This window comes from Papaver somniferum, chromosome 5 (genome assembly GCF_003573695.1).
Source record: "Papaver somniferum cultivar HN1 chromosome 5, ASM357369v1, whole genome shotgun sequence".
In the NCBI taxonomy this organism is placed as follows: domain Eukaryota; kingdom Viridiplantae; phylum Streptophyta; class Magnoliopsida; order Ranunculales; family Papaveraceae; genus Papaver; species Papaver somniferum.
In genome coordinates this window covers 197,692,476-197,806,482 of record NC_039362.1, presented here as the reverse complement: position 1 = coordinate 197,806,482, position 114,007 = coordinate 197,692,476, and the positions used below count along the sequence as shown (strand labels likewise).

Below are 114,007 nucleotides of genomic sequence, written 5' to 3'. Positions count from 1 at the left end.
AAGTATAGGATTGGAGAAGTGGAGTGGCTCCTGGATGTTTTTTGTGGTTAGCGCAATTAAGATTGGCGCTGAAAAACGCTATTGTTAATAGTGCTGAACGCCATTCTTTTTAGCGCTTAATTTACGCTATTTTGATTAGCGTTCAGCGCCATTCATATTGACGTTTCTTGTCCTCTACTGCGCCAATCTTATTGGCGTTCAGCGCTATTCTTATTGGCGTTTAGATGGATTCCACGAACCCTTCCACCAAACCATGGAACGTTGCTTGGATTTTCTGTGGAAAACCCCAACTTGGAAGCCACTAGACTTGACATTCCATGAATTTTCCACACTTGGAATAGGTTGGATTCCACCATACGACTTTCTAAGGACCTAGCTAATATTGGCAAAAGGTTTTATAAGATCAATCCCATGAAGAAAAAATAAGGTCATTTGAAGTAAACTCAAAAGCCTCTTAACCAATTATCTTCGTTAGTGGATTCCTGATTAATTAGTGTTATTTCAATCGGTTAATTGACACTAATTTTGTTAACCAATAAATCAATTAACGTTAATTGATCACCAAAACACTAAAAGAAATGGTGGATGTTTACGTCCTCATAGGCTGACTCTCGGTTGATGTTCCTCGTTCATGACGAACACCAAGAATCAGTAAACATTTAGTGATATATTGGCCCATTGCAAAAATTGACGGATGTGAATGATTTTATTTATTTATATAAAGCGATTGTAATAATCGGTGGATGTGGATGGTTTTATAAACCGATTGCAATTGTTGGTGTGTATAAAGGTTTATATTAGTCGACCGTAACCTACAAAACATGTAGTAAAATTAGGCATTTCCTATAGCACGAGTCGGTCTATATGGATATCCACACCGATCGATTCTGGGTTGATGTTCTCAACCAAGAACAATCGCTCGACTTGTATGCGCGTGTCAACCAATTATGGGTTAATTTATTCCCGATTAATTTATAAATCAACTAATGTTAACTGATCACCAAAATGTTAAAAAGAAGAAAAAAAAAACAAGAAACGGTGGATGTTCACGTCCTCGTAGGTTGACTCTCGGTTGATGTTCCTCATTCACGAAAAACACTAAAAATTAGTAAACATTTAGTGATATATTGGGCGATTGCAACAATTGGCGTATGTGAATGATTTTATAAACCGATTATGATATTTATTTATATAAAGACCGACTGTAACAATAGGCGGATGTTGATGATTTTATAAACCGGTTGCAATTGTTGGTGTGCACAGAGGTTTATACTAGTCGACTGTAGCCTACAAAACATGCAGAAAAATTAGGCATTTCCTATAACCAGAATTGGTCTATTTGGATATCCACACCAATCGATTATGGGTTTATGTTCTCAACCAAAAGCAATAGTTAGATTTGTATGCGCATGTCAACCAATTATGCAACCGGCCAACTTTGGATCGCGCTTTTTAGACACCCCTTATTCCTCTCATCAAGGCGGGTGAAGAAAATGGTAGGCCCTAAATAAATGGGATAGATTCCAAATTAGCCAGTTTAAGAAGGATCAAAATAATGGCAGGATAATTGATAATTATCAATGATAATTACATCACAGAAACTAGCATTCTCAGAAGCCTTAAAAACTACAGAGACAAGGCGAAGAGCTGATATTTAGCCATATACAAAGAGTTGTAACATTGTTGTCTTTGTGGGCGAAGCTAGCGTATAGCACGGATGCACACCAGCCCAACTGACTCACAAGCCTTATTTAAGGGCACCCCTTCAAAGTTTTTGGTCCAGATATGCAGGGGTAAAGTAACATACAAGCTAATTAAGCTTGTCGTTTAAATGGAAGCCTATTTTGAGGCATACCTCAAAGTTTTTGAGGCATACAAAATGACTTGTCTAGCTAGGGCATGTTTATAAGAGGTATCTTAAGATAGATAAATTACTTAGGTACTCTTAATTAATTTATTAATTAATTTATTTGTTTAATTAGTTAATTAATTTTTAAGTTTTAATTTTTTTTAAATTATCTTTTTTTAACTTATTTTTCTAAAATAGATCTTTTATAATTTTATTTTTTTATTTAATTTTAAACTTAAATTAAATTTTAAAATAATTTTCTTATTAAAAAAATTATTAATGATGCATAAAGAGCTAAATGATTAGTTTCTTCTTGTTACTTTCGATTTATATTCTTTTAGAACTGTGGAGCATGTTAATGATTACTTGAGAGTTATATATTTTCACTGAGCACCCTTTTGGGATGATGTGTTCACTCGTTCCCACTTCAGTTTCAGTTACTAGAAGAAATGGTGCACGTGAGGACATTCGTTTTCGTGGTATAAAGCGTTACCGAACTGTGTTACATTATGAATCTATTGTATATGTGCATTCTTATTTATCGTAAAACAACATATACTAATTGCTGATGGTGGTTTTTAGCTTAGGGTTAAAATCATAAAACCTTGCATCAAATGTGACGTCACTCTGCAAGGAAGCGGTGTTGCGAGTACTAACCTCTCCACCGACTTATTTATTGAGCCGCTCAATACACTTTTATCCATAACACTCTGTAAATTTCGGCACCTCTCCAATACGAGACTCACTGAGTACTTTCCTGTGCTATGTTCCCCAGCAGAATCCTTAATCGGTATGGCATGACGGATTTATGTTTACTCGCAGCGGAGTAGCATGAACCTCCAAGTACCAAAGTTAAGGCCATTGCACGAAATGCTCAGACGGAAAGCACACTGCATTCTGTAGATAAAGATTTTGTGTTGCAGCATACAAAATTCAGCTAATTATTGTGATAACTTGCAAAGAACTCATAAACCCAACTAATTTGCAAATTAGGGTTTCGCGCCCCGCGCAGTATATTGGACCCCGTTGGTCGAAACCATGTTGAAACAAGCTAGGCAACCAAATCCGCCACAGCGCGCTAAAAGTGCGGTCGCGCCCTAGCATGTCGGTCCTCTTCCCGTCGACCAGTCAGGTCGCTTCTGCCACAGCCTCAAAAAGGTCGCCATACTAAGTTGGCTTCCCAAAACACGCCAGCTTCCCAAAAACGCGCTAGCTTCCCAAAAAACGCCAGCATGCCGCAGGCGCATTCCGCACATGCCAGACGCGCTTACCAGACGCTATTACCAGACTCGCATGCCAGACGCGCTTACCAGACGTGCTTACCAGACGCGTATGCCAGACGCGCATGCCAGACGCGCTTACCAGACGCGCATGCCAGCCACGCTACCACGCCTATGGCCACCAGCGGAAGGTAGTCATAATCAATGGCTACCCTTCCTCCTGAGGTGCGGATATCAGCCGTACAAGTTCGCCACCAAGCCTGTGGCAACTTTTGGCCGCAATGCCAAATTCCAAGGTTTGTGTCAAATCCTAATTTGGCCACGCCAAAGGCATGCACAAACCATGCCAGCACCACGTCCACGCCACTGGCCGCCAAACGGAAGGTAGTCGCGATCAACGGCTACCCTTCCTCCTAAGATGCAAAATCTCGGCCGTCGAAGGTCGTCACTGAACCGGAAAGCCTCTTTATGTTAACTTTTCGCACATAGCAACATGCTACACGTTTTCCAATGAAAACACTCGAGACATCAAAACATGTCACAAACTGGGGGATGCTCATCAGGGTATTGGTCTGGCGGTTTACAGCGTGCGGTGTGCAATACGCCCGTTACAACAAAGTGTCATAAGAGTGAGGCGGTTAGTAATGGCAAAAAATAAGCGGTGAAACACATCTTGATTATGGAAACATCAATTCCAGGCGTTACCCGTTACCACTTTTCCACCACTCAACCGCTTCCACTTCTTACGAGGCCAGGGTACGTTTTATTACGACTTGTATAAATAGGTTTCACATATTTCCACTAAACAACAAGTTTTTGGTCAGGAAAACAATACACATCCAGAAATCACCTGGTAGCTTTCCATTCAGCTCTCCAGTTCAACTTTCGGATACAAGTCGCAAAACACCCACACTTCCAGAATCAACTATTCTGGCCTCAACACTTTCTTCGCTTCCCTCCCTGAGACCAACCCTTCTCCTTCACTTTGTGACGAAACAAGACTGGAACGACCATTTCTCGGTTTAGGCCAGGATTGTACAGATTGATCTCTCGAATCAAAAGTACTCCGGTGCAGTACATTGTTTTGGGTTTAGATTTTTTTCTCACCCGCACTCACACGAAATTACCAAAATCAGCAGAAACGGTTTTCACCCACAAACAATTGGCGACCACAGTGGGAGATTAATCTCTCGGTTACAATATCAATTTCCAATTCCCGATTTCGTTTTTTCAACCCCGATCTCAAGATGGTAGAACTCAGGTCAGGATCAGCAACAAACCCCGAGAACACTGGCGCCGAAATTATTCTCGGTGTTAACATTTCTCCCAGTGGTGCTAATACGCCATCTGTCAACACCAGCAACATGGAGAATGTTCCTTCAGGTGTTACACCTCCAATCACAAGAGCCAGAGCCTCTGCCACGGAAAATGCTCCTTCAGGTGTTACACCTCCAATCACCACAGCCAGAGTTGCTTCCGCCGCTCCCAATGTTTCATCAAGTATGACACCTCCAACTGTTACTAGAATTGCAGCTACTCCGCCATCAGGACGAGAAACTGGAGGAGCCAGAGGGAGCCGACCCTACATTACTATTGATAATTTGATGGAAAGGAAGGAGGTTCTCGCCAGTGCCCAAACAGACATGGCCTCAACCCAGAAGGAGGTGCTTGCTTTTCTCAAGACACTGACAGAGCGGCTACCACAAGAATCACGCCAGCCAGAGGCAATCAGGAACACATCCAATACCCCTGGCGCTAGCACCTCAACAGGGCACACTTTTGTAGATGAAGAGACTCGCCCGGGAACTTCAGCTGAAAGAATTCAATCGCCCAATTTTGTCACGAGGGAAGATTTGGAACGACTTCTCCGAAACCGAGACAAAAGCGACTTCATGGACATGCATCAGCATCAGCCCCCGTATCCTCCTGAAGTACAAAGAATTCCTCTTCCAAGGGGGTACTATTCCCCTCAATTCTCTCTGTACGACGGTACCGACAATGCGCGTGAACATGTCTCTCGATTCTTGGAGTCCCTGGGGGAACACGAATATAATCACGTTCTCCGTTTGAGGGAATTTTCGAAATCTCTTACTGGAAGAGCATACACATGGTACAACAGCATTACGCCAAGCAGCATCTCCAACTGGTCTGACATAGTTGCAGCTTTCTACAAGAAATACTTCTTTGTGTCTGAGCAAATTACCTTCTCAGATCTAGGAAGGATGTTTCAATGAAATAACGAACATTCGAATGATTTTTTCAAAAGGTTCAGAATTCAAGCGCTCGATTTTCATGACCCAAATGTGACCGAACAGCAATTGGTCGACTCATGTATCAATGGCATGATTCCCATATAACGCGCCTTACTAGAAATTCCAGACATTCTCTGAGCTTCATGAAGCCGCAAAACGGTCAGCCACAACAGCACCAGCGTTGTTGGAAAGAACCAGGCCAACTAGAAGAGAGGACGCACGCGAAACTCGAGGAAATAGACGCCTCATCAATAAGCAATACAACACTGGTCCCTCCTCTGTGAGCGTGGTAGACGAATGAGGAAAAAGGAAGGCTCCAACAGCAGAACAACCATCCAAGCGCGCAGCGCCAGCACGACAGGCAGCTCCGTCAAGGAAGACCACCGCTAAAGCTCCCATGCGACATCAAGAGGCTAGAGAAAGTGTCTTGGATTTACCGTTCCCAATCGAAGAAGTGATTGAACTCTTGGAAGCATGGATCCAAGATGACGCCATCAGGCTACCTCCTATCAGGTGCCCACCAACCGAAGCGGAAATGGCGAACCCAAAATATTGCCGCTACCACAGATTTGTCCACCACCCGACCAGTTACTGCAACAAGATGAAGCATATCTTCAAATAAAAGATAGGAGCATGGGAGCTTCGACTAGACAATGAAAGAGTTCACAAAGATCCACTTCCAGTCAGGAGTTTCATGGTCTCTGGGGACTCCGTACACGAAACTGTGCAATCCATGATGCAACATGTGTGCGAAATTCTCTACCTCTCCAAGGCACAGCGTCAAGACATCTTCACAACCCTTAATCGTGTTGTATTGGGAAAGCGACTCTTTCCTACTGCAGAAACCACACCAGAACCCCAAACTCTCCCAGGAAGCGGTGTTGGAAAATACAACTGGGGACTGCTGACCACGGTTCATCTGAGGAACGCCAAGATCGATAACACATTCGTCGACGTGGCGTCTGACTTCAACATCATTACCATCAAAACTCTGAGAGCTGCGGGAGTTTTGATGCATTAGGCTACCCATTCCCCAACCATGGTCAAAAACTTGGAAGGAGAGGCGATAGACGCGTATGGCTACATCAATCTTGAAATCAAGGTGGGATACACTCTAACACATGGCAAATTCTACATTGTCAAACAACTCTCAAGCTACGACATGATTCTGGGGCGCACGTGGGTACACGGTAACAAAGCGAAGTTAGGGGTATCCCCTATGCCAATGTCGATACCCGAAAGAATTTCCAACAATCCGTCTAACTTTGAAGATTACATGCTGCCATATCAACAACTTACCAATGTAACTCAATTGCCTGGAGAAATCCCGTCGACGTTCATCCGCAGATTCACAAGTAAGTCTGGTTAAACAATCCTTTCTGCACCCAGTCACCTCTCCTCTCGTCCAAGCATGGGGACTCGGTCCGATTACCAACCCAGGCGCCATTAAGAGATGTGAAAGGGATGTTGGGCCTTTCAAGTACTTTGTCAAAAATTTGGAAGCTGTCACAGCCATTCATGACGAGTTCAATCAAGTGGTTGCGCAACGCTCCAACCCATTTCAAAATGGAGATGTAGTGTTAAAGGCGCCCATATTTTGGATCAGGGTACTTCATCTTCTTCATTTTGAATTTCAAGTTTTGGCGGGAAAATTGTGGCGGAATTAGGGTTGGCGTTTTTGTGCGATGTAGTGAGACTCAATGGATGTAATTGTTTGGGAAGACTTGTTTTAGTCTCACAGGCGTGGTAAGGTTGCCGGAATTGATCAGAACTGGCTGAATCATCGAGTTTGAGTGAATCAGGGAGTTACAGGTTTTGCTTAAAGAAACCCGAGAGTTGCTGTTTTTGATCTTGGAGACTTATGGCATGATTCAATCACTCAAATGGGTTGGTATGGGCCTGTTACACGTAAACAAGGCCGGTATCTATTTCAGATTCGAAAGAAGATGGTTGTGTACGTGGATTATACAAAACAGGGAAAGTGGTTAAGAGAAGATATTCATAGAAGATATTCACGGGATTGTACGTATTCTTCTGTGCATGGCGTGAGATGGAAGTGTGATAGACTACATCTGACGCGTGAACATGAAGATTTGGAACGTGTTGTAAGAATATTAACGCGTGAAAAGGCAAGAAACGAAAGAAGATATTCCCGAGAATAATCCTCTTCACTGCCGAGTAAATGGATATCACTGTGAGTTATTACGAAGGATTTTCTTCACCTGTTGTGCATAAATAGCATCTTGGGATATCACTTACCGGGGGGATGTAGAGTTAGGGGATAAAACAGAGTGGAGAATAGATAGTTGCAGAGTTCTCTCTGCTGCTGCATGAAGAAGAAGATACGAAGAACATAGGATTGCAGAAAAACAGTCGTTTATTTCTAGTGTCTTATTATTTTCGTAGGCTCTTTAACAGTCGATTTGCGACATATAACTTCAGCTTGCAACATATATTGTAACAGTGTATTCGGCAACATCTTTCCAGCGTTGCGAATCTCTGTTTTATTTTATTTCTTCAATAAAAATATCATTTGAGCTATGAGTTATCTTTTTGAGTGTGTTTTTACGATGTGGAGCTAGAACCTTTCACTGGGACGACGGAGGAGGATGTTTTTCGTTCATGTGGTAATTAAAATAATTATTTTATAACTATTTGCATAGAATTTAATTGTTTTATGATTTCTATTAATTATTTGTTATTTTGTTTGATGTCACATGCTTAGTTTTAATTACTTTTGATGCGTCATGCTCACAACTTACAACTAATGTTTTATGAAATCTACTTTGGCAAAGAATAGAGTTATTGTTTCTTTTGTTTTGAGCTATAAATGTTTAAGATTAATTTATGAACCCATGAACATGAAAAACAGTAAAATCCCGAGTCCCAGTAAATTCTTCATTCTGTGACAATATTTTGTATATATATTTTCTTATTTTTAGTATTTTCCATTATTTAAGCCTAAAATCAATTTCAACAAAGTCCGAGTGAACGAAAACCTATTTACCACTATATGAAATTCGATCAATTTTTGGCGCCGCCGACGCGGACTTGTGTATAGATTTGTTTTTAGGTTTTATTTTTATTATTTTTGTTCTTTTTTACGAGTTTTGGTATTTCTTGTTTGCTTTCAGATTTGGAGCGGAGCTAAAAAAAAGCGAGAAAGTGCTGAAAAGAAAAGCGAAGCCACAGAAGGAAAGAAAATAAGAATCCAAAAGGAGTAAAGAAGAAGATTTTGTATATAGTTATTTTATTTTTAGAAACTGTAAATAGGATTTTATTTTTTGTAAATTTTTTTTTTGGACACTTTTGAACTTTTTTTTTTGGGACTTTCGGACATTATTTTTTTAAAAACCCTACGGAAGGGTAGTTTTAAATATAAACTGTTTGCAGAGAAGGACGGCGATTACGATATCGCCTCGGCCCCTCGGGTTCGTACACTGACATTGGAGGCGGTGGCCCGAGTCGATTTCAACGTTTCATCCCCCGTCTGGAACGGGAGGTAAGAATTCTAAACACCCGCGAATCCCCTGTCAGCGGGTTTACTGGATGATTTTGTATGCATATATGTTGAGGAACTGAAATCATATTTAATTTTTCTAGTAAAGGGCAAGGCCTGGCCAAATCAAGATAAGGACTCGGATTTCATCACCGTTTCCTTCTTGCCCGCCTTAGGAACATGTAACCTACGCGAACCTAAGACTTAAAATTTGGACTAGAACGAGACCGATAGGGTAACGAGCTTAATAGGAAAGTCGTTCGAAAAATATTGGTTGCTTTATTGAGCATACTTTGAAGTTCATGATGGTTTTTGTAAATTGAATGTGCCGCCTTGTAATTCCGGTGAGGCCTTGGGTATCAAAGCTCCAGTAAGCTTCCCTCGTCTCAATTCAACTTAGTTTAACTCGGATTGATTTCAGGAAGGTTTGATCAGATTGTAACGAATTCCTTTTCGAAAGAATAGAAGTTGGTCTAGAAACAATCTAAGGGATCCATCATGCTTTTTGTTTGCTAGATAAAATAGGCTTGTTGTGGTCGAGTCAGCCTTCTTTGTGCTTGTTTAAAATTTCCTTGCAGTTAGGATGTCAAACTGGTATAGCCAATACAATGATTATTCGACTGAGCAACATGAACATTATTATTTTTATGACCATAGTGTGAATAGTGGTTGGAAACTCCAAACTTTTGAAGGTTATGGGTCATACCATGGTGATCTCAATTACTATACACATTCCCACCGGTCATACGAGCAAGATTCTTATAATTCCTCTCCTCTAGATGAAGCACGTCAGATACTTGAGTCATCGCGTAAGTTACTTGAGTCGACACATACGTTAGCGGACACAAATGACTTAGTTATGGACGAAAGAACGGTAAAAATGAGTGAAACTTATTTAGAAGATAACCTCAGGAAGTTAGCTGAGTCAACATGTAAGTTAACTGAGTCAACACGTGAGTTTGTTGAGTCAACACATAGGATTGAATTAGAGAGAGAAGAAAGAGTTGATCGAATTACTCTTGATTGCCAAAACATTCTTTCCTATCTCACCCGTGAAAATGAGGATAATTTTTATAATAATGAAGATGAAGAGGTTAGAATTGGTAACACTACTTGTTTAGATGAGGTTCAATCATTTCCATGTTATTATAATGATGATTATGATGAGAATAGTATTGATGAAGAACATGAAATATGTAGGCATAGTGGTCAGGAATTTGATACTTCGATTGAGATTTATAATGATAGTGTTGTTTCTAGTAAAAATCCAAATAATTTTAATTATTATTCACCTATTCAAAAGGACGGGGATTTGGCTAGAAATACCCCTGTTTTAGACGATGTGGTATTTCCTTTTCATGAAGCCAATGATGGTTTTGAAGAACGAGTTTATTTTGAGTCTAGCGATTTAGAAACAATAGGCAAAGAAAATGAACTCGTAGAGATGAGTGAGGATGAACCAGATTTAGAAGAATCAATTGACCATTTTCAGGAATCTGATGACCTAGAAATTAGGGAAGTTATGACTAGCCTTTATAGAGACACAGAAAACTCTAAATTTGGGGGTGATTATCATTCTCCCTGTGCTTTAACTCTTAGAAAGTTCCCTCCTGCAGGACTTGACATTTGTGCCTCAACCATCTTACAAGATTATCTTAATACACGTTTTCCCGAACCTAATGATGTACAGAAAGAAGTTCAGTTGTTAGATCCCATCCTCTGGTAGATGTGGTTAACCCAGGCTATGATACCAAGATTGACTTTGTTTTCCCGCCAAAACTTTTTCTTCCAATTGTGGGAACATATGATTTTCAGATGTGTCGGTTATTAAGTTTTGAGACTAAACCTAATTACTTTAGGAGAATAGGGTCGACACATTTTCTTAAGGAAGACCAACACTCTCATTGTGGTCAGCTGTGTGAGTTAAACCTGATTGACTTAGAGGATCCCCAATTGTTCAGGTTATTGTTATGTGCATCTAAGTTCTTAGTTGAGTATTTTTAGACTCTTCAACTTGATCTTCGGGATTTTACCTTTTAGGAAATCCATTCCAGGAAAACATTTTTTCTAGACCCTTTTATAGAGTCGAACATGAACCACAACTAGATGTAGTTGTCTTAAACAAGGGTATGTTTGGTATCTTCTTGGTCTGTTGTAGTTTCCTCTTCTTGTGGTTAGCAATTTTTGATCCAGATGACCCACAGTTAATCCGGCTACTTCTATATGATTCTATGAGGTGACTAATTCCTTCTGATGTCTGGCTGAAGACTTTAAACTTAGAACTTCATGGGAGGTAACCCATGCTCATGCAACACGGTAATATCTTTCCTTAACTCTTTTACTTCAAGTGGTAACAGTTTCTCTTTGTTCATGCTTTTAATTTTATCTTTAGAACATTGAGGAAAACGTCAGATTTAAGTTTGGGGGTGGGAAGAACTTTTTAGCTTCATTTTAGAAACTTCTAGCATCACAGAATATCCGGTTAGCTAAGTTTACATATTGTTTCTCACCGAAAAGATAGAAATTGAAATGCTAGGGATAACAATCTATTGAGACATTAGAGAAAAGACATTGAGATCTTTGAAATTCAGGAGAGAACTTGTTCCTTTTAGAGGGTAACCGTGATGGACCTAACCAATCATGATGGAAAGGCAAGTAGGTCAGAAGGAAATGCCAGAAAGTCAAAGCAACCTCACAATGTAGTCTTAGTTACTGGATTATGACTCTCTCTCAGTATAAACTTATCATCATCAACAAGCGGAGCGACATCAAAATCTATGAAGAAAGTTGAAGACGTTTAAGGTTTAGAAGAAACAATAGAAAATAATAATTCAAAAAATCAAAGTTGAAGACTGAGTTACAAGAGCAAAGAAAATCAAACGATATAAGTTGTTGAAGTTCATGATACCAAGACATAACAAGTTGTGAAGGTCCAAGTTCTAAAGTCGTTCTCTAATGGCCATGTAAATTTTTGTTTTGTTATTATTGTGTTTCTCAAAAAAAAATGAAAAAGAAAAAGAAAAGTCATCATTATGTTCTTTTTGTTCTATAATTAGCTTTTTGTTCAATAAGTCCATAGGGAAGTAGAAATCTACAAGGAAGATTCAAGCAAGAAATTAAGGAGAAGAGTTAGAGAATAATTAATTTTCAGGGTTTTATGAGGTTCAATAGTGTATCATCAACAATTGAAGCCGAAGAAGTCGTTGTTTCTACTGAGAACTATGAGAGAGTCGAACAGAGATGCATATTGGTTTCTTTGTTAGTCCGCTTTCCATCTTCCACAAGATCTTTCTAGCACTTGTTCAACTCATAACACGTAATTAGTCCAGCTGTGTAGCAGATGTCCCTCTCATCTTTATCTCTCTCCTAATCTTATCCAGCTGTAAAGCGGACGCATCTTACAATGTTTATCTAGCTATGTAGATGATACCTCTTTCTCTAGCAGTGTTGCGGATGTGTCTCCCCTATTCTTTGTTCAGTTTTAGAGCTGGCACCTTTAATTTCTCTGGAATTCTAGTTACTTGGAGATAGGTTGAGAATATGTATGTCCTCATAGCTCTTTGGATACTTGTGACCAATTAGAAATCATGGTTTTGTGGGTATACCTCTGGTAAACCCTCCCGAGATTAACTCGGTCACTAGGGCCATCTAGAGAGTTATGTTTTTATTTTCTAGATTAGTTTGCTCGAGGACTAGCATGTAGTAGTCAAGATGACCTCGTTTCAAGTTGGGAACGTAACAGTAAAGATGTCCACTAGACCCGGTCCGCCTAAAGAAAAGGAAGACGAACCATATCTGGTGGAAGATGTTATCTTGGGTGGTTACTGCAAGCTCATCAATACCGAAAAATTGGAAGGTGTCACGATTCACTCGCGATGGCTCAAACCCTTCAATACCTAAAACGCTGTGCTACCTTTACCTCCAGCGTTCTCCTTCAGCATTTTCCTTTTCGTGCAATGTTTATAACTCCTCAAAAATAATTGCACTGCTTGTATTCATGAGTAGAATTTTCAATTCCAATTAAAGAACATCTTTCCTTGAAAAGTTTTCCCCTTAAAGAAAAATACCAAGTAAACCTAAAACTCCCACAGAGTCATTATCCGTCAATTGAAAAACAGAGAAATCAAACCACCACAAAAATACCTATTCAAAAATACTCAAGAAGGAAATATGCAAGGAAGACGATCATCAGGTGGCAGAACAGATATATTCTTCAAGAATATTCGGCTCCAAATCTCCGAAACAGTATGAAGGTTTTATTAATTCATTCAAAGATGTGAAACCATAAATGCTGAATGAAGCAATGTTACTTGACGAAACCCTAACTCCACCATGAAAGCAAGAAAGTAAAAGCAAACTTCTGGAAGGTCAAAAGAGGCTACACGTTAAGAAGAAATAACAAAAGTGGAAAAATTGGTCGTTAACGGCAGACGCCTGGATCAATAGGCGCCTTCATCAGAGATTCTTAAAGCACTCTCCCCAGCACTCTTTCTGACAGCAAACGTTCCATCCAGAAGCCGCCTCAGCAGCAGAAACCGCAGCGTCCCATCCAGAAGCTACCACAGCAGCAGCTTCCACTCCGTCTCTTCGTCTGCCTTGATGGCATCCTCAGCGTTTCCGTCAACACCCCTGACAGCAGTTTCGGCGTCCACTCCAGAAGTTGTTTCAGTTTTCTAAATCGTGTCGACGTCTTCCCCATGAGCCTTCCCAGCTATTTCTTGAGGATGTCTCGGTTCGTCCGCATCAAAGTCAAGGATTACGATACCATCATGGACAGGGTAATTAAATTGGTCCTCACCTAAAAGTTTCATGTACTCAGTCTTCCGCCGCTTCAACCGAGAGGAGAATCGTTCAGCCCTAGCAATGGGTTGTAGAAAAGCTTCGTTGCTCTGAGATCTCCCGACAAGCCGGGATTCTTCATCGTGCCTCCACCTTTCCTCCATGTCCACTGAAGCCAAGAGAGTCTGAACACACATCCGCACTCTGTATAAATGGGAGAGAGACATGTCTCGTATAATCTCGTCAGCCTCACGGAACAAATTATCAGTTCTGTCTAATACCTCCTCATGAGAAGAAGACTGGTTTTCGTTGGGTTCAGAATTTCTTTCCGAAGAGGTACGATCATCACTGGAAGATCCCATTATATTCTACAAAAAAAATACCACGTTTGTACCAGCAATCTACATGTCGAGGAAGACAAAATGGAACTAGGGGAAGAAACACGATACAATACCTGTAGGGAAGATGGACGCGATTTTTATGATGATTTGTATGGGCGAAGGATTCAGGGTCACCTCTTATATTCAGCAGAAAATATTTTACCATCCATGAATTAAGGCTTCACACGCGTGATACCAGCTGGATTAGATATTTCTTTATACGGAACAATTAGGGTTTGGTGTCCGAGTCATTCTGACTTAGCCCGCACCATCCTCCTATCCCAAGACGCGTCCGAGACGCATCCGAGCCGTGTCCAAGCCAAGACGCGCCAAGCCGAGCCGCATCCGAGCCGCGTCATGTTTAAGCTAGCCATGCCATCCGCTACTTCAGCTAGCCGCCCATCCGCTACTTCAAGCTAGCAGTACCAACGACCCATGGCCAAGATGAATCTATGCAAAATCCGCCAGCACAAGGATCACGGATTTCTCATGCCTTCCACTAAATTTAGTTAAATTTCCTTGGCGATCTCTTCACATGTTGTTGCTCTCTCGATTTTGCTCTCGCTTGTCACCATCTCATGCTTACCCCGCAACAATATCGTTGTTACGTGCTAAGCAGGAGACTTAATGTTAATGGTGGTTTTTAGCTTAGGGTTAAAATCGTAAAACCTTGCATCATATGTGACGTCACTCTGCAAGGAAGCGGTGTTGCGAGTATTAACCTCTCCACCGACATATTTATTGAGCCGCTCAATACACTTTTATCCATAAAACTCTGTAAATTTGGAACCTCGCCAATACGAGACTCACTGAGTACTTTCATGTGCTATGTTCCCCAGCAGAATCCTTAATCGGTATGGCATGGCGGATTTATGTTTACTCGCAGCAGAGTAGCATGAACCTCCAAGTACCAAAGTTAAGGCCATTGCACGAAATGCTCAGACAGAAAGCACACTGCATTCTATAGATAAAGATTTTGTGTGGTAGCATACAAAATCCAACTAATTATTGTGATAACTCGCAAAGAACTCATAAACCCAACTAATTTGCAAATTAGGGTTTCGTGCTCCGCGCAGTATACTGGACCCCGTTGGTCGAAACCATGCTTAAACAAGCTAGGCAACCAAATCCGCCAAAGCGCGCTAAAAGTGCAGTCGCGCCCTAGCATGTCGGCCCTCTTCCCGTCGACCAGTGAGGTCGCGTCAAACCTACCACGGCCTCAAAAAGGTGGCCATACTAAGTTGGCTTCCCAAAACACGTCAGCTTCCCAAAAACGCGCTAGCTTCCCAAAAAACGCTAGCATGCCGCACATGCCAGGCGCGCTTACCAGACGCGCATGCCAGTCACGCTACCACGCCTCTGGACACCAACAGAAGGTATCCCTAATCAATGGTTACCCTTCCTCCTGAGGTGCGGATATCAACAGTACAAGTTCGCCACCAAGCCTGTGGCAACTTTTGGCCGCAATGCGAAATTCCACGGTTTGTGTCAAACCCTAATTTGGCCACGCCAAAGGCATGCGCAAGCCATGCCAGCACCACGGCCACGCCACTGGCCGCCAAACGGAAGGTAGACGCGATCAACGGCACCTTCGGGATGACCCTTAACTAATTTCCAATAGTTGGGTCCTACAAATTAGGAGGGATCAAATACTAAATGTGAAGGTGTTAAAGAAAGTCTTAACTACACCTTCGGGTTTTACCTTAACTAATTTCATGTCATCAATTTTATTTTAAAAAAATAATTTTTAATATGGAATCAAGCTAAATATTATTTTTTTAATATTTATCTAAATCTAAAATACATTGTATAACCTTAACTACTGGAGATGAGTTTTAGTATAAAGGATCTTATTAACATCCAGGGATATAATCTAAATAAATGGGGGTCTAACAATGACATATACGTAGGATTTTTTTGACCTACTGTTGGAGATGCTCTAAATGATAAAAACTTGCGATAACCAACGGTTTGCTTCAATTTGTGTTATTCGAATCCTACTTTATTGTACAATAATTTATCCGGAAAATGGGTTATTTGTCCAAATATTTTTGAAACATGATTCAAATGGACGAGTAAAAATTAGTATGGGTGAAATGGACACCAAAAAAATAGCGAGGATGAAACTGGATTCATCCTGACTTAAACTTAAAAAATAGCAAGGATGAAACTGGATGCATCCTGATGTAAATTAAAAATAAAAAAAATATTTGAAAATGGGTAGGATGAAACCGTTTACATCCTTGCTATTTTTACATTTTTGTCCATTTAAACAGTATCAAAATCTAAATATCCTTTTCACCCAGAAATTGTTGATTTTGGTCTTTTGAACCAATTTTGTGTAATTTATTCAAGAAATTAAAAATTCTCTACATTCATATACGACTTTGTTGTATATAATAATTTATTCAAAAAATCAAAAATTCTTTACAAATAGCAAATACGAAGTTCTTACAAATATTGTATCAACTTAAAAGAAATGAACCGTGAATGTGAATCAATATGTTGCTGGATCCCCCTTTCGTGGAGTGAAAAAGGCCCTCCTCATTATATGACAGACCTACAATCGTTGGATATGTAGAAAAAGAATATGTAATAAGATCCGGAAAAGGAGATATTTTCATATTTGAAGTCGGTAGATCTAAACTTCTAGTACTATATTGACTCGTATGATTGAAACTAAAAATAATTAAGATAAAAACACTAAAAAAGATAATTTTACGAGTATGATTTTTATTTATATTCAAGAAAGTCAGAATCGAAGCCTCCATCGCTAATCTTTTTTCCTTCATGTTCCACTTTCTTTGTTATGTGATGGTAGTCGAACTTCTTCCTAAAAAAATAAAACGATGAATTTCAGAAGCGATATAAGCATTGCAGGAAATGTTTGGTAACTAAAATCTGATATAAATGCATCCTGATAAAAATTACGGGAATGAAATTATTACCTACAATCTTGTGATCTCCATGTTGGCTTATATGAACTCTTGTCACTCAAAGATAAAGATTTGTAATGTCTCCAATCATCAAGCACGAGATGTAAGTCATGGTTTTGGATTCGAAGCCAAAACAACAATTTGCACGCACCGTACAAACTTGGTTCATGTCTTTACTTGATTCACATAATCCATCAAACTAAAGTGTACTAAGAAATTTAATCTTCAATGCAATTTCTTTTATAAATGGATCCAATAATTTGATTAATTTGACAAGTACAGCTTGGTCATGTGGATTAGAATGTCTAATTCTTGACTCGTACCAATACTTGTAAAATTGTTTTGTTCAATTGTTTGATTTCAAATATTTAAAGCTAGAATTTGGATTGTTTGCCAAGCTATAAGAGTCATCAGGAGATAATTATCACAAGATATTTGGAGATCAGTGTCCTCGTAAAATCGGTTGAATGGTTCTCGAAACCACACTATGTCAGCATCCTGTGAAGATTAATTGAAAAAAAGATGGAAGCTAATTGTTAGTACAAAGTTCCTTTGTTTTCCATTATACTCGCACAAAAAATAAAGTGCATTTCGTGACATATAATCTTATAAATGTTGTATAAGGTTTATAAAGTGTGTCTACATACCGTTTAAAGGAAGTTGTATCCCATTTCAAGAACGCTCCTCTGGACATCAATCTTACTCCATACCATTTTCAAGTAATCTTCGGTCATAAAATATGCTTCCACGGTAAAATCGACTCCTTCAACGTTCAAAACATAACAATGAGGATGCAGTTGTAAGTGTTGGAATATTCACAATATATCCGGAAGATTTAGTCAGCTAGCTAGCTGGATAGGCCTAGTCAAAGATATGTAGTTTGTTAGTTTGTTGCTATCTTTAGGTTTACTGTTTCTATCTTCCTATATAAATAGGAATCATTGTAAATGTATAATTATCCCAGAATGATCAATCTCTGGAGATCAATAATGTTATTCACCCTACGGGGTTTCTCAGTGGATGTAGGTCAGTGACCGAACCACTTTAATTTTCCTGTCTTCCTTACTTGTGTTTGATTGATTTTGTATGATCTATGATCCCTCGATACCCATAATTTATTATGGTATCAGAGCGGGGAGATCCGCTCAAATCGCTTCCGCATCAAAGTTAAAGTTTTCGTTTTCGCATCAACAAATTTTTTTTTTCCTTGTCAAATCTAAAATAGTCGATGCTTTTTCTTCTCTCAAGCAATCAATAGTGAGAGTTGGTCACGATCTTGCATATAAGTTCGTGGGTTCTAAGCACTAAAGTATTTTTCATCAAGTTTACTTTTTGGTGCTGTCTTACTTACAAAACTATTGACTGCATCAATATCTGAGTTTTTTGGTATCGACCATAACCTAAGTTTGTCCCGTTTTCTATCAAAACCTAAATCAGGGTTTACTTCCTCTAAATGAGGTTTTCAATTCATTAGTGGCGTGTTGCTAATATTCTCATATGTACTGTTCGGAGTTGTTAGTAGATGTTTCATGTTTAGCAATATTCATTAAGTGTAAAGCTTCCCAGTACATGCAAGTTCAATTCCGAACTGCTCGAATCATTGCTAGTACAAAGCTAAAGTGATTTACGTAGTTGTTGATTGTTCATGTATCAGAACATGAAGTCAAATTCAATCTCTGAAGTAACATCTATTGATATTATTACCCTTCTTTTGTGATTCTACTACGAAAGGTTAATAACTGATCAAAGAGGTTTATTATCGTGTTTCAATATTTTAATTTATCCGAATATATCATCCATTTTCGGATATCTTAAAACTTCTAAAAATATATCCATAATATTATCTAAGGGTCGTAAGTTGTGCGACTTCTATTCTCATTTTCAATTCACATAGTCTATGACTGTGTTGTCTTATATTCTCAAACCAATATAAAGTTTGTGATTATTCCATTTTTTTTTAGTCCAGCCCAAGACTAAAATCATTGTTTTTAGATCCTTGTTTTCATATCACAGGTTCTAATCATCATCTTTTCTTTTTGCAATGGGTGTCATCATCAACACCTTTATCAGAATGCCTAATGACTCTTATGGTTAGGGTAATTACAGGCATCTATTATCCTTTGCTAAGACCACTGAATTCAGTTGGTACTCTTCCACAATTGTGGCTTTTATTCTTAAGATCAGAAGATTGGTTTTGATCGATCAAATCGATCCTTCATTATTTTTAATTAATTTATGCTTTTCCAGCATCAGTTCCAATCAAACTTTACTTAGAAGTTCTGGTCATAATTGTTATTCTCAACAATTGTTTCCATATCATTTTAAATTTATAATCATCCGTTATTTGAGCTGAGACTGGAGCTATCAATGCTATCATTCCAGTTTTATTTCGTACATTTGTTTTCACTTAGGAAAACACTTTCTTAGACAACCATTATTCATTCAAAGTTGTTGGTTTGTCTATCACGTCTTTTCTTGGTCAGTAATCAACTAACCAAGCTCATTAAAGCCATTTCACTCGGCAAAGCCCTTTTGAGCCCACTAGGCAATCGAGACCACATGCTGTTGTAGAGAATGTTGTTTTTGTTGCTGCCGTTGCTCATTTTAACTTCTATTCAGATGAGGACCGTGGTCGACAATGGAAGTTCGTGGTCGACAATGGAAGTTCGTGTCACAAGATTCTAACCAAAGTTTACGATTCTTTTCAAGATATTGTTCAAGTTGAACACTACAAATTTTTCCGTGTCCAACTTGAGGGGGGGTGTTGGAATATTCACAATATATCCGGAAGATTTAGTCAGCTAGCTAGCTGGATAGGCCTAGTCAAAGATATGTAGTTTGTTAGTTTGTTGCTATCTTTAGGTTTACTGTTTCTATCTTCCTATATAAATAGGAATCATTGTAAATGTATAATTATCCCAGAATGATCAATCTCTGGAGATCAATAATGTTATTCACCCTACGGGGTTTCTCAGTGGATATAGGTCAGTGACCGAACCACTTTAATTTTCCTGTCTTCCTTACTTGTGTTTGATTGATTTTGTATGATCTATGATCCCTCGATACCCATAATTTATTAGTAAGAAACACTCATACGCTTTCTGATCTAGTGCAATGATCACCAAACTACTCAATTAGGTGTTTGGTATTCTCTCTTATATTGATGCTTTCAAGAAACAAATCCAATACTGAGTTTGGAGCTGCCCATGCTTCATTCAATGCTGTTAAGATAACTGTTTTGTCTTTCATCGATGCCGCCTTCAGTACTCTTTCCAGTTCAAAACGGCAAACTCATCTATGGAGGAAATGATTTGAGATATGTGCACCATTAATATATTTATAAATGGAAGAGAAAGAGGCTCAAACTAGAGGTGGCGGCAGATCTTTAAGTGTGCAAATTGGGATCAAACCTATGACCTCAAGGTCAGATTTTGAATTGTTGCTAGCCGATTTGATCAATTTCTTAATCACTATGGCAATTGCAACATATCGATGGGAGTTTATTATTTTTTTGAATTTGAAGTTTCTAAAAGCATACACATGGTAAGTAAATATTTTTACGTTCATGGTGGATGGTGAACATGTAAGAGTGAAAAGGATAACCATCACAAACTTGAATGTCGATGAATCCAACATCAATTTTAGAATGCAATGTCAAATCTTGAAAGGATTATGCGCATTTTATAGATGTAAAAATCCTTATTAAATCCGAATATTAGAAATTTCAACGTTAAGTTTATTTTAGGAATGCAGCCTAATTTAGCAAGTCTTTCAATAGATTTGAAATTAACATGTCCTAGTCTATCATGCCAAACATGTGAGGAGTCACAAACATAAGCAGAAGAAGATGCATTGTCATTCAAGTTCAAAGAAAGTACACTAAGTTTAATCATGTTTTCAGTGACATATCCTTTTCCTACGAAGTTCCCACCTTTAGAGATTACAGCTTTGTTAGACTCGGCTACAAATTTAAAACCTTTCCCAAGTAAGATGGTTTCTGAGATAAGATTCTTGCATATGTCCGGGACGTGATACACGTCATTCAATGCGAGAGTTTTTCCTGAAGTGAGCTTCATTTCAACCTTGCCTTTTCCTACCACTTTAGAGGTAGAAGAGTTTCCCATAAACAATTTCTCATCGTCTCCTACTTTGTTATAGGAGGAGAACGCATTTCTGAACTTACAGACATGCCTGGTGGCTCCAGAATCAAGCCACCAGTCTCTCACATTGGTCACATTAGAGACAAGGTTGACTTCAGACACCATGCCAGTAAAATATCCAGAATCATCTACTACGTTTGCCTTATTTTTCTGTTTAGGATCATTTTTGGTCTTTTTAGGTGCCTACAGTCTTTGGCCATATGACCAGTTTTCCCACAGTTATAGCAGTCGCCTTTGATGGTGTTTTTGGAGACACCACCCTTTGGCTTAAGATGGTTACCTTTGGAGTTACGTTGTTTGTTACGTTTACTAATAATGTTGGCTTAAATACTATGTAATTGTCGTTTATAATTCAGCAATATAACTACCCGCCCCAAACATGTACGAAAAAACTGGCACATTAACCGCTGACACATCATAAATACCATCGATATTATGTAAAGATCTCGAAAATATTCTTTTATTAAAAACAGTTAGGTCTTACTGTCTTACAAGAGTCAATGAACCTAATAATTTAAAAAGTTTTATTCATTGAATCTAATTACGTTTTGCAAGATTTACGATAACTCTAATTCTAAAAATTCATATAATTTAAAATAAAATATCGAAATATTAATAATCTCGTAAGTTCCTTGACCTTTCCCTCAAACTCATTGCTCACTATTTAGCTGAAAATTTTATACCGAAGAATCAATAGTAGGGACGGGTTTTTGGGGTTAGCTCACCCTCGCGGAATCGCGACCTTTTGGGAAGGAGGTGCAAGTGGGGTAACTTGCACCCATCGTATTTTAGATTCCAACGAAAAAAGTTTGGGTCTTATGTAATTTAAGCACATTGATTGTGGGTGCAAAAAACAAGGTAAAATTGGCAATTTGTGTAGTCACGGTTTCAAAATATAAAAGCGCTTAAATCTTCTTTATTCTTTCCGATCGGACAAATTTTCTTTAAAGGGAAACTACAAAAAAAATGGTAATGAACCGGAAGATAGTGGTGTGCCGGAATTCAAGTGCCGCAACCATCATCTTTAGGATTAAATACGAAATATTCAAATTATTCTGGCATGCAATGTTGTTTCCGGCTATTAGCATCAATCTGCACAATTTCTTCCCCGATAGATGTGTCCATAACGGGACTTATGCTGCTACCATGAAAATGACGCACATATATACCATATGAGCTTCCATATTGGTGATATTATTTTTTCCGGTGAATATCAGAGCAAAATTTGTTCGACCGCGTGGCATATAAGTCATGCCTCCGTCCCTGGAAATGGGACTAGATTTTCGAAGGAAATGGACACTGTAACAGTAGGTGATTTGTTGTTTTATTTCAAAACAAAAGAATTTTGAGGAACTCAGTACCGCTCCTTAGCAACTCTCTGGTTGGTAATCCATCTTTTATTGGAGCAAAGTCCACTGGAAGAATCCAATTTTAGGTTAAAAATTCTTAGCTCAAATGAAACTGCGTGAGTGTCTAAGAGCATAACTCAATGGTATCCTACCAATTCTAGTATGGAGGAAGTCCAATCCCCGACGTAAAAGTTTGTAATATATCAGTTATAGGTTTAGCTGTGTTGGGCCTGGCAATGGAGTCAGTCCAATTGACAGAATTCGGGTAGGAGTCTGGGTCCGGCTTTCACGTATGAAAAAAAAAAAAAAAAGATTGCATGACACGTGTACTTAACAGCAGCTATCGAGGGAACACTGAGATGGCCACTCAGGGTCAAAGCAACCCTTGATTTCAGCGGGAACATTTTCTATACCCTCTTTCCCCGAAACATGATATTTTGCCTGCTCATTTGGCAAAACAACCGGTTGGTGCTGGAAATTAGATGGTTCATCATACCGAGGGGAATTTTGGAACACGAAATGACAAAAACTTGCAATAAGCAACGTTTTGCTTCAGTTTGTGTTATTCAAATCCTACTTTATCGTACAATAATTTATTCAAGAAACAAAAAATTGTCTACCAATACCAAATTCAAAGTTCCTTACAAATATTGCACAACTTGAAAGAAATGAATGTGAGTGTTAAATTTTAATATGTTGCTGAATCTCCCTGAAATATAAGGTTGGTAACAGGGGGCACCAAATTGTTCGGGGTCTACCAACATGCATATAGGACAAAATATATTTTGCAAAGGGATTGGGATACCTCATGCTATTTGGTACCCCTATTAGCAGCCTTGCTGAAATATACCCTCCTTATAGACAGACTTATGTTCGTTGGAAATGAAAAAAAGAAAATGTAATAACTAATAAGATATGAAAAGGGAGTTATTTTTCGTATTTGAAATTAATAGTTTTAGACTTCTAATTTTCGAATTAACTGACACGATTAAAAGAAAGAAAAATGTAAAAGAGGTGCATTTACGGGTGCAATTTTATTTATATCCAAGAAAGTGAGAATTAAAATGTCCATTGCTAATCTTTTTTCCTTTCATGTTCCATCTTCTTTGGTATGTGATGGTAGTCGAACTTCTTCCTACAAGACAAAATGATGAATTTTGGAAGCAATATAAGCATTGCAGGAAATGTTTGGTAACTAAAATGTGATATAAATGCCTCCCTATAAAAATCACTGGAATGAAATTATTACCTGCAATCTTGTGATCTCCATGTTGGTTTATATGAACTCTTGTCGCTCAAAGATAAAGATTTGTAGTGTCTCCAATCATCGAGCACGAGATTTAAGTCATGGATTTTGGATTCCAAACCAAAACAACAATTTGCATGCATTGTGCAAACTTGGTTCATATCTTTACTTGGTTCACATAACCCACCAAAGTAAAGTGTACTAAGAAACCTAATCTTCAATGCAATTTCTTTTATAAACGGATCAGATAATTTGATTAATTTCACAAGTACAGCTTGGTCATGTTGATTAGGATACCTAATTCTTGAATCATACCAATACTTGTAGAACTGTTTTGTTCTATTGTTTGATTTCACGTATTTAAAGCCAGAATTTGGATTGTTAGCCAAGCTATAAGAGTCATTCAGGAGATAATTATCACAAGATATTTGGAGATCCGTGTCCTCGTAAAACCGGTTGAATGGTTCTTTAAACCACACTATGTCAGCATCCTGTGAAGATTGAAAAATTCATTGAAACGAATTAGAAGCTAATTGTTAGTACAAAGTTCCGTTATCGTGTTGTGCGTTATACTTGCACAAAAAGGTTTATAAAGTGCGTCTACATACCGTGAAAAGGAAGTTGTATCCCATTTCAAGAACACTTCTCTGAATATCAATCTTGCTCCATACCATTTTCAAGTAATCCTCGCTCATAAAGTATGCTTCCACGGTGAAGTCGACTCCTTCCACGTTCAAAGCATAACAATGAGGATGCAGCTGTAAGCAACGCTCATACGCTTTCTGATCCAATGCAATGATCACCAAATGAGTCAAAAGGTGTTTGGTGTTCTCTCCTGTTTTGAAGCTCTCAAGAAACAAATCCAATATTGAGTTTGGAGCTGCCCATGCTTCATTCAATGTTGTTAAGATAACAGTATTGTCTTTCATCGTTGCGGCCTTCAATACTCTCTCCAGTTTCATTTGCTCATTGTTCTGCAAAAGTTAATAATCCTTATCCTCATCATTTTATTGTTCACTGAATTTCATTCATATTGCCAAAAAAAAAAAAAAAGTAGAGCTGGTTGGATCTCCGCATGTCAAAAATTAAATAGAGACGTACTGACGGAGTCGGAGAGGAATCGCTGGGATCACTATGACACGAGAGACGCGAAAACTGTAATGGATATGCATCATTGTAGAAGATAAGACAAGGTACTGCAATGAGAGCGAATAAAATCACCAGTATAACAACTCGGCCACATATGTGAACAGGACCAGGCAATATGGCGGTGGCTTCTGAAGACTTGCCGCCCATGGATGTCTCTGTTCTTTGTTTCTGTGTGATCGGTTTCACTTGGTAACGTATCCAACCTAAAAGTTGCAAAAATCTGTACTAGCGAGATTGAGTTGGAGATGAGGCTAATCTTTTTGCACTTTAAAATCATTCTTGAAGTGAAGATAGAGATTAATGAGTTGTACAGTTCACTCGTCAGTTGGGGTGATAAGAAAGATTCTTGTATTCTTGAACTCGGTGCACTTGAGGTACGGACTCATGAGGTTTGACTTTGCAAATTAATTTGTGGTCAGTAGAAAATACGCCACCCCTTCATTGTATACGACGAATTAAGAGTGGACGCAATCAAAAGATGAATTAAGAAAATGAAAAGGTCGGTAGTATCTTGTTAGTACATTAAAGTTTGATCAGAAGAGTCCAAGTCGTAGTTTAGGGAGAGCAATTTGATTTAAAACAACTTCACGTGGTTATGTTAACTTGAAGTTTTAGTCCAGTTAATGTAATTCTTAATACTCCATGGTTGAAGCAATGAACACATGTGTAATTCTTAAATATTCAAGGTGGAGCGGGCCACGATGATGTGTAATTCTTAAATATTCAAGGTGGAGCGGGCTGCGATGAGACAATTGTGGCTAGGTAATGCTACTTTGCACAATCAGCATCATGAGAAATCTTGAGACTTGAGAGAGATATGACTGTCGCTCTGCATTTTTATGAATGAGATCACGAATATAAATTATTTCTCTGATGGTTATGTGGTTAGCTTTATATCTGACAAATGAATTTTAATTAAGAATAGATTTTTTGAATAATAATAAAAAAAAAACTACTTCCCCAACGCATCTATTTTTTTTTATTTATTCTTTTTCTAGCTATTTTTTATTTTTAAATTGAATAAAGATTTCATTTCATATTTTTATAAAGCAAAAGTAATATCAAAGTTCTACTTTCAAGCACGGAAAACTACCGTTGTGCTTGTTAATTAGTTAAACTGATGCAAACAAATGTTAATACTTATAGATATGATGACCGATCAAAAGATGAAGAAGAAGATGCAATTTACAGACATTTATGTAGTTAATGCGGAACAAATGGCGAAATAGAATGGAGATCAAGTTACTTTGCCGCATGATAGTTATCCTTTATGGACTGCACAAAATCATTTAAAGTAAATCCGCATATTGATGCCCAAAAAGTCAACTCTACCGATTTCACTATGAAAATGGTTTACCTGTCAGAGATAATATGATTTAATGGCTCTTGACGGAAACATGGAAAAGAAAGAAAAGTTGCTGGGGGTCGGGGAAGTATATATCTAAATTTGTGAACCTAGTTTGAAGGTAAATTTTAGTGTGAAGATTATTTTTCATATATTAAAATTTATTTTTAGATTAACTAAAATGGTTACTAATTCTCTTAGTAAACCTATGAAACAAGATGTTGACTAAGAGGATGTATATCTAATTTTTTTTTGTTAAATCACCTATATGTTATATGTTAGGAGGTTAGGGTTGGAGAAAGAAGGGAGAAAGAATGAATATGAAACCTATGTGGATGAACATTTTTTTTTACAAACATTCCATTAGCGAAGCTCTTAGAGCATTTCCAAGAGAAGGTGTAAAAAATTCTATGTGGATTTTTTATTTGGTCTTTTATTTATGGGGTCTACACATGGAGTAAATATAGGACCTCATATCTAAAAAACCATCTCCAACAATGAGAATTTCAACCCTTAGAATTAAAAGAAAATTAGTTAAAAACATGATGTGGAGGTGTAGATAACACTTTTTTGAACACCTTCATATTTAGTAATTGGTCCCTCCTAACTTGTAGGACCCTACTGTTGGAGATGGATTTATGCCAAATGGAAATCTAAAATCCTACGTGTCAGTACTAAAACTAAATAAATCTATCGTTTGTTAGAGATGCTCTTATTGTTTCATACACATGTACTTATTCAACTGGAAGTAGCATACTAGTAAACATTGACAACAATAATTAATAAGGCACATAATAAGCTCAACAACTAAGTGGATCAAACCTAATACCCGATGCAACATTATCATATTCTACACGGATTTCTTGTTGTGGTTGTAATATTTTTCTTATATGGGATGGTATAAGCTCCGCTAATAAAGGTAATATTCTCTTTTATAAATCATAACAAATACAATGACCTTGTAAGTTGTAATAATGCAGTCAAACATGAATCAGATGACAGTTATTGAATCTTGAGGGAATATAAAAACCAACTATTGATCGTACTAACACGAGTATGTAAATCACCCATGCATTCTTTTTCTTTTTCAGAGAAAAATCTTAAATTGAATTAAAAGCTAAGTTAACGAACAAATGGGGATAAGAAGTTATATGTTGGTAACTATTGCATTTCAATGGCACTCAAGGGGTAACGTTTATTTTACTGTTCAAAGACCACCTAAACAAAATACATTTTATAGAAATAATGAGTCGACCAAAATTTCACACTTTTGTAGATATTTACAGTTTCTCTCGTTACATACTATCCACCATATTATAAATTGTAGGAGACTCCACAATAGTTTAATGATTCGGTGTACTCTTTTTTCACGATCATTCCCAGACATTGCTTTTAACTGAGTCTGAGAAAACCCACTGCATATTAATCGCTATCTAGAAAATAATGCGATAAATAATTTTGAGATTCTTGCTCAGAGGTACACATAAGACATAAGCTTGACTGAAATATGCCAGTTCTGAGAAGGACATACAGAGTAGGATCTCCTATTATGACAACAGAGAGTCCAAACCAAAAAAAAAAAAAACTTTTGGATTTTAAAGCCTGCTTATTTGAAAAAACTAGAAGACCATTCACATGTGATGAAGCATAACAGTTTGCAACTGAGAAGTCATACCCAAATTGTCATTTCCTGCAATCTTCCGTAGTCTCATCTGATGAAGTAGTTCCGTCCTCTTGAAACCTGCAGCAACTCATGATCTATATCATCTAATTCTTGCTTATTCAATCTTATACTGAAACTAAAATTCCGAGCACCATTATTTGACATCATATAGTCGACAGTAGCTTATTTAGTTCTTGATTTTTTATAGATTATTGGAAACTTGTCTTCAAAGTTTCTTGGCCAACCCATTTGTCATTCCAGAACTCCATTTTCTTGTCATTCTTGATAATTAGATTAAAGTTACCTTGAAAATTGTTTAGCTTTTAGGATTCCAGACCAAAGACTAAACTCCATAGGCATATAACTTCATATGAGAAAGAAAAAATTATGATCACCTCCAAACTTTTCCAAGATAATCTTTCTCCCCGGTGCTTTATTTTTCTTTCCATATCTCCAAACCCATTTACAATGTTTTCTTATCCCAATGCCACCTCTCGATTTAGGAAGCGCAACTTTTCTCCCAGCCATCCAACTCTTATTTTTTTGCTAGTTTCTCTAGAGCCTCGCCCATATGAAATTACGCTTTATTCTTTCAACTTCCTTTATCACAACGGAAAGCATATGGAACGTAAACATGTAATAAATTAGATAGCTTGCCACACATTATTAATGTGGTTAGTCTCCGACCTTTTGAAAGGTACCTCCTCCTCCAAGTACTTCGTATATTTTTATAACATTTTTGAAACACTAAATCCAAAAAGGTTTGCATTTTAATTTTTTTACAAAGACCCGCTAATAATATAACCAAATATAACTATATCGGTACTTTACTGATGCTAAAGTTGTAAATATGTCAATTTTGGGACTTGCAAGTTGCAACCGGTTTTAAGCGAATGCATACATGTTACACTTCGAATGAGAACCATCAAGTGGCTTGATAATTCTCATGATCCCCTCCTTGGAAAAGGTAGGGGTTCGATCCCAGAACCTTGTACATGTGATAGACGCATTTATGTGTCTAATTTGTCCCAATTGTATATATTGTTAGTGCTCGATTTTGTACTTATTTGATTATTTTATGTCTTTGTAGGTGTTTTTGGAGAAATAAGCTTTTGCGGCGAAATTGGCTCAAAATATGGCATTTGAACCTCCGTAGATAACGTACCAGAAGCACCCCAGAAGTATGTCATAGACACCCCAGAAATACCCCGGAGGAACCCCGAAAAAGTGCTGAAAACATCCCAGAAAAATTACTAAAGGCACCCAAGGGACACGTGTTATGCGGACCCCAACACCCTGGATAAGGGGTAACCTAATTACTAGGGGGAGGTCACCTTCACCTTTTGAATTTTGAATTTGGCGGCATATTGTGGCAGACGTGACTCATATTAGAGTTCGCATTCTTGGGACGAGTTAAGGAGATTCAACCTCGGATTTTCGTTGGGCTGGACATGTTAGAGCACACCAGGGTTGCTACAAGTGATTGGACCGAACGAATTGGGCTAGAGAACCCGGGAGAAGCAAACAGAGGCGTCGGAAGTTTATTGGGTTCTGTTGATGATTGGGCTTAGTTTTAGTCGGAGTTTGACGTAGAGATGGATTGGGATTCAGTTGATACACCAAAACAGGATTGGTATGTGTCACAGATTCGAAAAATAGGCAGCAATTCTCGGTAGAAGCAAAACAGAGAGGCGTAAAAAATAAAAAGAGAAAACTTTCCGTGGAAGAAAAGAAGGATTTACTCGCAATATTTTCGATCCTGTTGGCTATATATAGAATGGGTAAAGTCACAATTAGGGTTATGAAGTCATTGGAGCAGTCGCAGAGAAGTTTGTAGCACTACAGAGCTGAGAAGATCAAGTTGCAGGAAAACCCGTGTTTCTGCTGCTGCTGCTGAAGAACAAGCATTGCAAATAAGAACAACGTCTCAAATTCGAAACGCTGCTACAGTAACTTCTTCGTAACAGTCAGTCCTTTGTTTTGCAACACCAGTACATCGTTTCAAACAGTCAGTGTTATAGTTTTTCATCTTTTAATCAACTTTTGAACCATAAACAAATATTTTGAGCAAGTGATTAATATGAGGAGCTAAACCCCATTGCTGAGGCGATAGAGGAAGCTATTTTCCAACAAGAAGTGGTATATCCTATTTTATTTATTTATTTGCAATTATTATATGATTATTTGCCTTGGTTGAAAATTGTTTGAATGATTTTTGTTAAGCAATTGTTATTTCTTTTGATAGAGCATACTTGGACCTAGGTTTTTGATGTTCTATGCTTCGGATTTACACTTGTTATTTTGAGAATCTACCTGTTGCAATAGTTAGAATCAACTTGAATGAGAAAATTGCATAAATATAATTATTGGGATTAAATCACTTTGAACTTGGAAAATAGTGGAATCTTAGCCTCAGTATTCTTTTAATATTGATATCATCATTGGTTGAGTTTGTGATAATTTTTAGTTTGTTTTCTATTTTGGTTTTAGAATTTAAGTCTATATTTTATCCTTCGCAAGTCTGAGAATCGAACCACTTTTACCACTATCTACAATTACATCAACATGTTAGTAGTATTTAGGGGCCATAAATGACTCTGTACTAACCCACCAAAAAATCAAAAAACACTTTAAGTCACGTTTTTTTGAACTCATAGATTTGCCAGTTACCAAGCTACTATCCTCTTACCAAGAAAATATGCTCTCTCCAACTTACAAGTGAAAAAGCAGAGGTCTAACAACCACACCCAATATTTCGTTCGGAAATCTGTATGGACTAACTCCAATATAAATCCAAGAGAATCAACTAGACAGTCAGACTCAATCAAGGAAATATATCCAAGAATTATATCTCTGTTTCTCAATGTAATCAGCAAATCAAACATATAGGAATCCGTGAGCCTGATTATTATGAGAAACAACTTGAACGGTATCAAAGACCAATGTTCAAGTTGTAAATGCGGGGGTCTAACAACCACACCCAACAATTCGTTTGGAAATCTGAGAGGACTTACTCCAATACACTTTCTAGAGAATCAACTAGACAGTTAGACTCAATCTAGAATAAAGTATATCAAAGAGTTTAATATCTCTAAATCTTAATTCGATCCGCAATCAGCAAATAGAAATATGCGAGCCTGATTGAATATAAGAGGAGTTACTTGAACGGTACCAAAGACCAATGTTCAAGTGTCAATCAATGTAAATCAATAACCAAAGGTTGGATATTCTAATTGATTGATCTTAACGCACAACCTGTGATATTTCAATTATATAACAAAATATAATGCGGAAAGAAATAACACAGACACCAGAATTTTGTTAACGAGGAAACCCAAATGCAGAAAAACCCCGGGACCTAGTCCAGATTGAACATCACACTGTACTAAGCCGCTACAGACACTAGCCTACTACCAATTAACTTCGGAATGGACTGTAGTTAAACCCTAATCAATCTCACACTGATTCAAGGTACAGTTGCGCTTCTTACATCTCTGATCCCAGTAGGATACTACGCACTTGATTCCCTTAGCTGATCTCACCCACAACTAAGAGTTACTACGACCCAAAGTCGAAGACTTGATAAACAAATCTGTCTCACACATAAAAGTCTATAGAATTGAATAAATATGACTCCCACAGAAATACCCAAGAATTTTTGTTTCGTCTTTTGATAAATCAAGGTGAACAAGAACCAATTGATAAACCAAACTTATATTCCCGAAGAACAACCTAGTATTATCAATCACCTCACAATAAACTTAATCGACTAGCGGAACAAGTTATTGTGGAATCACAAACGATGAGACGAAGTTTTTTTTGTGATTACTTTTCTATCTTGCCTATCAGACATATAAATTCTCGAGCCAATTATTTCAATTACACTCAACACGATAGAAACAGCAAGATTAGATCACGCAACTACAAAGATAATAGGTGGGTCTGGCTTCATAATCCCAATGAAGTCTTCAAGTCGTTATCCTATAGGGTCTCGAGAAAAAACCTGAGTTTAAAGGAGAATCGACTCTAGTTATGCAACTACTAACACACATGAAGTGTGGGGATTAGTTTTACCAGTTTTTAGAGTTCTCCTTTATATAGTTTTCAAATCAGAGTTTGCAATCTAAGTTACCTTGGTAACAAAGCATTCAATAATCACCTTAGATGAAAAACCTGATTCAACCAAGCTAATATCTTTCAACCGTTATATCGAACTTAGCTTGTTACACACAAATGAAATGTACCCTCATTTAGGTTTGTGTAACCGTACCTAAACGTGTACTCCAGATTGGTTCACAAATAGTTAACCGAGGTTAGCCATATGATTACTCTCATATCAACCTGTTAGAGCATTGCTCGGTCGAACTCGCATGCGTTGCTATCTCAAGCATGTTTGTCAATATTAGTGATCAAAACTATAAGTCTTGATTTCTAGCCTACATAGCTAAAGGTCTCGGACTAGGATAAAAAGTGTAGTTGAGCTCAAGAACTCCATGGCAATCATCATACAAGACGAAGGACTACTCAAGGAACTGGTGGATCTTCATCGTCTAAAAGGTATGTGGATACTTGAACTTATCTGTCTCCTACTCTTGAGACAAAAGTCGTTTTGATATATAGAATTTTATTATGCACATTTGCTATTTCGAGCCGAGTTTATCTCGCTTATCTATTTCTCGAAATATGTGTTGATAAGCTTTCGCTTTAGCCGAATTCATCTTTACCTAGTGACGAAAGTCATGTTATGTTTCAATCACTTTGAAAATTGCTCTGACGAAAAATGGTGTGTGAATAACGGCTATATCCGTCCTCTGAGAATGTTTCAATGATTGAAATGAGAGTTTAGATTACATAACCATTGGTAGGATATAAGCATTGTTGTGGAAACACATATATGTGTAAGTCCTTATTCCTTGAGCCAAAGTTTGTGAACTTTGTTAATCAAGAGAAATGGAAGTGGCGTGAGCTAAGTACGCGAACTAAGTCCGCGAACTGGCGGAAGTTCTCAACCCGAGAATTTCTGCTGGAGTTTGTGAACTCCTTCCATGAGCTTAAGTCCGCGAACTTGAGCAGGTTATATCTAAAACCGGTTGTTCTTGAACTCATGTTTATTTAAACTAAGGAATGCTTTTGCAAATCATGGCTATAAAGTTCATGAATCGATTCGAGTGAATCAAACCGTTTTTACTTCGATTATGTCTTGTGTAGTTACATAAGATCTAACCAATTGAACAACTCTCTAACTAGTTCATTTGAGTCATTTGAACTAGTTATGGTGAAGAAGAATATGGTTGATATGAAAGTAATCATATGGCTAACCATTTGGTTAACTATTGTTGAACCAACAAATGTTAATGTTTGGGAACGGTTCGTAAACCCAAAATTGGACATTTCATTTGTGTGTCACAAGCTAAGTTTTCGATCCAACGGTTGAGAAATATTAGCTTGAATCTAATCAGGTTTTCATCTAATGGTGAATATTGAATGCTTTGTTACCAAGTTAACATTGATTGCAAACCCTGATTTGAAAACTATATAAAGGAGAACTCTAGCAACTGGGAAACCTAATCCCCACACCTTACATGTGATACTAGTTGCATAGCTAGAGTCGATTCTCTTTTAACTTTTGGTTTCTTCTTCTAAACCAGGTTAACGACTTAAAGACTTCATTGGGATTGTGAAGCCAGACCGATACTACTTTTCTTGTAGTTGTGTGATCTGATCTTACATTTGCTATCGTTACGAGTACGATTGTAATAATTGTTTCGAGATTTTATATCTCTGATAGGCAAGATAAAAAAAGTAATCACAAACACTTCGTCTCATCGTTTGTGATTCCACAATATCTTTTTCGCTGCGTAGATTAAAGATTATTGTGAGGTGATCAATAATACTAGGTTGTTCTTCGGGAATATAAGACCGGTTTATTGATTGGTTCATGTTCACCATGATTTATCAAAAGACGGAACAAAACTCGTAGGTATATTCGTGGGAGACGGATTTATCTATTACCGTAGACTTTTCTATGTGATACAGATTTGTTTATTAAAGTCTTCGACTTTGGGTCATAGAAACTCTTAGTTTTGGGTGAGATCAGCTAAGGAAATCAAGTACGTAGCATCCTTGCTGGGATCAGAGGCGTAGGAGCATAACTGTACCTTGGATCAGTGTGAGATTGATTGGGGTTCAACTGCAGTCCATACCGAAGTTAATTTGGAGTAGGCTAGTGTCTGTAGCGGCTTAATACAGTGTGTGTTCAATCTGGAGTAGGTCTCGGGGTTTTTTTGCATTTGCGGTTTCCTCGTTAACAAAATTCTGGTGTCTGTGTTATTTCTATTCCGCATTATATTTGTTTATATGATTGAAATATCACATGTTGTGTGTTGTTCAATCAATTAGAATATCTGATCTTTTGGTTGTTGATTTAAATTGATTGACACTTGGATATTGGTGTTTGGTACCATCCAAGTTATCTCTCTAGTATTTGATAAAGACTCGCAGATTTCTATTTGCTTGAGTATATATCAAATCGAGAGATTGAGATATAAAGTCTTTGATATACTTTTATCTAGATTGAGTCTGACTGTCTAGTTGATTCTCTAGAAAGTATATTGGATTTTGTCCACACAGATTGCTAATCGAATTGTTGGGTGTGGTTGTTGTAACCCCGCCTTTTCAATTGGTGTCAGAGCAGGCAAACACGTTTAAGACCTTACAAGTCTGTGTTTGTATCAATTTGAATCTATGGACAGAGGTGCTATCTCTATTAACGTACCACCGGTCTTCGATGGCTCTAATTACTTATGGTGGAAAATTGTTATGCGAGCTTTTCTTCAAGCGCGTGATTTTCAATCATTGGTATATGTTGTTAATGGCTATGATCCTCCCGTTGTGGCAGTGGGAGATGTAAACGTTCCCAAACCTATTGGTGAATACAACCCTACTGAGATACTTGCTTCAAAGCAAAACTCCGACGGTTTAAATGCGATCATACATGCCATTACCCCAAATCTTCAGCACCATGTGACTAATTGCACTAATTCGCAAGAAGCTTGGGATATCTTGGAAACCGTATTCGAAGGTAACTCAAGTGAAAAGGAAGCTAGGATTCAAAACCTTAACTCCGATTGGGAAAACCTTCGTTTGGCAGATGAAGAAACATTTGATGAGTTTAATCACAAAGTGTCTGAAATTGTTAATGCATCTTGCATTGGGTAAGACTATTCCTGAAAAGGACATTGTGATGAAAATTCTCAGATCGCTGCCATCTAGATACGACTCTAAAAAGCATGCTATCGTTGAGGGAAATAACCTTGATAATCTCTCCAGAAATACGCTGGTTGGGAAGCTTAAGATCTTTGATCACGAACATTCATCCAAAACTAAGCATGTTGCGTTCAAAGCACAAAAGGACACTAAATTACTTGATAAGAGTAAAAAAGTGTATAGCTCTGAAGATGATCATTCTGAGACAGATTCATCAGATGAAGATCTTGACAAGTCAGTCCCGATGATCACAAGACAGTTTAGGGATCTTCTGTTGAAGAGAAGTAAACCGTTCTCCAGAGATAAGCCTAAGGCATCAGTTAAACCTCATAATCGTATTCCTCCTAAAAATAGGGAAACATATGATACTGATGATGAGGATATGCCTCAGTGCTTTAAGTGTAAAGGATTTGGTCATTTTGCAAACGAGTGTTCAAATCGTAGAAAATACACTGGGAACAAAGGTCTTGCTGCAACTCTTGATGAAATGTCTGACAATTATGATTCTAATGAAGATGAGAAATCAAGTGTTGCACTTCTTGGTGAAAATATTGATTTTGATAACTGTAGCAATACATACATCAATCTCAATATTCTTTCAGAAGATAATACAACTAATCTGGAAGAAAAAATTGACTCATTTCTTGGAAACTCTGTTTGTAATGTTTCAGGTTCCACCATGTGTCTAGCTTCTTGCACATCTCAGAAGCCTGATTTATATCCTAGTTTGACGTGTTCGTATTATTCTCTAAAGGGTCATGAACTTTCAAGGTGTTACAAATACAAACACCAATTGAGGCACGTCAACAAACTTCAACGAAGAGCAAATCATTTAGCAAGGAAGCTTAAACTTGCTCGAACTCGCATGCATTGCTATATCAAGCATGTTTGTCAATGTTAGTGATCAAAACTATAAGTCTTGATTTCTAGCCTACATAGCTAAAGGTCTCGGACTAGGATAGAAAGTGTAGTTGAGCTCAAGAACTCCATGGCAATCATCATACAAGACGAAGGACTACTCAAGGAACTTGTGGATCTTCATCGACTAAAAGTTATGTGGAGACTTGAATTTTTCTGTCACTCAAAAGTATATTTATTCTATCTCCTACTCTTGAGACAAAAGTCTTTTTGATATATAGACTTTCATTATGCACATTTGCTATTTCGAGCCGAGTTTATCTCGCCTATCTATTTCTCGAAATATGTGTTGGTAAGCTTTCGCTTTAGCCGAATTCATCTTTACCTAGTGACGAAAGTCATGTTATGTTTCAATCACTTTGAAAATTTCTCTGACGAAAAATGGTGTGTGAATAACAGCTATATCCGTCCTTTGAGAATGTTTCAATGATTGAAATGAGAGTTTAGATTACATAACCATTGGTAGGATATAAGCATTGTTGTGGAAACACATATATGTATAAGTCCTTATTCCTTGAACCAAAGTGTAGGATCAGAATCTCGCAACGACAATATTTCAGCGAAATTATCAACAACACAATACAACAGTGTCGCAGAACAATTTCACGAAGAATATAATAAATTACGTCAGCTAAGATCACGAGAAAGATGTGAAATCATATGAGGGGTGTAGTGTAGGATTTCTTGCAACTAAACAAAGTTTGCGAACTTTTTTGATCAAGAGAAATGGAAGTGGCGTGAGCCAAGTCCGCGAACTAAGTCTGCGAACTGGCGGAAGTTCTCGACCCGAGAATTTCTGCTGGAGTTTGTGAACTCCTTCCATGAGCTTAAGTCCGCGAACCCAGTCCTCGAACTTGAGCATGTTATATCTAAAACCGGTTGTTCTTGAACTCATGTTTATTTAAAATAAGAAATGCTTTTGCAAACCATGGCTATAAAGTTCATGAATCGATTCGAGTGAATCAAACCGTTTTTGCTTCGATTGTGTCTTGTGTAGTTACATAAGATCTAAGCAATTGAACAACTCTCTAACTAGTTCATTTGAGTCATTTGAACTAGTTATGGTGAAGAAGAATATGGTTGATATGAAAGTAATCATATGGCTAACCATTTGGTTAACTATTGTTGAACCAAAAAATGTTAATGTTTGGGAACGGTTCGTAAACCCAAAATTGGACATTTCATGTGTGTGTAACAAGCTAAGTTTTCGATCCAATGGTTGAGAAATATTAGCTTGAATCCAATCAGGTTTTCATCTAACGGTGAATATTGAATGCTTTGTTACCAAGCTAATATTAATTGCAAACCTTGATTTGAAAATTATATAAGGGAGAATTCTAGCAACTGGGAAACCTAATCCCCACACCTTACGTGTGATACTAGTTTCATAGCTAGAGTCGATTCTCCTTTAACCTTTGATTTCTTCTTCTAAACCAGGTTAACGACTTAAAGAGTTCATTGGGATTGTGAAGCCAGACCGATACTACTTTTCTTGTAGTTGTGTGATCTGATCTTGCATCTTCTGTCGTTACGAGTACGATTGTAATAATTGGCTTGAGATTTTATATCTCCGATAGGCAAGATAGAAAAGTAATCACAAATACTTCGTCTCATCGTTTGTGATTCCAAAATATCTTTTTTCGCTGCGTCGATTAAATATTATTATAAGGTGATCAATAATACTAGGTTGTTCTTCGGGAATATAAGACCAGTTTATTGATTGGTTCCTGCTCACCTTGATTTATCAAAAGACGGAACAAAACTCGTAGGTATATTCGTGGGAGACGGATTTATCTATTACTGTAGACTTTTCTGTGTGATACAGATTTGTTTATTAAAGTCTTCGACTTTGTGTCGTATCAACTCTTAGTTGTGGGTGAGATCAGCTAAGGGAATCAAGTATGTAGCATCCTGCTGGGATCAGAGGCGTAGGAGAATAATTGTACCTTAGATCAGTCTGAGATTGATTGGGGTTCAACTACAGTCCACACCGAAGTTAATTTGGAGTAGGCTAGTGTCTGTAGCGGCTTAACACAGTGTGTATTCAATCTGGACTAGGTCCCAGGGTTTTTCTGCATTTGCGGTTTCCTCGTTAACAAAGTTATGGTGTCTGTGTTATTTCTATTCCGCATTATATTTGTTTATATAATTGAATTATCACAGGTTGTGCGTTGTTCAATCAATTAGAATATCTGATCTTTTGGTTGTTGATTTAAATTGATTGACACTTGGATATTGGTCTTTGGTACCATCCAAGTTATCTCTCAGTATTTAATAAAGACTCGCAGATTTCTATTTTCTTGAGTATATATCAAATCGAGAGATTGAGATGTACTTTGATATACTTTTATCTAGATTGAGTCTGACTGTCTAGTTGATTCTCTAGTAAGTATATTGGAGTTTGTCCATACATATTTCTAATCGAATTGTTGGGTGTGGTTGTTGTACCCCCTCTTTTTCACAACCTTATTCATATTAACCATAACTTGTTCAAATGACTCAAATGAAACTAGTTAAAGAGTTGGTCAATTGTTTAGAAAACACAGTTGAAACCAAATCGCTTTGATTCACTTGAATCAATCATGGACATTATAGCCACGGCTTGCAAAGATTGTATTCCTTATGATTTAAATGTTTAAGTCCATGAACTGACCGATTTAACAAAGTAACCAGCTTAAGTATGCGTATGGTTATGCATACTTAAGCAACCGGTTTTTGAGTTTGTAAAGATTCCAAACTCAACAGAAATTGTCGGTTCGAAAACTTCCGCAAGTATGCGTACGAGTACGCATACTTAACCTGTCTCCTTCACCAGTTTCGTATACAGACATATGCATACTCTTGGCTTCCGGTTTATGTATTTATACACTAATGTGCGAACACACTATATATGCTTATATCCAAAGATGGTTACATCATCAACTCTTTATTTCAATCATTGAAACATTCTTCTATAATGACAATAGTCGTTTTCACACACTATTAGCATCAAAACAACTTTCAAGATATTGAAATAATCATTATCGAAACGTTCCAAGCCTACATCAAATGATTGTATCACACAAACCATGTAAGATCTTACTCAGAAATTTTCTCATGATATAAGATGAACTTGGTCGAAGAGAAAGCTTACCAACACATATTTCGCGAAATATGTAAGCGAGATATACTCAGCTCGAAATCTCAAATGTGTATAGACAAAACTATATTGAACACAACTTATGTCTCAATATAGGAAATAGTAGAAATAGACTTTCCAAGTGATAGATGAGCTCAAGTCTCCACATACCTTTTGTCGAAGAAGTTCCATAAGTTCCCCTTAGTATTTCTTCGTCTTCAAGAGATGAACGTCGAGAGATCTAAGCTCAACTACACTATCTATGTCCTAGTCCGAGACATCTATAAATAGGCTAGAAATCAAGACTTATAGTTTTGATCACTAACATTGACAAACATGCTTGAGATAGCAACGCATGCGAGTTCGACCGAGCAATGCTCTAGCAATCTCCCCCTTTGTCAATTTTAGTGACAAAACTATCAATACATATGGATTACAAAAAAGATAAAAAATGTAGCTTCTCATCCACATGCTTGATCTCCTTGGCATCTTCAACGCGACCCGAAATATTCTTCACTTCCAAGTACTCCATGATCCTAAAGGTTGTAATTAAGTTCAGTATCACAGTTGTTGAACATCCGTAGCTATAACAATTAGAAAACAAAATGCTCTCAATCATTGTTATACGGTGTCATAGTATTATTACACAACATCAAAGTTCAATTGTATCACAACTTTGACAACAATACTATGGTGATATGTATCACTCCCCCTTAGTCAATACATATCTCAACATGAAAACCACCCCCCTACATAATGATCCGTGAACCATATGTATTTGTAGTGTGAACTACATATTAATTCTCCTCCTTTTTGTCAAAAAAATTGGCAAAGGTACGAAAATTAGTGGGATCCTAATGAAATTTCCACGGAGATACTTCATGACCAAAAGGTGTATTAACATACCAACAAATTTAGATGCAATCATAAAGACGAAGCTAAATGCATTCATCAAGGAGTTAATAAAGATACAAGATAACCCCTAAATATTCCACAGCCATACTCTCCACAAAGATTTGGCAATTAAGCACAAGTTCAAAATGAACTCTCCCCCATAAAATGTCATCTCCAAAGGAACAACAAAGGCGACCTTACTTTCACAAGAAAAGAAGGATTTCTTACAAACACTAGGATACATGACATGAACATATCTACTAGAAACAAATTCAAACAAGACTTAACACTGTTCTGGAGTTCCAAACTCAATTTCCCAAAAGATCGAGATAAAAGCAGGGGAAGATTTATGAGGATCTAATGAACTAAAACAACACCAATAGATTGCTGCAAGTACTGAAACATGGTAGTGTCTAATGGTTTGGTGAGAATATCAGACAATTGTTGTTCGGAAGGCACAAATTCCATAGTGATAATACCATCTTCATAATGTTCTCGAATAAAATAGTACCTGATGTCTATGTGCTTAGTTCTTGAGTGCTCAACAAGATTCTCAGTGATGCGAATCGCACTTGAATTATCACAAAAGATCTTCATTATTCCAGAATCAATTCCATAATCAGCAAGCATTTGTTTCATCCATAGAAGTTGAGTACTGAAAAAGCGGGGGTCTAACAACACCACCCAATAATTCGATTAGCAATCTGTATGGACAAACTCCGAAATACTTTGCTAGAGAATCAACTAGACAGTCACACTCAATCTAGATTAAAGTATCTCAAGGAGTCAATATCTCTCACTTATTTTGATTTACTCAAGCTAAAACAATAGCGAGTCTTTAATAAAACACAGGGAATAACATGGACGGTACCAAAGACCAATATCCAAGGATCAATCAATATCAATCAACAACCAAAGGTTGGATTTCCAATTGATGATCTTAACGCACAACCTGTATTATTTCAATTATATAAAAAATATAATGCGGAAACAAAATAACAGAGACAACAGAAGATTTGTTAACGAGGAAAGCGCAAATGCAGAAAAACCCCGGGACCTAGTCCAGATTGAATACACATTGTATTAAGCCGCTACAGACACTAGCCTACTCCAAGCTAACTTCGGACTGGACTATAGTTGAACCCCAATCAGTCTCCCATCGATTCAAGGTACAGTTGTACTCCTACGCCTCTAATCCCAGCAAGATATTGCGCACTTGATTCCCTTAGCTGATCTCACCCACAACCAAGAGTTGCTACAACCCAAAATCGCAGACTTGATAATATCACACAGAAAACTATATCAATGGATAAATCTGTCTCCCACAGAAAAACCCTAGGTTTTGTTCCGTCTTAAGATATAAAATCAAGGTGAACATGAACCAATTGATAATCCGGTCTTATATTCCCGAAGAACAACCTAAATTAATCAATCACCTCTCAACAATCCTTCTTGACCACACAAGCGGTTTGTCGAGGAATCACAAACAGTGAGACGAAGATGTTGGTGAATTCTTTATCTTGCCTATCGGAGAACTCTCACGATCTCAAGCCAATCAATAGATTGTACTCGTACGATAGAATATGCAAGATCAGATCGCACAACTACGATAAAAGTAGTATCGGTCTGGCTTCACAATCCCAATGAAGTCTTTAAGTCGTTAACCTGGTTTTAGAGAAGAAAACCAAAGGTTAAAGGAGAATCGACTCTAGCGAGCACACTAGTATCACACAGACGTGTGGGGATTAGTTTTTAAAAATGCTAGATGTCTCCTTTATATAGCCTTCAAATCAGGGTTTTTCCTTAGTTACAAAGAAATCCACATTCACCGTTAGATGAAAACCTGATTTAGATTCAAGCTAATATTTCTCAACCGTTAGATCGAAAACTTAGCTTGTCACAAACACTTGGGTAGACGTTTACTGGGTTTGTGAAAACTATGCCCAAACGTGTACGTGTATGTTGGTTCAACATAGTAACCTAAAAGGTTAACCATATCAGCATTTCATATTAACCTAGTTCTTCTTCACCGTAACTAGTTCAATTGACTCAAATGAACTAGTTAGAGAGTTGTTCAATTGCTATGAGATCTTATGTAACTACACAAGACACAATTGAAACAAAGATGATTCGATTCGATGAACCGGCTCATGAACTTTATAGCCACGGTTTGCATAAAGCATTCCTTAGTAATTTAAGTTTCATGTTCAGAGAAAATCTTTAGATCATAACCACTTAAGCTCACAAAAAAGTTCGCGGACTTAAGGAAACCGACAGAGTTTTCCAAACTCAGCAGAAAATCATGGCAAAGAGACTTCCGCCAGTTCGCGGACTAAACACGCAAACGAGTTTTTGGAAAATCCCAGCAGAAATTCTCGGTAAGAGAACTTTCGTCAGTTCGCGGACTGGGTTCGCGGACTTGGCAAATCCAATTCCTTCGATTTCTCTCAATCAACAAAGTTCGAAAACTTCGGATTAAGGAATACATGGTTATGTAATCTAAACTCTTATTCCAATCATTGAGACATTCTCAGAGGACGTTATATAGCCGTTATTCACAGACCGTTTCACGTCAAAGCAATTCTCAAAGTAATTGAAACTTTTCATGACTTTCATCACTAGGTGAAGATAAAATTGATCAAAGCGAAACGCTTTACCAATACACGATTTCGAGAAAAACATAAGTAGTGAATACTCAGCTCGAAATGTCAAATGTGTATGATCCAGTCTACATAGCATACGACTTTTTGTCTCATAAGAAATAGGAGATAGAATAGATAGACTTTTGAGTGATAGATAAGTTCAAGTCTCCACATACCTCTTTGTTGATGAAGTTCTACGGTTCCTTGTGTAGATCTTCATCGTTGTATGATGAATCACCATCAAGTCCTTGATCTCAACTACACTTTTCTATCCTAGTCTGAGACTTAGCTATAATAGAATAGAAATCAAGACTCATAGTTTTGATCACTAAGATTGACAAACATGCTTGATATAGCAACGCATGAGAGGTCGACCGAGCTATGCTCTAACAATCTCCCCCTGTGTCAATTTTAGTGACAAAACTATTAATACATATGGAATACAAAAAAGATAAACTTTAGTGGCTCCTATTCCATAATCTAATCTTCAACGTTCCTTGAAATCTTCGTCCTTCCAAGTACTCCAATGATCCCAAAGGTTGTAAGTTTAGCACCACCGTTGTTGAAGATCCGTAGCTATAAGAATGAGAGAAATCGATATTCTCGATCATTATTATACAGTGTCATAGTATCATTATGTAACATCAAAGTACAATTGCATCACGACTTTAACAACAATACTATGGTGATATGTATCACTCCCCCTTAGTCAATACTCCATCTCGATCATGGAAACCACTCCCCCTTACACAATGATCCGAAAACCATATGTATTTGTAGTGCGAACTACATTATTTCTCCCCCTTTTTGTCAATAAAATTGGCAAAGGTAAAAGAACGGGATCATAATGAAATTTCCACAAGAGACATTTCATAGACTAAAAGAAAAATACATACCAACTTAATTTAGATGCAATCATAAATCCGAAGCTAAATGCATTCATCAAGGAGTTTTAAGATACAAGATAACCCCTATAAAATTCCACAGCCGCACACCCCGCAAGATATTACCATTAAGCACAAGTTCAAAAGAACTCTCCCCCATTTGATGTCATTCCCGAGAGAACAACAAGAGCGACCTTAATTTCGAAAGAAAAAAAGGATTTTTTAATTGGACACCAAAAACCATGGAAATAATTTTCTATATCAAAAACTCAACCAAATTAATCACAAGTAAACCCATGATTAATTTAATCCGCATACGCAACTAAATCAATCCACAAAAGTGATCAATTTAATTGATTGTGCTCAACACAAGAAAACTCACGGATCTACGACTAAGATAACCGCACGGAGATGACTACCTTAATCGTTCAAATACTCAACATAAGGAAAACCTTACGGAATATACGACTACATCAACCAATAGATCATGATTAGTATAGCCGTTCATATACTCAACACAAGAGCTTGTGGAATATATGAAAAACTCAACTAGATTAATTACAAGAGAACCTATAATTAATCTAATTGAATTACACAACCAAACTAATCATCGAAGCAATCAATTTAATTGTCAAAAGATTTTTCTCGACAAAAGAAGACTTTCGGAGCAAATAACTAAATAACCAATCAAGATGATTAATTTAGTTCAAGAATGCTCAAAATATAACATCTCATGGAACAACCAACAAGGCCAATATTACTCAACATAGTTGTAAGATGCTCAACATAAGATACACAATGGAGCCTTCACGGTAAAATATAACAAAATGAATCAATGAAGATCAATACCGTGGATAACATACAAGGATCTATTCTATTTTCCATCACTATTTGCATAACGACATAATAGACTTTATCCTTGTCAAACAAAAGATTTCATCTTATTTTCCATCAAATAAATGACTGCATAGGCATAACTTTTGTAATTGTCAAAAGTTCATTCGTCCTGTCATCAATACGAATATCAATTTATGAACGACTTTACTTTTGACACAATATGGGACCTTCAAGTTCACGGACGCAAACAATACATATCCCATAAAAATATTGCAATACTTCAAAACAGATTAATACTGCAATAATATCATCCTCCAAATATTTTTAGTATTTAAAAGCCAATAAACATAAGAAGATGAAAACAAAAATAGCTATGTGTAGTCACAATCTTCCTTATTCAAAGCACTAGTTATTCTTCCAACTAATCCAAAAGAAGACTTACTAGGTATCTATACCTCTTAACAATCATTTCACTCACCTTTGAATAATCTTCTAGTATTCTCTATATTCTTCAAGCTCATCTTTGATTAGGTCAATCCTGGATTCAAGACTATCCATTTTCTCCTCAAGTCTTTTGGAAGAAACTTCAAGTTCATTTTTCAGAGCACGAACTTGTTCCAAGACGAGATTCATGGTTAAAGAGAGCTTATCAAACTGAGAGACAGTAGGGTTCTCATCAGAAGAAGAGACATGTTTGTCGTAGCACATCTCATTGTCAGAAGAATCCAAACGAATCTTTTTTGAAGGAAAAAGAACTGTCCATACATCACTTTCTTTACTTGAAAGACTAGAGGAGGACATGATAGAGAAGATGAAATGAGAGTGCTGAAGAGGTAGAGCTTTTAAAAGGAATACATGTGTAGAATTCCCAGAAACACCCTTTTTACCAAACCTTAACAGAAGTTGGTTATCCAAAAAGCTGAAGTCGTTCACGAACAAGACCTGGTAAAAGCACGAACAGAAAATAACAAGATTATATTACAGTCCTCTTGTATATCATGATTCTTGTATAAGAGGAAGAAAATACAAGAATCATTTTTCAACAAGAAATCTGAGCATAAGGCCTTCAATCTAAGGTTGGACTGGGATAATCTTTGCAAAGAGAGAAACCACCCATTCCACTAGGTTTCTGCTTATCTATTTGAAAAGGAGAGTTATGAAAAACTTCCTATCCATTGTAATCACAGCTTTAAAAAACTTGACTGCAGATCTTTGCAAATCATGCACCATTTTTGAAAACACCTTTTGATGAAAGGTAGACTTCCTTTTCTTTTTCTGCATATAATGGTTAGTCGGGCAGGACTGTTTTTGATTTATCGTGCTAAGATGATCCTGAGATGGACTCAAATGAACAGAGAGATTTGGTAGAGCCTTCTCCGAAAATATCTGGAGTTCAACACAAAATCAGGAGAGGTTTGCTGACCCCACTCATGAGATACAGACGGACATGTCATGAAGGAATCATGAGAATGATATTCAGCAAAAAGACTGTGAGATCAATCATATATTTTCTCAAGACAATAATCAATAGTATTCATCCATGCTTTAGTTATTTCTCTTTCCTCCGTCTCTGGATCTTTCGAAGTGACTTGAACAATTTTATAGCACGTGAGACCAGTTTTATTTGTACGGATTTTCTGGATATTCTTATCCTTTACATTGACTAACGGAGTTTATTTTTGAGACTTTCTTTTACTACGTCTGAGTATTTTCTTAAGTTTCTGTATAAACAGAGACAACGTAGAAATAAAGCAATTCTCACTTTTCTTGTTCGTCAATTTAGGACGGCAGGTCTTACAAGCAAGAGAAGTGACGTGATTTCTAGAAAATAGATGGTCTCTTCTTGACATGTATTCGCGATCGAAAATTCTAAGTTTTCCGACAAGTGTGTTTCGGAGGATTTTCGTCACAATTTCCTTTTCAGTAATGGTCTTACCCAATGCACATGATGCATTAACAATTTCAGACAGTTTGTGATAAAATTGTCAAACGATTCCTTTTCTCTGGGTTTACCTTCAAATACTCTTTCCAAAGTATCCCAAGCTTCTTTAGATGTCGTGCACAAGGACACATGATGTCGAAGATTTGGGGTAATAGCATGCAGGATGGCGTTCAGCCCCTCGGAGTTTTTCCTTGCAGAAATTAACTCGGCAGCATTATACATAAGAAATTATTTAGGTACAAATGCATCTCTTTCCATAACAACGGGAGTTTCATAGCCATTCACAACATAGATCCATGATTGGAAGTCACGTGACTGAAGAAATGTGTGCATAGCAACTTTCCACCATAGATAGTTTGAGCCATCAAAGACTGGTGATACGTTTACAGAGATAGCACTTCCGTCCATAGATTCAGATCGCTACAAACACAGACTGTTGAGGTCTTAAACGTGGTTGCCTGCTCTGATACCAATTGAAAAAGCGGGGGTCTAACAACACCACCCAATAATTCGATTAACAATCTGTATGGACAAACTCCGAAATACTTTGATAGAGAATCAACTAGACAGTCAGACTCAATCTAGATTAAAGTATCTCAAGGACTCAATATCTCTCACTTGTTTTGATTTACTCAAGCTAAAACAATAGAGAGTCTTTCATCAAACACAAGGAATAACTTGGACGGTACCAAATACCAATATCCAAGGATCAATAAATATCAATCAACAACCAAAGGTTGGATTTCCAATTGATGATCTTAATGCACAACCTGTATTATTTCAATTATATAAAAAATATAATGTGGAAAGAAATAACACAGACACAAGAATTTTTGCTAACGAGGAAACCGCAAATGCAGAAAAACCCCGGGACCTAGTCCAGATTTAATACACACTGTATTAATCCGCTACAGACACTAGCCTACTCCAAGCTAACTTCGGACTGGACTATATTTGAACCCCAATCAGTCTCCCACTGATTCAAGGTACAGTTGTACTCCTACGCCTCTGATCCCAGCAGGGTAGTGCGCACTTGATTCCCTTAGTTGATCTCACCCACAACCAAGAGTTGCTGCAAGCCAAAATCGCAGACTTGATAATAAACAAATCTGTCTCACACAGAAAAGTCTATCAAAGGATAAATCTGTCTCCCACAGAAAAACCCTAGTTTTTGTTCTGTCTTAAGATATAAAATCAAGGTGAACAGGAACCAATTGATAATCCGGTCCTATATTCACAAAGAACAGCCAAGATTAATCAATCACCTCTAACCAATCCTTCTTGACTACACAAGCGATTTGTCGAGGAATCACAAACAGTGAGAAGAAGATTTTTGTGACTTCTTTATCTTGCCTATAGGAGAAATCTCACGATCTCAATCCAATCAATAGATTGTACTCGTACGATAGAGATGCAAGATCAGATCACACAACTACGATAAAAGTAGTATCGGTCTGGCTTCACAATCCCAACGAAGTCTTTAAGTCGTTAACCTGGTTTTAGAGAAGAAAACCAAAGGTTAAAGGAGAATCGACTCTAACGAGCGCACTAGTATCACACAGACGTGTGGGGATTAGTTTTGCACAATGCTAGATGTCTCCTTTATATAGCCTTCAAATCAGGGTTTTGCCTTAGTTACAAAGAAATCCACATTCACCGTTAGATGAAAACCTGATTTAGATTCAAGATAATATTTCTCAACCGTTAGATCGAAAACTTAGCTTGTCACACACACTTGGGTAGACGTTTACTGGGTTTGTGAAAACCATGTCCAAACGTGTACGTGTATGTTGGTTCAACATAGTAATCCAAAAGGTTAACCATATGAGAAATTCATATTAACCTAGTTCTTATTCCCCATAACTAGTTCAATTGACTCAAATGAACTAGTTAGAGAGTTGTTCAATTGCTATGAGATCTTATGTAACTACACATGACACAATTGAAACAAAGATGATTCGATTCGATGAACTGGCTCATGAACTTTATAGCCACGGTTTGCATAAAGCATTCCTTAGTAATTTAAGTTTCATGTTCAGAGAAAATCTTTAGATCATAACCACTTAAGCTCACAAACAAGTTCGCGGACTTAAGGCAACCGACAGAGTTTTCCAAACTCAGCAGAAAATCGCGGAAAAGAGACTTCCGCCAGTTCGCGGACTAAACACGTAAACGAGTTTTTGGAAAATCCCAGCAGAAATTCTCGGTAAGAGAACTTTCTTCAGTTCGCGGACTGGGTTCGCGGACTTGGGAAAGCCAATTCCTTCGATTTCTCTTGATCAACAAAGTTCGAAAACTTCGGTTCAAGAAATGCATGGTTATGTAATCTAAACTCTCATTTCAATCATTGAGACATTCTCAGAGAACGCTATGTAGCCATTATTCACAGACCGATTCACGTCAAAGAAATTCTCAAAGTGATTGAAACTTTTCATGACTTTCGTCACTAGGTGAAGATAAACTTGATTAAAGCGAAACGCTTTACCAACACACGATTTCGAGAAAAACATAAGTAGTGAATACTCATCTCGAAATGTCAAATGTGTATGATCCAGTCTACATAGCATACGACTTTTTGTCTCATAAGAAGTAGGAGATATAATAGATATACTTTTGAGTGATAGATAAGTTCAAGTCTCCACATACCTTTTTATTGATGAAGTTCCACGGTTCCTTGAGTAGATCTTCGTCGTTGTATGATGAATCGCCATGAAGTCCTTGAGCTCAACTACACTTTTCTATCCTAGTCCGAGACTTAGCTATAATAGACTAGAAATCAAGACTCATAGTTTTGATCACTAACATTGACAAACATGCTTGATATAGCAACGCATGCGAGGTCGACCGAGCTATGCTCTAACAATCTCCCCTTTGTCAATTTTAGTGACAAAACTATTAATACATATGGAATACAAAAAAGATAAACTTTAGTGGCTCCTATTCCATAGTCTAATCTTCAACGTTCCTTGAAATCTTCGTCCTTCCAAGTACTCCAATGATCCCAAAGGTTGTAAGTTTAGCACCACCGTTGTTGAAGATCCGTAGCTATAACAATGAGAGAAATCGAGATTCTCGATCATTATTATACAGTGTCATAGTATCATTATGTAACATCAAAGTCCAATTGCATCACGACTTTAACAACAATACTATGGTGATATGTATCACTCCCCCTTAGTCAATACTCCATCTCGATCATGGAAACCACTCCCCCTTACACAATGATCCGAAAACCATATGTATTTGTAGTGTGAACTACATTATTTCTCCCCCTTTTTGTCAATAAAATTGGCAAAGGTAAAAGAACGGGATCATAATGAAATTTCCACAAGAGAATTTCATAGACTAAAAGAAAAATACATACCAACTTAATTTAGATGCAATCATAAAGCCGAAGCTAAATGCATTCATCAAGGAGTTTTAAGATACAAGATAACCCCTATAAAATTCCACAGCCACACACCCCGCAAGATATTACCATTAAGCACAAGTTCAAAAGAACTCTCCCCCATTTGATGTCATTCCCGAAAGAACAACAAGAGCGACCTTAATTTCGAAAGAAAAAAGGATTTTTTAATTGGACACCAAAAACCATGGAAATGATTTTCTATATCCAAAACTCAACCAAATTAATCACAAGTAAACCCATGATTAATTTAATCGGAATACGCAACTAAATCAAACCACAAAAGTGATCAATTTAATTGATTGTGCTCAACATAAGAAAACTCACGGAGCTACGACTAAGATAACCCACGGAGATGACTACCTTAATCGTTCAAATACTCAACATAAGGAAAACCTTACGGAATATACGACTACATCAACCAATAGAACATGATTAGTATAGCGTTCATATACTCAACACAAGAACTTGTGGAATATATGAAAAACTCAACTAGATTAATTACAAGAGAACCTATAATTAATCTAATTGGAATACACAACCAAACTAATCACCGAAGCAATCAATTTAATTGTCAAAAGATTTTGCTCGACAAAAGAAGACTTTCGGAGCAAATAACTAAATAACCAATCAAGATGATTAATTTAGTTCAAGAATGCTCAACATATAGCATCTCATGGAACAACCAACAAGGCCAATATTAATCGACATAGTTGTAAGGTGCTCAACATAAGATACACAATGGAGCCTTCACGGTAAAATATAACAAAATGGATCAATGAAGATCAATACCGTGGATAACATACAAGGATCTATTCTATTTTCCATCACTATTTGCATAACGACATAATAGACTTTATCCTTGTCAAACAAAAGATTTCATCCTATTTTCCATCAAATAAATGACTGCATAGGCATAACTTTTGTAATTGTCAAAAGTCCATTCGTCCTTCATCAATACGAATATCAATTTATGAACGACTTTACTTTTGACACAATATGGGACCTTCAAGTTCACGGACGCAAACAATACATATCCCATAAAAATATTGCAATACTTCAAAACAGATTAATACTGCAATAATCATCCTCCAAATATTTTTAGAATTTAAAACCAATAAACCTAAAAAATAAACATAAGAAGATGAAAACAAAAATAGCTATGTGTAGTCACAATCTTCCTTATTCAAAGCACTAGTTATTCTTTCAACTAATCCAAAAGAAGACTTACTAGGTATCTATACCTCTTAACAATCATTTCACTCACCTTGAATAATCTTCTCGTATTCTCTATATTCTTCAAGCTCATCTTTGATTAGGTCAATCCTGGATTCAAGACTATCCATTTTATCCTCAAGTCTTTTGGAAGAAACTTCAAGTTCATTTTTCAGAGCACGAACTTGTTCCAAGACGAGATTCATGGTTAAAGAGAGCTTATCAAACTTAGAGACAGTAGGGTTCTCATCAGAAGAAGAGACATGTTTGTCGTAGCACGTCTCATTGTCAGAAGAATCCAAACGAATCTTTTTTGAAGGAAAAAGAACTGTCCATACATCACTTTCTTTACTTGAAAGACTAGAGGAGGACATGATAGAGAAGATGAAATGAGAGTGCTGAAGAGGTAGATCTTTTAAAAGGAATACATGTGTAGAATTCCCAGAAACACCCTTTTTACCAAACCTTAACAGAAGTTGGTTATCCAAAAAGCTGAAGCCGTTCACGAACAAGACCTGGTAAAAGCACAAATAGAAAATAACAAGATTATATTACAGTCCTCTTGTATATCATGATTCTTGTATAAGAGGAAGAAAATACAAGAATCATTTTTCAACAAGAAATCTGAGCATAAGGCCTTCAATCTAAGGTTGGACTGGGATAATCTTTGCAAAGAGAGAAACCACCCATTCCACTAGGTTTCTGCTTATCTATTTGAAAAGGAGAGTTATGAAAAACTTCCTATCCATTGTAATCACAGCTTTAAAAAACTTGACTGCAGATCTTTGCAAATCATGCACCATTTTTGAAAACACCTTTTGATGAAAGGTAGACTTCCTTTTCTTTTTCTGCATATAATGGTTAGTCGGGCAGGACTGTTTTTGATTTATCGTGCTAAGATGATCCTGAGATGGACTCAAATGAACAGAGAGATTTGGTAGAGCCTTCTCCGAAAATATCTGGAGTTCAACACAAAATCAGGAGAGGTTTGCTGACCCCACTCATGAGATACAGACGGACATGTCATGAAGGAATCATGAGAATGATATTCAGCAAAAAGACTGTGAGAGCAATCATAGATTTTCTCAGGACAATAATCAAGAGTATTCATCCATGCTTTAGTTATATCTCTTACCTCCGTCTCTGGATCTTTCGAAGTGACTTGAACACTTTTATAGCACGTGAGAACAGTTTTATTTGTATGGATTTTCTGGATATTCTTATCCTTTACATTGACTAACGGAGTTTCTTTTTGAGACTTTCTTTTACTACGTCTGAGTATTTTCTTAAGTTTCTGTATAAACAGAGACAACGTAGAAATAAAACAATTCTCACTTTTCTTGTTCGTCAATTTAGGACGGCAGGTCTTACAATCAAGAGAAGTGACGTGATTTCTAGAAAATAGATGGTCTCTTCTTGACATGTATTCGCGATCGAAAATTCTAAGTTTTCCGACAAGTGTGTTTCGCGAAAGAGTATTAAGGTTATTTACCTCAACGATGACATATTTTTTGGACTCGTATCTGGATGGCAGCGATCGGAGGATTTTCATCACAATTTCCTTTTCAGGAATGGTCTTACCCAATGCACATGATGCATTAACAATTTCAGACAGTTTGTGATAAAATTGTCAAACGATTCTTCTTCTGCCATATAAAGGTCTTCCCATTCGGAATTAAGGTTTTGAAGCCTAGATTCCTTTTCTCTGGGTTTACCTTCAAATACTCTTTCCAAAGTATCCCAAGCTTCTTTAGATGTCGTGAACAAGGCCACATAATGTCGAAGATTTCGGGTAATAGCATGCAGGATGGCGTTCAGCCCCTCGGAGTTTTTCCTTGCAGCAATTAACTCGACATCATTATACATAAGAAATTCTTTAGGTACAAATGCATCTCTTTCCATAACAACGGGAGTTTCATAGCCATTCACAACATAGATCCATGATTGGAAGTCACGCGACTGAAGAAATGTGCGCATAGCAACTTTCCACCATAGATAGTTTGAGCCATCGAAGACTGGTGATACGTTTACAGAGATAGCACTTCCGTCCATAGATCCAGATCGCTACAAACACAGACTGTTGGGGTATTAAACGTGGTTGCCTGCTCTGATACCAATTGAAAAAGCGGGGGTCTAACAACACCACCCAATAATTCGATTAACAGTCTGTATGGACAAACTCCGAAATACTTTGCTAGAGAATCAACTAGACAGTTAGACTCAATCTAGATTAAAGTATCTCAAGGAGTCAATATCTCTCACTTGTTTTGATTTACTCAAGCTAAAACAATAGCGAGTCTTTCATCAAACACAAGGAATAACTTGGATGGTACCAAAGACCAATATCCAAGGATCAATCAATATCAATCAACAACCAAAGGTTGGATTTCCAATTGATGATCTTAACGCACAACCTTTATTATTCCAATTATATAAAAAATATAATGTGGAAAGAAATAACACAGACACCAGAATTTTTGCTAACGAGGAAACCGTAAATGCAGAAAAACCCCGGGACCTAGTCCAGATTTAATACACACTGTATTAAGCCACTACAGACACTAGCCTACTCCAAGCTAACTCCGGACTGGACTATATTTGAACCCCAATAAGTCTCCCACTGATTCAAGGTACAATTGTACTCCTACGCCTCTGATCCCAGCATGATAGTGCGCACTTGATTCCCTTAGCTGATCTCACCCACAACCAAGAGTTGCTGCAAGCCAAAATCGCAGACTTGATAATAAACAAATCTGTCTCACATAGAAAAGTCTATCAAAGGATAAATCTGTCTCCCACAGAAAAACCCTAGGTTTTGTTCCGTATTAAGATATAAAATCAAGTGAACAGGAACCAATTGATAATCCGGTCCTATATTCCCGAAGAACAGCCTAGATTAATCAATCACCTCTAACCAACCTTCTTGACTACACAAGCGATTTGTCGAGGAATCACAAACAGTGAGACGAAGATGTTTGTGACTTCTTTATCTTGCCTATCGGAGAAATCTCACGATCTCAAGACAATCAATAGATTTTACTCGTACAATAGAAAATGCAAGATCAGATCACACAACTACGATAAAAGTAGTATCGGTCTGGCTTCACAATCCCAACGAAGTCTTTAAGTTGTTAACCTGGTTTTAGAGAAGAAAACCAAAGGTTAAAGGAGAATCGACTATAGCGAGCGCACTAGTATCACACAGACGTGTGGGGATTAGTTTTGCACAATGCTAGATGTCTCCTTTATATAGCCTTCAAATCAGGGTTTTGCCTTAGTTACAAAGAAATCCACATTCACCGTTAGATGAAAACCTGATTTAGATTCAAGCTAATATTTCTCAACCGTTATATCGAAAACTTAGCTTGTCACACACACTTGGGTAGACGTTTACTGGGTTTGTGAAAACCATGTCCAAACGTGTACGTGTATGTTGGTTCAACATAGTAACCCAAAAGGTTAACCATATGAGCAATTCATATTAACCTAGTTCTTCTTCACCATAACTAGTTCAATTGACTCAAATGAACTAGTTAGAGAGTTGTTCAATTGCTATGCGATCTTATGTAACTACACAAGACACAATTGAAACAAAGATGATTCGATTCGATGAACCGGCTCATGAACTTTATAGCCACGGTTTGCATAAAGTATTCCTTAGTAATTTAAGTTTCATGTTCAGAGAAAATCTTTAGATCATAACCACTTAAGCTCACAAACAAGTTCGCGGACTTAAGGCAACCGACCGAGTTTTCCAAACTCAACAGAAAATCGCGGCAAAGAGACTTACGCCAGTTCGCGGACTAAAAACGCAAACGAGTTTTTGGAAAATCCCAGCAGAAATTCTCGGTAAGAGAACTTTCGTCATTTCGCGGACTGGGTTCGCGGACTTGGCAAAGCCAATTCCTCCGATTTCTCTCAATCAACAAAGTTCGAAAACTTCGGATTAAGGAATACATGGTTATGTAATCTAAACTCTCATTCCAATCATTGAGACATTCTCAGAGGACGTTATATAGCCTTTATTCACAGACCGTTTCACGTCAGAGCAATTCTCAAAGTAATTGAAACTTTTCATGACTTTCGTCACTAGGTGAAGATAAACATGATCAAAGCGAAACGCTTTACCAACACACGATTTCGAGAAAAACATAAGTAGTGAATACTCAGCTCGAAATGTCAAATGTTTATGATCCAGTCTATATAGCATACGACTTTTTGTCTCATAAGAAGTAGGAGATAGAATAAATAGACTTTTGAGTGATAGATAATTTCAAGTCTCCACATACCTTTTTGTTGATGAAGTTCCACGGTTCCTTGTGTAGATCTTCGTCGTTGTATGATGAATCGCCATGAAGTCCTTGAGCTCAGTTACACTTTTCTATCCTAGTCTGAGACTTATCTATAATAGAATAGAAATCAAGACTCATAGTTTTGATCACTAACATTGACAAACATGCTTGATATAGCAACGCATGCGAGGTCGACCGAGCTATGATCTAAAAATCTCCCCCTGTGTCAATTTTAGTGACAAAACTATTAATACATATGGAATACAAAAAAGATAAACTTTAGTGGCTCTTATTCCATAGTCTAATTTTCAACGTTCCTTGAAATCTTCGTCATTCCAAGTACTCCAATGATCCCAAAGGTTGTAAGTTTAGCACCACCGTTGTTGAATATCCTTATCTATAAGAATGAGAGAAATCGAGATTCTCGATCATTATTATACAGTGTCATAGTATCATTATGTAACATCAAAGTACAATTGCATCACGACTTTAACAACAATACTATGGTGATATGTATCACTCCCCCTTAGTCAATACTCCATCTCGATCATGGAAACCACTCCCCCTTACACTATGATCCGAAAACCATATGTATTTGTAGTGTGAACTACATTATTTCTCCCCCTTTTTTTCAATAAAATTGGCAAAGGTAAAAGAACGGGATCATAATGAAATTTCCACAAGAGACATTTCATAGACTAAAAGAAAAATACATACCAACTTAATTTAGATGCAATCATAAAGCCGAAGCTAAATGCATTCATCAAGAAGTTTTAAGATAAAAGATAACCCCTATAAAATTCCACAGACACACACCCCGCAAGATATTACCATTAAGCACAAGTTCAAAAGAACTTAATCTCACAAACAAGTTCGCGGACTTAAGAAAACCGGCAGAGTTTTCCAAACTCAGCAGAAAATCTCGGCAAAGAGACTTCCGCCAGTTCGCGGACTAAACACGCAAACGAGTTTTTGGAAAATCCCAGCAGAAATTCTCGGTAAGAGAACTTTCGTCAGTTCGTGGACTGAGTTCGCGGACTGGGTTCGCGGACTTGGAAAAGACAATTCCTCCGGTTTCTCTCAATCAACAAAGTTCGAAATCTAAACTCTCATTCCAATCATTGAGACATTCTCAGAGGACGTTATATAGTCGTTATTCACAGACCGTTTCACGACAGAGCAATTATCAAAGTAATTGAAACTTTTCATGACTTTCATCACTAGGTGAAAATAAACTTGATCAAAGCGAAACGCTTTACCAACACACGATTTGGAGAAAAAGATAAGTAGTGAATACTCAGCTCGAAATGTCAAATGTATATGATCCAGTCTATATAGCATACGACTTTTTGTCTCATAAGAAGTAGGAGATAGAATAGATAGACTTTTGAGTGATAGATAAGTTCAAGTCTCCACATACCTTTTTGTTGATGAAGTTCCACGATTCCTTGTGTATATCTTCGTCGTTGTATGATGAATCTCCATGAAATCCTTGAGCTCAACTACACTTTTCTATCCTAGTCCGAGACTTAGCTATAATAGACTAGAAATCAAGACTCATAGTTTTGATCACTAACATTGACAAACATGCTTGATATAGCAACGCATGCGAGGTCGACCGAGCTATCCTCTAACAAGTACAACATGACCCAGCAACAATGTATTCTTCTTCACATGTTGAAAGAGATTGTGAATTTTGTTTCTTTCTATGCCAAGCTACAAGATTCATCCCTACATAGTAGAATCCCCCTGATGTACTCTTTCTGTCATTCACACATCCTGCCCAATCGGCATCTGAATAGGCAGTAAGATCACTGTTAGTATCAAAAGTGTAAGAAAGACCATACCCGGCAGTGTGACTGATGTAACGCATGATTCTCTTCGTGGCGGCAAGATGAGATTCCTTTGGATTTGCCTGAAATCTAACACAACAACCAACACTAAAAGAAATATCAGGTCTCGTAGAAGTGAGATACAAAAGACTTCAAATAATAGATCAATAAAGTTTTTGATCCACATTTACACCTTTCTCATCTCTATGTAGTTTACCCATGGTAGACAAAGGAGTGAGTTTTGGAGTTGACTTATCAAGACCAAATCTTGAGACAAGATTTTTTTTTGCATATTTTTCTTGAGATAAGTAAATTCCGTCCTTGTGTTGTTGAATTTGCAAACCTAAAAAGAATTTTTATTCACCAACATTACTCATCTCAAACTCCTTACCAAGAGAAACTTGAAAATATTTTGCAAGTTTCTTCGATGTTGATCCATAGATGATATCATCTACATAAACTTGAGCAATAACAACATCTTTTCCACTCCATTTGGTAAACAAAGTTTTATCATCTCCACCTCTTGAAAAACCTTTCCTAAAATGAGAAGTAGTTAGTTTTTCAAACTAGGCACGAGGTGCTTGTTTTAACCCGTATAATGCCTTATTGAGTTTTAGGACATGATCATGGAAATAAGGGTTTTCAAAACCTTTAGGTTAAGCGACATAGACTTCTTCCTTTAAGTTTCAATTTAGGAAGGCGGATTTAATGTCCATCTGAAACAGCTTAACCTTAAGAAAACAACCATGAGCTAATAACAAACGAATGGACTCAAGGTGTGCCACAGGAGCAAAGGTTTCGTCAAAGTTTATTCCTTCAATCTGTGAATAACCCTGAGCGACAAGTCTAGCATTTTTTATGACAATGGTGCCAAATTCATCAGACTTGTTCTTAAATATCCATTTGGTACCAACAATATTTATATTGCGGGGACAAGGTACGAGTTTCCATACATCTTGTATTTGAAATCGATTTAACCCTTCATGCATTGCGTTCACCCAAAAGGGATCACTAAGAGCTTCATCAATGTTCTTAGGTTCCACTTGCGATAGATAACAACCAAAATTGCAAATATTTTGAAGTTGACCTCTCGTCTTAGCAGTAGAGTCCTTACCACCAATAATATTGGTAGTATCATGATTCCTTTGAACGCAAAAGTGTCGTGTGGAGACACGATCTTGTTCAAGAGGAACAACCTGACTAATGGCTTTTCTTCTCATCACTAGAGACATCAGGATCAACAACTGTTGGAACAACTTCTTATGATTTTGACGTTTCTTTGACATTCTCAATTGTCTCGGTTGGAGGCAATTCAGTAGGAGAGTTATCAGATGAAAGTTACTTAGATCATCAATGATAACATTAGCTGATTCCATCATGACTTGGGTTCTGAGATTAAAGATTCGGAAACCACGACAGTCAGATGCATAGCCGAGAAAAATACCCTCATCGCTTTTTGAATCAAACTTCCCTTTCTGTTCTCGATCCTTTAGAATGTAGCACTTACTGCCGAACACTCTGAGATAGTGTAAGTTAGGTTTCCTACCGTACCACAACTCATAGGTAGTGTTTAAGGTCTTTGACCCTAAGTAAACACGATTGATCAAATAGCAAGCCGTAAAAACAACCTCACCCTAAAACCTTAATGGTAGGTTTTTGTTATGGAGTATTACCCTAGCCATTTCCTGAATATTTCTATTCTTCATTTATGCAACTCAATTTGCTTGCGGAGTGATATGTGGTGAGTATTGTTGAATAATTCCTAGAGAGTCACAGTATTCAAATACCTTGGTGTCTTTGAATTCTGTCCCACGATCCTTCTAATTTTCTTTAGTTGGAGACCTTGCTCATTCTGGATTCTATTAATAATAATCTTGAACTCACTGAGAGTTTCATTCTTGTGAGACAAAAATACCACCCAGGTGAATCTAGTGTAATCATCTACCATAACCAAAGCATACTTCTTCCCAACCACTGTAGATTGTTGAATTGGGACAAAAAGATCCATATGAATTAAATAAAGTGGAGCTTTGGTGAGAATATTTCGGGATGATTTGTGCGGAACTGTCATTTGTTTACCCTTTTGACAGGCACCACATACGCCTTCAACCTTAGCATTGATTTTGGGAACGCCTCTAACAAGTTCTTTGTTAATGATCTTAGTTAGAAGACGATAATTGATGTGACCAAAATGTTCATGCCAAAAGTGGGTAGATTCTACCTTAGTCAAATTGCAACAATTACTGAACTGAGTATCTAGAAGATAACAGTTATTTTTGCCATGTGATCCTTGAAAAATCGCTTTTCCAGATTTGTCGACAATGTCACATCCTTTATCATTGAAGACAACCTTATGGCCCTTGTCACAGATTTGACTTATATAAAGAAGATTAGCATCCATACCTTTAACATATACGATATCATGAATTTCAGGAATGCCAGGTAATTTGATCGTCCCTTTCTTGCTTATGTAACAGCAGCTTCAGTCTCCAAAAGTTACAGGTCCACCATCAAAATCGCTTGAGTTGATGAACCATGAGAGATCTCCAGTCATGTGCCTGCTACATCCACTATTAAGGAACCATCGAAAGGTTGATATTGACTTCAGAGGAAAATCTCCCATACTAGCACTGCTAACCATTTTGGGATTTCTTGTTAGTATCGAATGTCTTTAAAGAGATGACACAAGTTGAATAGTCTTTTTATGAAAATCACTAGCAACTTTTAGTCTTCTCTTGAAGGACAAACACACATGTTGAAAGTGATTGTGAGAACCACAAAACAAACATGTACCAACATCATCAACCTTGTTCGAAGAGTTCTGAGCACTGTCATATTTCACAAAGCCTAGACCTTGCTTATCACCTGACATACGGAAATTCTTCAAGGAAGAATTCGATTTGTTATTCAAAACCTTTGAAAAAGTCTTTACGGACTTCAAATCCTTAAGCTTTGTAATTTCTGCAGCAAGATCAGAATTGATTGGACTTTTTTATCAAACTTTTTCTGGAGCTCAACAACATCTTCAAAGCAATCTTGAGAAATAGGTTTTTTGATATAACCTTCGCAATGAGAATCATCAATTTCTTTTATCCATCGAAATTCTTCCAGACACAAGAACTTGATAAGTTTTTAAATCAGGATTCTCAACCTTTTCGATGGTTTCTAGAACACACTCGATGTTGAGTTTATCCATTTCTGGTGAAGTTTTTCAGAGACGATATTTTCCATCATCATATCGCTACAAACACAGACTTACGAGGTCTTTAACGTGTTTACCTGCTCTGATACCAATTGAAAATGCGGGGGTCTAACCACCACAGCCAACAATTCATTTGGAAATCTGAGAGGACTTACTCCAATACACTTTCTAGAGAATCAACTAGACAATCAGACTCAATCTAGAATAAAGTATATCAAAGATTTTAATATCTCTAACTATTAATTCAATCCGCAATCATCAAATAGAAATATGCGAGCCTGATTGAATATAAGAGGAGTTATTTGAACGGTACCAAAGACCAATGTTCAAGTGTCAATCAATGTAAATCAACAACCAAAGGTTGGATATTCTAATTGATTGATCTTAGCGCACAACCTATGATATTTCAATTATATAACAAAATATAATGCGGAAAAGAAATAACACAGACACTAGAATTTTTTTAAGGAGGAAACCGCAAATGCAGAAAAACACCGGGACCTAGTCCAGATTGAACACCACACTGTATTAAGACGCTACAGACACTAGTCTACTACCAATTAACTTCGGAATGGACTGTAGTTGAACCCTAATCAATACCACACTGATTCAAGGTACATTTGCGCTCCTTACGTCTCTAATCCCAGCAAGATACTACGCACTTGATTACCTTAGCTGATCTCACCCACAACTAAGAGTTGCTACGACCCAAAGTCGAAGACCTGATAGACAAATCTGTCTCACGCTGAAAAGTATATAGGATTGAATTAATCTGTCTCCCACAGAAATACCCGAGAGTTTTTATTCTGTCTTTTGACAAATCAAGGTGAACAGGAACCAATTGATAAACTGGACTTATATTCCCGAAGAATAGCCTAGTATTATCAATCACCACACAATAAACTTAATCGACTAGCGAAACAAGTTATTGTGGAATCACAAACGATGAGACGAAGTTTGTTTGTGATTACTTTTCTATCTTGCCTATCGGAGATATAAAATCTCGAGCCAATTATTTCAATTGCACTCAACACGATAGAAACAACAAGATCATATCACGCAACTACAAAGATAATAGTTGGTTCTGGCTTCACAATCACAATGAAGTCTTCAAGTAGTTAACCTACAGGGTCTCGAGAAGAAACCTAAGGTCAAAGGAGAATCGACTCTAGTTATGCAACTAGTAACACTCATGAGGTGTGGGGATCAGTTTTCCCAGTTGCTAGAGTTCTCCTTTATATAGTTTTCAAATCAAGGTTTGGAATCGAAGTTACCTTGGTAACAAAGTATTCAATAATCACCGTTAGATGAAAAACCTGATTCAACCAATCTAATATCTTTCAACCGTTAGATCGAACTTAGCTTGTTACACACAAATGAAATGTACCCTAATTTAGGTTTATGTAACCGTACCTAAACGTGTACACCAGATTGATTCACAAATAGTTAAACGAGGTTATCCATATGATTACTCTCATATCAACCTTATTCATCTTAACCATAACTAGTTCAAATGACTCAAATGAAACTAGTTAAAGAGTTGTTCAATTGTTTAGAAAACACAATTGAAACCAAATCGGTTTTATTCACTTGAATCAATCATGGACATTATAGACACGGTTTGCAAAGATTGCATTCCTTATGATTTAAATGTTTAAGTCCATGAACTGACCGATTTAACAAAGTAATCAGCTTAAGTATGCATATGGGTATGCGTACTTAAGCAACCGGTTTTTGATTTTGTAAAGTTTCCAAACTCATCAGAAATTTTCGGTTCGAAAACTTCCGCCAGTATGCGTACGGGTACGCATACTTAACCTGTCTCCTTCACCAATTTCGTATACACACATATGCATACTTTTGGCTTCCGGTTTATGGATTTATACAATAATGTGCAAACACACTATATATGCTTATATCCAAAGATGGTTACATCATCAACTCTTTATTTCAATCGTTGAAACATCTCCTATAATGACAATAGCCATTTTCACACACTATTAGCATCAAAGCAATTTTCAAGATATTGAAATAATCATTATCGAAACATTCCAAGCCTACATCAAATGAATGTATCACACAAACCATGTAAGATGTTACTCGGCAATTTTCTTATGATATAAGATGAACTTGGTTGAAGCGAAAGCTTACCAACACATATTTCGAGAAACATGTAAGCGAGATATACTCAGCTCGAAATCTCAAATGTGTATAGAGAAAACTATATTGTTACACGACTTATGTATCAATATAGGAGATAGTAGAAATAGACTTTCCAAGTGATAGATGAGTTCAAATCTCCACATACCTTTTGTCGAAGAAGTTACACAAGCTCCTCTTAGTAGTTCGTCTTCTTCAAAAGATGAACTTCGAGAGATCTAAGCTCAACTACAATATATACGTCCTAGTCCGAGACATCTATTGTTAGAGCATAGCTCGGTCAACCTCGCATGCGTTGCTATCTCAAGCATGTTTTTCAATGTTAGTGATCAAAACTATAAGTCTTGATTTCTAGCCTACATAGCTAAGTCTCGGACTAGGATAGAAAAGTGTAGTTGAGCTCAAGGACTTCATGGCGATTCATCATACAACGAAGAAGATCTATACAAGGAACCATGGAACTTCATCAACAAAAAGGTATGTGTATACTTGAACTTATCTATCACTCAAAAGTCTATCTATTCTATCTCATACTTCTTATGAGACAAAAGTCGTATGCTATATAGACTAGATCAAACACATTTGACATTTCAAACTGAGCATTAATTGCTTATCTTTTATCTCGAAATCGTGTGTTGGTAAAGCGTTTCGCTTTGATCAAGTTTATCTTCACCTAGTGACGAAAGTCATGAAAAGTTTCAATCACTTTGAGAATTGCTCTGACGTGAATCGGTCTGTGAATAATGGCTACATAGCGTTCTCTGAGAATGTCTCAATGATTGAAATGAGAGTTTAGATTACATAACCATGCATTTCTTGAACCGAAGTTTTCGAACTTTGTTGATCAAGAGAAATCGGGAGGATTGTGGAATTGGCTTTCCAAGTCCGCGAACCCAGTCCGCAAACTCAATCCGCGAACTGCCGAAAATTCTCGACCGAGATTTTCTGCTGGATTTTGCAAAACTCGATTATGTGCTAAGTCCGCGAACGCAGTCCGCGAACTGGCGGAAGTTCTCTTTCCGAGAATTTCTGCTGAGTTTGGAAAATTCAACCGATTAATTTAAGTCCGCGAACTTGTTTATGAACTTAAGAGATTATGATCTAAAGATGTGCTCTGAACATGAAACATTAAATTACTAAGGAATGCTTTATGCAAACCGTGGCTATAAAGTTCATGAGCCGATTCGATCGAATCGAATCATCTTTGTTTCAATTGTGTCTTGTGTAGTTACATAAGATCTCATAGTAATTGAACAACTCTTTAACTAATTCGTTTGAGTCAATTGAACTAGTTATTGTGAAGAAAAACAAGTTTAATATGAAATGATCATATGGTTAACTTTTTGGGTTACTATGTTGAACCAACATACACGTACACGTTTGGGCATGGTTCTCACAAACCCAGTAAACGTTTACCAAAGTGTGTGTTACAAGCTAAGTTTTCGATCTAACGGTTAAGAAATATTAGCTTGAACTAAATCATGTTTTCATCTAACGGTGAATATGGATTGCTTTGTAACTAAGGCAAAACCCTGATTTGAAGGCTATATAAAGGAGACATCTAGCATTGTGCAAAACTAATCCCCACACGTCTATGTGCTACTAGTTCGCCCTCTAGAGTTGATCTCCCTTAACCTTTGTTTTTCTTCTCTAAAATCAGGTTAACGACTTAAAGACTTCATTGGGATTGTGAAGCCAGACTGATACTACTTTATCGTAGTTGTGTAATCTGATCTTGCATCTTCTATCGTACGAGTAGAATCGATTGATTGGCTTGAGATCGTGAGAGGATTCCGATAGGCAAGATAAAGAAGTCACAAACATCTTCGTCTCTTTGTTTGTGATTCCTCGACAATCCGCTTGTGTAGTCAGGAAGGATTGTAGAGAGGTGAATCTAGGCTGTTCTTCAGGAATATAGGATCGGATTATCAATTGGTTCTTGTTCACCTTGATTTATCAAAGGACGGAACAAAACTAGGGTTTATCTATGGGAGACAAATTTATCCTTTGATAGACTTTTCTGTGTGGGACATATTTGTTTATTATCAAGTCTCCGATTTTGGGTTGCAGCAACTCTTGGTTGTGGTTGAGATCAGCTAAGGGAATCAGGTGCGCAATACCCTGCTGGGATCAGAGACGTAGGAGTACGACTGTACCTTGAATCGGTGGGAGACTGATTGGGGTTCAAATATAGTCCAGTCCGAAGTTAGTTTGCAGTAGGCTAGTGTCTGTAGCATCTTAATACAGTGTGTATTCATTCTGGACTAGGTCCCGGGATTTTTATGCATTTGCGGTTTCCTCGTTAACAAAATTTATGGTGTTTGTGTTATTTCTTTTTCGCATTATATTTTATATAATTGAAATAATACAGGTTGTGCGTTAAGATCATCAACTTCTCTAATCCAACTTTTGGTTGTTGATTGTAGTTGATTGATCCTTGGATATTGGTCTTTGGTATCGTCCAAGTTATCTCTCTTTGATAAAGACTCGAAGATTTCTATTTGCTTGAGTAAAGATCAAATCGAGAGATTGAGATATAAACTCTTTGATATATCTTTTTATTGATTGAGTCTGACGGTTTAGTTGATTCTCATAAAAAGTATATTGGAGTTTGTCCATACAGATTTCTAAGCGAAATGTTGGGTGGTGTTGTTTGACCCCCGCTTTTTCAATTGGTATCAGAGCAGGCAAACACATTTAAGACCTCATCAGTCTGTGTTTGTAGCGATCTGACTCTATGGACAAGAGTACTATCTCTGATAAACGCGTCACCAGTAATAAAGATTCTCTCTCGTCTAAATCTATTAAAGAGAAAAGTTCAATCTCGAATATAGAGAAACCTTGTGATTCGACGAGACAGACAAACAATGGTATGAATGTTCATGATTACCCTTCGAAAGAGATCTTCTCTTCTAATGAATGGGATATAGCTGGAGTGAGTAAATTGATTCTAAATCTTGTTAGAATTCAAGCTGTTAGGATGAAACACCATGTCAATGTTCTTATTGGTATTGCTATAAAGTGCAAAGTCCATGGCAACGCTGAAGATCAGTCTTCATTCTTGACTCTTGAGGCCAGCCTCGAAAAGGACGCCTTGGATATTGAACGCCGCTTGAATAAACTCTCCATTCAAGGATGTTCAAATCAATCTAATGAACCAAGAACTTCTGATGCTTTACATTCAGAAGTAAGTACAGATGTTCCTAATGGTTCCTCCAATCTTGAACTTGGGACATTCATTAAAAGAGACAACTCTTCTGACGATGATATTGAGACTGCATTCTCTAATCATTCTGATGATCAAAAGGTATGTCTTGTTTGTGAGACCAAGTGATCTGTTAGACAAAAGATAAACTCCAAGTTGAATAAAGACTCCTTAGTTCAACTTCAACACACCCTAGATTTGATTCTCAAAGGTGTGACTGACATCCGTATGATTGAGCCAATTGGTTTTTGTACGTATCCTGTGTATGCTACCAGGAAAGTCAATACAGTGTGTTCCTCCAATGTTCAAGGGCAGAATAGACGCTTTAATAAACATCGTCCTAAGGAAGTTCGATGCCTTGTCTCTAAATGCAACATTGTTCCAGTTGAGAAAATCATTCTAGAAGAAAGGAGAATTGATAAGATAAGAAAGGATATTATAGAGATAATTGTAAGATACAAAGAGCTTGTCAACAGATTATCTTCTTCCTCATGTCAAGACACTTCTGGTAAGAACTCTAACTATGTCTCTTATTTTGATGACAGTAAATTTTATGATAATTTCTCATGTCAAACAGGATCCCTTTCTAAGGCTAAGAGGAAATACAAACTTAACCAAAGACATAAACCTCGTAATGAGCGTGGGGCTCGTACTTGTGCTAATTAATCACAAGGTTCGAGAACTTACTCATATAAAATCATGTTGAGTAAGTTGTGTTAAAAAACAGGTATACTTGGTGCTTGCATCTGTTAAGTTAAACTATTTTCTTGTCATTCATAGCTAAACTTGTGTTGATAGATCCGCTAAGATCAAGTATTGGTTAAGTCACAAGAAGTTTTTCCATACTGTTTTAAAACGTGTTTTTAGGTCTTGTTTTCAATTTGTTGAAGGACTTTATTTCTTGGGTACTTGTTGTACTCGAACGGATTCCGTTCTGGACCGAGTCAACAGTTTCTGTTTGAAACCCTAAATTGTTGTCCCCAAAGAATATATATCTAACTTCTTAGGGTTGCAAGTTACGTACGTGTACTCCTGGTGGTTTTTGGATTTTCAAGAATGTCTTCCTCCTCTTCTTGTTATGTTGGTTTTGCAAAAGGATTTCTTGACAAAGGTGTTGAGGTTGTTTCCAAGAAGAAGAGAACACTTGTAGATGAAGATCATCCCAATGCTTCATGCTTCTTTGCTTATTCTCATGAAGATGTTGAGAAGGATGATATGATCTCTGCTGAAGTTGTTCATGACTTTCTTAAGTACTTTGGGGAAGAAAAACAACAGCTTGTTGATACTCTAAAAGGTCTTGATAAAGTGAAATCTGAGTTGGAAAAGGTTGTGTCTGACCCTGGTCTCATAAAATCTCAAATAAGTGATCTTTGTAAAGAGAACCATCTCTCTGATTATGCAAGGAAGCATGTCATTCACAAGCCGGAAGACTCCTTGTTTTGTGAGGATCCTGTTGTGCCCTTATCCCTATTCGTTATCAGGGAAACAATGGAGTCTGATTCTCTCTAGCTTGTCTTTTTAGATGCCTGGGATGTCTTATTTTTGGGTTAGTTGGAAGAATAACTAGTGCTTTAAAAAACGATGATTGTGACTACACATAGCTATTTTTGTTTTCATCTTCTTATGTTATTTTTTAGGTTTATTGGTTTTAAATTCTAAACATATTTGGAAGATGATGTTTATTGCAGTATCTTTATGATTTTGTGATATTGCAATTATTTATGGGATATGTATTGTTTGCATCCGTGAACTTGAAGGTCTCATACGTTGTCAAAAGTAAAGTCGTTCATAAATTGGTATTCGTATTGATGAAAGGACGAATGGACTTTTGACAAATACAAAAGTTATGCCTATGCAATCGTGTATTTGATGGAAAATATGATAAAATATTTTGTTCGAAAAGGATAAAGTCTATTATGTCGTTATGCAAATAGTGATGGAAAATAGAATAGATCCTTGTATGTTATCCACGGTATTGATCTTCATTGATCCATTTTATTATGTTTTACCGTGAAGGCTCCATTGTGTGTCTTATGTTGAGCACCTTACAACTAAGTCGATTTACCTTGGCTTTGTTGGTTGTTCCATAAGATGCTATATGTCGAGCATTAAGAACTAAATTAATCAACCAGTTTGGTTATTTAGTTTGTACTCCATAAATTTTTATTTCTTATGTCGAGTACATGTACGGTTAAGGTTGTCATATTCTATGATGAACTTAGTCGGGGTTCCATAAGTTCTCTTATGTTGAGCCCAAAATAATTAAATTGATTACTTCGGTGATTAGTTTGGTTGTTTGTATTCCAATTAAATTAATTATAGGTTCTCTTGCAATTAATCTAGTTGAGTTTTCATATATTCCACAAGTTATTGTGTTGAGTATATGAAAGGATACACTATCATGTTCTATTGGTTAATGTAGTCATATATTCCGTAAGGTTTTCTTTATGTTGAGTATTTGAATGGTTAAGTTAGTCTTCTCCGTGTGATTGACTTAGTCGTAGCTCCGTGAGTTTACTTATGTTGAACACTTTCAATTAAATTGATCACTTTCGTGGTTTGATTTAATTGCGTATTCCAATTGAATTAATCATGGGTTTACTTGTGGTTAATTTGGTTGAGTTTTGGATATAGAAAATCATTCTCATGGTTTTTTGGTGTCCAGTAAAAAATCCTTCTTTTCTTTCGAAATTAAGGTCGCTCTTGTTGTTCTCTCGGGAATGACATCAAATGGGGGAGAGTTCTTTTGAACTTGTGCTTAATGGTAATATCTTGCGGGGTGTGCGGCTGTGGAATTTTATAGGGGTTATCTTGTATCTTAAAACTCCTTGATGAATATATTTATCTTCGGCTTCATGATTGCATCTAAATTAAGTTGGTATGTATTTTTGTTTTGGTCATGAAATGTCTCTTGTGGAAATTTCATTATGATCCCATTCTTGTACCTTTGCCAATTTTATTGACAAAAAGGGGGAGAAATATTGTAGTTCACACTACAAATACATATGGTTTTCGGATCATTGTGTAAGGGGGAGTGGTTTCCATGATCGATATGGAGTGTTGACTAAGAGGGAGTGATACATATCACCGTAGTATTATTGTTAAAGTCGTGATACAATTGGACTTTGATGTTACGTAATAGTACTATGACACTGTATAATAAAGATCGAGAATCTCGATTTCTCTCATTGTTATAGCTACGGATCTTCAACAACGGTGATGCTAAACTTACAACCTTTTGGATCATTGGAGTACTTGGAAGGAAAATATTTCAGGGAACGTTGAAGATTAGACTATGGAATAGGAGCCACTAAAGATTATCTTTTTTGTATTCCATATGTATTAATAGTTTTGTCACTAAAATTGAAAAAGGAATAGATTGTTAGAGCATAGCTCGGTCAACCTCGCATGCATTTCTATCTCAAGCATGTTTGTCAATGTTAGTGATCAAAACTATAAGTCTTGATTTCTAGCCTACATAGCTAAGTCTCAGACTAGGATAGAAAAGTGTAGTCGAGCTCAAGAACTTCATGGCGATTCATCATACAACGACGAAGATTTATAAAAGGAACCGTGGAACTTCATCAACAAAAAGGTATGTGGAGACTTGAACTTATCTGTCACTCAAAAGTATATCTCTTCTATCTCCTACTTCTTATGAGAAAAAAGTCGTATGCTATATAGACTAGATCATACACATTTGACATTTCGAGCTGAGCATTCATTGCTTATATTTTATCTCGAAATCGTGTGTTGGTAAAGCGTTTCGCTTTGATCAAGTTTATCTTCACCTAGTGACGAAAGTCATGGAAAGTTTCAATCACCTTGAGAATTGCTCTGACGTGAATCGATATGTGAATAACGACTACATAACGTCCTCTGAGAATGTCTCGATGATTGAAATGAGAGTTTAGATTACATAACCATGTATTCCTTGAACCGAAGTTTTCGAACTTTGTTGATCAAGAGAAATCGGGAGGATTGTGGAATTGGCTTGCCAAGTCCGTGAACCCAGTCCGCAGACTCAATCCGCGAACTGTTGGAAGTTCTCGACCGAGAATTTCTGCTGGATTTTCCAAAACTCGTTTGTGTGTCAAGTCCGCGAACTGGCAGAAGTTCTCTTTCCGAGAATTTCTGCTGAGTTTGGAAAACTCAACCGATTAACTTAAGTCCGCGAACTTGTTTGTGAACTTAAGAGGTTATGATCTAAAGATGTGCTCTGAACATGAAACATTATATTACTAATGAATGCTTTATGCAAACCGTGTCTATAAAGTTCATGAGCCGATTCAATCGAATCGAATCATAGTTTCAATTGTATCTTGTGTAGTTACATAAGATCTCATAGCAATTGAACAACTCTTTAACTAGTTCATTTGAGTCAATTGAACTAGTTATGGTGAAGAAGAACAAGGTTAATTTGAAATGCTCATATGGTTAACTTTTTGGGTTTTAATCTTGCCTATCGGAGAACTTTTTGGGCATGGTTTTCACGAACCCAGTAAACGTTTACCAAAGTGTGTCTGACAAGCTAAGTTTTCGATCTAACGGTTGAGAAATATTAGCTTGAATCTAAATAAGGTTTTCATCTAACGGTGAATATGGATTGCTTTGTAACTAAGGAAAAATCATGATTTGAAGGCTATATAAAGGAGACATCTAGCATTGTGCAAAACTAATCCCCACACGTCTGTGTGCTACAAGTGCGCCCGCTAGAGTCGATCTCCATTAACCTTTGATTTTCTTCTCTAAAATCAGGTTAACGACTTATAGACTTCATTGGGATTGTGAAGCCAGACCGATACTACTTTATCGTAGTTGTGTGTGTGACAAGCTAAGTTTTCGATCTAATGGTTGAGAAATATTAGCTTGAATCTAAATCAGGTTTTCATCTAACGGTGAATATGGATTACTTTGTAACTAAGACAAAACCCTGATTTGAAGGCTATATAAAGGAGACATCTAGCATTGTGCAAAACTAATCCCCACACGTCTGTGTGCTACAAGTGCGCCCGCTAGAGTCGATCTCCATTAACCTTGGATTTTCTTCTCTAAAATAAGGTCAACGACTTAAAGACTTCATTGGGATTGTGAAGCCAGACTGATACTACTTTATCGTAGTTGTGTGATCTGATCTTGCATCTTCTATCGTACGAGTACAATTGATTGCTTGGCTTGATATCGTGAGAGTTCTCCGATAGGCAAGATAAAAAAAGTCACAAACATCTTCGTCTCACTGTTTGTGATTCCTCGACAATCCGCCTGTGTAGTCAGGAAGGATTGTAGATAGGTGATTGATTAATCTAGGCTGTTCTTCGGGAATATAAGACCGGATTATCAATTGGTTCCTGTTCACCTTGATTTATCAAAAGACGGAACAAAACTAGAGTTTATCTGTGGGAGACAGATTTATCCTTTGATAGACTTTTCTGTGTGAGACAGATTGGTTTATTATCAAGTCTGCAATTTTGGGTTGCAGCAACTCTTGGTTGTGGGTGAGATCAGCTAAGGGAATCAAGTGCGCAGTATCCTTCTCGGATCAGAGGCATAGGAGTACAACTGTACCTTGAATCGGTGGGAGACTGATTGGGATTCAACTATAGTCCAGTCCGAAGTTAGTTTGCAGTAGGCTAGTGTCTGTAGCGGCTTAATACAGTGTGTATTCAATCTGGACTAGGTCCCGGGGTTTTTCTGCATTTGCGGTTTCCTCGTTGACAAAATTTCTGGTGTCTGTGTTATTTCTTTTCCGCATTATATTTTATATAATTGAAATAATACTGGTTGTTCTTTAAGATCATTAACTTCTCTGATCCAACTTTTGGTTGTTGATTGTAGTTGATTGATACTTGGATATTGGTCTTTGATATCGTCCAAGTTATCTCTCTTTGATAAAGACTCGCAGATTTCTATTTGCTTGAGTAAAGATCAAATCGATATTGAGATATAAACTCTTTGATATATCTTTTTATTGATTAATTCTGACTGTCTAGTTGATTCTCGTAAAAAGTATATTGGAGTTTGTCCATACAGATTGCTAAGCGAAATATTGGGTGTTGTTGTTAGACCCCCTCTTTTTCATCTATAAATAAGCTAGAAATCAAGACTTATAGTTTTGATCACTAACATTGACAAACATGCTTGAGATAGCAACGAATGCGAGTTCGACCTAACAATGCTCTAACACAAGTGTTAATCAATTTTTATCAACAACCGAAGGTCGGATTTATCAATTGATTGAACTATGCACAACCTGTGATATTTCAATTATATAAACAAATATAATGCGAAAAGATATAATATAGACGCCATAAATTTGTTAATGAGGAAACCGCAAATGCAGAAAAACCCCTGGACCAAGTCCAGATTTGAACACTACATTGTATTAAGCCTCTACAGACACTAACCTACTACAAGTTAACTTCAGACTGGAATGTAGTTGATCCCTAGAAAAGTCTCACACCGATTAAGGTACAGTGGCGTTCCTTATGCCTTTGAATCCCAGTAGGACTCTACTCACTTGATTCCCTTAGATAATCTCACCCACAACTAAGAGTTGGTGCGACCCAAAGTCGAAGACTTTATAAACAAATCTGTCTCCCACAGAAAAGTTTATTCTGATAGATAAATCTGTCTCCCACAGAAATACCAATAAAGTTTTGTTTCGTATTTTGATAAATCAAGGTGAACAGGAACCAATTGAAAATCTGGTCTTATATTCCTGAAGAACAGCCTAGAAATATCAATCACCTCACAATAACTTAACTATATGGTAGTAGAACAAGTTATTATGGAATCACAAAGAATGTGACGTAGAGCTTTCTGATTAATTTTTATATCTTACCTATCGGAGATAAATCTCGAACAAATCTTAGAGAAGATAATACTCAATAAAATAGAATAAGTAACTACATAGAATATAGTTGGGTCTGGCTTCAGAATCTCAAGGAAGTCTTCAAGTCGTTAACATATAATGGTTTTAGGAAAAACCTAGATTAAAGGAGAATCGACTCTAGTATGCAACTAATATCATACAGTGTGGGGATTAGGTTTTCCAGTTGCTGTAGTTCTCCCTTATATAGTCTTCAAATCAGGGTTTGATAGCTTAGAAACAAAGAAATCAATATTCACCATTTGATAAAAACCTGATTTAAGATTCAAGTTAAGTTTTCTTAAAACCAAAGCAATATCTCTCTACCGTTAGATAGTCTGAGCTTGTTACACACAAATGAAATATAACTTCATTTAGATATGGGTAACCGTACCTAAACGTGTATATTGAGTTGACTCGATAACAGTTTACCGGAGTTATCCATATGCACACTTTTGTATTAACAGCAATCATCTAACACTTCTAGATCAAATGAATCTAATTGTGTTACACATAGAGTTGCTCAATTTTTTATATTCTCATAGAAGTATACAAGACACAATTGAAACAAAATCGGATTTGATTCATGAATGTACAAAGTACTTATTCAAGAATGAATTCATGAACATTAATCCACGGTTTGCAAATACTGCATTCCTTAATTTATAAATGTATTTGTTCATGAGTATGAAATCATACTTAACCGATTTTAGAACTTAAGCCCACTTAGTTTGCAAACGGGTATGCAAACTTAAGTTATGGACTTTGGTCTTGTCCGACAGTTCGCAAACCGGTATGCATACTGTCATCCTGGACCTAACTCAAGCGAAACCGTACGCATACCAGTATGATACTTGGTTCCTGGAATTTAACAGTTAAAACCGTTCGCATACTGGTATGCAAACTTGGTTCCCGGACCTGAATCATACCACAATAGTTTGCATACTAGTATGCATACTATGCTATATCCAGACAATGGTTAATTGTTCTAAACTCCCATTTCAATCATTGAAACATCCTTAGAAGACGATAATAGTTGTCTCACATAAAATATTAGCTTATAAGTAATTTTCAAGTGATCGAATGATCAATATGAAACATTCCGAGTTTACATCAAATGACTATCTCACACAAATTTTGTAAGATGTTTCAAGGAAATTTTCACATGATCATCTTTTGACTTATTATTTAGTTTCCAACAAATAAAGTGTTTCCAACTAAACTCGCCAAGAATATTGATGAACGTAGCTAAAACAAAAATATTTCCAACGCATATTTTGAGAAAGATATAAGCGAGTTAAACTCAGCTTGAAATATCAAATGTGTATAATGTAAAAGTTTATATAGTTATACGACTTAGTCTCATTAGAAGGTATAATAGAATAGACTTCTAAGTGATAGATAAGTTTTAGTCTCCACATACCTTTTGTTGATGAAGTTCCTCCAAGCTCTCCTCAGTAGATCCTCGTCTTCAATCGATGAACTTCGTGAAGTCTAAAGCTCAACTGCACATTTTATCCTAATCCGAGACATAACTATAAGTAGACTAGAAATCAAGACTTATAGTTTTGATCACCTAAACTTGACAAACAAGCTTGAGACAGCAACGCTTGCGAGTTCGACCTAGCAGTGCTCTAACAAAAAGTGCATTTAAATTTAAAACCACATCGAAGCATAGGATCAGCTCCAACCAAATCTTAAAAATATCCTAAATTTTAGCCCATATATGACTCGTTATGGTTTTTGTGTTTTGTTAAAAAAAGGAAAATGTTGAAGCTCGGACAACTGACATTGGCCATATTTGGGACAATCAATCCAGTCCTTTGATCATTCTTGTGTCCACTCCATTACCAATCCTAATGCTAAAGTCATTCCCCTCTTCATCATTCAGATTGTGCCACGTCTTATCCGAAATCTGGACCAACCCCTGTTATCAAGGCTGTAGCAAGGTCCGATAAAAACAAACCCGCATCCAACCAGAAATTTCAAAGATGGTTATAAAATAAAAAAAATAGATTACGTCTCTGTATAGTACCCATCTTCTAGTTTTTGAGATTTTTTAATGTAAAACATCCTTATCATCGTTACATGTCGTCATGTTTTTTTTCCTGGATCTGAGTTGTCTGGACCTGCCTCATTTAAATCTGACAGAAATCACTTGATTCATCTGTATATGACTCAATATGTTTGTTTTTTTAAGTTAGATCTGACTCAAATGATTCAAAAATGTGTGATTCAGTGGCTTGATCCCATGAGTCAAGGGTATTTTTTACCTGACTCAAACGGGTATGAATTAAGAGTTAGATCCGAGTCAGATACAAACAAACATGGTCGTAAGATACTTACTTTTATGAATCAATAAATCAAACGATTCCCAAACAGTTACTCCCTCCGTCCCACTATTAATTGACCTATTTAGTTTTAGATTTTATCCGATAATAGATGACCTATATCACTAAGCAAGGAGATATTTTTCGAATTATCCTTTTAACTGATTATTTTCAGTATGAGAATTACGCATAATTTGATAGGCATGTTTATATTCGTTACATAAGTGTTTTAAAATGCTTTTCAATGGTATGAAGTTTCCGAACATCCGTTGTGTAGTTTGAGAGATAAATCATTTCAAAATTTTACTAGTTATTATCCATAGGGGTGTAAATAATATCCGAAAATACTCGGCCTGCCTGTACCCGCCTGACCCCGCATGTACCCGAAGTAGCCCAAAGCCTGTTATGGCCCGTCATGAGCCACCCGGCCTGGCCTGGATTAATTTATCGGGCGGTCTCGGGCTTTGCAATTAATTATGATGCCCGGCCTGATACCCGGCCTGGTGCCCGGCCTGAAAGCCTTCTATGTGCCATTAATCATTTAATATCCTCTTAAAAAGACTTAAAAGTTACCATTTTATAATTGTCAGTTTTCTGTCAAGAAAAATAAAATATATAGTTGTTTTTACTTATAATTAGACTTTTAAAAACATTAATGGTAATAAATTTTCTTATTAGAAAGTTTATTGTACTCTAATTAATTATTTATTATAGGCTAAAATTAAAAGTTTGTCATTGTAATTTAAATATAAAATAATATTATAATTTACGGTATGCAATGTTAGAAAGGAAAGAATATTGTATTAAAAAGAAATACATTTAATACCATTCATTTGAAAATTTAAACTTAAAATAAAAGGAAAAAAAATTCAAAATAGTGGCTTGTCCGTCCCGATCTGGCCTGCCCGTATAAAAAACGGACTTTGGACGGTCTTTGGGTAGCAAATTATCTACTTTACCCGGCCTGCCCGGCCTGAATTTGTTTACGGGCTCACAAATGTTAAGCCTGGCCTGCCCGGCTTGCTTAGTTTTTGGGCCGGGCGGCCTGGCCTGCCCGAATTTACACCCCCAAAGTAGATTATAATTGTAAAATTTTATTGATTAAGGAGAGAGTAGATTATAATCCGTTGTGTAGTTTGTGAAATGCTGCTCCTTAGCCCAAGCCCAAGCTTCACGTATAGCCATGCACTCGCCCATCTCCGGATTTAGAACTCCATCTCCGTAGAAGCCTTTGATTCCTTTGCAGTCACCTGAGAAAGTACGCCTTACAATGCAAGTACCAACCGTGTTGTAAAAAAATACTTTAAAATACTCTTTTCCCTTCCCTGCCTTAAGAATTGTGCAAATTTGAACTAATTTATCTAATAATAGTGGGATGGCGGGAGTATTATTCTACACATCTACATACATGTATGCAAACTGTCGTAGTCTCAACTAGGACCACAAGTATTTTGCAGGAGGACTAAATTCTGTATGATACTGTATGACTACCGGAAAAGGAAAAGATGGAGTGAAGTCATGGTCCATGGAGGACTAGTTTCTGTATGACTTTGCTCGTACTGCCGTCCACATTTGGCGTGTAATAGTGTAATATTGTGCCATCTGGGACTCGAACTTGGGACCTCCCGGAGGGCATGAAACCTCTGTGAAGCGCATGAAACCAGCTGAGCTACAAGTCGGTCTTTATAACTTGAACGTTTGATGGAGCTAGTTAGGCCGAGCGCATAAAGCTTCACAAATAAGGCGCAGGCAACAAAGTTGGCACATACTCTTTCTTTTTTTCTATTTTCATGACACCAGAAAAAGAACTCATTTTTCCTTAAAAAACTTAACTTTCCTTCTTTCACAGCTTTATTACTCTCGATGGAGGATTAGGAGGTGGTGGTGTTGGTGTTGCGGGCGGTGGTTGACAAGGAGAGGGTGCTCGTGGAGGTAGAGGCTGAAGTGGTGGAGCTGGGTAGGTGGAGGTTTTTGTTGGTGGGCATGAATAGATAATGTAGATTAAGATGTCCAAGTGTGACAAGCCGTAGATAACCTTAAATAATTTTAGATTATCGTAATAGATTATTTAGACAAATGATTTGTAATAAGATCATCATACTCCTTGTTTAACAGCTCCACTTGAAATCCAATATGTCAACAGAAGAATCCCGAAACAGGAAAACTTGAAGAGTTATCATATAAGTTTGATCTTTTTGAAGCCTTGGCTACATGGGAACAGGTGAGGATCATGTTTACCAAGATGTTTGTCACGAGTTTAAGAAATGGTTGGCTGGTAGTATTGATGGAGATTAGGTACCAAATGATGCCTTTTTTTTATTTTTTGTGGTGGAAATTACTCAGGTACGGAATAGCACCACTGTACTGACTAAAGAGGTTATGGACTCCTTGCCAAATGGATGGGAAGAGTATGCACGGCAAAGAATTAATAAGGGCAAAGAGTAAGTTACTGATTCTGCAGCATAGGTAATTTTTTGCAAATTGACGTAATATTGTTCGCAAAATGCATGTAAGAATGATGATCACTTCAGAGTTTCTACTATCTGGAACCTGTATGACAATAGTTACGTGAACCTTGCGAGAGTCTAAAACTAGTAACACCTAACTTATTTGAAAACCCTTTCTAAAGCAACTATATGTAAATGTAGTTGACACCCACCTACCACGTTTTTGTTTGGAAATTGCAGCCACAAATATAAGAATACGACTCTCTGCAAGGAGAAACTTTCTCTTGTACTTCCTGAAAGGCCACCATTTGTTCCACGTCAGATTGGTCGATGTGCTGTAGTAGGCAATTCAGGAGATCTTCTGAAAACAAAGTTTGGGAAGGAGATAGATGGTTATGATACTGTAATAAGAGAAAATGGTGCACCTATTCAGGTATTTCCGTCTCTCTTGGATGAACTGGCACTATATATTTTTTCTTCGTTTAGCATCTTATTTTGTAATTTTCGTACTGCAGAACTATACAGAGTATGTAGGTAAGAAGAGTACTTTTCGCCTACTTAATCGAGGGTCTGCCAAAGCACTCGATAAAGTTGTGAAGCTAGATGGCAGGAGCACGACTCACTTCTTTTAACGCTTACTTAACTTTCTAGAAGAAACATGCTAAGCGTTTATATTCTGCAGAGTCTGGGAAGGAGGTCTTGATCGTTAAAACCACGATTCATGACACTATGAGCAAGATGATCCGGGTGTGTATTTTGTTCATCTCTTAGATTGGCACATTGACATAGCTGCATTGGTTGGTCCACTGTGAAGGATGTATTTTTTGCAAAGTTACGCCTTTACCAATTTGTTTTTGGAAGTTTGTACACTTCTTTACTTATGGACTTGGTTAGTAATTCTAGAAATGCCAATTCCTGTCATCAATAGGATGTAAAGAATTCAAAGTCTTTCTGGTGGAAGGTCGGTTTGAGCCACTTTAGAACTGCGTGATTAGTCTTTCTTTTTCCAGTGGATTATCTTAAACTAGGGTAATAGTTGAATAAATACTTGCATCATGGAACTTCTCCAAAATTTTGATAGTTTCTTATCTGCAGGAAATCCCAATCGACAATCTTGTGTATCTCATGTTAGGAGCATCATTAGGTTCCGCTGCAAGAGGAACAGGACTCAAGGCTCTGGAATTTGCGTTATCTATTTGTGACTCCGTCGATATGTATGGTTTTACAGTTGACCCAGGTTATACAGATTGGTAAAGAACCCCACCACCATAGCTAAAAATGCTCATGTACGACTTATATATTATATCGGAATGAAGGACATTTCCCTAGTTTTGCTTAAGCTTTTGATGGTAGCATTAATAGTTTGGATGATTGCAAATTTTGTCTCATTTCAGGACAAGATACTTCTCAGAACCTCGAAAAGGGCATAGTCCTCTTCATGGTAGGGCGTACTACCAGATGATGGAATGTCTAGGAGTAAGTACTATTCGAAACATCTTATTTCCATTCTTAGGTCTCTGCTAATGCTTCCTCCTAGTGGATCTACTCCTTTAGACCCATTTGATGGATTTGTCCTTCTCCCTTACTCAGCACCAGAGCTTCTTCCTATTATACCTTTACCTGAGTAAATTTCTCTCGTTGGTTAACCATTTCTTAATTTGAGATCTGATTAAAACTATTTTGCTTCTTCCCTGCAGCTTGTCAAGATTCATTCTCCAATGAGAGCAGATCGTAACCATGAACTGAAGTGGTTACCAAGCCAAAGTACAATTAATGCTGCGAGATACGCTGCAGAGAAAATCTTGAGGTTATTATCGAGTCATCACTTCTTCGTTTTTTCTTCCATCGCAACCTATACCATTTTAGTGAAAGTATAGTTAAATTAGAACAAGCACCTTTATTTACTTCCATCAAAGTTTTCTCAATGAGAATATTTGTTACAAACAGACCAAGCACAATCATGTCAGTATTTCTTCGTGTTCTGTTGTAGTTGATTCAACACCCTTATATTACATCAAATCTATGTTTTTGGTATATACTGAAGATTTTGTTTCGTGCATGTTGAACAGCAGGATAGGAGCAGGGAGGGACGACCCTCTCAGGTCATGTTCAATCATCAAAAAACAACACAAGGGTATGACCATGGCGATTCCTGGTATACGAGAGGCTGCTAAAGAACACCTAAACTACGTAAAAGGTGCAACCATGTACCCTTTGGAGAAGAGTCTTGGACATGGGACACTCTGCACAGTTCCTTGAAAGTTTCAATTTGTCACACAGGTTTACAATGGACCAATCACATGAGTAAGATAAATGTTTTTCTTTTCTAAATGGGGAATTTAAAGGCAGTTTCTGAGGTCACCATTGACAATCAAACACAAAATATGAAAGTGTTCCTCCAAATAGCTTGGAGAATCTCCGTTTCTAAGTCATTACAGAAGTGATTACTTGTCATAGGTGAATTGGAAACCGGATCAACCATGATGGACTTAACCTTAGAAATTGGATATGGGCTTGGGCTAATTAAGCCACCACGATCCACGAAATTTTCCTTCCCATTCGAAGCGGTTTCCTTATTAATGGAGTGTATTTAAAAGTTCCGTGTTTCTCAAACTCAAAACCTAGAAAATAAAAAATTATCTGTTCTTTTTTCTTCTCCAAGCATAAGCATGAACACGTTGACGACGAGGATTTCAGCAGGTAATGATGAAAACTCATCCTTAACATCATTAGTAGTTAACACTAGTGATCTTTTGATTAAGATTCTCTTGTGTTTACCTGTTGAATTTTTACTTATCGTCAAACCTGTGTCAAAACTTTGGTATTCCCTCATCTCCGATTCCTATTTCATGCGAAAACATTGTGTGCTTCATAACAACAAACTTTCAGTAGTATCTGGATTGTATTTTCTCTGTCATGCACCTACTAATGAGCAAAACATCCCGACCTACCGTACGCTTTTACTTGAAAAAGCCAAAATCAGTACTAATGTGGTTAATTTTCCAATCCAAGTGAATGAACAACCAGGAGGAGGTTTACATATTCAACAATCTTGTAATGGTCTTCTTTTGTGCCGTCGACCTGGTCCTCATACCGGAACGCGTTATATTTACAATCCTTCCACAAGACATTACAGAATGATTCCTCCACCACCTCCATTCCAAACTGAAGACATGGATTTGAGTTCTTATTGTCAATGGCAATTCTATTTAGCTTTCAGTCCACACAAATCAATTAACTATGAAGTTGTATTTCTTTGGAGAACTGGTTACGATATGACTGATTATAAACATCAGATGGCAGTATATTCTTCTAAAACAGGTTCATGGAGACTCTGTGGAAATGTTGAGCTTGATTGTAAACTCCTTGACTACCGTTGTGTTTCCTGGAATGGCTTTTTGAATTGGTTTGCCGGCATTACTTTATATTTCTTCAATATTAATCAACAAGTACAAAAAACGTTACAGCTTAGTGATGCACACATACTGGCATGGACCAATGTATTTTGAAGAGTGTGGGGGTCATATGTATCTCTTTTTACATGATAAGGTGCGGTTTTTCCTAGGTGTTTTTGAGATGGAGATTGATTACAGCGGGTGGAAACCGATATGTCGAGTGGACCTTGACGGATTAGCATATCAGTATGGAAATGTTGAAGTTTCCCGTTACCGCATATTAATTGTAGGTCATGTGCAAGGAGATGGTGATGAAGATGAGTTGAAGGCCTTGATACTTTTACCTGGCAAGATCATATCTCATGATCTCAGGACAAAAGGGTTCAAAGAGATTTGCGATTGTCGCCAGCTTGTTCAATATCCAACACCTGCTTATATTAGATCACTTGCTAATGTTTGACATGTTAGTTTTATTTTATTTTTATGCTTTTAAATATCAAATCTTTGATTAAATTCAGTTACACAAAATTGGTTAAAAAGACCAAAATCAACAATTCCTGGGTGAAATGGACAGTTAAATTTTGATACTGTTTAAATGGACAAAAATGTAAAAATAGGCAGGATGTAACCAGTTTCACCGTGCCCATTTTCAAATATTTTTTCTTATTTTTAATTTACACAGGATGTATCCAGTTTCATCCTTGCTATTTTTTAAATTTAAGCTAGGATGAAACCCGGTTTAATCCCTACTATTTTTTTCTTTTGCCATTTTACCCAAACTATTTTTACTCCCATTTGAACGGTGATTTAAAAATATTTTGACAAATGACCCATTTTCCGATTCAGTTAATGTCGTATTGAATTTTTTTTTTTTTTTTTTTTTGTGCCAATCCCAATTTCACTGTGGTTGCTAGGCAGTAGCCGTTACATCTAGGCAGTAGCCGTTACATCTATACAGATGGACACTCCAGATAAGCTTGTTGCTGATGCCTTTGGTCGACTAAACTACGTTACTAGTTTATCTGATCTGTTTAGGCAAAAATTCTCTTTCGTAGATTTGAGCAAACCAGTTATGTTTGTAAAATCCATTTTATACACGTCGTAGAAAAAACTTGAGATGTTGATGATCCAAAGTTCTCCATCTCAGGTGGGTCTCATATTCCATCTTGCCTTGGGGAGCCGCGTTGCGGCCATTACCTCTTGGGATTGGCCATGAGTCATACATGTTTTGGTATATATATGGCCAATGAGGGTATATAAAGAACAGCATCTTTCGGGACTGAACGGATGCTGAACGCCTTGGTGACATATCGTGCAATGCTGAGGCTTGTAACTTGGCATTGCAGTTTCAACCAAAATTAGGAGGTTAAACCATACAAGTTCGCCAAGCCATCCGTGAAAATTACCGTTCGCATGACTGGCATGCACAATTCTGGTGCAGATCTGAGTATTTTGAAGCATGACAGAGATACTCATAGAAGAACTAAGCAGTTTATGCGAACATTGTTGGCGTCCTCTTGATCCTAGGGAACTAATTAAAAAATGATTGCACGAACGAACGAAGTGAATCAGAAACTGCATTCTTTTATTTCTTTTATTAGCATCACATCCAGTACATAGACACTTACTCTTACACAACTCACACAACATTCTAAGTCATACTAGTAACATAACTGCAAAGTACTTTCGGACTTCATATTTCCGATTGTTTCATATTTCCGGTCGTGTTTTCAGGCATCCGATGAACCGGAAATCTCGATGGACTTGACTTCAGGTTTCTTCTGTTCAACTTTAGGAACAGAAACAGTAAGAACTCCATTCTCCATTGTGGCTTTCACTTCCTCCATTTTAGTATTCTCCGGCAATCTAAATCTCCTCAAAAACTTGCCGCTGCTCCGTTCAACTCTATGCCACTTGTCATTCTTCTCTTCACTTTCTCTACTCTTTTCTCCGCTTATCTTCAGAACTCTCCCTTCTTCAACTTCAACTTTCACTTCCTCCTTTTTAACACCAGGAAGATCAGCTCTGAAGATATGAGCTTCTGGGGTTTCTTTCCAATCAATCCTTGTGTTTGCTAATTGTGATGTCTCTCTTGCAATATCAGAACCACCTTGCTGTCCGGTTAGAGCACCGGTAGAGAAAGGAAAACCTTGGAAAGGATCCCAAATATCAAGTGAAAATGGATCAAAAACGTTACTCCGTTGGTTGCTAAAGAAACTTGGGATGATCGACATTTTTAGTTCTAGCTGAGAAAAATGAGAACTGATGAAAAGGGTTTATTCAAAATTGGATTTGCAGACGGAATTGACAAATTGTTTGGTAGTAAGTAACTTGCTTTGCTTTTGATTGATTGCTTTTGATTGTTGATGAGTTGAATGTCGTTGGGTGGAATTTATAGAGAGGTTTTGCTCAGAATAACATATTATGGTCGAATCTTGAATTTTCGAGAAGGACCTGAAGAATTTATTTCTCCTTTCTTCCGGTGGTTTCTACAACCTTCTGGTTTTTGACGCATCATCATCGTCTAACAGACACCTAATGAATTTATTTCTCCAGCCCAGCTCTACATAGGAATATGGGGCAGAACCGGCCCATTGAAAGGGTGTGCATTTGCACCTTGCCCATCTGGCTTGGATGCCCATTTTTAGGCCTTTTAAGATTTTTTTTCTTTTTCTTATACAAGTCTGTTTTTGCATTTTTAGACCCCTTTAAAAATGTTGTTTGCACCCATAGGAGATTTTTGCAGCCCCATCCTATAATTCTTTGGCTTCCTCTCTATAAGAGCAAGTCTTATGGTGGAAGAGTTTCATCTTCCATCTTCCACGCCACCTCAGCATTTGGAATCGTGGATGGAAGTGCAAGTGTAGTGGTGGAATAGTGAAAACGCTATTCTTAATAGCACTAAAAAAACGTTATTCTTAATAACGCTAAAAAAACGCTATTAAGAATAGCGTTTTTTTCTCAGTCATTAGATTTCAACAACTCATCTTAAATTTATGGACAAAAAAAACGTTATTCTTAATAGCGTTTTTTAGCGCTATTAAGAGCAAGTCTTATGGTGGAATCCAACCTGTTCTAAGTGTGGAAAAATCATGGAATGTCAAGTCTAATGGCTTCCAAGTTGGGGTTTTCCACAGAAAATCCAAGCAAGGTTCCACCGTTTCGTGGAAGGGTCCGTGGAATCCATCTGAACGCCAATAAGAATAGCGTTAAACGCTATTCTTAGAGAAAGTCTTATGCTGGAAGAGTTCCATCTTCCATCTTCCACGCCACCTCAGCATTTGGAACCGTGGATGGAAGTGCAAGTATAGTGGTGGAATAGTAAAAGCGCTAATCTTAATAACGCTATTCTTATTGGCGTTCAGATGGATTCCACGGACCCTTCCACGAAACGGTGGAACCTTGCTTGGATTTTTTGTGGAAAACCCCAACTTGAAGACCATTAGACTTGACATTCTATGGTTTTTCCACACTTGAAATAGTTTGGATTCCACCACAAGACTTGATCTAGTGACATAGTGTGGTCAATGTGGATTTCTCTTGAAAAATGTCAGATTGGGGCGGTGGTACAGCTGGCTGGCTTATAGGTATCCTAAATATATATAGTGAGAGACAGAGAGACATAGTATCTTTTTTAACGAAAATACTGAAAACGTGCTCATTTCCCGCTGTTTGCACGCGTTCCGAGGTGTCAAATAAATGTGGCTAATGGACGTGGAGTTATAGTATCACACGTCACTGATATAGGAAAGAGAACAACTCTTCTTCTCACTCACCATCAGTCCGCTAATTAACATCATCATTACCATCTTAAACTTACTCCAATCATGAACAAAAGCAGATTCGACAATTTAATCTGCTTTCATGTTTGGATCTGTTTATAATCAACAGTCGCTAGCAGATGAGATCCCTGAAAAATTTAGATCAAACTTCAGATTGTTGACTGTAATTTTGTAAACAATGATGGATTTAGACTATTATGAAACGAAATTCTCAAATCCTTGAATAGAAAATTCAAATTTAGATGCTTATTTGAGAAATATTTGGATGTTAAACCTGCTTATTTGAGAAAACTAAAAGATCATTCACATCTGATGAAGCATAACTTTTTGCAACTGAGAAGTCATACCCAAATTGCCAGTTCCTGCAATTTTCCGTAGTCTCATATGATAAAGTATTTACATCCCCTTAGAACCTGCAATAACTCATCATCTATATCATCCAATTCTTGCTTATTCAAGGTTAGCCATTATTTGACACCATATCATCGACGGTAGCTTGTTAGTTCTTGAATTTTTATAGATTCTTGGAAATTTATCTTCCAAAGTTTCTTGGCCATACCATTTGTCATTTTAGAACACTATTTTCTTGTCATTCTTGATAATAAGATTAAAGTTATTTTGAAAATAGTCAATCTTTTAGGATTCCAGGGCAAAGACTAAAATCCATAGGCTTAAAACTTAATATAGGATAGAAAGAATCATGATTACCTCTAAACTTTTGCAAGATAATATGTCTCCATAGTGCTTCATTTTCCTTTCCATATCGCCAAAACCACTTACAATGTTTTTTTATCCCAATGCCACATCTCGATTTAGGAAGCACAACTTTTCCCCAAGCCACCCAACTCTAATTTTTTTTTTGCTAGTTTCTCTAGAGTCGCTCCCGCATGAAATTGCGCATTATTCTTTCAATTTCCTTCATCACAACCGAAGATATCTGGAACATAAACAGGGAATAAATTAGCAAGCTTGCCACACATTATTAATCATGATTAGTCTTTGACCTTTTAAAAGGTACCTCCTCCTCCTCCAAGTACGTGCATAGTTTTTTATTACATTTTTGAAACATACATCCCAAAAAGGTTTTCATTTTAATTTTTCTTTAAAGATCCACTGATAATATAACCAAATGTAACTATCACGATACTTGTCTGATGCTAAAGTTGTACATATGCTAATTTTGGGACGTGCAAGTTGCAGCCGGTTTTAAGCGAATGCATACATGTTACACTTCGGATGAGAATCATCAAGTGGCTTGATAATTCTCATGCTCCCTCGTCTGAAGAGGTAGGGTTCGACAAATAACCTTTATACTGACCCATAAAAAAGAATAAAAAAACACTTCAAGTTACATTTCGTTGAACTCGTAGATTTACATGTTACAACCCAAAGCTACTATGCTCTTATTAAGACGATCTGCTCTCTCCAAGGCTCCATCACATTAGTATTTGCACACATTTTTAGGAAAATATGAAAAATAATTACCCTCTTTTTCTTTTTTATCCCCGACTTACAAGTGCCTTTAAAGTTAAAAACACATCGAAGCATAAGATGAGCTCCAACCAAATCTTAAAAACATCCTAAATTTTAGGCAGTATATGACTCGTCACGGTTTTTGTTGTTTTGATAAAAAAAAACACCCGCATCCAACCAGAAATTTCAGAGATGGATATAACGATGCTTGGAAAAAAAAATAGAGTGTTTCAGTACCGTACCCATCTTCTAGATGGGATATTTCTGATGTAAAACATCTTTATCATCGTTACCTGTCGTTATCAATAAAAAGACTAACATCATGTTTGTTTCTATAGATCTGAGTTGTCTGGACCCGCCTCATTTAGATCCGACATAAACCACTTGGTTCATCTGTATATGACTCAATATGTTTGTTTTTTTAAGTTACTCAAAAATGTGTGAATCAGTGGCTTGATCCCATGAGTCAGAGGTATTTTGTTATCTAACTCAAATGGGTCTGAATAAAGAGTTAGACCTGAGTCAAGTAATAAACCAATTCCTACTGAAATTTAAAAACAAACGATCTGACATCTAACTGGCAACAAGTCAGAGGTTGACTGAGATCCATATCACGAGTCAGGTACAAACAAACATAGCGTAAGATACTTACTTCTATAAATCAACACTTCAAAATATTCCCAACCAGTTATTATTCTACACATGTAAGTACAAGTAAAAAGCTAACAAAAAGACGTGAATTTTTTGTTTGACTAAAATTACTGTCGTAGTCTCTACAAGGTCCACAAGTAATTTCTATATGACTTTGCTCGTGTTACTGTCCACTTTGGGCGTGTTATTATAACTTGAACATTTGATGGAGCTAGTTAGAGCAAGTCTTATGGTGGAAGAATTTAATTCCACATCTTCCACGCCATTTAAACATTTGGAATTGTGGATGAAAGCGCAAGTGTAGTGGTGGAACAACAAAAACGCTAATCTTAATAGCGTTGAGCGCTAATCAGAATAGTGCTAAAAAAATGCTACTCAGAATAGCACAAAACGCTATTAAGATTAGCGCTTTTTTCTCGGCCATTAAATTTTCAATGGCTTATTTTGAATCTACGGATAAAAAAAAAGCGCTATTCTGAATAGCGTTTTGTGTTATTTTGAATAACGTTTAGTGCTATTCTGATTAGCGTTGAGCGCTATTCTGGTTGGTGTTTTCTGTCTTGTTGTGCGCTATTTTGAATAGCGTTTTTACGCTAATCTGATTAGCGCTATCATGGATTTTACGAACCATCCCACGGAATCATGGAACACTGCTTGAATTTTCTGTGGAAAACACCAACTTGGTGGCCTCTCTAGTGGGACTACAAAATTTGACTTCGATTTTAGTACCGCCTCCATGTCCGGCTAATCGTTTAGTTTACCGGCCATGTAGTCCATCATGGACTCTTGATTCTTTGCAGTATCCTTTTCTTAATCCTTTTGGAGACTTTTCGCTTTTATTTGCTGGTTCCTTTGTGGTTAATGATGAAGAATTTAGTTGTTATTCCCGTTTAGAGAATTTGTCGGTGATTGAAGAGAGTTGGATTTTGTGGTTGATTTTCGCTCGGAAAAGCTATTCTATGTTAAAATCTCGACCCCTAATTGATGGATCTCATTTACAACAGGCTCTGAACTGCCGATTTGGATTCAATTTTATCGCATCATTCGGGTATTCCAGTTACTCTTCTCTTATTGGATTTAATGGCCTTTGTTGCATTGACTCTATTATCAAATTATTATGTATTCATCTGTTTGTTCTTCTCTATCCACTGCTTTGTTTGATGCCAAGTTGTTTGTTTAAAAGTCTTTGAGAATTTGTCCAGCATATGAGTCCTTGTGTTTGTCCTTTTTGGTTGCTCCTCAAATGTTTGGTTTATTGCCTACCAGCCTTGTGTTTTTCAGCTGTTGGTTTCCTCCTTCGTGTTTTGCCACTGCGCCTGAACTATTTGGATGCCCATTGTCAGCCTTTGGTCTGGTATTCCAATGCTCCCCTTATCCCATCTCGTTGTTGTTCAATATCAAATAGTCGAACCAGTAAACTATTTGGATTTCCTTTTCCTTTGGTCTGGTATTCCAATTTTCCCTTGTCTTTTGTCAAATACTCCTATCTTTTGGCAAATACTCCTAGTTTCTATTCCAATTTTCCCTTGTCTTTTGTCAAATACTCCTATCTTTTGGCAAATACTCCTAGTTTCTCTTGTCAAATATTTCAACCAGTGCGATGTTTCTTTCCACCAAATTTTTAAAGAAAAGAAGAAAAGAAAAAAAAATCAAGTCATATATCTGCAACCCCCTGATGAACAGTGCATTTGTATATGTTGTTTTGGCAATTTCTGGAGATGTTTTATTCAAATTTCTACCCCTCTCCATCTTCTCTTGGTACTCCAGGTGGTTTTCTGGTTTCATTGTAATTTCCTCCTCCTGAACAGACCATGAATAGAGCATTCGTTGTTTAATTAGTGGCGTGCAAAGGCATTATTATGTTTATTTTTGGGCTTTTCATCCTGTCCTGTCCTTTTAGTATCCAACAACTAATTTTATTTCCTCATCATTATCACAACCAACAATATTTTCCATTCTCGCCAACCTCTTTTTTGATACTGCAAGAATCAATCAGTTCCCTCGACGGTGTTACAGGGTCGGTAAAATGTTTTCTATTGTTCTTTTCTTTCATCTGCAGAATTCTCAATTCTAGTTCCTTTTGATCTGTTTATTCTACTGACCAGTTGGCTGGTTTATGTTGTCATTCCCCTTTTTTTAGGCATGCTTCCAGTATTGTCAGTCAGCCCATTCTAATTTTCATTTCATCCAGAATCGCTCAATTTTTCTTAGTTGGTGTCCTGGTGATTCTGGTTTCCAGTTTAAGAAAAAATTTAGTGCATGGTACCTCGTCCTTCTCTTTAAGAGAAGCCATGAGACTACTTTCATGGAACGTTTAAGGCATTGGAACACCAATCACTAGAGACCATTTAGACCATTTATGTAATCTTTATAAGCCAGATATAATTTTTCTCTCGGAAACAAAAGCCCCATTCGATCAAATGGATTTTTTAATGAAAAAAATCCAAGTTTCATGATTAGTTCATAGTTCCATTGGTGGGAATCGCTAAGGGTCTAGCAATAGCTTGGCACAACAACACAGCTTTGAAGCTAATGCCTACTCAGTTAAATGTCTGCTGCTTTGAATCGACAATAGATGGAATAGAAATTGAAATTACTTGCATCTATGGGGCAGTCGATGCTGATGAGAAAATATCGCAATGGTCTTATATCTCAGAGTTAGCAAAACAAGTTCAAAAGTCATGGGTTTTATTTGGAGATTTGAACATAATCTTGGATCCGGGTGAAAAACAAGGAGGAAACAAAATGAGTTCAAGTAGTAAGACTTTTGTTACTCAAGTTATTGACTCTTTGGGGCTACAAAACGCGGGCTTTGCAGGCGCTCCTTTCACATGGTCAAACAACAGGAATGGTGACGCTAATATATGCGAAAGAATAAATAGAGCTCTAACATCCTATCAATGGATTCAAATATTCCCAAATACAAAGGTAAGTCACCTAACTAGAGTGGCATCCGACCACACTCCTATCCTTTTAGACACCAACTCGGAAACAAACAGATTACTCAAACCTTTTAGAGGCCTTAGGTCTTCGCTATCTCACCCAACTCTTAAATCAGTGGTTGAAGAATCTTGGAACACTCACTCATCCAACTCTTATCCCAAAAACTTTTCCTCAAAACTGAAATCTCTCTCCTCTGATCTGGCCCAGTGGAATTCTGATGTTTTCGGTAATATACATAAGAATATTAAAACCCTTAATAGGAAAATAGATAATATTCATAATTCCGGAAACATATCTTCCAAGATAGATATCCTCAAAAACCTTCAAGCGGAACTAGGAAAGTGGTATAAAATCAAAAATGATTATTACCACCAAATCTCTAGGGATAAATTCTTCAAGGAATACGATCAAAATAATGAATATTTCCACGCATCCGCTTCAAATAGGAAGAAAATCAATGCAATTCATTCTCTCATAGAACCATAAAGGCCCTGGATTTCAGACCAAGATCAAGTCAATTCGCTCCTAATCAATCATTTCTCCCAAATTGGTGCTTCCCAAATAAAAAAATGCAATGTAAATCTAGAGGGAATTATATAACCTTGCCTTTCTGATTCGGAAAACGCAATTTTAACCCAAATCCCCACCAAAGAAGAAATCTGGTCAACTCTTGCCAACATGAATCCTTGGGGTGCTCCAAGACCAGATGGATTCCAACCGGGCTTTTTCAAAGCAAATTGGGACACACTAGTCCCGAAAATAATTAGCGCCACGCAAGGATTTTTTAGGACTGGGCTTATGGAAAAGGAAATTAACCACTCGTTCATTACTCTCATACCCAAAATCACCACCCCTCAAACCCCTACGAACACTACACCAAATCCAAGTTTTTGTAATACAAATAAAGTGTTAGGGAAAAAAAAAGCTAATTTCCCTAACTAAGAAAAATGGTTATGGATAAGCAGTTATATAATGTGTTAGTATTCTATCTAACTCTTTTAATCCATTAGGAAAATTAAATTGGCTAACACATTGTTTCCATTACAATATTTACCCTAACTATTTCCATTTTACTCTTCATATTTACTTTGTAATGTAAATTTTGTGTTATTACCATTGCTAACTCTTTCTATTACTATTAAAATGACCACTAAAGAGATGACAAGTGTTTAGTTTTCCAAAATTCAGTAACACGTTTACTCCATTAGGAAATTGTTATATTTTATTAAAAAAAAGAGGCCCTTTCAGGTGATTCCGGGCAGGGATTTCACCTGTAAATGCCCAGTTCCGGTCACCTGAGAAAGCCAGGTTCCGATCACCTGAAATTGTCAGGCAGTATATTCTCAAATTCGAACTATGAAACTGCAAATTTATAATCATTCTTGTTTGTGAAATTACAATACATCCATATATTCATATTCATATCCAGTGAATTTATGCAACCATTCACTAAATTAGAAGGTCGATACACTAGGAAAATATAATGAACAACCTACTTCTATCAGTGTAATTCTATCTAAAGGTTACATCATGCATTAATAAATCAAAAGTACACTACATATGACCGCTCGGATGGTGGGTGTGCAACATTTGAGTCTCCATGTGATCCCTGCGTTCAAACATTAAATCTTTTATGCACAGGAAGTTTTTCCTGAAAATAGCAGCAACAAACAACTTGGTAATCAAACATGCAGCTAAGACTAATTTGCAGGGGCATAACTACTCAAATTAATATACAAACTGAAATCTGGTACCTTAGATATCTGATAGAACCAGGAATTAGCATAGCAATTTGCAAGCCGTGGGATGATGTATTTTTGCATCAAAGACAACAAGGTTTGCGATATCAAGAATTCCTGACTTGTCAATATAAACAAGATAAATCTTTTAAATATGATATTCTGCGTAGACTGAGTAGTTGATTCGAATTAAAATAATGTATCTTACCTCCTGCCTTAAAATCTTAACAGACTCCCTTAAAGGATCAAAATATTTAGTAGAGTGTTGCAATCATTCATTCGCCAGCTTTTTAAGTGCACCTTGTCCTGCAGTCGCACATGTTTTAGAGAGCCCAATATCTCGGATAAACTAAAACCAACTCACTATTAAAAGTAGAATGATCAGTTAGCAAATTGATACAGACTGCAGGAGCAACAAGAATTCCTTACCATTATTTGTAAATATCTGTGTTTTGACTCAATGACCATAAGCAAACACCAGCAGCTTCTTTAGATAATTCAGGAGCACCTATGTAACAAAAATGATCAGAACCCAAGCACATTATGCAGATATCTAGATAGTGAAGTTTGTACCCTATTGAAAGTAAGTAATCTAAGCGAGATAATTTAACTCACTCTTTCCTACAACTTTGAGCAACAAAGTAAATATATGTTGGGTAAATTGCTTCTTGCTTTGCATCCAGGTGAACAAGACCAGCAAGAGCCATCTATCTTAGGACAGGGTGTACTGCCTCAAACCTCTCAGTATCCAACAAAAATAGATAAATTATCATCAACACATCTAGAGTAGCATCACAGAACATATAACCATGAAGCATGATTGATGCTAACCTTAACTCGAGCTGCGGACGCAGGAAATGTAAGTCGCATTTATAGCTGAAGGTGGAACCATAAGCTCACCGTTTCTATCCGCGCTATTTAATTTAACAAGATAGCGTGAAAATTTTTCAGGTACATAACATAAAAAACAACAAGTAGTCAAAAACAGACACTTCAAGTCAAAACCAATCTCTCCGCTAATTGCAATATGTCCATATCAAATCCATCGACTGGGGATTAAATGGTTTTGCATTGATGATGAGTAAAACACCTTATCCCATGCATACATCCCAAAAGCCAGGTCTCCGTGATAGGCCTACACACAGCAAAAATGAAATTGTAACTTAACCAAATCCCTAATGCCAATAAACAACTAATGAAAACTAGTAATTATCCTAAAACAGAATGAAACAAAACGAAAACAAAACAAAGTTGCAACAACTATGTAAATTAACCAAGCAAGAGAAGCAATAATAATGTTCACTTAATGTAATGAAAAATAAGTAATTTCCCTAGATACAATCCATAAATTACTTGATGCAAGTCCAGTCAATTTATTCACTAATTCCCCGCTTAATGATGCACTTCCAATATTCGTCTTCTCTGACCTAGAAAAATCCAAAATCCAAAAACCCAAGAAATCAAATTACAAAAGCGAAGACGAAAAATTGAAATTGAAACTAAAGATCTTCAATCAGTTTTATAATCGAATCAAACTTCATCCTCCAGTTAAATCTTCAATCGAAGATCCAGATTCAACAAATTGAAAATGCATAAAGATTGAACACAACTGTAACATAAAACTCAAAATTGAGCTAAAACCTTTTACTGAATCCAACTCAAAGCCCGAATCCATTTTTGGTTTTGAATGAATCTAATCAAAACATAGAAAATGAAAAAAAAAAAATCTCGTTCCAGTAAAATCAAAATAAAACTCTGGAATCATCAAACATGGGAAAGAACAACGATTACAATATCAAAACAAGCATGAAACAATAATGGAGTGAATATATGGATCCGAAGGACTTACCATGGTTGTGAAACTGGAGTTTGTGGAAGCCCTAAGGAAAAAGGTATTCTAGGGTTTGCAGCTACTTCATGTTTAGAAATTTTAGATTTTAGATTTAGGGTTATTAAAATAAAACGAAGCGGCTACTGATTTCAGTTGAAGCCATGGCCGATCTGTAAGTGGAAGAAGAAGGGGGGAATTTTTTTGAGCTAGGGATTTCTTCGGAGGCGGAAGTTTTGAGAGGAAACGAAGAAAAGGGAAGTAAGTGAGAGAAATTTACTTTCTCTTTTATATAAAGAATTTTGGACGGTAGAGATTTGATAAAGGGTGGTCATACGGATTAGGGATATTTTGGACGGTAGAGATTTTATTTCAGACTGTCATACGGATCATGGCAAGTGTGTTTTCTTTGTGCTTTTGTGCTTTCTCTTTGTGCTTCCGGTTGGAATTTTGACTAGTCACATGGGTCATGAAGTAATTTCGACTGGTCATACATGTCATGAAGTAGCTTTATTGTATGATATATCATCGAAATCGATAAATCTGAAGCTCTAGATGGGTTCTGACTTCAAATTTAGCATGTTAAATCATCGAAATCGATAAATACGAAGCTCAATGTCGACTCGAACTTCAAATTCAGTATAATGACAAACAAACTATGAACCACGTAGCTCCGGGAGGGTTCTGACTTCAAACTTAACAGGATACATCATCGAAATCGATAAATTAGAAGCTCGGTGTCGATTCGAACTTCAAATATGGTATGATGACAAACAAACTATGAACCAATAAGATCCATGAGGGTTTCAGATTCAAACTTATCATGATGCATCATCGAAATTTATAAATATGAAGGTCCTGTCGATTCGAACTTCAAATGTGGTATAACGGCAAATAAATTATGTGCCACGAAGCTCCGGGAGGGTTATGACTTAAAACTTAACATGATAAATCATCAAAATCGATAAATATGAAGCTCGGTGTCGATTCAGACTTCAAATTCGGTATAACGTCATACAAACTACGAACAACGAAGCTCCGGGAGGGTTCTGACTTCAAACTTAGCATGATACATAATCGAAATCGATAAATATGAAGCTCAATGTCGATTCGAACTTCAAATGTGGTATAACGGAAAATAAACTGTGAACCACGAAGCTAATTTATCATAGGGAGTCTATAATAAAAAGGGGTTGAAGAAATATACGTTAGTAAATCAAATCAGTAATTTCGAATCATTAATCGATTTTTGAGACAAGAATCAAATTTTGTTAATCAGAGATAGGTCAAGGCAAATTTTGGTCCACACTGCACACAAAATCGAAAGATTTCGAGTCACTAATCAATTTTTGAGACACTGATCCGATTTTGTTATAAACTCTGGATATTTCGTTGAATAACAACACAAACTTGTGTCTTCAAGACATTATCAGAATGAGATGCACTTGTCTAAACCAAATAATAGGTTTGGAATAACAAGGCCAATCTAATTTCTATTCGGGAATCCATTTTTAAAACGAGATTGAGGAAATGGAAATAACTGCACAAAATTGGAAGATTATGAGTCACTAATCAATTTCTGAGACACGAATTACAAATTCATTTAAGGTTTGTGACAAAATGTATTTACTGAACTCTGTTTGAATGCATAAACTGGTTACATTTTTGGTTACAGTTGGTTCAATTAACAAAACTCAAAACTAGCTAGTAGAAGGTGCAGTGGTCAGTTCGACCTTGATCATGCGTGATTAAAGAGATTAGCACAAATAAATGAGTTCCAAAGCTTTCTCTACAACAACAGAAACCTAATCAATGATACTGAAACCAATGAAGTGGCAAAGGATGCAAGCAATTTCTACAAGTGATATCTCAACTGCTCACCTACCCTCGAGGTTTAACCCTGAGCGGAACCAATGAAGAAGCGTATCTTCTGCAAGCGCGTCCTGGTCACAGAGGTTTACTTCATCAGCTTGGTTTTTTTAACTCTTCATAGTATTGGATTAGACTTTGTAGATTATTTCAAACTGCAGCTTTTGAGTACAAAAGGCATTCACAAGCTTAGCCCACCTTTTCACCTGTAATGAGAAAATGAAATAAATTTCAACCATTTAAAACCAGCAGTCAAAACAGGAAATATGAAATATCCAACAAGGACAAATCCAAAGACCAAGCTTATGAAAGAAAAATTCATCATACAAAGAATTCTGTAAGAAATCAACAGACGTAAAACTGCATCCGAGCTTCATGTTAGTAACACCATTCTAAGATGTAATATTTGATTATGCAGGAATACTTGGATTACCACATACAATCAAAGTAGAACATCTAGTGCAGGAGATCTAGAATAATGATCTTTAGAGGCCAACTCAGAAATCATTGCAAGAGCATGCCTCACATCACTGGATCAGCAAATGATACATTACAGTGAAAAGTGAGTCTCAGTTTCTCTAGTGAAAAGCATGTCTTCCCATCTCCTAACTAATCTTGCCCAAACTTAGAACAAATTATCTAGTTTCTCCAGTAGTTACAAAACATAAATGAACAGAAACAAACCCTTTCAAATATTCGAACTAGACTTCATAACTTGTAAGTTCTGAAAACAGAGGAGGTTCTTCTGGTATCCACCCTTTTATCATTTCCAGCAATTTGGTCACACAATTACCTGAATTCCAAACTGTTTCTTTATATTCTGCAGCTCCACAATCGCAGAGAGTGTACTGACCTTGCGTTCACAAGTGGGATACAATTACTGTTCAGCCAATTTTTTGTACTTTTCGTGTCGCTTTTGTGCATCTGGTTCAAACTCAAATGGATCTTCATCACCATCCTGTGTCCCATTCACATCATCTACGCAAGCACCACCGCCATTCCTTCCATGAACTTCAAATGCAGCATCAATAAGAGTACTCAAATCTGGAAATGCATCTTCTATAATTTGATCATTAGCCACATCCTATACTGGAATACTCATCGCATTATTACCTGGCCGCTTCTCACCATGAAAGACCCAAGTCACATACGTCTTGTCGATACCATACAGGTACAAATGCTACTGCACTTCCTTAATAATGAGACCATCCCCATTTAAACATCTAGAACATGGGAAAGGACAAACGGTTTTCCAAAGACTATATGTAGCTGCATATTGAATGAATAATTTCACCCCATTTCTGTACACTTAACCAAATCTATTATTTTCGAACATCCAGGACTTATCCAATCCTCTCCGCATTCTGAAAAATCAAACTTGACCACATTAGCATCTCATCGGGTGTGAAATTAAGCACTAAACAAAGCAAGCAACAGACAAAAAAATAAATCAAAAGCAATTACTTCCCTGTAACTATTATGTTTAAGCACATCTAGTCAGTTCTTATGGTTTCCAATGATACAAGTAAATGGTGTGAGGCATCCTAGTACAGCAGCACTAAGAAAACCATAAACAAAAAAATCAATCGGTGCAAACATATTTTGGGCAATATCATAAATTAGGTCAGTTAATGTAAATCCAATTTCTAAACCCAATGTTATAATAATCCAGAAAACACCCAATCGCATAGCATAAAATCTGAGAGACTCAATATTAGACAATCTTAAAGCAACAAAAAAAGGAAGAAGAAAGAAACCCAACCTGTAATTGATCAAGTTTAGCAAAATTAGACGCTTTGGGAGATCAAAATTAAACACCTAATTCCTTGATTGACTGAGATTCAATCCTCTAATTCCTTCGACTATCGTTGTTACATGATTTGGGAGATCAAAATTAAACGGCTTTGTTGGTGAAGAAGATAATGGAGTTCTTGGCAGGCCTCGAAAGGGTGTATAAATTAAGCGCAATGAAAACGGGGGCCTACAGTAATACCGCAAGTGCACGGTCGTCAGTTGTAGCTCGTGCAAGTACGGGTCGATCCACAGAGATCGGGTGTGTTTTGGAAGTGATTTAGCTAATTGGGTTCCTAGATTTGCTTTGGGCTTAGAAGCCTTTTGGCTTAAATTGGGCTTGAGTACTAATGGGTTTGTTCACAATAAAATGAACTGAGCTTGGGCTCAGTTAGTCTTTGAAATGCAAATGGGCTTAGGCCTTAAACTTAGGCTTTTGATTAAGCCTGAATTGGATTGGGCCTTAATAATGAACTTGGGCTTTGGTTTTGGTCTTCTGATGAGCCCAAGTTGTGCTCTGGGCTTTTGGTTTTAGAAACTGGGCTTGGTTACTGAGGACTGGGCCTTAGGCTTCACTGAAGTGAATTGGGCTCAGTTGGATTGGCCTTTGCTTGGCTGCAGGAGCAGCAAGTCTGCACAGCAGCTGCAGGAGAAGAAGTGGCAGCAGCTTGGCAGCAGGCTTGGCAGAGGCAAAGAAGCAGCAGGCACCAGTAGCAGCAGTAGGGCAGCTGCACAGCAGGTAGTAGCAGCAGCAGGAGCAAGAGCTGCACAGCAAGGCCAAAAGCAACAGCAAAAGGAGAAGTGCTGCAGGGCAAGTGCAACAGCAACAGCAGCACAAGGAGTGGTAAACAGTGGCTCTAGGCCAAATTGGAAGCAAACCAGAGAAGCAACAGAGTTGCAGGGCAGGGAAGAAACACCAAGGCAAAAGCAATGGAAACACTAAACAGCAAAAACAAAACAATGAACAAAAGCAAAACAAAACAAGAATGAACCAAGGCCTAAGGCCAAGGGCAGGGTTGTGGTGAAGCTAACAGAACAAACATAGAAAAGAAAATGTGGATGGGAAGTGCAGGGAGATGGATGAGAGTTTCCTTTACCTAGCCAGTTCACCTAGGTTAAGTTCTTGTCAAATGTCTAGTTAACCAACCTTACAGCCTTGGCTAACCCCTAGTATTGGCTGTCTGTTTAAGGCACAACCAATCACAGACTAACTAGGCAGTGGCTTACTAACTAATGTAGCTAATTAATTCCTTAGAACCACCACTGACCCCTAGCATTAGTGGTCTTCTTACAGCACCACTAATCACAAATCAGTTGGGTATTTAGGAGTCTAACTAGCCTAGGATATTTTAAGCTCAGCAAAAACCATCCTAATAGCTAACCATCATGGTTCAGTTGTTTTCTCACCCTAGTGGGGAATTAGAACATGTTGCAGTTAAGAGATACTAACAGTGAACAATAACAATGAACTAACATGACAAAACAATGAGGATAAACATCAACAGGAACATCAAGTATTAACAGGATACAAGTAACAGGCAATGATTTAAAACATGGAACAATGAACATCAAACAAAGCAGCTAATTGAACTAAAAAAGAAAACAACATTAACAGAACATAATGAACATGAAATTAAATTGAGCTGAAATTGAACATTTAACAGGACATGAGAGTCCTGGATGTAGGCTAGTCCAAACATGTCTTACAAAAACACCCACAATTCCCTTTTATACCCAATACATCAAATTAGGGTTATCACCCATTTTCCCAAAATGCCACAATATAACAGTACAATTAGGTTTACTGCTTATCTAATGTCATGGGTCTAATTTGAGCCCATTCCCCTACTCTAATTCTCTCCTGGTACGGTTCCAACATGAATTAGGGTTTCTAGAAAAAACCCCCAAATTACAGAGAAATTAGGAATTGAAATTGAACTCACCTAACATGTGATTTGACGAGTCTTCTTTCGACCCATTCTTCTCCTCAGTCTCCTGCTCCATTCCCATGCTTCAATTACGTCTTTCCAACTCGTCCTATTTTATTGATTTCTTCCCTAGGTTTTTAGAGAGAAATTAGGGGAGAAAACTATATAATAGGAGGCTAGAACAAAGGGGGTAATGATGGTGGAGGATAGGGGTGATGATGGTGGAAGTGTGGTGGTGAAGCGGCAGTGGCAGAGGTGGTGTTCTGGTGGTGGCAGAGGGGGTGAGGTCGATGGAGAGGAAGGAGGAGATGTTTGGTTGAGGTTAAATGATTCGGTTGCTAGGGTGTTAGGCGGGCGTATCGAGTCTTGATGTTCTGTGACTCTGAGCTGCGAGATGCGAAGATGGTAGGTAGATCGGACGGTGATGCGGAGGCAAGCGAGGAGCGACCGTCGGATGAATGGATACAACGAAACGAACGGTACTTGATGGAGTTAGGTACTGTAGTGTAAGGCGGAGATATCAATCTTCGATGCACAGCAAGGAAGCGACCGTTGGATTCAACTACCATCTAATCTGAAGGCTTGGAATTTCATCGCTGTGGTGCTTGGCAGAGACTTCAGATTTTGATGCTCTATGAAGGAGCGACCGTCGGATGCTCCTGAGAACCGATCTGATGGCTGAGAACGGAGGCGCTTTTGTGTGTAGAAAATGAGGTTGTGCGCACCATTCTTCGCGGCTTCCTTGCGTAATTTCTCCCGGCTTTTCACTACTTTTCTGCTCTTTTCGCTTCGCGACTCATCCGAACTTTATTTATTACCTAAAAATGCAAAATTAATTAATAAAAATATTTATTCTTGAAAACAATGAAAATACAGAATATGGGATAAAATGTAGAATTAATGCCCAAAAGATGAGTTAAAATGCCAACAAAAAGGGATAAATATATACAATATTTGGCACTCATCAAATACCCCCAAACCTGAATTTTACTTGTCCTCAAGTAAAACAAAACTAAGGAAATCCTAACTATACCACTGTCGCTGGTCTCTCGAATGCATTTAGCGTATGCACTAAGCCTTTTAAACCACTAAGTGTCCCTAGTGGACGAGTTGAAGTCTCGTGAAGGTTTACCAGAGGTGTGCCTACAAAACCTAAGGACAAATATAAGCTCAGATTCCATCAAACGTGACATGTGCAAAACAGTTTAAGCTCACAGCAAAATGGAGATGTCAATCTAGCTATCGAAGGCACAATCCTAGCACTGATAAAAATAAGGACATGTGATAAGAGTGTAAAGTGTATCTACACATGTGTAAAGAAAGATCTGAAGTCATGACTACTAATCACCAAGAGATAGTTTCTCAGGCTAAGAACTGAGGTCGAAATCTAGCTAGCTGTCCGGACTTTACGAGAATTGTGAATGAGTTGGAGGTATTTCACAATTTCTCGCGTTGTACATCAATGGCATACACCCTCCTTGCTTATTACAACGAAACAACAAAAGATGACTATTTACATGACTCTTATTTACATTGACTACTCTCTTTTATTTGTGGAACAAGAGAGGATGGAATTGAACAATACTTGATTTTTTTGTATTTTTCTGATATTTTTTCTGAATATATACATCGATTTTTTTTTTTTTTTTTTTTTTTTTTTTAAGCACTGATACACTTTTGATACATATACAAAAGGAAACAAAAATTACATGACACTTTGCAAGAGGTAGCCCTTTTTGATGCACCCAGTTAAATTCGATGGTTGTTTTCTTAATGTAACCTCCACCTTCTATCCCAACCAACCAAAGAACAAGCTAGTCAGTTTCGTTCAGTATTCTAAAGTGATTGGCAATCGTAACTTCCTATCAAACACCTTGAAGATCGAGGCCATACATGTATTGGTAGATCGTGCGCGTGCAAATTTCTTATCACTATGTGAATTGTGCTAGAATCAGGGTGCCTAAATATCTAGACTAAGACTCCTAATAATTACATATTTGCACAAGAGTCAACATTTCAAGGTAAATGAGCTCCATTTTTTTTGATTTTCATTTTTTAATTTTTTGAATTTTTTTTCAATTTTTTTTTTGGAATTTTTCAATTTTTTCAAAAAGAAGAAGGAGTTCGTTTTAATTATGGCAAATTATCATGGTATCTACTCTATACCCCCAAACCTAAACTAAACATTGTCCTCAATGTTTCAAAATATGGAAAGAATTAAAATGCAACATATGGAAAGGGACATGCTGAGTAGAGTAAAAGGAGAGAGAATACCCGATTTCGGCGAAAGCAGAATTAAAACTCCGTTTATTCAAGGCAAAAATCCAACATATTTCAGCCGAGATCATATTGGATTAGCAAAATATATACAAAAGGAACAAAAGGGTTTTTAAGAAATTTTAACTACTGGATTATATACAAAAAATTCACCATACACTAACAATCTAAAGAGTTGAGGATCAACCCAAAAGACAAAGTGTAGACATTTCAACAGCTTCACACATATATAACAGGAAAGAAACGCAAGTGAAACTGTGAAACAAAATGAGCTACCCCCAAACCTGGATTTTACAGAAGATATAATTTTGAAAACAAAATCGCGCAGTTTCGGGGGTTCATCATGCAAAAGGTCTAGCTCGAAATGAACTGTGCTAGGGACGGGCAAACATGCTAATTCCAACTGTGGTTCCTCAGATGTATTATACTTAGAAGCAAAATAGTCCAAGAGGACTTGGGAAGCACACAGTTCCAAACCTAGGTTGGGAATTTTCAGAAAAATTGGTTTTACAATGTTGGTACAAACCAAATCTAGGTTGGGTGGAAGGCCAACAGATTGTGACTCGTGTAGGAGGATAGGCAATCATTACTAATCACATCAACATCTCCTAAGTCTTCTACAAGTGTCACAACATGCTCACAATCATCAAACAGTTTAGCAAGTTCACACTCAGAATCATCAACATCATCAAAAATTCATTCTCATGCATTGGCAAATCAGGAGAAATATCACAATGTGACCTAGGTAGAGAATCAGACACATCAAATATATTTTCATGCATATTAGTGTCTACAGAAGATTCAACTATTCCTATGTCATGTTCATCTTCACAGAATAATTGTACGAATCCCATGTCAATATCAAAATCATTACAATGAGTATTAGAAAAAACAACATTCATGAAGGTCGAGGGCGAGAAGCCATATGTTTTTGAACCAACAGGTTCCACAATATTTTCATGTTCTTCTAACATCATCATATCATCATCATCATGGTAGCATGCATATTGGTCCTCATTAACAGTGGTGGTGTCGTTAGTCAATTCATGTTCCTCTAAATTAGGTTCATATTCAACATCATTTACATGAATGGGACTAGACACTTCATTAGGGACAACATACATTTCCTCATGAATTTCCTCCTTTTGTAGGTGAAGCAAAATCTGATCTAAATATGCCTGAATTCGTGATGTAGATCTATCGAAGTTTTGCTCACTAAGTCAAAGCTTCTGTGGTGGAGTCTAAATTCATGGGAGTACAAAATTCTTCATGTTCAAATTGTGGTGAATGGTACATGTATGCATGGTCATTAGGGTCTACAAAATATTGATCGCAACCCTCAAAGGATTGATTATGGTCCCAATGACTACCATTCTCACAATTCATGGGCATTTCATACATTGGATTTTCTCTTGATGGCCTAAAATTATGCAAAATATGACAATGCTCAACAGGGTGGTCTAAACTACCACATGCGGGACATGCATAGATTTCAGGTTGCCTAAGAAAATTAGATGTGACAGATTCCTCATGTGATTGCATTTCTAAAGCTGCGATTCGAGCTTCTAATTGATCCATCAGAGATGATTGTGTGAGTGAGGCACTAGCAAAATGTTCATTTTCACGTTGCGATAAATGATGCATGTATGAATAGTCATTAGGGTTCATGTATTGCGGCTCGGGACTTTGAAAATGTCCATAATAATTCCTATAACTATTGACATCATGGTCTGTGGGAGGTTCATAACGTGAAGTTTGTCCATACGCAAGTTCTCTAAGGGATTCGTTGTATTCCCCAACAGTAGAAAAAGATCTATACATGATTGGGCTCTAAGCTCAAAATTTGGTTTTTAAGGGATTGGACTTTTTGGAAAAATTTGGTTTTGTTGGGAAAAATTTGGTTTTGGCGGGAGACATTTGGTTTTAATGGGAAAAAGAAAAATTTTGGTTTTTAATGTGGGAGCAGAATAAAATTTGGTTTTTAAAATCTGGGAGCAAGTAAATTTTTTTTTTTTTTTTTTTTTTTTTTTAAATAATAAAAAGAAGAAAATAAAAATTTGGTTTTTGAAATGGGAGCAAGCCCACTGTGCAAGCCTCTAATGAAATGAAGGCTGCGGCCTACGAAAATCCAAGTTTTAATTTTTGAAAGTTTAATTTGGCCCAGTTGGTTAAGGCCCGACGTTTGTTTTAAAACTTTGGTTTCGAGGTCCACTTACAAGTCCACAACCAGTTATAAGCTCAGCTGGGTTTAAACCCAGAGTCCAAAATACAAGTCCAATGGAAGAATTTAAACAAGCCCACACAAAATAAATACAAGCCCACAAAATAAATTATTACAAACCCAAAATAGAAAAATAAAAAGCCCAAAAAATTGGGTTAATTATTACAAGCCCACAATTAAAAATTTGGAAGCCCACAGGTTGGGTTCTCTCAATGGAATGGGTTTAGGCTTACCTTTTTAGCACAGCCCAGCTGCTCTGATATTGTTGCAAAAACCCAGTTGGGTTTTGGTTCTTTTCCTTGGTGGCGTCCCAGCAGAGGAAAAACAGGTTTCAGAACAGGTCCAACAGCAAATGAAATGAAGCAGATGCAGATGCAAATGCTATGCATGAAACAAAATAGCTAAGAAAAACACAGATAAAACACAGCACCAATCCCCGGCAGCGGCGCCAAAAACTTGGTAGGCCCGAAAGGGTGTATAATTAAGCGATAAAACGGGGGCCTACAGTAATACCGCAAGTGCACGGTCGTCAGTTGTAGCTCGTGCAAGTACGGGTCGATCCACAGAGATCGGGTGTGTTTTGGAAGTGATTTAGCTAATTGGGTTCCTAGATTTGCTTTGGGCTTAGAAGCCTTTTGGCTTAAATTGGGCTTGAGTACTAATGGGTTTGTTCACAATAAAATGAACTGAGCTTGGGCTCAGTTAGTCTTTGAAATGCAAATGGGCTTAGGCCTTAAACTTAGGCTTTTGATTAAGCCTGAATTGGATTGGGCCTTAATAATGAACTTGGGCTTTGGTTTTGGTCTTCTGATGAGCCCAAGTTGTGCTCTGGGCTTTTGGTTTTAGAAACTGGGCTTGGTTACTGAGGACTGGGCCTTAGGCTTCACTGAAGTGAATTGGGCTCAGTTGGATTGGCCTTTGCTTGGCTGCAGGAGCAGCAAGTCTGCACAGCAGCTGCAGGAGAAGAAGTGGCAGCAGCTTGGCAGCAGGCTTGGCAGAGGCAAAGAAGCAGCAGGCACCAGTAGCAGCAGTAGGGCAGCTGCACAGCAGGTAGTAGCAGCAGCAGGAGCAAGAGCTGCACAGCAAGGCCAAAGCAACAGCAAAAGGAGAAGTGCTGCAGGGCAAGTGCAACAGCAACAGCAGCACAAGGAGTGGTAAACAGTGGCTCTAGGCCAAATTGGAAGCAAACCAGAGAAGCAACAGAGTTGCAGGGCAGGGAAGAAGAAACAACAAGGCAAAAGCAATGGAAAACTAAACAGCAAAAACAAAACAAAAGCAAAACAAAACAAGAATGAACCAAGGCCTAAGGCCAAGGGCAGGGTTGTGGTGAAGCTAACAGAACAAACATAGAAAAGAAATTGTGGATGGGAAGTGCAGGGAGATGGATGAGAGTTTCCTTTACCTAGCCAGTTCACCTAGGTTAAGTTCTTGTCAAATATCTAGTTAACCAACCTTACAGCCTTAGCTAACCCCTAGTATTGGCTGTCTGTTTAAGGCACAACCAATCACAGACTAACTAGGCAGTGGTTTACTAACTAATGTAGCTAATTAATTCCTTAGAGCCACCACTGACCCCTAGCATTAGTGGTCTTCTTACAGCACCACTAATCACAAATCAGTTGGGCACTTAGGAGTCTAACTAGCCTAAGCTATTTTAAGCTCAGCAAAAACCATCCTAATAGCTAACCATCATGGTTCAGTTGTTCTCTCACCCTAGTGGGGAATTAGAACATGTTGCAGTTAAGAGATACTAACAGTGAACAAAACAATGAACTAACATGACAAAACAATGAGGATAAACATCAACAGGAACATCAAGTATTAACAGGATACAAGTAACAGGCAATGATTTAAAACATGGAACAATGAACATCAAACAAAGCAGCTAATTGAACTAAAAAAGAAAACAACATTAACAGAACATAATGAACATGAAATTAAATTGAGCTGAAATTGAACATTTAACAGGACATGAGAGTCCTGGATGTAGGCTAGTCCAAACATGTCTTACAAAAACACCCACAATTCCCTTTTATACCCAATACATCAAATTAGGGTTATCACCCATTTCCCAAAATGCCACAATATAACAGTACAATTAGGTTTACTGCTTATCTAATGTCATGGGTCTAATTTGAGCCCATTCCCCTACTCTAATTCTCTCCTGGTACGGTTCCAACATGAATTAGGGTTCTAGAAAAAACCCCCAAATTACAGAGAAATTAGGAATTGAAATTGAACTCACCTAACATGTGATTTGACGAGTCTTCTTTCGACCCATTCTTCTCCTCAGTCTCCTGCTCCATTCCCATGCTTCAATTACGTCTTTCCAACTCGTCCTATTTTATTGATTTCTTCCCTAGGTTTTTAGAGAGAAATTAGGGGAGAAAACTATATAATAGGAGGCTAGAACAAAGGGGGTAATGATGGTGGAGAATAGGGGTGATGATGGTGGAAGTGTGGTGGTGAAGCGGCAGTGGCAGAGGTGGTGTTCTGGTGGTGGCAGGACATGGTGTCTCTGCAGAGGGGGTGAGGTCGATGGAGAGGAAGGAGGAGTGTTTGGTTGAGGTTAAATGATTCGGTTGCTAGGGTGTTAGGCGGGCGTATCGAGTCTTGATGTTCTGTGACTCTGAGCTGCGAGATGCGAAGATGGTAGGTAGATCGGACGGTGATGCGGAGGCAAGCGAGGAGCGACCGTCGGATGAATGGATACAACGAAACGAACGGTACTTGATGGAGTTAGGTACTGTAGTGTAAGGCGGAGATATCAATCTTCGATGCACAGCAAGGAAGCGACCGTTGGATTCAACTACCATCTAATCTGAAGGCTTGGAATTTCATCGCTGTGGTGCTTGGCAGAGACTTCAGATTTTGATGCTCTATGAAGGAGCGACCGTCGGATGCTCCTGAGAACCGATCTGATGGCTGAGAACGGAGGCGCTTTTGTGTGTAGAAAATGAGGTTGTGCGCACCATTCTTCGCGGCTTCCTTGCGTAATTTCTCCCGGCTTTTCACTACTTTTCTGCTCTTTTCGCTTCGCGACTCATCCGAACTTTATTTATTACCTAAAAGTGCAAAATTAATTAATAAAAATATTTATTCTTGAAAACAATGAAAATACAGAATATGGGATAAAATGTAGAATTAATGCCCAAAAGATGAGTTAAAATGCCAACAAAAAGGGATAAATTATATACAATATTTGGCACTCATCAGTTCTGTCGGAAAACTTAGATAAGATTTGGTTTTGGTCCTCGAAGATATCGAGCTGTATTTAAGATGTTGCGGTTCCAATATCATTTTGGTTCCAGGATATAAGTTGTTCTCAGGTTCTAGAACTGAAATTGGTTCCAAAAAAAGATTTATAAAATTCTATAATTTTATTTTACATTTTCTAAATTTTAAAATAAATCATTGTGTTAGCTTTGTAAAATTGTGTTACTAATAAAAATGACAAAGAGTTATAAAGATGGGGTGGAATTTGGTATACATAGATTTTGGGTAGGAATATTAGTAATAGTAATTTAGTATAGAATGTGTTAGGATTGTATAACTAATGATCTCACACTTTCAATAGTTATTTAGTTTTTATGAATTACTTCCAAATTATGGTAACTATTTTTTAATATGCTAACTCTTTGTATGAGTTACTAGATTTATAATGGATCATTTGAGTAACCAAAAAAAATTTGGTTAGGCATCCCATTGTTACAAAAACCCAAATTTGGTGTAGTGGAACTTTCGTCCAATCAGCCTCAGCAATACCATTTATAAACTCATATCAAAAATTCTAGCAACAGATTAAAACCCATCTTGAATAGGTTAATCTCTCCTAATCAATCTTCCTTTCTCCCAGGAAGACAAATAACGAACAATATAATAATAGCTCATGAGTTGATTCACTCAATGAAAACATCTAAGAGGAAAAAGGGATATCTACCTCTCAAGATTGACCTATCAAAAGCATTTGATATAGTAGAGTGGTATTTTATCAAAAAATCCTTATCCTCCTTTGCCTTATCCTCCTGTTAAACGGTTCTCCAGGCCCAACTTTCTCCACCTCTAAGGGCTTAAGACAAGGAGGCCCTCTATCTCCTTATCTTTTCCTAATCTGCATGGAGGTGCTTTCAAGACTCCTAGAGAAAGCCACAAGTGAAATTAGAATCTCGGGAATCAAAATAAACAAACATGCCCCTACTATTTCCAATCTTTTTTCGCAGATGACTGCTTTCTCTTCACCAGAGCATATCTAGTGGAAGCTAAAAACTTATTGGATATATTATCTAAATTTGGGGAAATTACGGGGCAAATGGTAAATCTACAAAAATCGGAAATTTATTTCATCCCAAAAATCCACCCGAAACATGCAAAGATTATAGCAAAAATCCTAAAGGTCCCATTCTGACAAAACAGGACAGATACCTTGGTACACCTCTTTTCTTCGACAAAAATAGAAAAGAAAATTTTGAATCTCTACTTCAAAGGTACTACAATACGCTGCAAGGTTGGAAATCAAAGTCGCCCTCGCAAGCGGGTAGGACTGTTTTAATTCAATCAATTCTCCAATCTTACCCAACGTACCAAATGCAAATGCTTGCCCTTCCAAAAGAAACATTAGATAAACTGGACAGAATTCAAAGAGATTTTTGGTGGAATAAAGATAAGTCAAAAACAAAAGGTGGCTATATAAAAGCGTGGAAAGGCATGTGTAAACCAAAATCGCAAGGCGGTTTAGGAATCAAAAACCCCCATAACTTCAATATAGCCCTTCTAACAAAGTTAGCAAGTAGAGTGATGACAGAAAAGGATCAACTATGGGTAAAATTACTAGAAGTGAATTATTTTCATGGCTTGAACCCCTTTCAACCGACAAGAAATTATGAACTCTCGGGGATTTGGAAAAGCATTCAGAAGGTAATCAATATTATAAAAGGAAACTTCATCTGGCAAGTTAAAGACGGAAAAAACACAAGGATCTGGGAAGAAAAATGGATACCTGGTACAAATACATTAACCCAACCAAGTGATAAGGCGAACCCGATACCTCAAAAGGTCCATGAGCTATTAAATTCTGATGGTGACTGGGATATTGAAAAATTAGATGAATATTTTCCCCCAGAAATTAAAGAAAAAATTCTAGCAATTTCCCCGAAAAAAGAAAACAGGGACAAAATCATATGGGAACACCATATATCGGGAGCATTTTCGGCAAAAAATATTTACAACTACCTTATCAATCAACATAATAATGATGAGGAAGATATTATATTCCTGTGGGAAAATATTTGGAATTTGAAGACAATACCTCGGATCTTACTATTTATTTGGAAAATGATCCAAAAGGCGCTCCCAACAAATAACAGATTAGCAGCCCACAACCCGGAAAATCTCCTCAGAGTGTCCCCCATGTAAAAACCAAGAGGCGGAAACAGAAGATCACCTTTTCAGAAAATGTCCTTTCGCTAGAGAAATCTGGTTTGGATGCGACTTGAACACAGTCAACTCGCAAATCAACACAGATTCGATTGTTAAGTGGGTTGAGAACTGGATATCAAATACTATCAACTCAAAAAATTGTGAACACATTGCAATGGTCACTTGGTTTCTGTGGAAATATAGATGTGAAGTAATATTTAGGAAAACTATCCCAGATCCATATGCTTTGATCCAACAGATTAGGAATTTTATACAAGCTCAACCGCTTAATAAGGAGAAGTTGCAAACAAGTGCTCAAAAAAAGAAGACAAATACAAATAAGTGGAATAATTTCAACTCTGATCGGATATTTTTACAGATGCCTCCTTTATCAAGGAGAACTTGACAATGGGCTATGCTTTCATTCTTTACTTGGCAGAACAAGAAGCTTTTACGCATATTTCAGCAGGTTCAGATTGGGCATCCTCGGCTTTACACGCAGAAGAAAAATCAGTTTTGAAGGATTTAAATTGGCTAGAAGATAATATTCTCTCCAGTGTCTGTATTGCTACAGATTGTAAAGTTCTGTCAGATTGCGTTAACAAAAAAGATGCTGCAGTTGCCTGGGCGGCGGAGAATACCATAAAAGAGATTATTTCCATTCTGGACACACTTCCACAAGCCAGGATAAAATTTATAAACAGAGATTACAATGCTGCAGCAGATTCAGTAGCAAAGGAAGCAAGAATAAGAAGACTACAACATATTTCGAAGCATATGCAACAACAAATCCAGAAAGAAAGTATCCTTCTAATGTTTTAGAAAAAAAATGACATTGTAGAACTTTTGTATTATCTTGCTTAGGCTAACCCCTATGGGCTAGATTGAACTGTTAGATTGGCCAAAAAGTGTTGCAAATCAAGAAAAAAAGTGTGGGATAAAAGTTAACACTACTTTTGGATACTTCTCTCTCCTAGCATTTGCTCGCAGTTCAACTAGCAGCGATATTGAAGCGCTGAATGGTTCAGCGCTCAAAAAGTGAACAAAACGCTGAATGGTCCGGCGCTCAGAAAAATCACAAAAATCTAACGGCTGAGATAAAAGCGCTGAATGGTTTGGCGCTCAGAAAGTGACCAAAATGCTGAATGGTTCGACGCTCAGTGGTCCCAGATGACGTGAACTGCTAATCTCGCTGCTAGATTAGCACTCCCATAGAACTTAGGAGGTTGCCCTATTTGACGTGGATGGCCAATCTAGCAGCTAGATATCTAGCCCATAGGACTTAGCCTTAATTAATATATTCAATCTTCTTATCAAAAAAAACAACAACAAGCCATTAGACTTGACATTCCATGGTTTTTCCACACTTGGAATTAGGGTTGTGCAACGGACGGACGGATGCGGATTAGGGGTCACCCGCGTCCAATCCGTCAAAGTTGCTGGTTTGAAAAATCCAACAGTGTCCGGTCCAATAACTCGCGAATTTGACATCCACGGATCAGCGGATGATACAGACCGGATATGGATTAACCGCTGATTTAGTCACAAAAATGAATAAATAAAAGAAACTACGGTGGCTGTTACTGTAAGCAGAAGAAGCGCATATGCAATTGGTTGCATTGCGGAAGTGTGGTCCAGAGGGTAGAAACAAATTCAAAATGATACATGTCCGTCCGTCCATGCGTCACTCCAATCCCGACGCCAAGTAAGTCATCCGTCCATCTACTTGGCTAAAAAAAGAATAGTGAAATGATACATGTTGTTCATCTCCTCGTGTTAAGAAAGAAATGTGAAGCCCGTCAAGGTCTTATATTTAGGTTGACTAGTGAAAGAGTATCTCTGAATTATACATAGAACGCTCTTTTTTTTGCGGTTCACCTTATGTGTTTCTGAGTTCTGTTTGGTTTGTCTTCTTATCTGATGGAAGCCATTTTGGCTGGGTTGGTAATTCGGTCACATTTCCATAGGTGTAATCCAGTTATGCTGACAAATATTTGCTTCTACTAATTTTCCTTGCCGCCCTATCACTGCGGATGAATCCGCGGATTTCAAAGTCCAACCGCAACCAAACCGCTAAAAGTGCGGATTTGAGGATTCCATTCGTGTCCGGCCAATAAATTTTACGAATTGGATTTCATTCGTAATTTTGCGGGCGGATACGGATGAAATTCGCGGTTCAGGACTTTTTGTTCACCCTGCCCGTTGAATTCCACAGTAAGACTTGCTGTTAGGCCCAGTAAAGCTTCACAAATAAGGCAACCAAGGTGGTACTCTTTTTTCTATTTTCATCGCACACCAGAAAAAGAACTCATTTTTTCCTTTAAAAACTTAACTTTCCTTCTTTCACACCTTTTATTACTCTAGAAATTAAACGATGAATCTACTCCAGAAACTCAACCATGAATTCGATGAAACTCTTGAGATTATGGTTTATAGTTGTTTTAATCTCTGGGTTTGCTGCAATCTTCATCTACATCACTGGCTCTTCCTCTTTCTGTAAGTTTTTAAAAATATCCCTGTTAAACCTCCGTTCTAACTTCTAACACTGTAACAAGAAAGAATCTAATTGATTCTCACTAATGAATGAGTTTGTTGTTAAAAATTAATCTGATTTGATGTTCTTTTCTACTCTGATTTGATTGAACTTTAATGTACAGCCGATAGGATTAGTGTTTCTGAGGAAGATTTGAATGCGTTGATAACATTAAAGAATGATTTTCAGAAGTGTGTGGTGAGTTTTGATGGGAAGAACCCATTTATTCAATTTTGAATTTCTGATTCTTAAAATTTTGAAATCCAAGTGCAATGGTTTCTTTTTTATGTGCAGAGGGCCAATGGGTTAGGTTTACGAGCTTCAAGTGGAAGAGTTTATTGTGATGTTACAATTGATTTTCCTAAAGATACTATTCGTAAATGGGTTAGTTTTTCTCTTCTCAAATTATTAAAAACTTGTGAGTTTTTGTATTGCATTTGGGCATTGTGAAGGATTTGGTGTTGGAGGTAGGTGTCTGGGGAGTGTTTGTTGGTTCCTGTGGAGGATTAGGTGTTGGTGTTGGTGTTGCGGGCGGTGGTGGACAAGGAGAGGGTGCTCGTGGAGGTAGAGGCTTAGGTGGTGGAGCTGGGTAGGTGGAGGTTTTGTTGTAGGGAGGAATGGATAATGTAGTAGATTAAGGTGTCAAAGTGTGACTAGCCATAGATAACCTTAAAATATTCTTGATTAGGGTAATAGATTATTTAGACAAATGATTTGCAGTAAGATCATCATACCCCTTTTTTAACAGCTCCACTTGAAATCCAATATGTCAACAGAAGGATCCCGACACAGGAGAACATGAAGGGCTATCGTATGAGTTTGATCTTTGTGAAGCCTTGGCTACATGGGAACAGGTGAGGTTCTTGTTCTCATCTTATTTCAACTCATGAACGGAATATTTTTGAATAATGCTCCCTATTTATATCCATGTCTACCTAGATGTTTGTCACGAGTTTATGAAGTGGGTGTGTTTGTTTCAATGGAGATTAGCAAATGATGCCTTCTCTTTTTATTGTTTGTGGTGGATTTTACTTAGGTACGGAATAGCACCACTATACTAACTAAAGAGTTTATGGACTCCTTGCCAAAGGGATGGGAAGAGTATGCACGGAAAAGAATCAATAAAAGCGAAGAGTAAGTTAATGGTTCTGCAACATGGATATGCTAATTGACGTAGTTTGTGCATGTTAAAGTTATGGTAACTTCAAATACTATCTGGAACTTCTGTGCATGACAACTATCTGGAACTTCTATGCATGAAAATAGTTATGTGAACCTTGTGAGAGTCTAAAACTAGTAGTGCCTGACGTATTTGAAAATCCTTCTAAAGCAATTAGATGTAAATGTAATGACATTCGCCTAAACGTCTTTGTTTTTATTTTACAGCCACAAATGCAAGAATACGACTCTCTGCATGGAGAAACTTTCTCTTGTACTTCCTGAAAGGCCACCATTTGTTCCACGTCAGATTGGTCGATGTGCTGTAGTAGGCAATTCAGGAGATCTTCTGAAAACAAAGTTTGGGAAGGAGATAGATGGTTATGATGCTGTAATAAGAGAAAATGGTGCACCTATTCAGGTATTTCTACCTCTCTTGGATGAACTGGCACTATACATTTTGTTCTTCATTTAGCATCTTGTTTTGTGACTTTTGTACTGCAGAACTATACAGAGTATGTAGGTAAAAAGAGTACCTTCCGCCTTCTTAATCGAGGGTCTGCCAAAGCACTCGATAAAGTTGTGAAGCTAGATGGTAAGAGCGCGACTCACTTCTTTTAACACTTACTTAACTTTCTAGAAGAAACATGCTAAGAGTTTATATTCTGTAGAGTCTGGGAGGGAGGTCTTGATCGTTAAAACCACAATTCATGACACTATGAGCAAGATGATCCGGGTGTGTATTTCATTCATCTCTTACATTTGCGCATTAACATAGCTGCATTAATTAGTCCTCTGTGAAGGATATATGTTTGCAAAGTAATGCCTTAACCAATTTGTTTTTGGAAGTTCGAACACTTCTTTACTTATGGACTTGGTTAGTAATTCTGGTATTCCTATCATCAATGGGATATAGAGAATTTGAAGTCTTTCTGGTGGAAGGTCGGTTTGAATTGTCATTTTAGAACTGTGTGATTACTCTTTTTTCTCCAGTTGATTGTCTTAAAACTAGGGTAAAATTTGAATGAATACTTGCATCAAGGAACTTCTCCTGGTCTAAAATTTTGATGGTATCTTATCTGCAGGAAATCCAAATAGACAATCCCGTGTATCTCATGTTAGGAGCATCATTTGGTTCCGCTGCAAAAGGAACAGGACTCAAAGCTCTGGAATTTGCGTTATCTATTTGTGACTCCGTCGATATGTATGGTTTTACAGTTGACCCAGGTTATACAGAATGGTAAAGAACCCCACCACCATAGCTAAAAATGCTCATGTACGACTTATATATTATAATGAAGGACATTTCCCTAGTTTTGCGTAAGTTTTTGATGGTAGCATTGATAATTTGGATGATTGCAAATTTTGTCTCATTTCAGGACAAGATACTTCTCAGAATCTCGGAAAGGGCATAGTCCTCTTCACGGTAGGGCGTACTACCAGATGATGGAATGTTTGGGAGTAAGTAGTAATAAAAACTTCTTATTTCTGTTCATAAGTCTCCACTAATGCTTTCTCCTAGAGGATCTACTCATTTAGACCCATTTGATGGATTTTCCATCTCCCTTCCGCACTTTATGCACCACAACTTCTTCGTAAATTACCTTTACATGAATAGATTTTTGTTGTTTGTTTATCATTTCTTAATTTGAGATCTGGTTAAAACTCTTTTGCTTCTTCTCTGCAGCTTGTCAAGATTCATTCTCCAATGCGTGCAGA

The 114,007-nt window shown here is 37.3% G+C and overlaps 5 protein-coding genes and 1 pseudogene across 6 annotated transcripts in view; 3 read left to right on the top strand and 3 right to left on the bottom strand.

Moving 5' to 3' along the window:
* Window positions 1-16,923: 16,923 nt before the first annotated feature.
* On the bottom strand, window positions 16,924-20,551 carry LOC113280521 (annotated as a pseudogene).
* A 2,808-nt stretch (window positions 20,552-23,359) lies between these two features.
* Window positions 23,360-25,036, bottom strand: LOC113278441 (uncharacterized protein At4g15970-like). Its single transcript, XM_026527272.1, has 4 exons — window positions 24,772-25,036; window positions 24,279-24,644; window positions 23,674-24,161; window positions 23,360-23,559 (listed from the first exon to the last, which is right to left on the bottom strand). The coding sequence occupies exons 1-4, from the start codon at window positions 24,964-24,966 to the stop codon at window positions 23,499-23,501; spliced, it is 1,110 nt and encodes a 369-aa protein (XP_026383057.1). The 5' UTR covers window positions 24,967-25,036; the 3' UTR covers window positions 23,360-23,498.
* A 28-nt stretch (window positions 25,037-25,064) lies between these two features.
* Window positions 25,065-79,544, top strand: LOC113280520 (sialyltransferase-like protein 2). The gene is made up of 10 exons (XM_026529135.1): window positions 25,065-25,193; window positions 76,982-77,059; window positions 77,182-77,279; window positions 77,526-77,718; window positions 77,801-77,891; window positions 77,968-78,032; window positions 78,381-78,535; window positions 78,680-78,761; window positions 78,983-79,092; window positions 79,355-79,544. The coding sequence occupies exons 1-10, from the start codon at window positions 25,065-25,067 to the stop codon at window positions 79,542-79,544; spliced, it is 1,191 nt and encodes a 396-aa protein (XP_026384920.1).
* A 410-nt stretch (window positions 79,545-79,954) lies between these two features.
* LOC113280519 (F-box protein At5g07610-like) lies at window positions 79,955-81,140 on the top strand. Its single transcript, XM_026529134.1, has 2 exons — window positions 79,955-80,642; window positions 80,851-81,140. The coding sequence occupies exons 1-2, from the start codon at window positions 79,955-79,957 to the stop codon at window positions 81,138-81,140; spliced, it is 978 nt and encodes a 325-aa protein (XP_026384919.1).
* A 1,104-nt stretch (window positions 81,141-82,244) lies between these two features.
* Window positions 82,245-83,038, bottom strand: LOC113278440 (17.8 kDa class I heat shock protein-like). The gene has a single exon (XM_026527271.1). It carries the CDS (start codon window positions 82,912-82,914, stop codon window positions 82,411-82,413), a length of 504 nt encoding a protein of 167 aa, XP_026383056.1. The 5' UTR covers window positions 82,915-83,038; the 3' UTR covers window positions 82,245-82,410.
* Window positions 83,039-110,904: 27,866 nt separating this feature from the next.
* LOC113284221 (sialyltransferase-like protein 2) overlaps window positions 110,905-114,007 on the top strand; it is a 3,865-nt gene continuing 762 nt past the window's right edge. For both annotated transcript variants that reach the window (XM_026533635.1, XM_026533634.1), the window contains exons 1-11: window positions 110,905-111,093; window positions 111,255-111,328; window positions 111,425-111,514; window positions 111,907-111,984; window positions 112,167-112,264; window positions 112,517-112,709; window positions 112,793-112,883; window positions 112,960-113,024; window positions 113,374-113,528; window positions 113,668-113,749; window positions 113,976-114,007. The exon at window positions 113,976-114,007 is cut by the window's right edge and continues 78 nt beyond it. In XM_026533635.1, coding sequence (XP_026389420.1) covers window positions 110,997-111,093; window positions 111,255-111,328; window positions 111,425-111,514; window positions 111,907-111,984; window positions 112,167-112,264; window positions 112,517-112,709; window positions 112,793-112,883; window positions 112,960-113,024; window positions 113,374-113,528; window positions 113,668-113,749; window positions 113,976-114,007 — 1,055 coding nt within the window. In that variant the 5' untranslated portion in view covers window positions 110,905-110,996. The remainder of the gene's footprint in view (window positions 111,094-111,254; window positions 111,329-111,424; window positions 111,515-111,906; window positions 111,985-112,166; window positions 112,265-112,516; window positions 112,710-112,792; window positions 112,884-112,959; window positions 113,025-113,373; window positions 113,529-113,667; window positions 113,750-113,975) is intronic.

What these genes read in the sequence shown, in the direction of transcription:
- LOC113278441 (XM_026527272.1), bottom strand. Translation starts at nt 24,966, where the DNA reads ATGGGCGGCAAGTCTTCAGAAGCCACCGCCATATTGCCTGGTCCTGTT. An exon ending in ATTCCTCTCCGACTCCGTCA is followed by an intron (nt 24,645 to 24,771) that starts GTACGTCTCTAT and finishes TAACTTTTGCAG; the next exon opens with AACAATGAGCAAATGAAACT. An exon ending in GATACAACTTCCTTTTCACG is followed by an intron (nt 24,162 to 24,278) that starts GTATGTAGACGC and finishes CAATCTTCACAG; the next exon opens with GATGCTGACATAGTGTGGTT.
- LOC113280520 (XM_026529135.1), top strand. Translation starts at nt 25,065, where the DNA reads ATGAGGCTAATCTTTTTGCACTTTAAAATCATTCTTGAAGTGAAGATA. An exon ending in AGAATTAATAAGGGCAAAGA is followed by an intron (nt 77,280 to 77,525) that starts GTAAGTTACTGA and finishes TGGAAATTGCAG; the next exon opens with CCACAAATATAAGAATACGA. An exon ending in AGATGATGGAATGTCTAGGA is followed by an intron (nt 78,762 to 78,982) that starts GTAAGTACTATT and finishes TCTTCCCTGCAG; the next exon opens with CTTGTCAAGATTCATTCTCC.
- LOC113280519 (XM_026529134.1), top strand. Translation starts at nt 79,955, where the DNA reads ATGAACACGTTGACGACGAGGATTTCAGCAGGTAATGATGAAAACTCA. An exon ending in TGGAAATGTTGAGCTTGATT is followed by an intron (nt 80,643 to 80,850) that starts GTAAACTCCTTG and finishes GGTTTTTCCTAG; the next exon opens with GTGTTTTTGAGATGGAGATT.
- LOC113278440 (XM_026527271.1), bottom strand. Translation starts at nt 82,914, where the DNA reads ATGTCGATCATCCCAAGTTTCTTTAGCAACCAACGGAGTAACGTTTTT.